Source organism: Sinohyriopsis cumingii, chromosome 7, assembly GCF_028554795.1.
Source record: "Sinohyriopsis cumingii isolate HCF-2022 chromosome 7, ASM2855479v2, whole genome shotgun sequence".
Taxonomy (NCBI): domain Eukaryota; kingdom Metazoa; phylum Mollusca; class Bivalvia; order Unionida; family Unionidae; genus Sinohyriopsis; species Sinohyriopsis cumingii.
Genome location: NC_142967.1, coordinates 134,785,630 through 134,927,033, shown reverse-complemented (window position 1 = coordinate 134,927,033; position 141,404 = coordinate 134,785,630). Strand labels below are relative to the sequence as shown.

The 141,404-nt window shown below is 35.5% G+C and overlaps 1 protein-coding gene across 4 annotated transcripts; it reads left to right on the top strand.

The window, feature by feature from the left end:
- Positions 1-39,620: 39,620 nt before the first annotated feature.
- LOC149796181 (uncharacterized) lies at positions 39,621-131,811 on the top strand. Of its 4 annotated transcripts, none has more exons than XR_016422499.1 (14): positions 39,621-39,764; positions 49,233-49,293; positions 61,865-62,000; positions 66,128-66,357; positions 71,632-71,680; positions 80,422-80,509; positions 85,977-86,080; positions 89,982-90,253; positions 94,218-95,345; positions 100,749-100,788; positions 101,609-101,726; positions 107,472-107,608; positions 124,638-124,754; positions 131,551-131,685. XR_016422499.1 is itself a non-coding variant. In XM_089966128.1 (14 exons), the coding sequence occupies exons 3-14, from the start codon at positions 49,244-49,246 to the stop codon at positions 131,671-131,673; spliced, it is 2,475 nt and encodes an 824-aa protein (XP_089822254.1). In that variant the 5' UTR covers positions 39,621-39,764; positions 40,878-40,964; positions 49,233-49,243; the 3' UTR covers positions 131,674-131,811. The 4 variants fall into 4 exon arrangements, 2 of the variants coding, with proteins under 2 accessions (XP_089822254.1, XP_089822253.1); XM_089966128.1 differs by lacking the exon at positions 124,638-124,754 and adding an exon at positions 40,878-40,964 and having other exon boundaries at positions 131,551-131,811; XR_016422500.1 differs by lacking the exons at positions 124,638-124,754; positions 131,551-131,685 and adding an exon at positions 106,965-107,055 and having other exon boundaries at positions 107,472-107,591.
- Positions 131,812-141,404: the final 9,593 nt, after the last annotated feature.

Below are 141,404 nucleotides of genomic sequence, written 5' to 3'. Positions count from 1 at the left end.
GATAGTTTATTTTACTGAGAAACATAAAACTATTAACACTGACGACAATCGTGAAGTCTTGATTCATGCAGTATTTATTGTTGTGGTCTATACATACTGGTCTGAGCCTATGGCTTCTGTTAAACTTATTTAGAATTAATCTTTATCCTGCACATTGTACTATATAATACTAGTGCTAAATAACACATACACATATACTAAATAATTAAACTGGAGTCCTGTCAAATTTAAGAGTTAGTTCAATATAGTTTCATACGTCTATATTCTTGTGGCCCTCTTAATAATTAAAATACAGAAAATGATGATGTAACATAAATAGTAGTATTATCTCTTTTTTAAAGATTTAATATATTTTACGAATGTTTCTTTGAAGCACTATATAAAATCAAATCAATGCAATTAATTTGTTTTGGTCTATATTTACACTGGTTACTTTTTTTCGTCGATATGTACTGGTCTGAATATGTTATGCCTTTTAAAGTTTCGGAGAGAAGTAAGATGGGTCTTAGTCGTTGGAAATGTCATTATATCAATTATATCAAATTGATTTTATTCTCAAGCATCGATTTGATTAATTTTACAACCTCCTTAGGTAAATACAAATGTGTTTTCTTGCAAACACCGAAAAAATCAATGCAGTTAATTTTGCTAATGCCTTTCTTTAAAAAAAAAGGATTATGTAGAATATTTCTTTACACTAAATAAATCCTATATACAAAAAACAATGACCACCGTAAGTAATTTTCATTACCTGAATGTATAGTGGATTATTTAAATATATGCATATTATTATTGAAGGTTGACACAGTATAAGAGCAAGTTTAATAAAAAAAAAAGCATATTATTATATTAAATAATTTTTTTAATTATTTTATATAAAATACAGAAGTGGAGAAACTAACATGGTACATAAATGCCGGCGCGTAACTTGAGTGGCCGACTTGTGGAGGTGCGTTTCTCAGCGAAGGGCGTTCACAGCGCCATCAATCATATCTGGAACATCCTCGTCTTTTACGTTGGCATCTCCTGAGTTTTCCCTCGGATACTGTCTTAACTTAAAATTATCACCGTTTGCTTATTACTTTGGTTGATGATTGCGTCCTTAATTAAACACTATTAGTGAGATCATCTGACCATGAACTGAGTGAGGGCTGTTGTGGTTGGGGTGTGGTGCTACCAATATTTTATTAAAACTATAGTATTGCAGAAGTCCCACCAAGGCTCGATTTTGGTTGTAAGTTAAATTAATAAAAGATAGATGTACAGCTCCGATCCCCAAGTCAGCAATGCCGATGGTTAGATGGTTGAAAATACAAAAAGACTGAATGAATAACAATTTAATAACAACTCAATAATCACTCATTTAGCTTGACCCTTTAATAGAGCAGCAGAGAGGGCGAACAGACCAAGATCGAAAAAGCGTCGAAAAACTAAAAATAACCCTTCCTACGACAAAGAAAAAAAAGCGTCGACACGAATTAAACCAAAAGCATTGACACAAATTGAAGCAAAAATAAATCTTCCAAAGATTTCTCAAATTGGTGTTACTTTACCGTCGTTGTCTCTTTTTTTTTTGTTGTTCGTAGAATGGTTTAATTTACCAGGTGAACACTTTATTGAGGTCGCGACCTCTCTGCTGCTATTAATTAAAAAATTGTTATATTAAAAATAATGGTACATCCAGAATCTCATACTGCAAGAATAGCACGAGAGAGCTAGAAGCAATTAAAAAATTTCTTCCCGTGCGAGATTCATTCAGAAAAAATCTACAAGCGCAGCAAGAAGCACAAGCTGAGTACGAAGAAGAGACTAAAAAACTGTTTAAACCCGTCACTGCAGCTATTGAAAAAGTTACAGCTGTCATCAAAGATCTTCTTCCGGTATCAAAACAAACAGCAGAACAAACTGAAAAAATAGCAAGAAGAACTAAACAGACAAAGAAGATTTTACGAGAACTTCCAAATGATATAGCTGCGGCCCAACCTCCACCTGTTGGTGAGGAAATACTTGAAAGTATTGAAAAACTTCGTACTGAAGTCGCCGACGTGAGAAAAGAACATACACCTGAACCCGAACCAGTAAGAGAAAATATAAAATTAATTGCAAGATTTAAGGAAGGGTTTGTCGAAGATATTAGAAATACTGAAAGAGAAAAATTACCCGAAAAAAATATTATATTGTATAGTTAACAAATCTAATATTTTAAACCCTCCTCATGAAAAGATAAATAATGATAATCTTATTAAATGGATATATCGCATATATGCAAACAAAAGACAGGTTAGAAATGATGATTTGGAATTGAGAAATCTTTATGAAGAAGTAAAAGTACTTCATGGAGAGAGAGAGAGAGAGAACTTTCCCAGTATCAACTTCTCCACCTCTGCAACGAACAGAACAAAAACAACATTTTTCACCGCTGTCGAAAATTAAAAATATATTTGAAATGACACCATCTAAGAAATCAGAAGAAGGAGCAACGGGGAGTGGTCTGGGAAATAATATTATTTGTCCTGATAATATCATTAATGATGTGTCACGGTTAGAAGTTCTCATAGGAGGAAAAACGTGCCGGGAATAATTCACCAGAAATAATTAATGAAGCAGCTGATATTTGCCGGCGATTATTTCAAGGTGGTGTCATGGATGTTGGCGTTTACCGAGAACTTATCGATGAACTTGTTGATGATTATAGTGACTAGTTGTTAGATAAATAACAAATAAAATAAGATGATAGTACACAATAATCATCGTAAATCCGTACAGGTCAGAGCGGTAAACTCACGATTACCAGTCTACAGAGCTATTTACGGAGATGGATTTGGTGATGTTATTCAGGGATTATTTACAAGGATGGCTCCAAAAGTAGCACCTGTTGCAAAACAATTATCGATGAAAGCTATTGATATTGTTCGTGAAAAAGCTCCTGGAGCAATTGTCAATGTTGCCGGTAAGTCGTTCTCGGCGATCAAAGATATTCTAGCACGATTAATGCGACGAAAACAACAACCAGTGAAACTGGCAGGTACTGAAATTATGCCCACTGACGTAAGTAAAATAATAAATCAGGCTGCAAATCAAAAACTAGCGGAATTATCTGAAGAAACAGAAAGAAAGATAACATCAAATTTAATAGCAGGAAGCGGTCTTCGTCGACGATGATTTAGATCACCATTTGAAAAAATGGTAATTATAATAAAAATGTTCAAGCGCGAATCCGACGTAGCATTTGATATGGAGGCACCTGTCCTTAAGTATGAATCGGTACGTGATTATCAATTTTATTCCTATGACGCAAGACAACCAAATCAGCGGGGGAGAATCGAATTACAGGTTCATGATACAAGTAGATATTTCTTGCCCGCTGAGGCGTTTATTGAAGTAGAAGGTAGACTTGTAACGAATGTTGTAGCTAATACGCCATATGGTGCCAATTTGCGTGTTGGTTTTGTCAACAACGGAATTATGGCGTTGTTTGATAGCGCCACATACATGATTGATGGAAAAAATATTGAATCAATTCAGAAGGATGTTGATGTTGCTACAACAATAATTGGTCTAGCGAGATATTCTGATGATTACACAAGATCAGCCGGTCCAACAATAATGTTTGCTAAGGATATTACTGACCACGCTGATCATATTCAGTATACTAAAATACGGACAGCACGAGATACGGCAGTTGATCCACAACCAGTTGATTTTGAACACGCAGCCAGACCAGGTGCTGCTTTTGAGATTATAGGAAGTGTTAATACAAGATACAACTTGGGATTTGCAACACGCCGAGCAGCGTTGTCAGGAAATGATATAAATTTTTCATGTGCAATTCCATTATCTCACATCTTTGGATTTTGCAGAAATGTTAGAAAGGTCATCTTTGGAGCTAAACACACAGCTGTACTCGTAAGAAAAGGTGATGATAATGATGCAATCTGGCGAGGTGATGGTGTTGCTGATGGTAAAGTAAATATAACGAAGCTTTCATTGTGGATGCCAGTAATGACTCCAACGGTCGCAGAAGAACAAAAATTACTCTCTTTTACGGATCAAGGCGGTAAATCATTGTTATCATGGTTGACAGTAACCACAGATGCTACTCAAAGTTCTGTTAATGGTTTATTTACATGACATATAGCATCACAACAAGGTGTTTCTGCACCACGGAATATTTTATTGCGCTGCAAGATAATGCTCGGACAAATATGATATTTGACAACCTTGGAGTTAATGAAGTTTCCTTGCGGATAAATGGACATCAAGAACCAGCTGAAGATATAATGTTAAATTTTGATCAAAATCACGTAGCGTGTAAATATCATCGTTTAATGTCATTCATGGGAAGTGATCAAAATGTGGATACCGGTTTGCAAATATCACAGTTAGATTTTACAAATCTATATCCGATTTATTATTTTTCACTGGAACATCTTGATTTGTCCAAACAATCTGTCGTTGATATAAACTTTCGAGCTCGTGTTACTAACCCTCATCCTGATATAGCTAGTCCAACCATTATTCGCGGCACCTACAGAGCAATAGCGGTCATACTCAGCGATAAAGCCATGTTACTTGAAGGTGGTAGTGGTCGAATGAGAGTCGTTGATGCACCAGTGGAAAACCTTTAATCATGTTATTTAGAAAAATATATTTATATAAAAATGTCGTATAGTCATGTTAATGTTACTCTGACTCCCGGTCAGGTCAAAAAACTTCAATCAAAAACCGCCAACAAATGCGGAACTAAAATATCACTAAAACGAGATCAGATTGGTGGTGGTCCAAACAAATTATCGTTGACAAATAATCAGATTAAACATTTCAATAAAGCCCTAGAATCAAAAACCGGAGTTCAATTCCATCTTTCTCTGAGCGCCATCAAGGACATGGTTAAAATAGGTGGTATATTTCCACTTCTCGCGGCTATTCCAGCGTTAATAGCTGCTGCCGCTCCAGCCGTAGCAAAAGCAGCCGCATTAGGTGCTGTTGGAACAGCTGCTGGAATGGCTCTAAAGAAAGAAACAGGAAATGGATACAAAAAAGAAGGGACGCGGCCTAAGATTACCGGGATCTCGTTGGGGAAGAGGTCTGAGGCTTCCACGTTAGATGTTCCAGCATCAAATTTTGATTTACTTGATGCTGCTAAACGATTAAAAATAAAAGCCTTTAGAGGTGTTTTTATGCAAGATCAATTACCAAAACAACAGAACAAACTCGAAACAGGTATTATTAATCTCGACTCGAATTCAGGACCTGGTACTCATTGGGTATCATACGCAGTTGATCCACGTGGAATCGTTTATTTTGATTCATACGGGTTAGCTCCACCTGATGAATTTATCAAGTATGTTGTACCACTTCACGCGCAGGTTTGGTATTCAACGCTACCCACACAAACAATGACAGATCCGCCAATATGCGGCCGTGAAGTAATTAATGTACTTAACGCTGTATCAAAATCATCCAAACCACCACATAAAGTCGTGCATGATTATACAAGCAACCGATTCGTTTTAAACAGATCTAAGATTATAATGGTTGATATTTACGGAAGAAGATCTTCTTCACGCGTTAAGAAAAAGTCCGGCGATGTTGATTTGTCAAAGTACGCGACTAAAGATGAACTTGCTGATATCATGAACCTGGCTGGAGTTGACCCAGATGAGGTTGTTATATTTCAAGATCGATATGGTAAACTAAAAACGAGCAACATCAGATGGAATGATATAGTTCGACGAGTACTCGGTGCGGTCACGGATAATATCCTTGTTTTTACTGACAGCGGCAAAATCAGGGATTCAAGTATGTCGCTTAAAACCATCAGAGATGAAATTGCAAAAAGTGTTGCTAATCGCGTGAAAAATACCGGTGACACAATGACAGGTGAACTCAGCATGAACGGGAATAAGATAGTAGTGTTAACAGATCCAACATCAGACGAAGACGCAGCAACAAAAAAATATGTTGATGTCAACTACAACACCGTAGAGAGTAAACTATCCACGTTGCGGGCCGAGTATGACGTTCACGTGGGCGCTTTTGGAAGATTTCGAAGAAATTTTCAAAAAACCGATGAATCCATAGATAAATTATTCGGCACTCCACACTCCGTTGACATAAATCTAGTTGATATCAAGACGAACATCGACACGATCAAACAAACACAGCAAGACATCGTAGCGGGGATTCCTGAGATCGTTAATAAAACCAGTTTGATTAAAATTTTAGCCGGAATAACTCCCGGGCATATTACCAACATCGTATACACTGTATCATCGGGATTCACAACATGGTCGCAGCAAAATAAAACTATCAAATATACCGCAACAGTCACTGGCGTGTACAGGCTGTCTGTGTTCAGTGCTGCAAAATTTGAAATATTTACAACGTATCCATGGCGTCATTCAACTGATAAGTTTTCCGGGGTTGTATCTGTTATATTAAATAGCGGAACCGAAGAAATTTTTATTCTGGAAGCAGCTGATAAGAAATTAACCGCAACATCTTACTGGTGGTGTTTGGAATTTGTAGCTGAAACACCTCAATTGGTTACAGCATAAAAATATATGGACGGTGCACAATACAGGTACAATCAAGCGCGTGAATGGCAGGCAGCGTTGAAAGATCGAGTCGAACAGTATACAGTAAAAGTAAAGAAATATCGATGACGATTAGTTATCGTTGATGTGATTGTTTATTCAGTATCCGCTGTTGTTGCTGGAACAGGTGTTATATTATCAGCTGTGACAATGATGGCACCAGTAGCCGTAACTATTTGTATTTCAGCAGCAACAACTATTGCAGGTGTTTTCAATATCATCACAAAAAAATATGCACCTGCATGAATGAAAAATTATCCGATTACATAATAAAATTACACACAACGACGGTAGCATACTCGAAATTGTCCTCGTTGTTATCAGCAAGTCTCAGTGATGGAATTATATCTGATTTCGAGTTTTCAATGATGACTAAAATATATGACGAAGGTATCGGTATTAAAGATACAAGTACTAATAATGACAGAATTACTCCAGCAGATCGTGACTAATACAACTCCACCAAAGATAACGATGATCTCGGTAAGTTCAACTAATCCTGAATTTAGTATTAACTTTCCTACTGCATTTCCAGTAAAGGAAATAGCACTGGCTCAATTACGGGTATATTACAGCTGGCCAAATATCAGATCAAAATCATTTAATGGTACACCAGCAAATAATTTGCTTGTATTTGCTAACAAGAACAAACCAGATGGTACTCCTGACTGGATAGATGTTGGAATACCCACTGGTAGTTATGAGATTGAGCAAATTAATGAGGAATTTCAACGTAGAATAAAATCAATAACCGGAAAAGAAGCAAAAATATCAATTAACGTTCATGAACCGACGCTGTCCTCGACGGTTAAGATACATTCTCCTGATTATGCCGTTGATATTTATCAGTCCACGATAAGATCCGTACTAGGTTGGCCGGTTTTCCCCCAGTGTATGAAGGACCACCAGAACCAAAAAAATCTGATTATGTCACAGATAGACAATCATATCATGAAATTAATCCATCATAAAAAGATCATTTACTAGAAATAGCAAGCGCAACATTAGGCAGTAGATTTACATTCAGTAATGCGGACCATATGCAGTGGGATTTTATTTATGAACAAAAAGACCGAGGAAGCACAGAATCTTATGCTATTCACCTGATTGAACTAAAAAAATATTTTGAGATCATTAATCAAGAACATGGGATATATTTAGAAAAACTACAACAAGCTTTTCAGGAACATCTACTTAATCTGTCATCACCGGGAAATGGAACCCCCCATAACGAGATTATCAACCACCTAGAAATATTAAATCAGCTGGTATCCGATATGGAATATCTTCACCTGCGAGTAATTCAGGCAACAATTAATTATGTTGATGATGATACAAATCAACATAAACAAAATTTTTTAACCACATACAATATAAAACAAGCTGACCTAGTGAACTTTAAATTTCCTGGGTATAATGTGCTCCAGCTAAAGAAATTCACCAATGATCTCATCGATAAATTCTTTCCTAAAATACTCTATGCGTGGAGAAAACTAGCCCCACCTCCAACTGTTCTCAGATACAATAACGATGCACACGGCGGCGGCAGACACGTATCTCCGAGAATTGTTAATATAACCAGCACGATCGTGGTCAGTTTGGCTTGTGACGTAATTGATGGTAGCTATCAAATAGATCTCGGAAAATCAAATCAGGCTCAACAAGGATACATTTTATATACATTTACACCACAAGTATCCCCTGGAAGTTTAATCGTGCAAAAACCAACTAATCCTGTGTATCTGCGGTGTCACAATAATATGTTAACACGAATAAATTTTAAGCTCACAGACCACCTTAATCGCTTAATTGACCTACGTGGAATAGAGCTTGTAGTAAATCTGTATGTGAAATCTTAATCAGGAAAATATTATATAATGTACCAGCACGTGAGGGTTTTTATACATGACAAAGAAGTACTTGAAAACGCAATCAGAACATCTTTTTCACAACCTCCAAACATAGAGCAATTTAACGTTAATTTAGTTATTGATGAATACGGAAACGAGGATTTCTTATTAACACAAGAACAGTTAGATGAGCTCCGTCGAGAACATATTATCGAGATCATTTGTAACAGAGATCAGATTCTAAATTATGCACACTCCTGTATTAAACTTGATCAACTTAAAAAAATATTTCTAAATAAATAAATAAATTTTATTGTTTATGCAGATTAATCAGATTGTATGTCTGATAGGGTTAATTAATCACTGATGGGGTAAATTATACAAATCAATCAGTTTTTGTATAATCTGAAATAATTTATTATTATTCTGAAATATTTTATCTTTTTTTGCAAATCAATCAGTTTGCTAATTCTGATGGGGTGATTGGTACTCAAAATTATGCAAATCAATCAGTTTATTAATTCTGATGGGGTAATTGGTACTTAAATTCGTGTAAATCAATAAATTTATTAATTCTGATATGGTGATTGGTACTTAAAATTATACAACTCAATCAGTTTTCCAAAAAATATTACAAAAAAATATTTTATTATTATTCTGAAATATTTTATTTTTTTATACAAATCAATCAGTTTGCTAATTCTGATATGGTGATTGGTACTTAAAATTATACAAATCAATCAATTTATTAATTCAGATGGGGTGATTGCTACTCAAATTCGTGTAAATCAATCAATTTATTAATTCTGATATAGTGATTGGTACTTAAAATTATGCAAATCAATCAGTTTATTAATTCTGATATGGTGATTGGTACTTAAAATTATACAAATCAATCAATTTATTAATTCTGATGGGGTGATTGGTACTTAAAATTATAAAATCAGTTTTCCAAAAAATACTAAAAAAAAATATTTTATTATTATTCTGAAATATTTTATTATTATTCTGAAATATTTTATTATTTATGCAAATCAATCAATTTATTAATTCTGATATGGTGGTTGGTACTCAAAATTATGCAAATCAATCAATTTATTAATTCTGATGGGGTGGTTGGTACTTAAAATTATACAAATCAATCAGTTTGCTAATTCTGACGGGGTGGTTGATACTCAAATTTGTGTAAATCAATCAATTTATTAATTCTGATATGGTGGTTGGTACTCAAAATTATGCCAATCAATCAGTTTTCCAAAAAATACTGCAAAAAAATATTTTATTATTATTCTGAAATATTTTATTGTTATTCTGAAATATTTTATTTTTTTATACAAATCAATCAGTTTGCTAATTCTGATATGGTGATTGGTACTCAAATTCGTGTAAATCAATCAATTTGTTAATTCTGATATGGTGATTGGTACTTAAAATTATACAAATCAATCAGTTTTCCAAAAATACTATAAAAATATTTTGTTATTATTCTGAAATATTTTATTATTTATGCAAATCAATTCAATTTATTAAGTTTGATGGGGTGGTTGGTACTTAAAATTATACAAATCAATCAGTTTATTAATTCTGATATGGTGATTGGTACTTAAAATTATACAAATCAATCAGTTTATTAATTCTGATATGGTGATTGCTACTCAAAAGCATACAAATCAATCAGTTTATTAATTCTGATATGGTGATTGCTACTCAAAAGCATACAAATCAATCAGTTTTCCAAAAATACTACAAAAATATCTTATTATTATTCTGAAATATGTTTTTATTCAGAAATTTTTTTTATACAAATCAATCTGATGGGGTGATTGGTACTCAAAATTATGCAAATCAATTTAATTTATTAATTTTAATGGGGTGGTTGGTACTTAAAATTATACAAATCAATCAGATTTCAAAAAAAATACTGCAAAAAAAAATATTTTATTATTATTCTGAAATATTTTATTATTATTCTGAAAGGGTGATTTGGTACCAATCGATCAGATTTGTAATTTTGATGGGGTGGTTGTTACTCAAATTTGTGTAAATTAATCAGATTTGTAATTTTCATGGGGTGATTGATACCAATTAATCAGATTTGTAGTTTGGTACTTAAAATTATGCCAATTAATCAGATTTTTTATTTCAGAATGGTTGCTTTGGTAACTTGTAACTTCGTTACCCGCTAACATAATTTTTCTTAAGTATCTTATGCGGGTACTGATTGTTTTTTTTTTTCGTTTCGTACTCGTTGGATAATCCCGATCTGACCTTTTCTACTGCAACAGAAAGAGGAATAAATTTATTTACTTGATCATCGTTCACCATAGCTAGTGATTGAAATATAGCTGCCTGAAACCGCTTTATGAACTTATATTGAGATGATAGAACATACTTATTTTCATTTTTAAGTTCTTATAACGTTTCAAAATCAGATATAATTTTTTTAGGATTTAGGTCATCAGATATATTAATTCCGTTTTCTTCTAGATTTTTAATAGCAGAAATAATGTCTTTGATATTTTCATGGTTCATTATATAATATATAAATCTCTAAAATAAAAAAATATATCCCTATGGAACCCCTATCAAGTGTTTTAGCGAGTTCGGAGGGATGTTTCAAGGACGGCACAACATATATTATGAATGACGAGCCCCTAATCGTGTGTTTTAGCGAGCTCAGATTATATATGCAATGAATGACGAGCCCCTAATCGAGTGTTTTAGCGAGTTCAGATTATATATACAATGAATGAAGGACAGTACAAACATACAATGAATGAAGGACAGTACAAACATATACGCTCAGCAGAACACTCCCCAATAATCAGCCCGTGGGTGATACAAAACATGTATCAACCACCAGTTGATGTGTGGTTGGAGGGTTCTGCTGAGCGAGGGGGTTGACGGAGCCCCCCCCCCCCAATTATTATAAAATTGCAATTATGCGCACCACCGACAGTTGTCAGCCATGGGGATTCGATCCTGGACCGCGAGCGTCACAGTCCAATACGTTACCGATTGAGCTATCGAACCTTCTTCGGAAATTAATATATAGCTACGGTACATATATTTGCATTAAAACAGCGGTTTCTTTATTAAAACAACAGTTTCTACATTAAAACAACGGTTTCTGAATATATCTGTATTATAACAGCGGTTTCTGAATAAACTGTAAATATATAAACAACGGTGCCTAAACAGACTGTAAATACAGCGTGTTCTGCCCAAACCTACAGATCAATAACAACGGTTCCTAAGCAGATTGTAAATGCAGCGTGTTCTGCCTATGTATAACTACCTGCAGATCAATAACAACGGTTCCTAAGCAGATTGTAAATACCTGCTGTTTTGCCTCGATTTCTCGTAACAGATCTAAAAATAACTCCGCTATGTTGCATGATGGGAAATACGTTTATATATTTAAAAACCATAAATATACTTCTACGAGTAATTAATTACAACGTAAATGGTTAAAACTGACTAATTACGACCATAAAAATCAGAAATCTATGAATAAATATATACATACAGAAGTAATCTCCCTTTCGTATGAGTCAAAAAAATACGTAATATATGGGAGATATACTGCGACACAAATTAAAAAATATAATTCGAGGTAGTGATAATAGTTAACAATATTGGAAGGTGATTCTCTGTTTGTATTTACTGGAAAAAGTGGATTTATGTATATTTTCCGCGATAAATTATACCGAACGGGGATTAATATTAAAGTATTTCGCAGCCGCGCCCATTGATTGAAATATAATTTCTTCGCCAGTTTCTATGTTTGTAGACTTCACTGCCCTCTTTCCGATTGTTTTACATCTTCCAGTATTACCACGTGCAGTTCTCGCTTTGTGTGACAACTCGAAGGTTGGATAAACTATTATTTTGAGGATTCCCGTCAGTATGATCGATTACAAGACCGTCTTTGATCAATCCCTTGTGACACTCGTATATGAAACGATGAAAGATAATTTTTCTTTCCAGCAGTAAACAATAGATAACCAGTATTAGTAACAAAACCAACTGGTCTTTTTAACATACAATGTCTAATGACACCATCAATATTTGATTCGTAGTTTGTTATTGTAGGATGTGGGACAAATTTATTTTGCTCCATTATACAATAATATTATTTGTTTAAATCATTCTTTGTCTGAAATCCTGATATATAATCCTCCACGGATTTTATAGCGTTTTCATTGTTATTTTTTTTTGGTCATAATATCTCTTAAGTTCTCTGAACCGTTTTGCACCGATATTTGCACATAATCCTGTTTTTCCTCGTACTCCAACACCACATCGCAGACAAGGTATTGGTCCTAGATTTCCTCGCCGTATACTTTGTAAGTGCATCCAACAAAATTCACCTCTACAGGATTTGTTGCAGCGATTTACTGAGCCGATCATGAGCCAAGTACAATGATTCATCATGTACATATAATATTTTTATTTAAATACTTGTTTTAATTATATGAACACGTTTAAAAGATTATCCCAAACTAGGCCTTCTAAATATAAATTTAATCTCGACAGATTATCTCCTGACTTACCAGTACGAGATCTGGTTGATCAGAAAATAAAAGTTTGATCTCAAAAATTCACGACGCCAAGAAAGAATTTTATACAGATGGTGCATCTCATGTATGGTCAACGTTCAAGATTATTCGCAACACTGACTTTGTCAAGGACGCTACAACGAATGACAAACGAGCGGCAACTATCATCAACTACATCACTGAGTACGAGAGCAATCAAAAATATTTCTTCAGAATAAAATTTATTGTACTAACAGAAACAGGTAGTTGGATTATCCGTGATAAATATGATCCTGTCCTTGGTAATAATAAAACTGTCATATTAAGTAAAAATTCCAGACCGGGTCTGTTGACTGGTATTGATAAACCGTATCATGAGCGAGCGTACCCCGTAACAGCAGTTATTTATGGAATCTATGAGATAAATAAAAAACCCAGCGTTGATAAACTGGCACCCATGAATTTTTCAAGGTTAAATTGTGTAGCCGAACGAGTAATAGAACACTTTACAAACGCGATGCGTGGAAACGGATTAACTGATTTAAGACGTGAAAAAATAAACTCGTGGGCTGATTCAGTTAAGGATACCGGTGCTACAATAAAAGATGTTGCTGAATTGGGAAAAATATTAAAATTTCCAATAACAGTATCAACGATAACCGAAGAAATATTATACGAATCAAAATATAAATCGAAAGGAGCTTCAATAAATGTTATTGATCATAATGCGCATGCATGGACTAGCGCAGTAACAATATTTCCACGTGATCAAACTGTTAGATTTTACCCCTCAGATAATTCTGGGGGAGGCATGTTTGATTTTATTAATAAAATAAGTAAAAACGATCCTGTATCGGTATGGTTATTTAAAAGTGATGAGGAAGGTGAATTTGATCAGTTTGTTAAACCGAACGGTGAAATATATCGAACAGAATCTCTCCAAGACGAGATGAAAAATCTCGCGGAGAAGTTTTTAACGGAAAATACTAACAAATTACTAACTAATTGTTTTACCGTTCCGTCTGTTGCGGCTCATTTTGCTAGAGAAAAAAAATTATGGAAACCAACACGATTTGATTTACTCGAGGACGTACGCGCAAGTTGCGTCGAATACGGACACGGTGGATTATGGAATACCAAGTATAATTACAATGATGTTATTTCGGTTGATATGGTTGCATGTTATCCGGGAAGTTTTCTAGGATACGGAGATTGTTCTGTGTACTTTAAAAGATTTGGTCACCCTACAAACGAGATGACGCGAATGGCAATTAATGGACCATTACCTGATTTTGATCTGACTGGATTCGTTTGTGTTGAATCATTCGAGTTTAACGAAAATCTCCACCAAATTTGTTATGTTTGGTTTGGTAGACGTTTTTGTGAAAAATGTTGGGTGCCTATAATTTTATTACGATATATGCTAGATTGTGCGGTACTGACATCGTTGGTTGTTAGTGAGGCAATTATATCATATCACGCGCAGACCGAAGTTTGGTTTCCCATGCCAGATTCTATCAGTCTCGATGAAGTTATTAAGGAATTTAAGGAAAAATGTCCTGGCGTTTCCGAAGATGATATTATCACAGAAGCTCCTAAAATTCTCGAGATTAAACTTAAAAGTAACGAAAAAACCGCAAAAGATCTCGGTAGAAGAATTATAGGTAAATTTACTCAGGGTGGTGCATATGATCATAAAAGACATCACGCACGATTAATTCTAGATGATGCCGAATACGATTTTATAATTGCTGATACAACAGCGAGAGATATATTTGTAAATCGAGAAAGTGTTTATTTATCCGACGAACAAAATTGGGTACGATCGTTAGTTACATAAATGATGTCTCCCCACAGTATACTCATCTAAGATCTTCCATGTTGGCTTATGTTTCTATAAATTTATTATCGATGATTAATAGATTTCCTGAGACCGCAGTCAGAGTCGCAACATATTCGTTTTATATTTCGAGTAAATATTTAGAGTCTGTTATGAAATTTACAAGTAATGATGAACGATGGAGTTCGTGGAGAATAAAAAAGGAAATATTACACAATTATACAGAATCAGCAGATGTTCCGATGAGAGATTTTTATCGTAAGTGTAATAAAATATCTGAAATGTCGAAAGCGCCGTCAGTGAGTGATCCAATAACTAGATATAAGACAGTATATTTCAATGGACCTGGTGGATGCGGCAAGACGACTCGAGCAATTAATGTTTTTAGAAATTCAGATATGATCGTGCTGACACCCACACATAGACTTGCAAGAGAGATGAAACATCGGCAAGTACAATCGTGCACGTATCATAGTTTCGTTCGGTGGCGCGGGGATACATGGACTCCTGAACGAATGGGAGAAAAATATATACCTAAAATAATTATTTGGGACGAGATATGTACGGTGTCATTGAATACATTAAAAACTTTTCTTGATTGGTTGCTGACAAAAAATACTGCTATAATAATGTGTGGCGATCATGGTCAGCCGCCGCCTTTTGTTGGACCATCTCATCTCCACATGACTGGTTAAAAAATTTCGTTGATTATTACGAAGAAATAGATGATGATCATAGAGCTCTTGATGAAAATTTAAAGGAGTTTAAAAAAGTAATCAGATTACAATCAAACAAAATTCAGTGTGAAATAATACGCGGAATGATCTCAAAGACCTCAATGAACGATTTTTTGAATTTATGGAGACCCAACGATTTAATAGTAGCAAGCAGAAAAATAAACAGAGACGCTTTACAACAGCAGTTATTTCAGCTGCATAAAGAAAAATACTCAGAATTGCCCGTACCGTTATGTTATAGACCATCAGATACACGAAAGCAGAATATTAATGTTGATATTCCAGGGCAGACTGAGAAACAAAATCTCGTATTAAATGATATTGTCGCTGTTGATATCAGTGTTGTCGAAGATGCATTACGCGCTGACAAATCTCCATGGGTGTTGGGATACGCTATGACGATCCACTCGTCTCAAGGATTAACTATTTCTGATAACACGAGTTTGGATTGTGGACGATCGTATCGAGTGGTCAAATTTAGTTTATTTAGCGGTATCAAGGGTTAGAAAAATATCTCAGTTACGGAGAATTATAATTCCTGAAATCGTTAATAAAACCAGCATCATCATCGACGGTGATATAATAAGAAAAAAATCAACCGGATACAAGCAATCTGATAAAAAAAAAATAAACGCGACTTTGATCTTGATGTTTAATTTATTATTGAGTTAAAACAACAGCAGAATAATAATTGCGGAAGTTGTAATTGTATAACGCTGTGGAGGTACTCGAATAATGATTCAAGACAATTTACCGTAGACAGAAAAGATAGTACTCGCGGTCATACACGAGAAAATGTGATGTTGACCTGTCTCGAGTGTAATCGGCGTCACGGCGCTAGTTAAGTGATCGCGGTGGTAGTTGTGTATCCTCAGGAATTACTTGTAATTGTTCACGTACAAATCCACGTTGAGGAGCAGTTGAATCTAATCTGTAGATTGCGGGTCTACCTGAGGATCTTGTCACGGTGGATATTTTGTGTACGGTAACACTCCAAATAGGATCAGTCGCTCTCGCTTTACCACCTTCGAGTTCACCGGGCTCGTATAAATACCTGACAGGGATATTACCTAGCACTGGCTGTGTTAAATCACGTCGTTGTATTGGTATATTTTTTTTTTTGTAATTGCATTAATGGGTTTCATGTTGGTCGTTCGAGTGATCTCGTTATTTAACGCTGCTATCACGCTTGGTAATCTTGCAACCCATTCACGAGATCTCGTATCCTGAATAAATTCCTTTGCGTATTGATTTCCAAATAACCGCTCAGCGAGTGTTCGATTAAATCGTTCAACAATTGCCTGATCACGATGAATTGCAGTATGCCCTCGTCGTATTTTGGTATTATGTTGCTTCATCAACGATGATACTGGACCAAGAAATTCCTTGCCAGGATCAACTTGTAATAGATTTGGCCATCGTAATGGTCCTCGTTGATAAATTCGTTTAAACGCATCGGCTACTTCAGATGATGTTTTCGTTGATAACGGTTCTGCATCTTTATATCTACTTGCAACATCAACAACAGTTAACGGGTATTTGTATGTTTTTCTACGTACAGTATCATGTGGTAAAAATAAAATATCTGCTTGATGAACTTCATTAGGAACATTAACATCGAAATACGCGTACTGACTTTTCTTAGGACGCGGTAGATGAATTTGCCATATTGCTTGTTTGGATAACCACGCTCTAGCAGTAGAATGTTTAACCGCTGCTGCATCAGCAAGTTTACTAATTGCTGCTTTACCTTTCCAGTATCCTCTTGGACTATAATAAATTGATTCCATTATATATTACCCGCCCCTAATACGAGTTTACCTTTCATCGCAGATCTTACTAACCAATTAGCTAATTTTTCTTTGATATTTTTATTTTTTATGGAATCTAGCGCGTGAATTAATTTGACATCTGCAATATGCCTGTCTTGTAGATTTTTACTTTTATACGCAACATCATGAGCGTGACAAGCTCGATCAATAGTGTTTACTGGTTCCTCGCCTGGTTTTGGTTGATCCTGATTATCAAGTCTAATATCAAGTCTGGTACCAGGACCGCAATAATTATATCCTGGTAGATGTTTTTCTCCTGGGTATTTAGCCCATGGAGTACCTAGAATCTTTTACATCAATTTAGCAATATCACCACCGCGCTTATTAGGTAAAAACGAAAATTTCTTTCTACCGCATACAGAACATTTTCCACCATACGCTATTTTTTTATTTTTTGTTGTAACCGTAGCTAAATCAGTAGTTGGAGTTTTAGATCTACAACGTAAACAATATAGATTCCCGATATAAAATATATGGATATAATTGATTTCTCAGCAACTCGGCGACGAGAGCCAGTTAAACACCACCCTGCGTTACCAAATTCCATCAGAATGATTATCATAGGGCCATCTGGATCGGGTAAGACGCAATTATTACTTAATTTGATAATGAGATGGTTGAAATGGGACAAATTATATTTGGTAGCACCATCCGTTGATGATCAGAGATGTTATGAAGTATTAAAAGATTTTAACGAAAATGCAAGATTAATAAATGACGGTGAAAATATTATTAATTTTATAACAGATATCGAAGAAGCACCATCTGTAGATGATCTTGATGGGTTTATTAATAATTTAGTTGTGTATGATGATGTGATGCTAGACAAACAATCCAATCCAGCCAGGATATTTTCTCGTGGGAGACATAAAAATACAGATGTCATTTATGTTACTCAACGATACACACAAATTCCGAAAGTGATCAGGGATAATTGTAATATTTTAGTTGTGTTTAATGGCGTAGACACACATACGCTGCGAAATATTCATCAAACTTGGTGTGGTGGTGACATGGATTATAATAAATTTAGAAATTTCTTTTCACGAGCTCAAGTTGCACACGGATTTATAACGATAAATTTACATGATCCAAGAACAAGATATCGTGTGGGTCTTGATAAAATATTTGGATAAATTAATAGCAGCAGAGAGGGCGCGACCTCAATAAAGTGTTCACGTGGTAAAATAAACCATTCTATGAACAACAACAAAAAAAGACAACGACGGTAAAGTAACACCAATTTCAGAAATCTTTGGAAGATTTATTTTTTTTTCGATTTGTGTCGATGCTTTTGGTTTAATTCGTGTCGACGCTTTTTGTTTTCTTTGTTCGTAGGAAGGGTTATTTTTAGTTTTTCGACGCTTTTTCGATCTTGGTCTGTTCGCCCTCTCTGCTGCTAATAGCTATTGCATCACTTGATTAGCAGTATGAGATCGATTTACACCTGTCCTTGTATTCTACTCATCTGTGGTTTTCTTCTCTCTCATATTTCTCCCAATTCCTTATCCCCCCCCCCCCCGATTTTCTCCAAATTCCATCTCCTCCTCCTCGACTTCTCTATACTCCTTCTCATCAACATCCACTTTGTCCTCCAGACACATTCTCCTCCTCATACACCTTCTCTCTACCAACTAGACTTCCGCCGACTTCGACTATTACAGCTTCGTATGTTACGTGTTTAGGCTCTAGTAAACAGTAACAAAAGACAGACTGAAAACAATAGGCTTTGAAAAATTTAACAAATAATTTATTTCCTTGGAAAAACATTGAAAAAAATGAAAAAATAACTTAACGGTTTTTAGAATCAAATCCAGAGATTATCCAAGAATAATCCACGAAATACATTTTATAAGTACTAGTAATGAAGTGTTCTAATAATTCAATTTTACATGGTCACGGTAATATTTCATTCAACCAGGGAACGTCGACCTGTGAACATCGTGCAGTGCAAGGCAGCCGACCACGTGCTACGAAGCAGTGCAGTGTAGCCTACCACCGTGCCGCTAGTCATAGAATATTCACCTTGCAGCACAAAGGGCACTACAGCACAGAGTTATACTGGAAGACAGAACGACACGGAGAATTATACCGGACAGCAAGATACTAGGAAATAGAGTTAATGGAGAGAGCGAGGAGTGGACATAGCTGCGGCACGTGGGCCGTAACTAACCAGCAACAAAAAAGCAACAAAGGGGCGCGACCTTTAACACGGAGCATGTAGCCCACGGAAAACTAGCTACCCAGCCTTCTCAACCGTTGATAACAGCGGAATACCAGTGTCTTGCGGGATATTAGCATATAATTAATACCCTATGTCGAAAAGTCGTCATGACTGAAGCAGCAGAGAGGGTGAACAGACCACTTAGGGGAATGGTCACCCTTGTGTTTTACCAAAAAAAAATAGTGACCACTCATAGAGGTCAATTACCACGTCTACGATTATTGTTTGTCCCAAACAGAATTGTAGACCCCCCTCTCTGCTGCTATCAATATTGGGAATCATCATCTGAATCATGGGAATCTTCATCTGTTTCATCTTCATCTGAATCTTCGGAATTTGTTCTATGTTTCAAGCAATATTCAAGTTCTGATGGTGGTTTTTCTATTTTGGGATTTATGTTCTTTCTGTGTTTATAATATATCATCAAACTTCTGTATTCCTCTTCTGCTGATATTAATTAAATTATTATGTTATAATAAAATGGTACATCCAGAATCTCATACTGCAAGAACAGCACGAGAACGATTAGAAACAATTAAAAAATTTCTTCCTGTCAGAGACTCATTTAGAAAAAATCTGCAAGCGCAGCAAGAATCAAAAGTTGAGTACGAAGAAGACACTAAAAAACTATTTAAACCCGTCACTGCAGCTACTAAGAAAGCTGCATCGGCTGTTGAAAAAACTATATGGGGAGATATTGCGGAGGAAGATGAGAAGAGGAAAAAGGGTATTTTTCCGGTATTAGAACAAACTGCAGTGCAGGCTGAAAAAACAGCAAGAAGAACCAAACAAACAAAAAAGATTTTACGAGACCTTCCAACTGACATAGCCGCGGCTCAGCCTCCACCTGTTGGTGAGGAAATACTTGAAGGTATTGGAGAACTTCGTACTGAAGTCGCCGATGTGAGAAAAAAACTTGCATCTAAATCCAAATCAGGAGGAGAGAGCTTAAAATTAATTGCAAGATTTAACGAAGGAGTTGTTGAGCAAATTAGAAACACTGAAAGAGAGAAATTACCTGAGATGATATCAAAAAATATATCTAATAAATCTAATTTTTTAAAACCCTTTTATGGAAAAACAACTGATGATGATTTCATTAAATGGATATATCGCGTATATTACAATAAAAAACAAGCTAGAGGTCAAGAATTTAAAAGATTTAATGAAGAAGTAAATAGACTTAGAGGGAGACGGGAACAACCAAAACAAGGAGAGTTCTCCCAGTATCAGCTTCCTCCACCTCTGCAACAAATAGAACAACAGCAATCTTCTTCGCCACAGCAAAGGTTGAAGTCGGAAATTAAAAAGACTGAAGAGCTAATTAAATCACTATTCCATGGGAAAATTTCTGCACCGGATGTAACATTTACACCGACAGGTTCACCATCTGGATCACCCCCGGCCACCGCTGAAGTACTTACTCCGGTAATGCAACCACCAGTATTTAAAACACCTCAAGATGAACCTAAAACAGGATCTGGTTTATGTCCTGATAATATCATCAATGACGTATCACGGTTAGAAGTTCTCATAGGAGGAAAACGTGCCGGAAATAATTCACCAGAAATAACCAATGAAGCAGCTGATATTTGTCGGCGACTATTTCAAGGTGGCATCATGGATATCGGCGTTTACCGAGAACTTATTGATGAGCTCGTTGATGACTAGTTGTTAGATAAATGGTAAATAAAATAAGATGATTGTGCATGATAATCATCGTAAATCCACACAGGTTAGAGCGGTAAACTCACGATTACCAATCTATAGTGTTATTTACGGAAATGGACTTGGTGATGTCATTCGAGGATTATTCACGAGGATAGCTCCCAAAGTAGCACCTGTTGCAAAACAATTATCGATGAAGGCTATTGATATTGTTCGTGATAAAGCTCCTGGTGCAATTGTCAATGTTGCTGGTAAGGCGTTCTCGGCGATCAAAGAAAGACTAGCACGATTATTGCGACGAAAACAACAACCACCGGTGAAACTGGCAAGTACTGAGGTGATGCCTGCAGATGTTAGTAAAATAATAAATCAGGCTGCAAATCAAAAACTAGCGGCGTTAGCAGATCAAGGACTCGGTGAATCTGGAAATAATATCTCAAGTTTGATATCAGGAAGTGGAATTTCCCGAAGGCGGTGATCAACGTGTTAGACGAAAAATAATTATAATAAAATGTTCAAGCGCGTATCCGACACAGCATTTGACATGGAAGCACCCGTCCTTAAGGATGAATCTGTACGTGATTATCAATTTTATTCCTATGACGCAAAACAACCAGATCAACGTGGAAGAATTGAACTACAAGTTCATGACACAAGTAGATACTTTTTACCCGCTGATGCTTTTCTTGAGGTAGAAGGTACAATTGTAAGAACAACTAATGCTAATTACGCAGATGCGATAAAAGTTAGTTTTGTCAACAACGGGATCATGGCATTATTTAGTGGCGCCACATACATGATTGATGGAAAAAATATTGAATCAATTCAGAATGATGTCGACGTTGCTACAACAATAATTGGTCTGGCGAGATATTCTGATGATTATACAAGATCAGCAGGTCCTACAATGATGTTTGCGAAAGATAATACCGGTCACCCTGAAAATAATCCGTATAATATAAGACGACCAAGAAATTTTGCCGATAACGCTGATGCTGATATGTGGCCAGTGGTTCATGGTTCTAATGAAAATTTCAACTTGGGATTTGCAGCGCGTAAAAATATGTTGCTAGGAGCCGATAGAAGATTTTCATGTACAATTCCATTATCGCATATTTTTGGATTTTGCAGGAATGTTAAAAAGGTTATTTTTGGAGCTAGACACACTGTTGTTCTTGTAAGAAAGAACGATGATAATGATGCTCTGTGGAGACCTGCTGGTGATGCTGGTAAAGTAATATTATCAAAACTTTCATTGTGGATGCCGGTAATGACTCCAACGATCGCAGAAGAACAGCGATTAATTTCTTTCATGGATGCAGGTGGTAAATCCTTGTTGTCATGGTTAACAACAAGCACAGACAGTATGCAAACTGACGTTAACGGTCAGTTTACATGGCATATAGCATCACAACAGGGTGTTTCTGCACCACGACATATTTTTATTGCGTTTCAGGCTATCGATCGTTTAGGTAATCAAGAACGTACTCACATGATATTTGATAAACTAGGTGTCACAGATATTTCTTTACGAATAAACGGGCAACAAGAACCAACAGAGAGCATACAACTAAATTATGAACAGAATCGTATAGGACGTGCATATCATCGTTTGATGTCATTTATGGGACGTGATCAAAATGTTGATACTGGGTTGCAAATATCACAACATGATTTCAGAACTTTATATCCGATTTATTATTTTTCATTAGAACATCTTGATCTATCAAAACAATCTGTCGTTGATATACATCTCAAAGCAACATTAAATACCGGTGGTGGTGTTGATTACAGAGCGATCGCGGTCATACTTAGCGACAAGGCCATGTTACTTGAAGGTGGCAGTGGTCGAATGAGGGTCGTTGATGCACCGGTGGAAAATCTTTAATCGTGTTATTTAGAAAAATATATTTTATATAAAAATGTCGTATGGTCATGTTAATGTTACTCTGACTCCTGGTCAGGTAAAAAAGCTTCAATCAAAAACCGCCAACAAATGCGGAACTAAAATATCACTAAAACGAGATCAGATTAGTGGTGGTCCAAACAAATTATCGTTGACAAATAATCAGATTAAACATTTCAATAAAGCTCTAGAATCAAAAACTGGAGTTCAATTCCATCTCTCCCCGAGCGCCATCAAAGACATGGTTAAAACGGGTGGTATATTCCCATTTCTCGCGGCCATTCCGGCATTACTAGCTGCAGCTGCTCCAGCCTTAGCAAAAGCGGCCGCGTTAGGTGTTGCTGGAGGTGTTGCTGGAGCGGCGGGTAAAAAAATTTTCGAAAAAGCTACTGGTGGACGATATAACAAAAAAAAGGGACGCGGTCTAAGATTACCGGGATCTCGTTGGGGGAGAGGCCTAAGGCTTCCAGGGTCATTTCGTTAAACGTTCCAGCATCAAATTTTGATTTACTTGATGCTGCTAAAAAATTAAAAATATCCGCCTTTAGAGGTGTTTTTATGCGAGATCAATTACCGAAACAACCAAACAAACTAGAAACAGGTATTATTAATCTTGACAAACGTTCCGGACCCGGTACTCATTGGGTATCATACGCGATTGATCCGCGTGGAATTGTTTATTTTGATTCGTACGGGTTAGCTCCACCTGTTGAATTTATCAAGTATGTCGCACCACTCCACGCAACAACTAGCGGTTATAAAGTTTGGTATTCAACGCTACCCACACAAACAATGACAGATCCGCCAATATGCGGCCGTGAAGTAATTAATGTACTCGACGCTATATCAAAATCATCCAAGCCGCCACATAAAGTCGTGCACGATTATACAAGCAACCGATATGTTGCGCGTAAAGCATTTTAAACAACGGATCTTATTATAATGGTTGATATTTACGGAAGATCTTCTACTGGTAAGAAAATAAAATCCGACGTTGATCTGTCAAAGTATGCGACTAAAGATGACCTCGCTGATATTATGAACCTTGCTGGAGTTGACCCAGATGAAGTTGTTATTTTTCAAGATCGATATGGTAAACTAAAAACCAGCAATATCAAATGGAATGATATAGTCCGGCGAGTACTCGGTGCAGTTACGGATAATATTCCCGTGTTTACTGACGGTGGTAGAATCAGAGATTCAAGTATGTCACTTAAAACCATCAGAGATGAAATTGCAAAAAGTGTTGCTAATCGCGTGAGAAACACCGGTGACACGATGACAGGTGAACTTAACATGAGCGGGAACAAAATAGTAGCTGTAACAGCTCCAAAATCTGACAACGACGTCGCAAACAAACTATACGTCGACGACGTGGATGGAAAACTATCCACGCTACGGGCCGAGTATGACGTTCACACGGGCGCGTTTGGAAGAATTCGAAGAAATTTTCAAAAAACCGATGATTCCATAAATAAATTCTTCGGTACTCCACACGCCATTGACGTGAAACTCGTTGATATCAAAACTAACCTAGACACGATCAAACGAACACAGCAAGACATCGTAGCGGGAATTCCTGAGATTATCAATAAAACCAATTTGATTAAAATTCCAGCTGGAATAACTCCCGGGCACATCACAAACATCGTATACACGGTATCATCGGGATTTGCAACATGGTCGCAGCAAAATAATACTATCAAATATACCGCAACAGTCACTGGCGTGTACAGGCTGTCTGTGTTTAGTGCTGCAAAATTTAAAATATTTACAATGTTTCCATGGCGTCATTCCACCGACAGGTTTTCCGGGGTTGTATCTGTTGTATTAAATAGCGGAACCGAAGAAATATTTATCCTGGATGCAGATGATAAGACATTAACCGCAACATCTTACTGGTGGTGTTTGGAATTTGTAGCTGAAACACCTCAATTGGTTACTGCATAAAAATATATATGGACGGTGCACAATACAGATACAATCAAGCGCGTGAATGGCAGGCGACGCTAAAAGATCAAGTCGATCAATATACAGTAAAAGTAAAAAAATATCGACGACGATTGGTTATCGTTGATGTGATTGTTTATTCAGTATCCGCTGTTGTTGCTGGAACCGGTGTAATATTATCAGCGTTGACAACGATGGCACCAGTAGCTGTAACTATCTGTATTTCAGCAGCAACAACTATTGCAGGTGTGCTTGGTATCATCACAAAAAAATATGTACTTGTACGAACGAAAAATTATCCGATTACAAAATAAAATTACATACAGCGACGGTAGCATACTCGAAATTATCCTCGTTGTTATCAGCGAGTCTCAGTGATGGAATTATATCTGATTTCGAATTTTCAATGATGACCAAAATATACGATGAAGGTATTAAAGATACAAGTATCAATAATGACAGAATTACTCCAGCAGATCGTGACCAACACAACTCCGCCAAAGATAACGATGATCTCGGTAAGTTCAACTAATCCTGAATTTAGTGTTAATTTTCCTATTGCAATTCCAGTAAAAGAAATAGCACTAGCACAATTACGAGTATATTACAGCTGGCCAAATATCAGATCAAAATCATTTAATGGTACACCAGCAAATAATTCGCTCGTATTTACTAACAAGAACAAATCCGATGGAACACCTGACTGGGTTGTTGTTGGAATACCAACCGGCAGTTACCAGATTGAAGAGATCAGTGAGGAATTTGCGCGTAGAATAAAATCAATAACGGGAAAGGAATCAAAAATATCAATAAACGTTCATGAGCCGACGTTGTCCTCGACGGTTGAAATAAACTCGCCTGATTATGCCGTTGATATTTATCAATCTTCAATCAGATCCGTGCTAGGATGGCCTGAAATATCACCACCGATAACACCGATACCACCTGAACCAACTCGGGCAGATTTTATTACAGATGAAAGAAAATTTATGATAGTTCCTGAATATAGAGGTAAATATCCGTGGAGATGGGAGGAGAGCGGCAGTATTTCCCTTATTACAAGTGATCCTGATGGTGAAACCATTCCTATAATAATAAATAATGTACGTAATGCTCGTACAGGTGCTCTATCAAAACCACTCGTTGATGAAGAATTTATTAAATCATATTCTGATCCTGTTATTTTTGAATTTAAACAATCAATCAACAAACTACGAAATTTCTTTACTGATAGCTACAGCGATGACGTAAAACAAAAAATCATTGAGACGATAAAACATCTAAATCAGGTCATATCAGATATTATATACGCTAATAAAACTATCATTGTGAACATGGTTAAATACGGTGATGAAATTATTGATAATTATAAAGCTAAACCATGGTTTCTCAATCATTACAAAATAACTGAACAACAATTACCAACATTTGTAATACCGGGGATTGATGCTAGAGAACTAGTAAAATTATTAAACGATCTTATCGACGAAAACTTCCCTAAAATACTCGATGCGTGGAAAAAACTAGCACCACCTCCAACTGTTCTCAGATATGATAATGATCCACATGGCGGCGGAAGACACGTATCCCCGCGGATCGTTAATATAACACCGACGGTCGCAGTCAATCTGGTTTGTGACGTAATCGATGGCAGCTATCAAATAGATCTCGGAAGATCAAATCAGGCTCAACAAGGATACATCCTATACACGTTCACACCACAAGTTCCCCCTGGAAATTTAATCGTGCAAGAACCAACTAATCCCGTATATTTACGGTGTCACAATAATATGTTAACACGAATCAATTTTAAACTCACAGACCACCTTAATCGCTTGATTGACATACGTGAAGAAGAGCTTGTAATAAATCTGTATGTAAAGTCGTAAAGACTTCCGTCGTAAGGACTTCCGTCGTAGATCTTCATGTAATGGAGGGTTTTACACGCGAGGATTTCTTAACAGTTAGAAGAACATTTGTAACAGAGATCAGAATCAAATTCGATCAACTTAAAAAAATAAAAAAAATAATATTTATTAATTTTCCTGATTTTTACTGAAATTGTACAAATTACTTGATTTTGACTACCAACTACCCCGTCAGAAACATAAAAATGCACGAACTACTTGATTTTGACTACCAAGTACCCCGTCAGAAACATAAAAATGCACGAACTACTTGATTTTGACTACCAACTACCCCGTCAAAATCAAGAAAGTTCTAACCTTGTCAAATTGTTCCTAACAAATTTTATTTATTATAAATTAATTTTATTTATTAATAATATTATTTTTACTGAGATTTTTATTTTTTTTTTACTAAAATACAACGAAATTGCTCAATTTTCCTGATTTTGACTACCAACTACCCCGTCAGAAATCAAGTAGTTCGTGCATTTTTCTTTGATTTTGACTACCAACTACCCCGTCAGAATCAAGTAATTTGTGCATTTTTCTTGATTTTAGTAAAAAAAATAATAAATCCTCAGTAAAAATAATATTATTAATAAATAAAATTTATAATAAATAAAATTTATAATAAATAAAATTTATTAGGAACAATTTGACAAGGTTAGAACTTTCTTGATTTTGACTACCAATACACGTGGTCAGCGTTGACATGGACCCCAGTTACCAAAACTTTCATTTTCATTATCACCAGTAACGAGGTTACCTTGGATCGCAAAACTTTCATTTTCATTATCACCAGTAACGAGGTTACCTTGGATCGTTTCACCAGTAACGAAGTTACCTTGGATCGTTTCACCAGTAACGGGGTTACCTTGGATCGTTTCACCAGTAACGGGGTTACCTTGGATCGTTTCACCAGTAACGGGGTTACCTTGGATCGTTTCACCAGTAACGGGGTTACCTTGGATCGTTTCACCAGTAACGAAGTTACCTTGGATCGTTTCACCAGTAACGAAGTTACCTTGGATCGCAAAACTTTCATTTTCATTATCACCAGTAACGAAGTTACCTTGGATCGTTTCACGATCTGACATAATTTTTCTTAATAGTCTTATACGGGTACTAATCGTTTTCTTTGCCTCATACTCGTGGGATAATAACGACTTAATTCTTTCTACGGCGGTAGAAAGAGGAACGAACTCCTTCACATGATCATCTTCTACGGTAGCTAGCGACTGAAACATTGCCGATTGAATCCGTTTCATGAGCCTGTATTCAGATGATAGTGTGTGTGTCCCCATGGTTTTACGTTCTTGTAAAATCTCAAAGTCAGAAACTATTTTTTCAGGATTAAGTTCATCAGATATATTAATTCCATCTTTTTTTAATTTTTTAATAGCGACAATTACATCATTGATATTTTCATGGTTCATTATATAATATATAAATCTTTAAAATAAAAAAAATATCCCTAGAACACCTATCGAGTGTATTAGCGAGTTCGTCGGGATGTTTCAGGGACAGCACAACATATACAATGAATGAAGAGCTCCTATCGAGTGTATTAGCGAGCTCAGATTATGAATGAAGAGCCCCTATCGAGTGCATTAGCGAGCTCAGATTATGCATGGACGGCACAAACATATAACTTAACTAAGGAAATGGATATATACAATGAAATGGTTATATACAATGAATGAAGAGCCCCTATCGAGTGTATTAGCGAGCTCAGATTATGCATGGACGGCATAAACATATAACTTAACTAAGGAAATGGATATATACAATGAAATGGTTATATACAATGAATGAAGAGCTCCTATCGAGTGTATTAGCGAGCTCAGATTATGAATGAAGTACAAACATATAACTTAACTAAGGAAATGGATATATACAATGAAATGGTTATATACAATGAATGAAGAGCTCCTATCGAGTGTATTAGCGAGCTCAGATTATGAATGAAGTACAAACATATAACTTAACTAAGGAAATGGATATATACAATGAAATGAATGATATACAATGAAATGGATATATACAATGAAATGGATATATACAATGAAATGGTTATATACAATGAATGAAGAGCCCCTATCGAGTGTATTAGCGAGCTCAGATTATGAATGAAGTACAAACATATAACTTAACTAAGGACAGTACAAACATGTACGCTCAGCAAAATCACACCCACAATAATTAATCCAGTGGGTGATACGAAAATATGTATCAACCACAAGTCAATATTGTGGTTGTGAATTTGCTGAGCGGAGGGGTTCTTGCGGTTCCCCCCACTATTATAAAAATCGCAATTATGCGCACCACCGACAAATTGTCAGCCATGGGGATTCGATCCTGGACCGCGAGCGCCACAGTCCAATACCATACTGATCGAGCTATCAAACATTGTTACGAACATATGTTTCGGAAGTTAATATATAGCTAAGGAACCAATATTTACAGTAAACAGCGGTTTCTGAATAATAACGGTTTCTGTATTTGTAGCGGTTTCTGTATTTGTAGCGGTTTCTGAATAATAACAGTTTCTGTATTTATAACAGTTTCTGAATAATAGTTTCTGTATTTATAACAGTTTCTGAATAATAGTTTCTGTATTTGTAGCTGGTTTCCTAAGCAGACCGAAAATCAATAATAACAGTGGCATTAATGCACCAGTCAAAGAACTTTCCAGAGTGTAAGTTCAGTGAACACACAACTGCAGGTCAATTACAATGAGTAACGGTTTCTGTTTCACACACAGCTTCCTACGGATCAATAATATTATCATGTGTTGTATGATGGGGAAATATTTAAAAACCATAAATAATACTTATGAGTCTAATGAGTTAGGTTCGTCGGCACTATACGATGTAATTAGTTAAACTGACTAATTACGATCATAAAAAACCAACCATCTACGAAGAAAACTATATATTACAAAGTAATCTCCCCTTAAATCAAAAATTCAGTAGTGTATGGAGGACCTACTGTGACATAAATTAAAAAAATTAATTCAATGTGGTGATGATAGTTAATAATGTGGTGATGATAGTTATTGATACTGAAATGTAATTTTCTGTTTATATTTTTTCGAGAGAGCAGATCTGGTTATATTTTCTGCCACTCTTTGTACTGAACGCGAGTTAATATCAAAATATGTCGCAGCCGCGTTCATAGACTGAAACATAATTACTTTACCGGTTTCTATGTTTGTAGAAATTACCCCCCCCCCTTTCCGATTGTCTTATATCTTCCTGTATTACCACATGCAGAGTTCACGCTTCGAGTGACAACACGAAGGTTGGATAAATTATTGTTTTGAGGATTTCCATCAATATGATCAATAACAAGACCGTCATTGATCAAACCCTTGTGACACTCGTATGTAAATCTATGACATAGATATCTTCTCTTTCCAACTGTAAATCTAAGATAGCCAGTATTAGAAACATTACCAACTGGTCTCTTCAACTTGCGGTGCCTGATGATACCATTAATATTTGATTCATCGTTTGTTATGACAGGATGTGGGACAAATATATTTTGCTCCATTATAATAATATTATATGTTTAAATCATTGTTTGTCTGAAATCTTGATATATAATCCTCCACGGATTTTATAGCGTTTTCACCGCTATTATTTTTTTTGTCATAATATCTTTTAAGTTCTCTGAACCGTTTCCCGCCGCACTTCCCACATAATTTTGTCTTTCCTCGCACTCCAATACCACACCGTAGACATGGTATTGGTCCTAGACTTCCTTGTCGTATGTTTTGTGAGTGCATCCAACAAAATTCCTTTCTACAGGATTTGTTGCATCGATTTACTGAGCCGATCATCAACCATCTACATTGGGACATTGTATATATATATATAATTTTCTTTATTTAAATATTTGTTTTAATTATATGAACGAGTTTGAGAGATTATCCCAAACTAGGCCTGTTAAGTATAAATTCAACCTTGACAGATTATCTCAATTGCCAGTACGAGATCTGGTTGATCCGAAAAATAAAAGTTTGATCTCGAAAATTCATGACGCTAAGAAAGAATTTTACACGGATGGTGCATCTCATACATGGTCAACGTTCAAGATTATACGCAACACTGTCACGGACGCCACAATGAATGACAAACGAGCGGCAACTATCATTAACTACATCGCTGAATACGAGGGCAATCAAAAATATTTCTTCAGAGTAAAATTTATTGTATTAACAGAAACAGATAGTTGGATTATCCGTGACAAATATGATCCTGTCCTTGGTAATAATAAAACTATCATATTAAGTAAAAATTCCAGACCGGGTCTATTGACTGGTATTGATAAACCGTATTATGAACGAGCGTATCCTGTAACAGCAGTTATTTATGGAATTTATGAGATAAATAAAAAACCCAACGTTGATAAACTAGCGCCGATGAAATTTTCAAGGTTAAATTGTGTAGCTGAACGAGTAATAGAACACTTTACAAACGCGATGCGTGGAAATGGATTAACTGATTTAAGGCGTGAAAAAATAAACTCGTGGGCTGATTCAGTTAAGGATACCGGTGCTACAATAAAAGATGTTGCTGAGTTAGGAAAAATATTAAAATTTCCAATAACTGTGGCGACAATAACGGGAGAAGTACTGTACCAGTCGAAATATAAATCGAAAGGAGCTCCAATAAATATTATCGATCATAACGCGCACGCATGGACTAACGCAGTAACAATATTTCCACGTGATCGAACTGTTAGATTTTACTCCCCAGATAATTCTGTGGCAGATATGAGTATGTTTGATTTTATCAACGAAATAAGTAAAACCGATCCTGTATCGGTATGGTTATTCAAAAGTAATGAGGAGGGTGAATTTGATCAGTTTGTCAAACCGAACGGTGAAATATATCGCACAGAATCCCTCCATGACGAGATGAAAAATCTTGCGACGTTTTTACAGTGCAAGCACGCGGAAAATACTGACAAATTACTAACTAATTGTTTTACCGTTCCATCTGTTGCGGCTCATTTCGCCAGAGAACGAAATTCATGGAAACCAACACGATTTGATTTACTCGAGGACATACGCGCAAGTTGCGTCGAATATGGACATGGCGGATTATGGAATACCAAATACAATTACAATGATGTTATTTCGGTTGATATGGTTGCATGTTATCCAGGAAGTTTTCTGGGATACGGAGATTGTTCTACGTACTTTGAAAGATTTGGTCACCCTACAAACGAGATGACGCGAGTGGCAATTAATGGACCATTACCTGATTTTGATCTGACTGGATTCGCCTGTATTGAGTCGTTCGAGTTTAACGAAAATCTTCACAAGATTTGTTATGTTTGGTTTGGCAGACATTTTTGTGAAAAACGTTGGGCACCTATAGTTTTGTTGCGATATATGCTAGATTGTACGATACTGACATCGTTGGTGGTCAGTGAGGCAATTATATCATATCATGCACAGACCAAAGTTTGGTTGCCCATGTCAGATTCTGAAGTTATTAGCGAGTTTAAGGAAAAACATCCTGATGTTTCCGAAGATGATATTCCTAATAAACTCAAAACCGCAAAAGATCTCGGTAGAAAAATTATAGGTAAATTTACTCAAGGTGGTGCATATAATTATAAAAGACATCACGCACGATTAATTCTAGATGATGCCGAGTACGATTTTATAATCGCTGATACAACGGCGAAAAATATATTTGTAAATCGAGAGAGTGTTTATTTATCCGACGGAACAAAATTAGGTACGATCGTTAGTTACATAAATGACGTATCCCCGCAATATACTCATCTAAGATCTTCCATGTTGGCTTATGTTTCCATAAATTTATTATCGATGATTAATAGATTTCCTGAGACCGCAGTCAGAGTCGCAACGGACTCGTTTTATATTTCAAGTAAATATTTAGAACCTGTTATGAAATTTACAAGTAATGATGAACGATGGGGTTCGTGGAGAATAAAAAAGGAACTATTACACAATTATACAGAATCAGCAGATGTTCCAATGAGAGATGTTTATCGTGAGGGTAATAAAATATCAGAAATGTCGAAGGCACCATCGTTGAGTGATCCAATAACCAGATATAAGACAGTATATCTCAATGGACCTGGTGGATGCGGCAAAACAACTCGAACGATTAATGTTTTTAGAAATTCAGATATAATCGTGCTGACACCCACACATAGACTCGCACGTGAGATGAAACAGCGGCAAGTACAATCGTGCACGTATCATAGTTTCTTCCGATGGCGTGGGGATACATGGACTCCTCAACGGATGGGGGAAAAATATATACCTAAAATAATTATTTGGGATGAGATATGCACGGTCTCATTGGATACATTAAAAATGTTTCTTGATTGGTTGTTGACGAAAAATACCGCCATAATAATGTGTGGCGATCATGGTCAACCGCCGCCTTTTGTTGGACCATCTCCACATGATTGGTTAAAAAATTTCGTTGATTATTACGAAGAAATAGATGATGATCATAGAGCTCTTGATGCAAATTTGAAGGAGTTTAAAAAATTAATCAGATTACAATCAAACAAAATTCAGTGTGAAATAATACGTGGAGTGATCTCAGAGACATCAATGAGTGATTTTTTGAACTCATGGAGACCCGCCGATTTGATCGTAGCAAGTAGAAAAATAATCAGAGACGCTTTACAACAACAGTTATTTCAACTACATAAAGAACAAAATTCAGAACTACCCGTTCCGTTATGTTATAGACCATCAGATACACGAAAACAGAATATTAATGTTGATATTCCAGGACCCTTGACAGAGTCAAGGAAACAGAATCTCGTATTAAATGATATTGTCGCCGTTGATATCAGTGTGGTCGAAGATGCATTACGCGCTGACAAATCTCCATGGGTGTTGGGATACGCCATGACAATCCACTCGTCACAGGGATTAACTATTTCTGATACACGAGTCTGGATTGTAGACGATCGCATCGAGTGGTCAAATTTAGTTTATTTGGCGGTATCGAGGGTCAGAAATATATCTCAATTACGTAGAATTATAATTCCTGAAATCGTTGATAAATTTAACATCATCGATGATGATATAATAAGAAAAAAATTAATCGGATACAAACAATCTGACAAAAAAAATAAACGCGACTTTGATCTTGATGATGAATTTATTATTGAGTTAAAACAGCAGCAGAACAATCATTGCGCAAGTTGTAATTGTATAATGTTATGGCGGTATTCGAGTAATGATTCAAGACAATTTACCGTAGATAGAAAAGATAATAGTCGCGGTCATACACGAGAAAATACCATGTTAACCTGTCTTGAGTGTAATCGACGTAGAGGCGCTAGTTAAGTGATCGAAATCACCGAAGTGATCGCGGCGGTAGTTGTGTATCCGCGGGAATTATTTGTAGTTGTTCACGTGTAAATCCACGTTGAGGAGCAGCTGAATCTAATCTGTAGATTGCAGGTCTGGAAACGCCTACATTTCTTCCAGTGGATCTTGTCACGGTAGATATTTTGTGTGTGGTAACACTCCAAATAGGATCAGTTGCTCTCGCGCTACCACCTTCAAGTTCACCAGGCTCATATAAATATCTGACTGTGACATCACCTAATATTTTTTGTTTTCCAGCATCTTTCCGTTGTGTTGGTATATTTTTTTTTGTGACCGCGCTAATGGGTTTCATGTTGGTTGTTCGTGTGATCTCATTATTTAATGCAGCTATCACGTTTGGTAATCTTGCCACCCATTCGCGAGATCTTTTATCCTGAATAAATTCCCTCGCGTATTGATATCCAAATAACCGTTCAGCAAGTGTTCGATTAAATCGCTCAACAATTGCTTGATCACGGTGAATTGCAGTATGACCTCGTCGTATTTTGTATTATGTTGTTTCATCAACGATGATACTGGACCAAGAAATTCCTTACCAGGATCAACCTGTAGTAGCTGTGGCCATCGTAGACCACCTTGTGGTCCGAGTCCTCGTTGATAAATTCGTTCAAACGCATCGGCTACTTCAGATGATGTTTTCGCCGATAGCGGCTCTGCTTCTTTATATCTACTTGCAACATCAACTACGGTTAGCGCGTACTTGTACGTTTTTCCACGTACAGTATCATGCGGTAAAAACAGAATATCAGCTTGATGAACTTCATTAGGAACACTGACATCGAAATACGCGTACTGAATTTGTTTAGGACGTGGTAGATAAATTTGCCATATTGCTTGTTTAGATAACCACGTTTTAGCAGTAGAATGTTTAACCGATGCCGCATCAGCGAGTTTACCAATTGCTGCTTTGCCTCTCCAGTATCCTCTCGGTGAATAATAAATTGATTCCATTATTAATTACCAGCCCCAATCGCTAATTTACCTTTCATCGAGGATCTTACTAACCAATTAGCTAATGATTCTCTAATATTTTTATTTTTTATAGAATTTAATGAATGAATTAATTTTACATCTGCAATATGCCTATCTTGTAGATTTTGACTTTTATAAGCTACATCATGAGCATGACAAGCTCGATCAATAGCGTTTATTGGTTCCTCGCCTGGTTTTGGTTGATCTTGATTATCGAGCCTGATATCGAGTCTGGTACCAGGACCGCAATAATTATATCCTGGTAGATGTTTTTCTCCGCTGTATTTAGCCCATGGAGCCCCTGGAAACTTTGACATCAAATTAGCAATATCACCACCGCGCTTATTAGGTAAAAATGAAAATTTCTTTCTACCGCATACAGAACATTTTCCACCGTACGCTATTTTTTTGTTTTTTGTTGTAACTGTAGCTAAATCAATAGTTGGAGTTTTAACTTTACAGCGTAAACAATATAAATTCATGTTATAATATATATGGATATAATTGATTTCTCAGCAACTCGGCAGCGAGAGCCAGTTAAGCATCATCCTGCGCTACCGAACTCCATCAGAATGATTATCATAGGACCATCTGGATCGGGTAAGACGCAATTATTACTTAATCTGATAATGAGATGGTTGAAATGGGATAAGTTGTATTTAGTAGCACCATCCGTTGATGATCAACGATGTTATGATGTACTTAAAGATTTCAATGAAAACGCGCGATTACTGGATGAAGATAATGATGTTATAGAGTTTATAACCGATATTGATGAAGCACCATCCGTAGATTCCATAGACGGATTTATTAATAATTTAGTTGTATACGACGATGTGATGCTAGATAAACAATCAAATCCAGCCAGAATATTTTCCCGAGGTAGACACAAAAATACAGACGTGATCTATGTTACTCAACGATATACACAAATTCCGAAGGTGATCAGAGACAACTGCAACATTTTAGTTGTGTTTAATGGCGTAGACACACACACGTTGCGAAATATTCACCAAACTTGGTGTGGTGGTGACATGGATATAATTAAATTCAAAAATTTCTTCTCACGAGCGCAAGCTACCCCGCATGGATTTATAACAATAAATTTACATGATCCAAGAACAAGATATCGTGTGGGTATTGATAAAATATTTGGGTAACAGGGGTGATGATAAAATTAAATTTAATTAAACAGATATCATTAATATAATGAACAACTGTGCGTGGCTGCGTCAAGGAACAACAGATAAATGCAACAAAAGGTGCCGTGGAGAATATTGCAAGAAACATAATTATCTTATAAAGAAAAACCCTCATGCTGGTCCACGAAGATGTGTTGGATGTAACAACGGCGTTAGAGGATTATATCAGATTTGCAAAAATTGCGGTGGAGATCGATATCGAAGTTTGATGAACTATTACAGAAAAAGAAAAAACATAAATCCCAAAATAGAAAAACCACCATCAGAACTTGAATATTACTTGAAACATAGAACAAATTCCGAAGATTCAGATGAAGATGAAACAGATGAAGATTCCCATGATTCAGATGATGATTCCCAATATTGATAGCAGCAGAGAGGGGGGTCTACAATTCTGTTTGGGACAAACAATAATCGTAGACGTGGTAATTGACCTCTATGAGTGGTCACTATTTTTTTTTGGTAAAACACAAGGGTGACCATTCCCCTAAGTGGTCTGTTCACCCTCTCTGCTGCTACTGATAATATCAGTGGAGACCAATCCGGACCTGTCGGTGACGTTCCCGAACTCGATTTGAAAAGGTCGAGCAACGTATCAAATTGCCTGGTTGAATGTTGGGTTCTCATTTTGGCTAGAGAACCAATTTGATAATATCTATTTCATAACTAACCTATTTTGACTTGTTTTGGTACCGCCGTCTAAATTCTTATACTCAATTTTAACCATGCGTGACTCCAACTGATACAAGTCGTTTAGACTTCACTGATTGGTTCTTATTTCATATTTTATGTACACTTTGTACACTAAATTCAAACTTGTTCGTAAAAATTTATTCAAAATTGATATCTCTTTAATTTGATTAATTGTAGAGGTGGCTCACACATTATTGGTATTATTATTGCCCATTAGTAAAACTGGACTTAATTTGAAATAAGTACGGGCTAGCGTTTCAGGAAGTACACAACATCCATGGCTGGCTTGCCGAGTGCTTTTTCCAACTTCACCATGCTCGGACAACGTACACGTGGCAGTATGTAGAACGATTTCCACCTGCCACACGACCATGTGTCCTAATGTGACGTCATCGATACAGGCCAATCGTAGCGGGCCTCACATAATGTTTCGGTTGACACCTGGGGCGATTCAATGCATCTGAACTTTATAGTAACATGAGTTATGTGGTACTATTCCCTCTCATGTAACAGCCATTCAGTCAGATTGTTAGGGACTTATTAGTGCTACAATCTGAAGGCTAAATTAAATAGTACCCGGTGGGTACATTAAAGCCTGGGGGAGGTGGCTCCAATTCCTTCCCCCAGGAGTAATTAAAAAGATGCCTGTGGCATGAGTCACCAGTGTACACGTCCCTAGTGGACGAACACCACTTTAATCCAATTAAGTCAAGACGGTAATATTTCCAAGACAGTAGATTATAGCTTATATATGACTTTATAGCTGGGGCTTAGCAAACGTGACAAACTGGCAAAACCAGCTTGACCAATGCCGCAATAATTAAAATACTTTTGATGTCATTTGACAAATTAATGAATTTAATACCATTGTAGAAAACAAATATAATGCCGACTCTGAATAAGTTTGCGATCATTGATTACATGGAAGCGTTGTTCTATTATGTATTAATATACAAAAATATATAGTCGGACACCAATATTTAATTGATTTAATGAGCGCTTTAAATTGAATATTTTCAAATATTTAAAAGGTTAAAATGAAAATAAGCTGGTTTGCTGGATTGAAATTTCACCGAAAAGATAATTCAAAGATAACAGAAAATAAAAAATTGTATATTTCCTTTATTGAAATACTGGAAACTTATTTAATTAAAATACTTTAATACGATAGTTCGTATCTCTTTAGTTCAGACTTTGGCTACAAATTTGCTGATAACTATCTGATGTAAATTTAAAAGCTGAAAACAAACCTCTAACATTCTCTTACGATGTTCGCGAAAACAGTATTAACTACTAAATAAATCTGGTGTATGTGTTCCATTGTTTTTCTTTTAATATCTCACATGGGCCGATCAGCCCGGTCTTAAGTCTGAATCAGTCCGCAATATAGTCAGAGTCTACTCTGACTCTTGCCACCCCATTTTTTGATATTTGGACATTTATGTTGGGGTGTAGAGTCAGAGCGCATTCCCTATCGAAAAGTGACACCATTTAGCGTCGGCATGGGGTAGCCGCTTTCTAGCCGACCCATCACTCTTGAACGACCTTTCGTCGACATATACATGCATGAAATCGCTGGGAATATGATTTATTTACTCAGAAATTGCTATCATAGCATTCGTTATGTCTTTAATCCGCTGATACACGAGACAGCAAAGGTCGAAACTATTTCAATAGAAGTAGTTCAGTATAATGTTTTCAATGGCGACGCCTATCACATCCGAAGCTTCTTTCTCGACTGTAACGTAAAAGGCCAAGAGTGTTGCTTCATAGGGAAAACTAAATGGGAGGGTGTTATTAGTAGTTTCTCCCTGAATCAAGTCGCTTTGGAACCAGGCTAAGCACAAGGGTCCACATAACCCCCGTATTTAGTCTGGTACCTTGTCCACTGTTCATCCTGTGATGACTAGATACAAGACTAGCCGCGCCCCCACCGGGTCATCGAAAACTTAATACATTGTCTTCATATATTAGTACTCTTTAATGTTGTTATATACGGCCAAACATTTCCAATCATAAATTGAAATCCATATCAAACTTAGTTACATTTTAACGATTTGGCGGAACTGACTTAGTGATGCTGCGATCGTAATTACGAGTAGTCTGTTTCCCGGACAGATCTCCAATCGGTTATTCTTCGTGAGGAGGGTCTCTGGTCTCAATGATTAACGATGTCTGTAAGCGGTCAGGGAACCAGATTAAGTCACGAGTCTGTCAGAAAGTCGAAGTTCTTCGACTCGCATCGGAAAGAAAATGCTCCAAATGGTCTGAACATAACACTTCCGGATGCACTGGTGTGTCGTCTGCATAGCTAAGACTTAACGAAAAGTTATCGGAAACTATAGCGCGATGTTTGTACTTAATGGAATGATACTTTCTTTAGATTGTAATATATTTATTTAGACAATATGAAATTGAAGATATAGTATAGACATAAGAAGGTACAGTAGAGATTAATTCGAGAATTTTTTTTTTACTCAAACACCCAGTAAACTCATTCTTTCATTGTTACTGAGTCAGTACAGCAGTGCCACTTAGTATCACACGGAAACTCATATTTTGCAAATATATTTATTCTCAAATGATTTCACTTCAGTTGTACCACATTCTCTTCCCCATGACTATTTTTATATCCGTTTCTCAATTTTTTCTCCGGCAATGTCCTGAAAGTTTGCAGAGCACATATTTAGTCCCACAGTGTAAGACGCCTCCCTGATACTATAATAATAATAATAATCACAGGTGCTCGACGCAAGCTTGATGTTGAAAAAACAAAACAATCTGACGGAAAAAAATCACAGTGACAAAAATACCTTAGATTTCCCCCATGACCCGTTCTGACACGGGGGGCTCGTATCGTTGCTTACAGTTGATCTGTCATACATATACTGTACAAGGTATGACACTTCTCTCCTTGCTCGAGCAACCTATATAAGAATAAGCGCTGATATTTCAAGCAGTGCTTTGCGTAGCTTAATAAATTTGGTACCAATATTTAGCTCAGGCATTTGACTGTGTATCCCTATAAAAAGTTTGACTTAATATCATACCTTTCAGGAATGCCAAATCATTTTCCCACGGTACCACTCAACATGGCCCTAATCACACCTGCTTAATACGCAAAACAGTGCCCTGAATGGAATACTACTTTCTCATTGGCCAACTGAAAATAAGTTATAAATAATTACAGGACATCATTTTCTCATAACCAGTGAGAGGACAGTATTTCATTCAGCACTTTGTTCTTGCAACTTCAGTTTAGTACAACACAGAAATGTCAATGATGGCTTCTCAGGAGTAAAACAAGCCATGGAATATGGTCGTGTGCCTTTAAAGTTGTAAATAGCAGAAAGAAATTGAAGGTTAAATAACATCTATGCATCAGAGAACAGTTTGACGATATATAGACTATTTGTACCCAGGCAAAATTAGGTAATAACATGATTTCATCATGTTAGGAATCATTAGAATGTGTTAAATTAATGACAGTATACATTAAAGTATAACCTTTTGAGCCAATCATATTTCAGCATTGTTTACCTGTTTTAAAATAGAGTCGCTAGTTTATGATGTGTTCTGTGGAGAAGACAATGTTTAATTCTTCCATGGAACAGGATTCATAAAGCTGAATCGAGTTAATGGTAAGTAAAACCTTACTTTTGCATCTACCACTGTTCTGTAATTAAAGAAGGGATGTATCTTAGAGTTGCAAACCTGGTTTATGTAGCTCTTTTCGCTGGTTGACACATGAGCTCAGACTTGTCTCAGCAGTCAGAATTCTAAAAAATCGCACGTTTCGGAGCCCGTAACTTCAGTTTGTTACAACACAGAAAAGAAAATGATGGCTTGATGAATAGAAAAATATCTCGGGAGTAAAACAAGCCATAGAGTATAGTCATGTGCCTTTAAAGACGAAATTACAAGAAAGAAATCGAAGATCATGGGTGGAACCAAGTATTGGGAAGTTACATACCTTCTCTCTCATATAGTATGATAGAGAGGGTTCTATGTCAGAACGGGTCATGGGGCTAATCTAAGGTACTTTTGTCACTATATGATTTTTTCCTTCAGATTATTGTTTTTTTCTCAACATCAAGCTCGCATTGAGCACCTGTGATGATAATGATAATAATAATAATAACAACAATGACTTCATTTAAAGAAGAAGCTCATCTGGTCAACTGACCAATCATCCATGAGGCCTTCCACAAAGATATGTGTGTATGTATATATATATATGTGTGTGTATATATACCACCATATGGGCCAGTTCTGCACATCGGGTAATTCTGTATAACAATACGTCATTTCTGTAAACATTGGATCACATGATATTTGGGGTCAAAAATCCATTTTTTTTATCATGAAAGAATGATTGCAATTTAATTAAGAAAAGTGATATTCATAAAGTGTACAAAAATATCCCACAATTCGACTCAAAATGCATATGAAAATGTGATTTCTAAATGTCAACATGAAGACCTACTCCATGACCTTCTTGAACCTGTAACCCATAAAGTCCTGTTTACTGTGTATCTTTCAGAATCATACAAATAAATACATTATATAAAAGATGGAAATGTTTACCTTAAAAATAATCTGCATCTTAATCCAAGTTTCCAATTTTGCAAAAAGTTGTCCCACATATACAAAATCTTCTGCTACCCAATGTGTCAACTTGCCACTAGGATGGGATTCTCAGGAAATTCCCCGGTGTATAGTCTGTTTCTGAATTCTTTAGTAATTTTTTCCCCGTAAACAAGACGTAAACACACTACATCCTATTCATTGTTGTTTCTCTTCAACACAGTAGCTTTTTTTCTAAAATGTTGAACTTTATTAATTTTTTTACATGTTTATTTTAGTTTGCTTAATATCTCTTGCCATTTGATACATTGTTGCTTCTCTTCCACATAATAGCTTATGTTTTTACAAAATGTTTAACTTTACTAACTTTTTTACAAGATCAGTTAAGTTTGCTTTACATCTCTTGCCATTTATTGCATTGTTATGTTGAATTTTGTAAAACTAGCTATAAACCTAATATTTCATTTCTATAGCCCAATGGATGAACATTACATCTTTTCAAAGCTGTGTGCAGAATAGGCTGACATCTCGCAAGTCATAAAAACATGGGGGTGGTATCCCATGTGTAAAAAATTAATATTATTTTGAACAGAATATTCTGGTTACAGTTTCATCTTTTTTTCAAATGGTAAGCATTGCAGTATTTTATTTTTGTCAATCGGTCGAATTCGGTATGCATTTTGCTTCTATATTGATGACAGATTCCTTAGGTGCTTATAAATAAACAATACTGTCAGGCATTTCTGCGCACCAAAGGTTCCATCACTAATATTGAAGCAAAATACATACAGAATTCGACTGATTGACGAAAATAAAATATTGTAATGCTTACCATTTGAAATGAGGCAATTGTCACCATAATATTCTGTTCATAATAATATAAATTTTGGATGCACTGGATACCACCCCTATGTTTTCATGACTTGCGATATGTCAGCCTCTTCTGTGCACATCTTTGAAAAGATGTAATGTTTATCCATCGGGCCATAGAAATGAAATACATTACTTTAGACTGTTTCTGTCAGCAGTTCAGTCAAGTAATTAGGTCTGATTTAAAGCTAGTTTTACAAAATTCAATGTAAAAATGCCAATAAATGGCAAAAGATGTAAAGCAAACTTAACTGATCTTGTACAAAAGTTAGTAAAGTTAAACATTTTGTAAAAAAATAAGCTATTATGTGGAAGAGAAGCAACAATGGATAGGATGTAATGTGTTTACAATGTCTTGTTTATGGGGAAAAAATACTAAAGCATTTAGAAACAGATTATACACTGGGGAATTCCTTGAGAATCTCATTCATGCACTAAGTTGACACATTGGGTAGCTGATGATTATGTACCTGTGGGACAACTTCTTGCAAACTTGAATTAAGATGCAGAATTTTTTTAAGGTATACATTTTCATCTTTTCAATAATATATTTATTTGTATGATTCTAACAGATACATAGTAAATAGGATTTTCAGGGTTACAGGTTCAAGAAGGTCATGGAGTGGGTCTTTATGTTGACATTCAGAAATCACATTTTCATATGCATTTCAAGTCAAAATGTGGGATATTTTTGTACACTTTATGAATATCACTTTTCATAATTAGAGTATGGTCATTCTTTCTTGATACAAATGGATTTTTGACCCAAAATAATACGTGATCCCATGCTTCCAGAAATGATGTATTGTTGTGCAGAATTACCTGACGCGCTGAATTGGCCTACATGGTGGTGTGTATATATATATGCACATTGATCCGCTGCTATAATGAAATATGCACAAGGCTTTAAGGATGAGTACAAGTAGCATTTGTGAACATGTGTAAAACGTTATAGGTGAGTACAAGATAATATGTTGTAAAAAGTATTAATACTGAATTAAATACAATCATACAAATGGTTGTCTCTGAGATGTTGAATGATAAGCTTTCTAAAAGCTTTATATGAGTCAGCTGACTTTATATAAGGTGGTATGTAATTTCATAGTTTTGCTCCAGAAAAAGCAAAACTCTTCTTATAAATTTGGTTTAGGTAAATATAATGTGTTTGAGAGGGATTCATACAGATGTACATTTTTAACAACTTTAAAGTTACATTTAAGATAATCAGGAGTGAATCAATGTAAGGATTTATAGACTTGTAAACCCTTTAGAAACTGAGTTCTCTGCTGAAATGGAAGCCACATTAGGGGTTGAAAAAGATTTGTTGATGGTGTATCTTAATCTGCATCAAGAATAACTAGTTGCTTGCTTTTGAAATTTCAGTGATCTTTCCTGATTTTCTGCAACACTATTACCTGAGATAGAACAACAGTATTCTAGGTGTGGCATGACATGCCTTGTAGAATATCTTTTGCTGTTCTTGAGGGAGATAAGATTTTATTCAATTTCTGTTCAAGAGATAAAACAGTCAGTTAACTTTTTAAATGACCTTATCAGCTTGCATCTTCCAGCACAAGATATGATTAATCACTATGTCAAGTAGTTTTTCTTTTTCAGACTATTGTCCATTCCTTTTATCATTATGTTGAAATCATTTTTTCTCAACTTTTAATCTTGCTCAGCTACTATGATCATGACTTTTGATTTGGCTGCATTTATCTTCATACCGATGGCAACCTAAAAAAATCACCAATATTGGGGTGGAGGCATCTTATATTGTAGGACTAAGCATATATTAGTCACATTGTAGGCTTTTAATTGAATAAATAAGGGACCTACCATTTAATTTTTGTTAGGAGACCTGTTTTTTTTTTATAATTAAAAAAAAACATGTTCAGTCCACAAATAATTTGAAAAAATAATCTTGTTCTGATTTGAAAGAACTACTTCTACATGTGTTTTTAGTTTTAAAAAATTATTGTGAAACAAAAGGAACAAAAGATCCTGGTTGGAAAGAATTTCCAGGACCACCCTCAGCAAATTAAATGGTCAGTCTCTAATATTAATATAGATAATCTATTAAAATACTATATGTTTTTAAGGTTTGAAGCATGACAAAGCAAAACCATTGTTACTGGGTTTTTTTAATCCATTGGCTTTTCTTTCTGTATCCAGTTTTGTTTAACAACCTAATAGCAGGATTACAAAAACTTTAACCAAAATATTCATGCAAATTTTCTATGACTGGCCTTGACCCAAATGTCACAGGGTCTAATAGAATGAATTGTCTTAGCGTCATAATGAGTCATTCCAAGTATGAGCAACATCCATCAAGGACTTTAAGATAAAAGCAAATAAATATACTTTTAACCAAAAGCTTAACACTGATTTTCTATGAATGTGACCTTGACCCCATTTATCGTTGTTAAGCCTGTAGAGAAAAATTACATGCATGTTATATGTTCCACAGTTGCAAGAATTTCCAGCAGCTTCAGCCTCTCTATTTCTCATTCTTGCACGAGAGATGATATCTACTGCATTTGAAAACATAAGTAAAAAATTGAAAAACACTGATTGATCAGATGAATAAAGAGAAGCATGGTGAAAATGATAACAGGATAGACTTGTAGACAGAAATATAACCAGCCATCATAATATTGTTTGTCGTAGATATAAAGCACATTTCTAAAATAGTTAGGCCTGTGTTTGGAAACAAAACTGAAATTGTATTGGGCTAGCTTATGATTAAATAATAGCTATATAATGAGTGCATGATAAATACCAGCTAATATCAAGTGGTCTTGGGTGATGATAAGGTGATACTGTTGAAGGTAATATCCAAGAAAGTTTAGCATTATAATGCTTATTGTTGCCTTAGCACTTTTCAGGCCAGTATTTATTGAGTGTGAATTCAATAACTGTCTTATAACATGGTCATTCAGTTTTTACAAGTATGAAGAAAGTTAAAAAAGTATTTAACAGCTTTATGTGGAACATCACTGCACACACAATGCTTTTAATCATTGGCAATTTCTTTATCACTGCACACACAATGCTTTTAATCATTGGCAATTTCTTTATCACTGCACACACAATGCTTTTAATCATTAGCAATTTCTTTATCACTGCACACACAATGCTTTTAATCATTGGCAATTTCTTTATCACTGCACACACAATGCTTTTAATCATTGGCAATTTCTTTATCAAGGCACACACAATGCTTTTAATCATTGGCAATTTCTTTATCACCATTGTCTGTGTCAAAGAAATCATCAGTTCGGATATGACACAGGGACTGGCTGTTTATATGTTGGTACCATCTTTAAGTTGCTTAACTTATTGCATGCTGAGGATCCTGATTAGATGCCTTTGTTTTCTTTTTGATTTTTTATTTTGTTCAAACACTTCATCTTTTTCCATCCCATTTTCCTTCTTGCTTATTGTGACATGGTCTTTTACTGTCCAGTATTATTTCAGTGATGCAGTGACAAGAGACAAGTTTGCTGAGAGTATTGGTTTTTAAAAAAATGATTTTCTTAACAGTTCTATTTTTCTGTCAATAGGGGTTTGATGTAAATTATCCTTCATTTCCTCTCACTCTTCACTGGGTTTTTTTCTTGGTCTTTGCTGTTTTCAGGAACTGAAAAAACATTGATTTGATATCTTGTGCATCAGGGCAGAAAGGATATTTTATGGTTTTCATGAAGGCTGACTGAAGGTTACCTGGTGACAGTGCTTGAGAATAAGCTGCATCCTAATATATTTATTATGTTTCATTAATACACCCATGGATATAATCAACTTTTTTGTGGCATTCAGGTTATTGGTGTGCATCAGAGATGAACAAACAACAACTGGTTTGTTGGGTTAAGCCTCCATTAAAGCATTTTGCTTAAAAGACAGTCACAATACAACGATTTGATTCTCAAGATGGCATTCAGAGTTTTATATCTTCTGGCAAGACAATGTAAACTAGGCTAAATGAGAGTAAATACTGCAAATCAGGTCCGATCAATTTGCCAGTAGGTAAGATGTCTTAAATTAAGTGTATATGTACTGTATACAATGCAATACCCACACATGCCTAAAAAAAGCATGTCACCAACACCACAACTGACACCTTTAGTATAAACTTGCTTCAGAAAATGTATGTTTGTCTCAATCCTTGCAAGATGTGGGAGGGATGCAGCAGCTTAATTGCTGGAACATCATAATTTTCTTGGAAATTACTTCTTGTTGGCTCATTATACTTTAACTTCGAGGGTTAAATCAATCTCAGAAATGGGTCTTGCACATGTTTTCATTGGGGGTGGGGGTAAGTGAAGAGTTTACAAACATCCAAAGGGAGCAAACTCTTAGTATCTAGTGAAGAGCTTAGAAACAGGCAGAAAGGGAGCTAGCTGTTTTTGTATTGTGTGTGTGTGTGTGTTTTTGATTTTTAATGTGGCTTTAACAGTTTTTCAGTCATATTGCTACGATGTTTGTCTAGCACTGGGTCCTGATGCCGCAGACATGTAGCATGATGTCCCACCCAGTCACATTATCCTGACACCAGACCAACCAGTTCTAACTCAAACCTCATAATGCTGAGCACCTAGCAAGGCAGCATTTAGTACCATTTTTATAAGTTTTTGGTATGACTCAGTCGGGGTTCAAACCAGCAATCTCCTGCATCGGAGGCAGATGTTCTAACCACTAGGCAACCAGTGCGGTCATGTGTGTCTCTCTTGGGGGCTTGAAATTCCCTGAGCCAGAGAAGTGATCAAAAAATGTGATAGCCCAATGCCCAGAGCCTCTGTAATTTCAAATCGGGTCCCTCTGTGGGGCTACTCAAAAGAATCTAATTTAACTGAGAAAACTTAAGTCATGCTGATGAAATGCAGAAATTTTTGTTTAAGATGTTGACCTGCCATAACACAGCATATCATACTAAAAACAAGATTTTCACTCCTAAAACTCTGACACGGTCGTGTTCAATAATCTTTGAAAATAAAACAAACAATAAACACTTCGGTATATGCTAGTAACATGTAGCATGTATAACGGTAAGCAGTCATGATTGGAGCTGATGTAAAACTATTCTTGGGGCAGTTTAAATAAGGCATTTTAAAGGCAAAGAGGTCCGGTATAAACCACCATTGCATAGTTTACCTAATTGGCTCAACATAGCTAGTGTGGTGCATTTGGAAACTGCAGTGGGTAAGCCCACTGTGTTAATTTGCATATGTAAAAATGATCATGAAGTTGAATAACCCAATACAGGTAAATCAAACAGGTGCATGATGTGTGCAGGTGAAAAAAGTTATTACATATCATACTCTTGAATATAGTAAATCCAACAGGTGCTTGATGTGTGTAGGCAAAAAATGTTATTACATATCATACTTTTGAATGAGAATGCTTAAGCCATCTGTGTTAAAGATTAATGACAAGTCTGTGAATATTGTCATTGTGTTTTTTTTATGTCTTATTTTACCCCATACATGTATATATATAAAATGTAATGCATGAATATTTCAGTTGTCTGAATAGTGTTTAAGTGTGATTAATTTTTTAAGGCAGCTTAGGAAGTGAAGCAAGCAAAAATAAATTCAGAACCCTTGGTAGGTGGAGTTTTACTCTGTAAAGCTTGCCAGCAAAAATAGGGGGAGGGGCATTTAATTCATGGCATGTACGACAAACAGCATAACAACATACGTCGTTTCTGGGTATACGATGTCTGTCAAAATAGGAGACCACCTGTATGCAACATATTTGACATGCTGAATTGATATTTCTGATTAGTTAATTGACCTATGCTTTTCAGGATGATTTTAGCCATGAAACAAATTGATTGATAGACAATAATAAGAACATGCTTCTTTTTTGCACATTTGATTTGTGTTGATAAAGCATTACCACATGTACTGGACAGAGGTGTTTAATCGTAGTCTGGGCTTGTGGAATTTGAGTCAGTGCTTGTGATTTTTCTACAGTCACCAGCCCTGGGCCTGCCTCTAATTTTTTTTTTTTAAGCACTGCAGAGCTCGGGGAACAAACAATTGTACACTGACCCAGCTGTTATTACAACTGAAAAATCCAGCTGACTTAGTTTTGATCACATTATTATAATATTTGCATTGATGAACAATATAGATTTAGATGGTGATGAACAATGAAAAAGAAAAAGAGATCTAACATGAAAGTACATTAACTAAGTATAGTGCATTAGAATATATTCTCAATGTTTTATATGCTTGGCATAATATCAGTTAGATATTGGGACCAGTGTGTCTAGGGATCAAATGTAGGACCCAGAGATCAAGAAAAACAAGTTGACACCTAGTTACCTTTTGTATATAAGATCTGAATATCACTTTGTTAACTGGCTATTGTGAGGAAGACTTACTATAAATATACACTTTGTTTATCTAGGTAGGAGAGTTTTACAATCTTTTCCACTATTTCAGATGTGAAGGAGATGCTATTAAATCACAATAGCACAAAAGGATTTCTGTCTGATAATACCTGGTATGTATTATTGAAAGAACAAGATAATATACCATCATATACTGCAAGAAAATTGAGTTGCATTGTTCCATGAGATCTACTCTATATAAATTGCCTGCAAAATTGTGACTCTTTGTGACATACCAGATTCACATATCATGCAGTTATTTACTTTTTACCAGATTTATTAAAACCTCACACATTATTTTAACATTCCTATGCATAAGTTTATTTTAATAAGCAAAAAGTCCAGTTAGGAGGATAGCTTCATAGGTACATTAATATGAAGTCTTGTTTGTGTCTTGAACTACCTGTGCATCAGTTAAGGAATGGTGTACGAGGGCTAGAAAATGACATTGCATTACAATAAATTTGGTTGATCATTTTAAAAGTTGAAATGTCCACATGCAATAATCAATTTCATGCTGACCAATGCTAAAAGTTTAATAGAGAAAAGCCAGATACACACTAGTGTGTGTGTGTGTGTATATGTGTCTATATATAAAAAGAGAGAGAGAGAGAGCAAACAAAAACAGTATAGCTTGGGTTATTAAATGTCAGTAAACAATATATACATAACTGTTCAGGAGGAAATTTCAGAGTTTCTCTTATATAAATTATTACCTAATAATGAATCTTTAATTGAAGAAAAGGAACTGTATTTCATACATACTTTACATTCAGACCATAATAACTTGAGCTAGTTATTTATAAAAATTAACACATGATTATTGGTAGATTGTATTAACACTGATACATTTTCATATCATGATGACTAAATAACTTTTCAATTGTTTTAATATGTATGAATAACATTTTACACTGTATCAATACATTAATGCACATTCATGACATTTCAACATAACAAATTTAAGTTTGAGCAGCAGGGACAGCGAATCCTACAACTTTTAGAAGGTTCCAAATGCTGAAATAAGCCCTTTATAAAACCGCAAATCCTAAGGTTCCAAATGCCGAATGGCACTTTATGTAAATACAATTGTTGCCATCATTGCTGCCCTTTGTTGTCGTTGCCGTCCCTGCTGCTTCCTGCGTCCCTTTTCGAAAACTAAGGTCTTTATCGAGGTATAAAAAATTATCCAAAATTTTTATCTAACCCGATTCGATACCGTGTTCGAGGAAATAAATTAAAAATTACTATACCAAATAAATGGTACACTCAGAATCCTACACAGCTAGACTAGCTAGAGAGCGAGAAGAAGCACTTAAGAAATATATCCCTATAAAGGAGAAGTTTAAGAGAGATGTGCAATCACAACAGGAAGCACAAGTTGAGTATGCAGCTGAAGCGGAACAATTATTTAGACCGGTCACTATGGTTACTGGAAAAGTCTTAACTGCTATTAAGGGACCTGAAAAAGAGCCAGGGGAAAAGGAAGAAAGTCTTATTCAAGTATTAAAACAAACTGCTGAAAAAATAGCTGCCGCACAACCTGAAGGGGCTGTTGGTAAAAAATCTTTTACAAAAATAAAACTCAGAGAAAGATTCACTGAAGAGGGTATAAGAAAAATTGAAATATATAACACGGAATCTGCCCCCGATGCAGTTGCCTTTGGTACATTTGCTGCCGACAGTTATCGTAGTTTCAAAGATCAATTTTTAAAACCGGGATATTCTAAAAAAATAATCAGTAGTACTTGGAGTGATTGGTTGTATAAAATAAATAAAAATGTTGATTCTATAGACAAAAAAAGTTTTGACTGGTCTAGGTGGTTTTACTTGCCCTGATAATATTTTCAATGACGTTTCACGGTTAGAAGTTCTCATAGGAGGAAAACGCGCTGGAAACAACTCACCAGAGATAATTAATGAAGCCGCTGATATTTGTTGGCGATTATTTCAAGGTGGTGTTATGGACACTAACATATATCAAGAACTCGTCGATGAACTTGTTGATGATTACAGCATAACAACAAATAAGATAACATGGTTATATACAACAGACACTATACACCCGTACAAGTCAGAGCAGTAAACTCGCGATTACCAGTTTATAGAGCAACTTACGGAGACGGACTTGGCGATGTGGTTCAGGGTTTATTTGCTGGGTTAGCACCAAAAGTGGGTTCTCTTGCAAAACAGTTATCAATGAAAGCCATTAATGTTGTTGGTGAAAAAGCTCCTGGTGCAATTGTTAGTGCTGCTGGTAAGGCACTCTCGGCAATCAAAGAAAGACTAGTGCGACTAATGCGTAAACCTCAAAGAGGTTCACCACCACCGGTGAAATTACCAAGTACCAAAATTATGCGCGCGGATGTTAGTAAGGTGATAAATCAGACTGCAAATCAGAAACTAGCAGCGTTGATAGATCAGGAATCTGATGCATAAAGAAATATTAGAGCAAATTTGATAGCAGGAAGTGGACTTCGTGTGCGATGAAGATAATTACCATTTGGAAAAATACACAATAGTATAAAATGTTCAAATACATATCCGACCCAGCATTTAATATAGATGAGCCGGTCCAGTGAGATAAATCAGTGCGTGATTATCAATTTTATTCCTATGACGCACGAGAACCAAATCAACGAGGGCGTATCGAACTTCAAGTTCATGATACAAGTAGATATTTTCTGCCTTGTGAGGCGTTTATTGAAGTAGAAGGTGAACTTGTAAGGGCGGATAATAATAACTACGGTGCCAATGACCGAGTTAGTTTTGTCAATAATGGGATTATGGCATTGTTTAGTAGTGCCACATATATGATTGATGGAAAAAATATCGAATCAATTCAAAATGATGTCGATGTTGCTACAACAATAATTGGTCTAGCGAGATATTCTGACGATTACACAAGATCAGCTGGTCCATCAATGATGTTTGCTAAAGATATTACCGACAACGCTGATCATATTCAGTATATTAAGTTGCGGACACCACAAAATACTGCATCTGATCCACAACCAGTTGATTTTGAACATGAAGTTAGACCAGGTGATGTTTTTGATATTATAAAAGATGCTAGCGCGACTTACAACTTAGGATTTGCAACACGCCAAGCAGTGTTGTCAGGAGATAATAAAAGTTTTTCATGCGCGATTCCAGTAAATCATATTTTTGGATTTTGCAGAGATGTTAGAAGGGTCATCTTTGGAGCTAAACACACAGTTGTGCTCGTAAGAAAAACTGATGACAATGATGCGATTTGGCGACGAGCTGGCCATGCCGGTAAAGTAAACATAACAAAACTCTCACTGTGGATGCCAGTATTAACTCCATCGATTGCAGAAGAGCCACGATTACTCTCTTTTATGAATCAAGGTGGTAAATCATTGCTATTGTGGTTTACAGTAACCACAGACACCATCCAAAGTTCCGTCAGAGATGTTTTTACTTGGCATATAGCATCACAACAGGGTGTTTCTGCGCCACAACATATTTTTATTGCGTTGCAAGATATTCGTCGGGTGAATAATCAGGAATGGTCTCATATGATATTTGAGAAACTTGACGTTACCAAGGTTTCGTTGAGAATAAACGGACAACAAGAACCATCCAAAGATATATCATTAAGTTTCACAGATAATTGTGTGGCGCGCGCATATCATCGCTGGCTGACATTCTTGTCGCGTAACACAAATATAGATACTGGGATGCAAATATCACAGTTTGAGTTCACAAAGTTGTACCCGATTTATTACTTTTTGCTGGAGCATCTTGATTTATCCAAGCAGTCTGTTGTTGATATCCACTTCCGAGCTCATGTCGGCACCCTACCTAAAATTGCATTTGGTCCTCCAATTGTTTATGGTCCCTATAGAGCAATGTACAACCTTGTAAAATGTTTCATACATAAAAAGAACTTCTTGATGAAGCTGTCAAAACTGGAAAAGTTACCCCGGAAAAAATAATTGTTGATGAATACGGCACTGACGATTTTATATTAACTGATACGCAACTACAAAGACTAAAATAAGATCATATTGTGATTGCGCATTGCAGTATACCTCAAATTTTAGAATTTATACGCGTATTTAGATCTTAGATTTATAAATCTATATATACCACCACATAAATGTTTTCGTGTATGACACACAAGCGCTCGAGCAAGCAGTTAAGGCCACATTTACCCAAGAAGAAATTAACATTAAATTCATTATTGATGAATACGGAAACAAAGATTTCTTACTAACACAGCAACAGTTAGATAGTCTCAGACGCGAGCATATTATTTCAATTGTATGTGACCGAGATCAAATTCTCAATTATGCGCACTCTTGCATTAAATCCAGTAGACTAAGGGAAATATTATCTAACTCGGACTGATACAAATTGCCTTGACAAAGTCAAGGAAGTAAAAAAGAGTGATATATTTTCTTTTACTTTCAATTTCATTTCCAAGTACTTGACTTCATTTCTAGGTATTTACTTCCTCGTCAAGGGACATACAATGTTTTAACCGTCTTACATGAGTATTTTTCACCTTCCTTGTTTCATATTCTTGGGCTAATTCCAACCTAATTTTTTCAATTGCATGAGACAACGAAACAAATTCATTTATTTGTGCTTCTTCTACTCTAGCCAGCGATTTATATAAATTCGTCTGGAACTGAGCAGGCAAAATATAACGCCCCGGATATATTAAATCCGCGCTCTTCTAATTTTTTAATAGCAACAATCACATCATTAATATTTTCGTAATATATTTAAAAGAAAAAAAATAAACAGCAACCATGATGAGCGGTTATCAATCATGGATCTTTCACTGGCCTCGAGGTCCTTTCAGACTTGAGATTTTTGTCTTTTTTTATTTATCAAGGCGATTTCATCTTGAAGATTTTATCTTGAAGATTTTTTATCTCAGTCTTACAGAGCCTTTCTAATGGCTTCTCGGCATCCTCGTGACAGAGTCAATGGCCGCATTCTTTGTTGGACCCTTGTGACGTAGAGCTTTCTGCATCCAAGGTTACTGTTTATTTTTGGGGGCTCCAAAGCGAAAGTGAAACTGTCTGTATACATACCTCCCCACCCAAGATCAAAATCCCAGGGGTGAAAAACACACCACCACGATTTGACATGGAGGAGATATGTACACAAGGCCCCTGCTGGAGCCCCCCAATTATTATAAAACCCTAAATGGGCACTGTCGACAATATGTCCGTGACGAGACTCGAACTGCTGGCATTTGATAAAGTCAGGATGAGAGTCAAATGCTTTACCACTGTACCACAGTCTCATCTGATAATACAGGATTTAAAAATTATCATATAGGTAACTATTGACAGACAGTTAACAAGTTCTGAACTGGATTTTAAACATTAAATTTAAATTCTGAACTGGATTTTAAATTCTAAATTTAAGTTGGATCTAAATTTTAACACAGAATTCATATTGCTTATGAAAAATAACACTTACCTGTACTGACAATATCAGACGGTCTAACTGATCTAAGACGTTCCAAGATAGCAGCTTGGGCTGAAAAAGTCAAGGATACAGGAGCGTCAATAAACGATGTTGCCGAGCTAGAAAAAGCACTAAGATTTCCCATAACCGTAACAGCAATAACAGAGAAAGTATTATACAAATCGAAATGTAATCGGAACGGAGCTCCAATAAATATCATTGATCATAACGCTCACACTTGGACTAATGCAGCTACAATTTTTCCGCAGGATCGTGTTGTGAAATATTACAACCCGGAGTTTTCCAGGGAGAACTCTGGTAAAAATATGTTTGACTTTATTAAACAGATAAGCAAAAACAACCCTGTGTCGGTGTGGTTGTTTAAAAGTTCCGAAGATGGCGAGTATGATCAATTTGTAAGATCTAACGGTGAATTATACCGGACGGAATCTCTGCAACAGAAAATGAAAAAACTTGCACAGAGATATTCAGAAAACACTGAGCAGTTATTAACTAATTGTTTTACAGTTCCGAGTGTTGCTGCTCACGCCGCCAGAGAAAGAAATTCATGGAAGCCAACCCGAAGTGAGTTTCTTGAAGATATACAGTTGAGTTGTGTCGAGTATGGACATGGCGGTTTGTGGAATACCAAGTATGACCACAAGGATATCATTTCCGTAGACATGGTTGCGTGTTATCCGGGAAGCTTTCTTGGGATGGGCGAGTGTAGTGAATATTTTAAAAGATTTGGACATCCCACGAATGCGATGACATGAGTTGCTATAAACGGTCCTTTACCTGATTTTGAATTGACAGGATTTGCTTGTGTAACGTCGTTTGCGCTAGCTGAAAAACTTCATCCAATTTGTTATGTTTGGTTTGGCAGACATTTCTCAGAGAACCGTTGGACACCAATAGTGTTGTTGCGATATATGCTTGACAGCCGAATACTGGTATCGTTAACGGTCAGTGAAGCAATCATATGATATCGACCGCAGACTTTGGTTTGGTTACCAACACCGGAGCGTATCAGTCTCGATGAAGTCATTGAAGAATATGCACGAGAGTGTCCCCATCAGACCATGGATGTCATTAACAATAACACTCCTAATATTTTTAAAATTAAACTCAGCAATAGTGAAAAAACAGCAAAAGATCTCAGTAGAAGAATAATCGGTAAATTCACTCAAGGTGGTACATATGATCATAAACGACATCACTCACAATTGATTATGGATGATGCTGAATTAAATTTTATAATTGCTGATGCCGCTGCGAGAAATATATTTTGTAATCGGGAGGACGCTTTCTTGTCTGACGGAACACGGTTGGGCACAATTGTTAGTTATATTAATGGAGAATCACCTCAGTACACACATTTAAGATCTTCGATGCTGGCTTATGTTTCTATAAATTTGCTATCGATGATAAATAGATTTCCTGACACTGCAGTTAGAGTTGCAACAGATTCATTTTATATCGATAAAAGATATTCAGAATTATTGGCTCGTTTTACAAGCACTGATGAATCATGGAGTTCGTGGAGAATAAAAAAGGAAATGTTACATTGTTATTGTGAATCTGCTGGTGTTGCGGTTAAGGATAATTATTGTAAATCAGAATTATCAGAAATGTCGTTGGCGCCGTCTGTGAATGATCCAATCACCAGACACAAAATCGTTTATTTGAACGGACCGGGAGGTTCTGTTAAGACAACTCGAGCGATTGAATTATTTCATGGAAAATCGAAGATTTTCGATTCAGATATAATTGTATTAACACCTACACACAGACTTGCCAGGGAGATGAAACAACGAGGAGTTAATTCTTGTACTTATCACAGTTTTTTCAAATACAGTGGTGGTGTGTGGACTCCTGACCGAATGGGGGAGAAATATATTCCGAGGATTATTATTTGGGATGAAATAGGCACAGTGTCGTTAGATATATTAAAAATATTTCTTGATTGGCTGCTAACAAAAAATACTGCAGTGATAATGTGTGGTGATCACGGTCAGCCACCTCCGTTTGCTGGACCATCCCCACATTTGTGGTTAAAAGATTTTGTTGATTATTATGAAGAAGTGTCTGATGATTATAGATCTCTTGATGCAACGTTGAAGGAATTTAAAACATTAATCAGACTACAACTGAATAAAGTTCAATGTGAAATTACGCGTAAAATAATTTCAGAGACTTCAATGAGCGACTTTCTGCAAATGTGGAAACCAAACGATTTGATAGTGGCAAGTAGAAAGATAGTCAGAGACACACTTCAACAGCAGTTATTTCAATTACAACAGGAGAAATTTCCAATGTTGCCAGTGCCGTTGTGTTATAGACCAGCTGATACGCGGTTACAAAATATTGACATTGATATACCAGGACCCTTGACTCTGTCAAGGACAAAAAAGAATTTAGTATTAAATTATATTGTCACAATTGATGTCAATGTTGTTGAAGATGCACTAAAAATGAACAAATCCCCGTGGACGCTAGGATACGCAATGACGATTCATTCATCTCAAGGACTGACTATTTCTGATGTAGTTGTTTGGATTGTTGATAATCGAATCAAGTGGTCAAACTTAGTTTACTTGGCAGTGTCTTGAGTCAGAAGATTTTCTCAATTGCGGAGAATTGTCTTAAACGAGTCAATGGCTGATGACAACGATAAATGTCAAGTCCATGTAATAAGAAAAAAATTAACCAGTTACAAACAGAGTGACAAAAAAAATAATCACGATTTTGATCTCGATGTTGAATTTATCATGACGCTGAAACAACAACAGAATAATCACTGTGCGAGCTGTAATTGTATAATGTTGTGGCAGTATTTGAGTAATAATCCAAGACAGTTCACCGTAGATAGAAAAGATAATAGTCGCGGTCATACACGACAAAATGTGATGCTGACCTGTCTTGAATGTAATCGACGTAGGGGTGCTAGTTAAGTGATCTGGGCAGTAATTGTGTGTCTTCGGGAATTACTTGTAATTGTTCACGTGTGAATCCACGTTGAGGAGCAGTTGAATCCAGTCTGTAGATTGCTGGTCTACCAGTGGATCTAGTTATGTTAGATATCTTGTGTGTCATGTGCTCCAGATAGGATCAGTCGCTCTTTTTTTACCACCTTCAAGTTCACCTGGTTCATATAAATATCTAACAGTGACATTACCCAGTATCGGTTGTGCTGAAAAATCACGTTGTTGTGGTATATTTTTTTTGGTAATTGCATTAATAGGCTTCATGTTGGTTGTTCGAGTTATTTCATTATTTAATGCAGTTATCACGCTTGGTAATCTTGCAACCCATTCACGCGATCTCTTGTCCTGAATGAATTCCTTCGCATACTGATATCCAAATAACCGCTCAGCAAGTGTTCGACCAAATCGCTCAACAATTGCCAGGATCAGCTTGTAATAGATTTGGCCATCACAGACCACCTCGTTGATAAATTTGTTCAAAAGCAGAAGCAACCTCAGATGCTGTTTTAGTCGTTAACGGTTCTGCATCTTTGTATTTACTTGCAACATCAACTACAGTTAACGCGTACTTGTATGTTCGATAACGAACGGTATCATGTGGTAGAAATAATATATCAGCCTGATGAACTTCATTAGGAACACTAACATTAAAATGTGCAAAATTAATTTTTCTAGGACATGGTAGATAAATTTGCCATATTGCCTGTTTGGATAACCAATCTGCTGCAGTATCACATGTGACTTTTGCTGCACTGGCAAGTTTACTAATTGCTGCGCTACCCCTCCAGTATCCTCTTGGGGAATAATAAATCGACTCCATTATAATTAATTACCAGTGCCTAATACAAGCTTAGATTTCATCGCGGACTTTATTAACCAACTGGCTAACCTTTCTTTGAGAGATTTATCAGTGATGGAATTTAGCGCGTGAATTAATTTCACATCCGCGAGATGCCTATCTTGTAGATTTTTACTTTTATAAGCCACATCATGGACATGGCATGCTTTATCGATAGCATTTATTGGTTCTTCTCCGGGTTTTGGTTGATCTTGGTCATCAAGTCTGATATCAAGTCGGATTCCAGGACCACAGTAATTATATCCGGGAAGATGTTTTTCTCCTGGGTATTTAGCCCACAGAGCTCCTGGAAGTTTTCCTAACTTGGCGGCAATATCACCTCCGTTTTTTTTTTTTTACTTGACTTTGGTTTTGGCTTTGGTTTATCACCTGCTTTGGGAATAAATTTAAATTTCTTTGTACCGCATCGCTCGCACTTGCCTGTAAGTGCTGATCTGTTATTTTTTGTTGTAACAGTTGTTAGATCACTTGTACGTGCTCTACATTTCACACAATATAGATCCATATTTATATTATATTATTCTAATGGAGATCACTAACTTTTCTGCTACAAGGAAACGAGAACTGGTTAAGCACCATCCAATGCTACCAAATTCTGTCCGAATGATTATCACGGGTCCATCTGGATTGGGTAAGACTCAGTTGTTGTTAAATTTAATAATGAAGTGGATGAAGTGGGACAAGTTGTATTTGATAGCCCCGTCTGTAGATGACCAGCGTTGTTATAACGTGTTGAAGGATTTTAATGAAAGTGCAAAATCGTTAAATGAAAACGGTGATGATGTTGTTGAATTTATTACTGATATTGATGAAACGCCGTCTTTAGATGATATTGATGAATCCATTAACAATTTAGTTGTATACGATGATGTAATGCTTGACAAACAGTCAATCCAGCTAGAATATTTTTGCGTGGAAGACATAAAAACACAGATGTGATTTATGTTACTCAAAAATTAACACAAATACCACCAGTAATCGGAGAAAATTGTAATATTCTTGCTGTGTTTAATGGAGTTGGTAAGTACACGCTAAGATATATTTATCAGAACTGGTGTGACGGTGATATGGATTATAATCAGCTTAGAAATATATTTAGTCAGGCTCAGTCAACCCCGTATGGTTTTATAACGATAAATTTATACAATCCTCAAACACGGTATCGAATCGGGTTACATAACATTTTTGGATAATTTTTTGTACCTCGATAAAGACCTTAGTTTTCGAAAAGGGATGCAGGAAGCAGCAGGGATGGCAACGACAACAAAGGGCAGCAATGACGGCGACAATTGCATTTACATAAAGTGCCATTCGGCATTTGGAACCTTAGGATTCGTGGTTTTATAAAGGGCTTATTTCGGCATTTGGAACCTTCTAAAAGTTGTAGGATTCGCCGTCCCTGCTGTTGTTTGTATACAAATTGGTTTATAGATATAGGGAAATTAATGTCTCACCATATAAACAATGACGTAATTAATATTATAATGATGTCGTATTGTTTATTTACAAACATATTGTAAAGGAATGATGTATTCACGTAAAGAACATCTATAAAGATGATGCAAAAGTGCTAGAAGGAATAAAACTTTAGTATTTTTCTGATCTTCTGTTACATTATTTTTTCTATGTATTGTAAACTGCCATTGTAAAGCCTCTGCTGAAGAAACCAACACTAGACCATAACGATTTAAAGAACTACTGTCCTGTTTCTAATCTCCCATTCATTTCAAAAATCTTAGAAAAGGTTGTTCTATCCCAGCTTGTATCTCATCTAAATTCAAACAGTCTTTTTAGCAATGTACAGTCTGCATATCGCCTTTGCCACAGTACTGAAACTACTCTTTTAAAAGTAATTAATGACATTCTCTCTGCATTGGATAGCGGAAAGATTACAGTTCTCACACTCCTTGATTTGTCTGCAGCATTTGACACAATAGACCATGATAAATTACTTCACCGTCTCCAGCATGTATTTGGCATTCATGATACAGCCTTACTGTGGTTCAAGTCCTACTTGGTCAACAGGACACAAATTGTATCTGCAAATGGAATACACTCCAACCCAGTTGATCTATGTTGTGGTGTTCCACAGGGGTCTGTTCTTGGACCTGTTCTCTTCATTCTGTACACTCAGTCACTCTCAAGTGTCATAGATCATCATCCAGTGTCTCACCAATTGTACGCTGATGACACCCAAATATACAAATCTAGCCACCCAACTGAAGTTGATGCTACCATCCAAGGTATAGAGAGGTGCATTTCTGATGTGAAATCATGGATGACTTGTAACAAGCTGCAGATGAATGATGATAAAACTGAGGCCATTCTGATCACAACACAAAGACTTTCTCATTCACATCCTTTACCTCAAACAATAAATATCAGCAACACCAACATTAAATTCACACAATCAGTACGAAACCAAGGTGTTACTCTGGACAGTACTCTTGCATTGCACCAACATGTCATGAACATATGCAAGGCTGCATATCTTGAGCTGAGACGCATCAGCTCAATTCGCAAATATCTTTCAGTTGATGCCACTAAAACACTTGTGTGTTCATTAGTACTTTCAAGACTGGACTATTGTAACTCAATTCTGTCTGGTTCATCTCAATATCTACTCCAGAAACTTCAAACAGTTCAAAACACAGCTGCTCAGATCATACTTAGAGTACCACGATCAGAGCACACCTCCCCACTGCTCTATACCCTACACTGGCTATCCATTCGATCCAAAATCAAACACAAAATTTGTTCTCTGTGCACTGTCGGACTCTAGTCCAACATACCTATCCGACCTCACCCATGTGTATACACCAGCAAGATACTTACGCTCCTCTTCTGACACTCGTATACTCATTATTCCCACTATGAAAACAGTGTTCTTTTGCATACCAGGACCCAGCAACATGGAATGAATTGCCCACTGAACTTAGACACAAAGACACAGTGATCACATTCAAGAGGGCTCTCAAAACTCACTTATTTCGACAGCAAGAACAAACTTAAAGACCTAATAATGTTTCCTACGTGAAATATTCTCAGCATGTTTTTTATTTTTTAATGTTTTTCTAATTTCATGTTAGTTTTTGTAATAATATTATTATGTTTCTTATCTTATAGGTGTTGTCTAATGTTGTGAAGCGCTTAGAGTTTCTAAAGATTAGGCGCTATACAAAGTCCTCATTATTATTATTACTATTATTATCCAGCATATGGATAGATTAATTTTTTCATATATATATATATATATATATATATATATATATATATATATATATATATATATATATATATATATATATATGTGTGTGTGTGTGTGTGTGTGTGTTTATGTGTGTGTGCATGTGTAAGGCTTTATAATGCAGATTTTCATTTCAGTGTGGCTAATGCCTCCATGATACCAACTGATTTCTCCCAGCTTCAAAATATCCAGTCTGAAATGTCTCAATATTCCCAAGACTTCTTTAACTCACAGTCTTCACAACAGCTGTCAGGGGAATCTTCGCGAACGGAGGTATGCAAAACTCATTATAGTATAATCTTCTTGGCCAAGCATCCTAGAATTCATAATGGACCTTTAGAGGGTTTAGTTCAAGAGACAAGAGTTTTGTAGTTCATCTTGCCAGGACAATGAAAAATCATTGTTGGACAAGTGAAATTTTATTTACAGTAAAAAAAGAACAGAATTTGACATTTTGATGTCATTCAATGATTGTGGGGCTGTTAGGTCAAAATTGGAATTGTCCATCCCTGGTTAGATCTACATTAGGCTTTACCAATAAACCATGGCACTGAGTATAGTACTTTTAAACAGGAAAAGTATTCACAATTACAAATTGAGTTGGTGCAAGAATAGTGGGACCAATAGTGACACAAATTCTGGGAATAACAAAATCTGGAAGCCGATTTAAAGCTCTGATATAAACTAGATTTTGAATACTTTTTTGTGTTATCTGACATTTTGTAAAATTTTGAATTATCTTTTTGTATCAAATCAAATGAAGTTTTGTATAAAGACTAATAAAAGAGCAGATCAAACAACCAAAGTTGTCAAGCATTCACCCATTTCTGAATGGACTATTCCATATAATGACTTTTTATATTATATATAGAATGAAATCTCCACGAATAAGCTTCAGAACATTAAATCCGTCATTTAAGAGTACACCCCTCATGTACTAATTGAACAGTACAAAAATTGACTTTTGACATAGACGATTGTCTCACAAAATAACTGTTGCGTGTTTTTGTATAAAATAATGGAATCTTGTTGGGTGGTGTACCAACAGTTAATCTAGTTCCCTGCTCTGTGAACTCCCGATTTGGCAGGATACTATTAAACACCACTTCATGATTCAAGTCTTTTCATGAAAACAAAAAGCAGTGACGTAATACACAGATTTTTCATGTACATGTGATGGTTGTTGAAACCAGTTGGAACAATCTTTCATATGTTGGACATCTTAAAAATAAATATTTTTTAAATAGAAAACGAACTTCATTAGAAAAAGCGCATTATTAAAAATTATTAGCGACGTGATTGCAAAATGAGGTTTCAATCATTAAACAGCTCAGTTTTCTAATTGCCCCCCCCCCCTCCGTTTTCTCAGTGTCAAAGCGATTATTTTCCATTTTGGAAGGTCCCTCGGTAACTTGCACCTCACCTATAGTGCGGTCTATGTTTGTGGACCCTGTTGTGCACGAGTTAGCGAAGGAGAGGTGTACACACAATAAGCATGAACTATCATGAATAAGAGAAGATGATCAGGATGAAAAGTTAAATCTTAAGTAATGAAGTTTAAACAGCAAGTAGTTTGACCAGTTTTTGTTGCCAAGATAGAACAAAACATTGTGCTAATTTGAAAGTTATGTCAAAAGCACAGGCAGAAGAATTTTTTTTCAATCCTGGTGGTTCAGAATTGATCAAGTCAGCCCATGTCAGCTATGTGGGACGTAATGAAAGTGTTCATTCCTTTAAAGATGAAAATGCAGCAGAAAGCAACACTTTTACTCTGTCTGACAAATTGTCAGACTAAACAGATGAAGCTAGACAATGCTGTTTGAAATACCTATTTCATTTATCAGAATGAGCTCATTCAGCTTAATGTTTTTTTAAATTATTTGCAAGAAGTATTTTGACATCCTTAACTCTTTACCTTCTGCAAGTACTTGCTGCCCTGCCTACTAAGCCAGATAAGCAGCCTGCCTTCTAGCAGCTGTTTGTAGGCTGAACCCCAGAGCATCATAATAGCTGCAGAGTGAGAACTTCTTGAGTTATTTACATGCTGTCTACATTTTCTGTATCAATTTTGTCTCATGCAAACTATGTAATTTAATGAAAAATAAAATTTTAAATACATACCAATGTTTTGTGCCACTCATTTCCACCAAAAAGTACATATAGTCCACAGGAATCAATGTTTATATTCACATATTTATAATAAAAAAATATATCTCAATATATCTGTTTAAAATGTATATTAGATTATTTTTCTCACTACTAGTTTGCACACCAATGTGTCCTCTATTTTATTGCAGATTTGGTAATTTTTATGATACTGCCTGAAGGACGTAAAAAGAAATCTATCTCCATTGCATTTTCTTCTCAAATAAATGTTGGCCATGAAACTGCTGTAAAGTCATCCACGGGGGCCCTGCGTGGCCAAGTGGTCTAAAGCGCTTTCTGTTACGGATCACTACCATCTCACCTCTGTCTATGCCAGTTCGAGTTGCAGATTCAGCCAATGTGGGTATGTGAGAAAGCTTGCCAGTAGCTTCTCGTGGGTTGGTGGTTCTTTCCGGAGTTTTCCAGGGTTCTTCCTCCACCATTAATACTGGCCGCCATGTATAGCCTATCGTGTGCTGAAAATGGCGTTAAACCTCACAACAACAACAACAACAACAAAGTCATCCACATTTATCGGTCTCACATGTTCCTACCAGATTTGATTATCTCGCATTTCATCCTCAGATTCAGATAAATCTGAAATGTCAGGTGTCGAAACAGGACTTATCCTTCATCTTGAATCTGATTAAAATCAATTTCATCACTTTCAAATACATGAATGTTGACATTTTGTATTACTGTCACCATTTACCTCGTTTTCAATAGAATTTCCCGCTTATATGCTGTAAAACTACTAATAGAATATATTCATCATCTTATGTAAGGACTATTTTCATTGGCTAAATATTATAAAAGAGAATGGATGTTTGTAATTTCATCCAATACAAAGCTTTAATATGAAACATGTATATGCGTATCTAGGTTTTCCTATCCCTTGGCCGGAAACACATGTTTTAAGTCAGAATATAAGAGATAGTTACTTACAGATGTATTTCAGTAGTTGTTTTAGTTTTATCTTTGACTGAAATCATTGTAAGTATATCTGATTAAACAAATGGCTTCAACCCTGATATAATCACATTATGCCCCCATCTCTGCTTTTCCCCAACATCAGATGTCTGCATATGTTTTCGAGTTTTCTTGAGAGATATGTACATACATGTTAAAGTGCCATTTCACATCCAGTGTTTAATCTACAGTTCTGCCCCCTCTCATCAGCCCCTTCTTAAGATGGGCCAACTCTTGGGAACCACTGTATTAAAAAAAAAAAAATGAAAAGCACTTTTGCTTTTAAACTTATTTATATATATGAATGTCTTATATTAAAAGAAATGACTTAGACCTTGTTTAATCTGATTCCCCTAAATCTCAAGTGTACTAATGTTATAAAGTAGTTGTTGCATGTGGTGCATACATATTGTTGCAGTAGTGTGTGTGTATGTGTGATTTGGATTTTTAAAGTAGCTTTAACAATTTTTCTGTCATATCGCTATGATGTCTGCAGTGTGTCAGTTTATAGTGATGTCTAGTACTGGGGCATCATGCCACAGACATGTAGCATGATGTCCTCCACCCAGTCACATTATCCTGACACCAGGCCAACCAGTCCTAACACTAACCGCTTAATGCTGAGCGCCAAGCAAGGCAGCTGTTAGTACCATTTTTGTAAGTCTTTGGTATGACTTGGCAGGGGATCGAACCCACGACCTCATTGTTGCAATAAAAAATCAAGAACATGGCTCATTCATCTCATTAGCAGGAGAAACAAACTAAAAAATGATTTAGGCAGATGGTGAACTCTTGACTTCATACAGATGATAAGATTTCTCGCCGTAGAAAGATTACCAAGACAAATGTTTTGTGGTAATGTTTAATTGTTTTTCAAAGCGTATTAGTTGCTTTATGTCACTGCATTTCAGGGTAATAATTTGGAAATAAGTAGCATGAATTTTTTTATCTTTGACCAGAAATGTCTTACAAGGCTTTAGAGTTTATTGGGAATAGATAAATTGCACAATAGAATGATCCAGTAAAACAATCCACCGTTTGAATTTAGTTTTATTCATTGGTTAGTGATAAACTGTCTTATAAATGCTTCATGTAAAGCATACCTTTCGGTATTCACACATTCCCAGCCAAGTATTTAGATGTATATACTTGTTGTCATACTTTTTAGGGGGATATCATTTGTAATATGACTATTATGTACATCAAATTTTAATTGACACCCCAAGAAAATGTTGTAATACCATGCCAAGTCAGACCATTAACATTTACTGTAATATATTCTTCAGTCCCAAGGAAAAAGTCGACCAGCCATATATGAGAAGTACATGTCCAAATCATCCCTGTTCAGAAGCAGCAGCCAGGGGAAAACAGGTGGGGGCCTTGGGCCATCTGTCAAACTTTCTGGTAGCCATGATCATATCACCCATATTCCAGCCCAGAGAGCTAGTTCTTTGGGATTAGGTCTTCAGCAGCAAGTCCAGATCAATAAGAATAGGGCAAAGGAAAGGGATGAAAAGTATGTACAAGTTTCGTGCAGCTTTCATATGTTCTACATATAGTTATAATGTTCATTAAGTGCTTTAAAGCTTTTATAAAGTCAGCTTATCAAGGGAAAGCTAATACTGGAAAATTGAACCTGTCCTTTTGGTAATGTATGCTTGCTCCAAGCATAATATCCAAACTTTGAATAAAACAAAATATGTAATATTTTAAGGAAATTGTTTTATCTTTTGAGAGATGAATAGGTGGAAAAAGCTTTGGGAAATTGCTAAATATTTAAGTAAGAGAGATGGTTTACTGATTTTTCCATGACAGGCATTTCTACACCTGTCTCTTCAGTGAATGCATTTCTGCAAATGAAATTTCCATGCCTGTGTTTGTAAGTGACTGCCACACCAGGTATTTCTTGTGGAAAATGTTGGTATAAATAGAAGAGTGTTATGCCATAGTGCAAAAAGAAAATATTGCTAATGAATACTTTAAGTAAACATAAAAACAAGATTTTGGCAATTGAGCAGAGTAACTAAACCTTTTAAAGTGCAGTAATTATTATCAAATAAATCATGATAAAACTGTATATTGGCACATAAAAGGATGGCATGGGTAGATTAAAAATAAGTGCAATGATAGTAAACAGAAAGCCTTGTTGCTAATTATTGCATGAAGTAAGATTCTTAAAATTGCTCAATTCATTATGTCACATAATAATTTTCTTTCTTGCATTATTTTGTACAGGCTTTCGATTGGCATCACAAGGTCATTTTGTATCTATCTTAATAACTAAGTCTGATTTTGTAAATAAAATCTTGATTTTTTGCAATCTATGTAACATTATAATAGATTGATTTCTTCATAAAACCTACAAATTAAATGTTGGTAACTGTAAATCTTTGAGTTTTGTTTAATTAAGTCTACATTTTTTATTATTTTGCTCTTCCATTTTCAGATCTAACTCTTTATTACTGATCCTCTGAAGATTTAATTTCACTTTTTGATTTTCAGTAGATTTTTTTAATTTATATTTATCACCTATCTGCCTGTCATGGAAATGACAGCGGAAATGCTGGATGTGGAATTGCATGTCATGGAAATACCAGTCACAGAAAAACAGGCATATCAGAGAGAGAGAGAGAGAGAGAGAGAGAGAGAGATGTTTAGGTAATAAAAAACTGATAGGATCTTTCTTATAATTGCCAATCCCTATGGAAAATGGTTTTACTTGTCTTTTTGCTTTGAACAGTTTTGTGATATTTTTATGCAGTGGCTTCAGAACATCAGATAATTTTCCAAGTCATACTCTAACCATGGGCACTCATTAAGTCAAAATGATTGAAACGTTTATGTTTCGTAGTATCATACTGGTTATTTTTGTTTTTTAAACAAGGTCAGTAGATTTGTTTGTAGAATCTTAATAAAGTTTTCCTTTTTTTTGCCTATATAAAACAGGAGTTCTATTTTTTCAGCCACATCAACAATAATGAAAGCTAGCAGAATGATTTATGAACACTTATTTTATCCATTTACTTAAAAATTATTATCCAGACATCTTGAATCAATGATATGCATCAAAATCTTTGACATGTTGACTTTTGAAAATGATCTGAGAACACAAATTTGTATCCATTTAATTTTTGGCTAGACAGTAAGTATATATCAGTTTCCTGTAATTAATTCAACAATTGATCATTGAAAACCTTTTGTGGGTGCTAAATTTTTCAGTATAACAGTCACAATTTTAATGAAGTCATGGTGGTTAATTGTTAGAGACTTTTGCCTTTTGTTTAGAAACACACTTGTCAAAGAAATCTCACAAGTTACATTATTAACAATTATCACCTACTTAAATCAAAGTCATTGACATATATCAACACAATAGTTGACAACCCAGTTGTTTTGAGTCCACTAAGCTTACAAACTACCCAGGGTCAGGTTAGGGCTTGGAAATCATTGAATCCCAGATATGTACAAATGTTACGATTAAAATGTAACTGATAAATTAAAAATTAAATCATTATTTCTTATTTGTCAGAACTGGCCTTAAATAGTAAATAAAGAACAATTTGACAACTTAAATTATAGTATGTCTGATTAGTTTATACAAATTATCACTAACTGATAACATGACAGCAGTATATATGTACATGTAAACAACAGTAATCATGAAGTAATAATAACATTTATTAGGGAACAAAGAAAATCTTCTAGCTCTAATTAAATTCATGTCACCTCAAATTTACATTTTGACTTTATGAAAAAGTTTTTCAATGTAACTTATCACATTCAACCAATTAAGCACAAAAACCCTCTAACTGACCCATTCCATAAGATGTTTAACAAAATTGTTGGTAAAGATTTTCTTCTGACTACTGACCTAATTTCATTCTTAAAGGAATTATTTGCCATTAAAATATTGTTTTGAAATATGTACTTTATTAGTAGATTTCTTCTGGTGTCTATTGTGCTGATTTTTCATGTGGTATGTTCATGCTTTGATATGAACAGTAAAGCAGTAATGCTTGCATATTGCAGCTGGAATATTATCCTCTGAAATAACAGATCTAAGTCAAAAATGTAGACAACCAAATGACACTCCTGTGTGTACTGTTTACATGGTTTTAACTATATACAATTGTTACATTTGTTAAATGTACGAGATATGCAATAGTGGGGCAGAGGTGGCTTTTAAAAATGACAATTTACATGCAGAATGTACTCCAGAAATGAAGTAGACCTTTAAAACTAGTATGACTACTTCCTGAAGGTCTGAAAAACAAGGTAATAATGGGTGTAGTAACATTGTTATGGATGACAAACAAGGAAAAGTTGTATAATATCATAAAAGGCATTCTCATTACACCAAAAGCATTGTTTACTCAGAATGACTAAAAATGCCTTCATGGAAGAGCTGTTGCTTTCCAAAAGTGACTGTTGAATGGTTGTTGTTTGCAGGAATTGTTCTACTGATTTTCAAGTTGGAAAAGTCTACTTTTTATCTTGGCATGGCTCTACCAAAGGTGTCAATCCCTTGACCAACTGTTCTAAAATGATAAGGTTTATAGTTGTTTCGAGCTTTTTTAAGTTAATTTAAAAAAATTGTTTGCCTGGAATGTTTACTTTTTGACACTTATTTTTACTGTAAATGTGGCAGAAAGAACAAAAAGAAAAGAACAAAAATGGTATCAAATGGGACAGAGTGATGGTCATTTGTTCTTTCTGCAACATTTTATGGTCACTAAACTTTAATGAGATAGATGCCTCCAAGCTGGATTGCTTGCTGTAATGCCCTTTGGTCTTGAATTTAAGCTGAGATGATACACAATTGTAGGACAGAAAGTCACAAGACAAAAAGTGATAGAAAGTCAGTCTGACTTTCAGTTATGAAAGAGGTGTAGGACAAAAAGTTACAGGACAAAAAGTCACAAGTCTGATTTTCAGCTATAAAAGAGGTGTAGGATAAAAATTCACACGACAAAATGCCACAATTATTTTTGTTGGAGTTATGAAAAAGATGTAGGTCAGCAAGTCACAATATGGCTTATGTAATTTTGAAGTCTTCTTGCTTCATGAATTAGGATCATGATTTTTACATTCCCTTTCCTACTATACTGAACAATTTTTTATATTCAGTTTAAGTTTTTAGGCTACAGTACTAAATTTACATTTATTGATGCAATACATGAAACATTTTGGTTGTGTTCTTTCATGTTATGTGTAGTATATTAACATATAATGACATTTTTGTCCTATTAAATCTAGTTTTTATACTTATACCTTTTTCTGTATAAAATATAATTTGATAAAGAGAGACCAGATATTTTCTTCAAGAATGCACATTCCGTAACCTTCTTTACACAGCCATTATAGAAACAAAACATGCCACCAATTGCTACATTCTTATCAACATCACCCTTCCTGTACAACACACCTGCCAGCAAACCAAACAATCAGTTTCTAACTTATTGTCAAAACAACACCTTCATAAAATTAAAACACAACTGCTCTGAATTCTATATATGTTTTTCATCACTATTAATGTTACCATTTTATTATACTAAGACTTAAAAGTTTTCAAGTGTGTCATTTTGTCCTATAACTTTTGCCGTACATGCTCATCAGAACAATAAAAATATAAAGTGTGACTATTCATCATGACAGTACAGATCTGAATTGTGGCTTTTTGGTTTATGTTTCTGTGAATTATTGTCCTGTGACTTTTTGTCTGTTTACCAGGATATGCTAATACTTGCAGAATGTGATTTACAGTCAGTTTATTACACAATTCTAGTTATAAAAAATAAACAATTCAGCTAACTGTGTATGTGGAAAATAACAGTTTCATAGAGTGCTAATTTTGTAGTTCAGACAGGGTCCATATTGGAGGAAGAGGGGCAGGCCTTTTGAGTGTCATTGTGGGGTGTATCTTTATTTATTTCTGGCTGGAATACTGATATTCTAATAATAAAATGTTTAAATCTTGGTAATCTGATGGCAGACAATTTTCATAGCTTTAATGAATGTCTTTAAATGATAGATAGTTTTATATGGAATTAAGTTTTAATATTGTGCATTCGTGGAGATGCCTGGTTAAAAGCAAAAGTAGTGTGGAATAAGGGGTTTATTGCACAGTGGAACCTCACAATAAATCAGTGATTTGCAAGACCTGTAACTCTGAACTAATTTACAGGGTTAAGCAAAAATTAAAGAAATCAACCATTTCTGAGAAAATAAGATGTAGAACTTGTAGAAATGTTTCTTCTTGTTATTTTAATGTGCTTAAAAAAAGACAGTCATAAATTGCATAAGCATTGTGCCACCTAAGTAAAGTTGAAGAACAAGTTGCTTCTACCATGGTAACACTTTATGATCATATTCTCTTTAATATTATATATTACTGACCATAACTTATTTTAGATTGTCCATGAGTTATGGAAATTATTGTCCACAAAAGTTATTGGATTAATTCATAGGGACCCAGGACAAGAATCAAATCTGTTTGTTCTCTGTTAGTGAGAGATTGGTCTTTAGGATATAGTATTTCTGCTTCAACTAAATTTTGGTATACATTTTTGGAAATTTTGGTTTTAACTTGCCCCATTTTATATGGTGAAATTTAAGTACTTAATATTCTTGTCATATGAAGGTTTTAAAAATTATATGCCTGTGGTATTTTTTAGTTACATGCATTCTGCATCATTTTTGAGAACTGCACCATGCAAATTATTTTATTTTACTTTTTTTTTTAAATGTTCATTTCCGTTGTTATTTAACATATAGCACAAACCTCTTACAGGGATAATTTGGATGTGCTTCTTCATCTTGTTCAAGATTGCTCAGATACTGTAAGTATAACCTGCATTCTTCAGATGTTCGTCATGTAAACAGTGGTATTAATAGAAAGAAATCATAAAAAAATGTGGTTGAAGTTTTATCAGCAGTAGACTTTAACATGTAATTATATTTTCACATGCTTAGTAAATTGAGGCAAAAATATAGACTTTGATCACAAATTACATGTGCTAACATCAGCAAATAAAGGCCTTAAATTGTAATAATAAAGAATACACACAACTTACATGCAATAATGGGTAAAAGACCATGAAAACAATTTAATTTTATGTAGAGCAGTAAATTGATTTTCCTGTCGTGGAGAAAGTGCATACCATAACTTACTCAGAAAAGTGTTATTAGCTTTCCTGATGGTACACTGCAACAGAAGTTGCAACAAAGTTTGCATTCCCGAGGCTTATTGGGTATAAAAGGCAAATTATTATTATTGCCACATATATATGCCCTTACATGACTGGTATCTGAACCAAATAGATAAATATTTACATTTGACTTCTTTTTCAAAAGACCAGGTTATTTTTTGAGAAAGTTTTATTTTTAGAGTATTATTGTTTCAGTTTCAGGTTAGTTTTTTTGTAAAGGTGATATGAATAACTATAGACCTATATCAGTGTTATCATCACTTTCAAAGATTTTAGAAAGACATGTTTGTAATGAATTTAAGAACTACCTGGAGTCATTTAATTTACTACATTCATAACAATCACTACATTCACAACAATCAGACTTCGGTGAAGGACATTCTTGCCAGACTACAATAACTAGAATAGTGGATAATTTGTTAACAGCAATAGGTTATTGTAACTGTTATGACTCTATGATCACAAACTTGAAGTAACAGAAAAGAAGCAAAACCAACAAGATTTGTAAAACTCAACAATTTAATTATCAAAGTGATAAATGGAAAATGTGAGAGGAACTTGCAGCATAATGAAATGAATCCAAATTTGTCCTTATTAAAGTCTTTGAAAGTCCTAAACATATGAAAAGTCCCATATAATTTCAAGATGGTGTTCTCCAGAATTCTTTCAAAGAATTTATCACAGTTCCAGAATAATGTTATTGTTATGGAATCTATGTATGAAAAAGATATTAAGTTTTAAGTCACAAGTAATTTACATTGTACCTTAATAGTGTCACAAATAAATTTTCTACCAATTATTCATTAAACAGTGTTTAAGCCATCTCATGCTAATGTTATTGTCCAAATAATGAGCACATCCTATCACCACTGAACAGTCCAAACAAATGTTTTTCCTCTTGAAAAATATCTAAGTACAACATAAAATACATCTGCAGACTTACACCAAGAACCCCAAAAAGTGTGAATGACTCCAGAAATCAGAATGAAACTGAATGCTTAACTTTCTCCTTATATACACTGTAAATTGCGATCATATTTTATATGGACCCTATATGACAATATACACTATTAATTCATGATATACAAAGTTACAATGTACTATATTCACATGACCTCATGCAACCAATGGGGAAGCCACATACATGTAATTCTTCTTGAAACAGCCATATCCCATCAGTCACTGAGAAACTATGCCATAGGCACTATTTTAAGTCTTATTATTACGATTATTATTACCAATTGTCAACAAGTATGTAAACAACTATTTATAGAACCTGTTTTCAACAGAGCCAAATTATGCACACAATTTATAGCAAAAAAAAATTCTATATAGTTGACCACCATGAATAAAAATTATGAAAATTAAATAAAATTATGTACCAGAAGTTACAGAAAATTAGATATATATATAATAACACATCCTCTCATAAGGAAAAGAAAGATTTATGTAATTAAGCTTTCTTTTTCCATATTAATCAAATATAGACATGACAAAATTTTGCAAGGAAAGGGTATAATGAATGTACCAAAATCTATACAAAACAAAGGAATATGAAGCTCTTGTACTTGTGAAAGTGCATCTGCTATTACATTTTATTTTCCCTTGATTTGATGAATATCAATGTTGTATTCTTGCAACATCAAACTCAATCTTAACAACCTCTGGTTTTTATTTTTCATTTTGTTGATGAAAGTAAGGGGGTGTGATCACTGAATATAATAATTGGAGAAAGAGCAGAAAAAATCAATATACATTTCAAAGTGTTGTAAAGCCAAAATTAGAGCCAAACACTCCTTCTTGATAGTATAATAATTTTTCTGGTGCTTATTTAACTTTTTTGAGAAATAGCACACTGGATGATCTACACCATTTTTATCTTCCTGAATTAATACACCACCAACCCCTACATCACTTGCATCAACATATACGTCAAATGGCTGATTGAAATCTGGAGCTGAAAGAACTGGCGCCCTCTTAAGTATAGCCTATAATTTATCGAATGCCTCCTGACATTTGTCAGGCTGTTAAAACTTGGTCTTATTTCTTAATAAATTTGTCTGGGGTTCAGCAATTATGGACAAATTTAGCAAAATTTATGATAATATCCAGCCATACCCAAAAATTGCATCAGTTGCTTTTTACTGATAGGTACAGGGAATTCTGAGATAGCTTTCACCTTAGATTCTACAGGCTTGTCCATGTCCCACGATATATATTAAAAATTTGACACAAGCTCAGCAAAATTCACTTTTACTTAGATTAACTGTCAGATTTGCCTCATTCAAACGAATGAAGAATTGCTGCATAGTTTCCAGGTGATCTTTCCAAGAATCGCTGTAAATAATGATGTCAGTGTATGCATCACAGCCATCTATACCACATATTACCATGTTCATTGAGCACTGGAATCTAGATGGAGAAGTCTTCATACCAAATGGCATCGCTTTCTATTGATAGAGTCCATCTGGAGTTGCAAAAGCCAACATTTCTTTTGCTCTACCCATAAGTGGAATCTGCCAGAATCCTTTTAACAGGTCAAACATGGTGACATATTTTGCATTTCTAATCCTGTCAATAGTCATCAATTCTTTGTATTGGAAATGAATCTGTTTTGGTGACACTGTTCACTTTTATGTAGTCTGTGCACAGATGGAAAGAATTATCTGGTTTCAGCACAAGAATACACGGCGAACACTAGTTACTTATGCTTGGTTCAGTAAAGTCATTCTCCAACAATTATTCAATTTCCTTCTTCAATCATTCCAGCTTAAGAGGATTCATCCTGTAAGGGGTCTTGTTTTAAAGGTTTTGAATCTACAATTTCGACATCATGGTAGATTTTGTTTGTTTCAGTTTGAACATCTGGGAACAAGTGCTCAGATTAATATTATTAACTGCTTTAACTCATTCTTCTCCTCTGGCTGTACATGTGAAAATTTATTGCTCAGATTTTGTAATATTTGAGAATTTTTAAGATTTGTTGAATCATCATTTTATGGGACAGGAACAACTAAATTTATTGAATAATTTACAAAGCTATCTCAATCATCATACTCCTACAATATACTTATAAATCTGGTGGTTTTTTTCCTGTTTCCGCCTCCCAGGAGTGTTGATTTAATTTAAATCACCTTCTTTTTAACTTTATAAGGACCGTAATATCTAACTTGAAGAGGATTTTGAAGCATTGGCAGGAGGGACAGAACTTTATCATCAGGCTGAAAAATTATCACCATTATATTTTTGAGGTTTGAGTGAGTGGTCAGAAGATTTCTTTAGCCATTTCACAATCAAGGACATAATATAGGAGAGTAATGTCAGAATCCTCTATTAAAAGACATTTTTCTTTTAACAATTCCAGTGGTCCATGGACAATACAGTGGTCCCCCTCTTGAACGGTCCCCCTGCCCAGCGGCCACCTGCTCCTTACGGCCAGAATCCGCTGGCACCGACGAGTTTGTGTTCAAAAGTACCCCTCGCGAAAGGCCACCCGGCTAACGCGACCAGCGGCCAGCATATTAGTGCAATAATATAAAATTTACCCCTCACAAGCGGCCGCATTTTATTTGAATCCAATTAGTCTTACTGCTGTGTAATCATAAGATGTCCGGTTTAGTCACTCTGATAATTGTTAAGATTACAATTGTTGAACAGTAGTAACAGCTGAGAAGTGGCAGTATCGATGTACAATACCCAAGTCAGCAGGAAAATGGTTTGATAGCCTTTATGGCTTCCCTTAGTAAGATGATGAGCTTGTTCACTTTGATAATTAGTGGCTATTACTACTGACAATAATTGTCAAAATTATGAATCCTAATGCCGCAAGGTCAAATCTGCGTGATGTTAATGGTACATATCGAAGCCGTTTTGGCTTCTCTCACTTAGTGTAAAGAAATGTATAAAAACAATAGGGTACCAGACTGCGACTAACGAATCACGTGACAAGATCACTTCCTTTAAAAACACACGGCAATTTGTTTAGATGCATGCAAAATTGTTTTATCAGTATTGTAGTTGGCAACATGAATAACTTACTGCACAAAGATCAACATGTCATCAAGGAAAAGAAAAATTCTCAGTTTAGAAGAGAAAGTGAAATTGACTCACCTGACTGAAAGGGAGGGGGTCGAGGATCCTTGCAGAAAACTGATGTCGGAAAGACTCAGATGAACAATATTGTGAAAGATAATGAAACAATTCTGCAGAAGTGGGAAGGTGAAATGGATGGAGAAAGGAAGATTGTTTGAGCCAGGAGATGTTTGTATCCTGATTTGAATGACAAGAAAAAGCAACAGTTTTGTCAGTTGAATTGGGATATGACGACTTTACCGCAGGTAACGGATGGTTGCACAGATTTCAAGTGTGACACAATATTAAGTGTTCTGTCCTTAGTGGAGAATCAGCTGATGTTAATAATGAAGTTGTCGAAGTTGTCAAAGATTGGAACAAAAACCTAAATGATATATGCAGGGGATATGACAGCAAGGATATTTTTAATTGTGACGAGGCTGGTTTGTGTTTTAGACTGTTACCATGACAGAAGATGTGATCTGTAACATAATTATAAAGACAGTTTTAAAACTATATCTATGGTTATTCATAGCATTCTTTTGAAAATGATGACACAGTTTGTTTTACATTTATTTCACAACATGCATGTGATTTTTTAATGAAAATATTAAATGTTTTAGAATTAAATGTATTTGTGATTTTCTTCATATGTATTTACTATTCGCATTTGTCATCCCCCTCTAGAAAGGCCACCCTCATTATAGGGCCACGTCCCTGCTGCATTAGGGGTGGCCTTATAAGAGGGGGACTACTGTATGTCCAAAAGGTAGTGCAAAAGAACTAAAACTGGCCAGTTTATAAATAAAACAAGATCTGCAATATTTGGAAGCATCACTTTTAATATTAAGCAAATAAAGACCTTATAAGTCTTGATGACTTCTGAATGACCAGCCAAATTGGTTTCATGGGCTATACTTAGAATTTCCTTTCTGTATGACTTAGGCACCACTACGGAGTCAACTTCACTAATAGTCCTCTGAAACAAACAGTAGATCTCAAGATCTGTTTCCTGTTCTATGACAAGTGATTGTCGTTTGACACCCTGATTAGACATAAGAGAATGAGTGGTTAAAAGAGGATCACAATGATCAATACCTTTTGATTGATCATTAACAGACATAAAAGTGACCTCATCAAATGCCTGACCAGTACATGTGTCAGCCAAAGGAATAGTTTCCTGATCAACTTCATTCTCATTAGCTCTTTTTGCTATAGCTCTAGTAACTGCACAAGCGGGGTACAAATCAGGAATTCATTTAAGATCAACCTTGTGATCTACACAAGGCTCCTCAGTTACAAGTGGATTAACCACAACCTTATCTCCAGCAAAGTCGTTGCCTAGCAATAAATGAACACCTTCAATGGGTAAAAACAAGCCCAGTGCCGACAGTCACTGGCCCTGAAACTGAGTCTGATGTTAAATTAACATTATAGATAGGAATTTAAATAAAACTACTCTACTCCTTGGACAAGAACACTTTCAAAAGGAGGAGACATTGCAGACAAAGGCAAAGTACCCGACAATACAAGACTCTGAGAAGCTCCTGTGCTCCTTAATATTTTAATTGGGATAGGATTGTTTGAATCACCTATAAGTGATACAGAACCCATCAACATGAATGGCTCATAATTCTCCATAATAGAATCAGACTGAGATTGGGGTTTGTTCGACCCTACAAATGTATTATTTCCAATACATGACCATGACCTTGGCCTATGGTAAGCAAGAGCACTTGGAACTGCTGTCTTTATTCTGCTGCTAATTTCTAACTTAAAGCAATCAGAATCAGTGTGCCTCATTTTCTTGCAATAAGTGCACGTAGGAAGAGAAAAGGATTTCTGATCAGTCTTATCAAATGTTGGATTCTGATTAGTTGTACCAGATTTAAATTTTTAAGTACTCGATTCAGACTGATTTGGTTTCCTATTTACCATTTGCTGAGAGTAAGACTTATTGACAAATGAAAGTTTGTGAACAAATGAATACTCCGTAGCTGCATGAGCAACGTTTTGTATCATATCTTTCTTGTGTTCATCAAGGTAAATTTTAACATCACTATGGATGCAGTTCTTGAACTCTTCAACTAATATGAGTTGTTTAAGGTTGTCATAAAATTTTTCAATCGTTTTAGATGCACACCACTGATCAAATAATTGTTCTTTTTCCCTGGCAAACTCTACTTGGGTTTGGCTATTTTATGTTTTAAACTTCTGAAACCTCTGTTGGTATGCCTCAGATATCAACTCGTACAACTCATAAGCCTTCAAAATACATTCCTTGACCAGATCATATTCAATACTTGCTTCTACCGATAGTGAAGTATATACATCACTAGCTTTGCCAATAAGTACGCTCTGTAATAACAAAGTTCAGTGCTCTCTTGACGATTTTGAATTCTCTGCTATTTTTTCGAAAAGAAAAAAATATTGGTCTGCATCTTTTTCTTACCAATCTAATATTTTTTGTAACATCAAAAGCTGAACTTTCATGAGTGTAGTGTCATATCTATATCTTTTAATTTTACCTGCATTTCCATCACCTTCTCTTCTTTTTGATATTGCAGTTTCATTCTTCTTTTTTTATCTGCTGCTCTTCCTTTTCCCTATATTCCTTATGAATTTGCAATTTCATTTGCATTTCTCTTTCTTCATTTTGTATTGGCATTTTCATCTCTCTTTTTCTTGCATTTCCATTTTCAATTCTATTTCTTTTTCTTCTTTTTGAATTTGCATTTGTTTTATTTTCTCTTTTTGCAGTTGCTGCTCAAAAGTTTTTTTTAACTCCATTTCATTCTTATATTTTAATTTAAATTCCATAACCTGCAAATTAGAGCCAGATTTGGACTTACCAATCAAACTCAAAGCACTTTTATAAAAAAATATTCTTTTCTACCAAATATTGAACCAAGGTGTCTTTTATTTCTTGTTTTAATAGAGATGGCTTTGCCTCTGAAAGATCCTATTGTCTGGCAATTTGAAGTAATTTGTCCTTTTTCAAGGACTCGAGCTGTTTTTGTCTAGGATGTAAAATAAAGTTCTCCACTTTAGTTGACATTATGAAAGCTTGTTGGTTTCATTATGTAAAATCAAAAAGATTATGGACTTAGAAAATTCCAAAGTAAAATGAATTTAATTTTTTTTTAATTTCAATTTCTTTGAAATTTGTATCTTGGATGAGCCCCCAATTTTCTGTGATGACTCTATGGTCACAAACTTAAGTAACAGAAAAGAAGCACAACCAACAAACAGTTTAATTATCAAAGTGATAAATGAGAAAGGTGAGAGGAACTTACGGTATAATGAAGTGAATCCAAATTTGTCCTTACAAAAGTCTTTGAAAGTCCTAAATGAATGAAAAGTCCCATATAAATATTTTCAATACCGGAAATGTACTGGTCCTCCAAGAACTGTGATGTCAAGATAGCACTGTCCAGAATTTTTTAAAATAATTTATAACAGTTCCAGAATAATAATATTGTTTTATCTGGGGCAACAGTGGTGCAGGAAATCAAGAAAGATTACTGAATATTCTATAAGAACAGCTTGAGTTATTTCTTGATACTGATTTAGATACACCCTCAACAAATCTTTTTAAAACCTTAAAGTAGCTTCTATTTCAGCAAAGAACTCAGTTTCAAAAGGGTTTGCTGGTCTATAAATCCTTACATGGCTCCTGATTATCTTAAATGTAACTTTAAATTTGTTAAAATTGTACATATGTATGAACTAAGATCAATCTCAAACACAAGTTATATTCACCTAAACCAAATTCAGAGTTTTGTAAGAAGAGTTTTGCTTTTTTTTAGCCAAACTATGGAATTCCTAATAACCTTACATAAAGTCATCTGACTGATGGCAAGCTTTCAGAAACTTCTTAGCAACATCTGCAGAAACAGTCATTTGTATGATTTTCTTTAATTCAGTACTAATACTTTTTACAACATTGTTATCATGTACTCACCTACAATGTTTTACACATGTTCGCTATTTCTGTTAGTATAAGTCCTGTATGGACACATCCTTAAAGCCTTGTGCATATTTTTTCGTACCATTAGATCAATTGACTAGTTTTTGAAAGCATTTTTTGTCTAAACTTCATCTTGTAAAACTTTTGCATTATTCAGTGTGTGTATTTGTGCATATGCCATTGTATAAGGCTTCATGGGGGATTGATCAGTTGACCAAATGAACTTCTTTTAATAAAGTCATTATTTTATGTTCTTTTAACTTTTGGTTGTTTCTATGGATGCATGATCAGTCCTGATTTGCAATGTTTGATGTTCTTTTGTATATTTCAGATGAAGCAAAGCTTTAACATTTTGAAAGATCAGGTAATGGAAAATACAAATGCAGCTGGGTCAAGTATTGGATCATCCATGAACAAAAGTAATTTGAACTCCATATTTGTAGTTATGAAAGAATTTCAAACAGCTTATGAGTGATGCACATAAAATGACAAGCTTTCTTACCGATGTCATCTTGTTCAACAGATGTGATACATTCTCCTTACATTGCCCTTAAATTTGCAGAGAAAGCACTGCCATAACACTGATTACCAGTCATGATTATTCTTATAATAGTTACATTGCTTATAATGGGTTGGTTAATACTCAACATTAATTGAGATTAGGTAACACTGAAAGGTCAGACCAATCTGAACATTTGTATTTCTAAAGTTGCAAGATACATGTAGCATAAAAAAGTTACCAGTACAAACATGATGAAGAGTGAACAGTAGATAAATCACCATGAATGGTAACAAATAAAATTCTCCTTGTGACAACCCCCAAAGAAGACCACTGCAATAACAACCATGCAGATCTGGTCATTTCCTTTTTTTTAACAGAACAATCCTATACTCCAACATATGCATGAATGTATGTGGTTTACCAGCACATCAGCACACTCCTCACTGTATAGTGCCAAGCAAATTTAGATAACCCAGAAAGGGATTGTCTGCCATATCCATGTAAGAACTACTTTCGTTTTCAGCCTTGTTATTTGGTGTGCCATATATCAACTTTGCATTCTTCTCTGGAAACATAATCGGACCATAGTAAATATGGTGTGCATATTGTAGAATATCCAAATATAATACAGCAAGTCTTATTTGCAGAGCGAAATATGATGAGAATCTCACATTATCAGTAGTGTTGGTCTAAGTATGGTTAGTGTAAACATACCCATTTATGTCACCTTATATAGGCTTAATAACTTTATCTTCAGCCAAACTTCCTGAAAAATATAACTGTATTTAGGTAGTTTATTTTTTCTCATGTCATATTTTTGTATTTGACAACGGTGTTAATTGCTCCATTGCAAGATATAGAATCACTCAACCATATTGAGGCTATGACATCATAACTAATTTTAAACAAGAAAGAAACATTTATAAACCAGTCATGACAGCTTTCCTGCCTTTCCTGTGCTAAAATGCTTGGTAATGCTGCAGATGAATGTACAACTCAATGGCCTTAAACTAAGTAACAGAAAAGAGCGAAAACCAGCAAGTTTAGTAAAATTAAACAAATAATTTTTCTCCCTTGAATACAAAGTGAACATTTAAAAAGTACTTATTGTATTTTGAATTAAATCCCAAATAGTCCTGAAAGTTCTATCACAAGTCCAAAGTACATATATAGAGTATTCCGCATAACTCCCAGAGGTGTTCCAAATGAATTTCAATTTTCATTGTGCTGATGTGCCAGTAGCCTTGAATGTATTAAGGTGTCAACAATCTTCACAATGATATAATGCAAAATGTCCTTGAATAAATTTACAATAATCACAAAGTAATTATTTGGTTTGAAATTATTAAAAAGCACTTTTTAATTTAAAAAAAAATAATTGAAATAAATAAAATCCTTTAAGATATTAAATTAAATGACCACTACTGATGTTAAAATATGGAATGTGTAATTTTGAAGAAGACAACATTTATATAAAAAGTTAAGACACAATAACAGAGCCAGAATGAGCATCATTTCCCATCAAATTTGTCAACAACTTCTAGAATATTCCTAATTTCTACATGTGTTTGTGTGTGTGTGTTTGACTTTGATTTTTAACGTGGCTTTAACAGTTTTTCAGTCATATCGCTACGATGTCAGCAATGTGGCAGTTTATAGTGATGTCTAGCACTGGGGTATCATGCCACAGACACGTAGCTTGATGTCCCACCCAGTCACATTATCCTGACACCAGGCCGACCAGTTCTAACACTAATCTCCTAATGCAGAGTGCCAAGCGAGGCAGCTGTTAGTACCATTTTTGTAAGTCTTTGGTAGGACTCAGCAAGGGATCAAACCTACAACCTCATGCATCTGAGGCGGATGCTCTAACCACTAGGCCACCAGAGTGGTCTTAATTTCTGTGAAAACAAAAATGAAATTGAACTCAACGTCAGCAAGCATGTTTACCTTCAGGTAATAATGATCTTAAATTATGATAAAAAATCATAAACAAATGCATTAGCTATGTAATATATTGTTTACAACATAAAGAGACATTAGGTAGGTAGGCCCCATTCCTACCATCAATTATGGACAAAGTTCAGTTACACAACACAAATTAAACATTCATAGCATATAATCATGTACCAAATCCAACACAGGATACAAACTGAATATACATAACACAAAGCAGTTTTGTTACAATAAACTCATTAATCTATATGAAGAAGTCACTCTGTCTCCAATGAATATGTTCTGGCACATGTATCTGACAGTACTAGCACTTATTACCCACCAATTACCAACTTCCCACGTTTCAAAACAGCTAAATCTGCACTTTATAACTTCTTTAATAAGATTCAAACTTTTATTGCCCTAGCTATTATTTATATTTTAGAAAAGCAATAATATAGATATTAGTAAGGGGCATAATTAGGCACAAGCAATCCTGTTTTTATATATGTGTATGTATGTAATTTTATATATATATATATATATATATATATATATATATATATATATATATATATATATATATATATATATATATATATATGACAGGAAGAAAGATCAACATCTGTATTATCAGTTTTCATATATAATTTGATGGAGAATTTTTGTAATGTTGAGTGATGTTTGGTAATAGTGTCAAGACCTTAACAGAGTATATCATTTGTCAGTATGGGTATGTGTTTATAGTGCACTGTAAGGACTTTGATAAAGTATATTAATAGCCATTATAGTAACCATGCCTGAATCTTTTTAGAGACAGATTTTCTTAAAAACAAAAATCTGTAATGAAGCATATTTTGCATAAATTTTTCTCTGTTAGAATGAACATTTGGTAGGATTTTAATTATCAGTTAGATTTTGATTACATTTGTAACACTTCAGAACATGATCCAAATATAGATAAAAATTTTGTAAAATAGTTAAGACTTTAGTACATGGAAAGATGTTAAATATGATAATCAAAATTATGAGTTGGATAACTTGTGGGCTTAAGGGAATTTTTCAGATTAATGTCAAACTGACATTGAACAGGAGATTAAAATCCCTAAACAAAAAACTTGTCACCATGGTACAAACACCGTGAATTTGTGTCCAGCATAATTTTAAAGAATTTTAAGTGAAAAAGATTTGAAGTACAGGAGGATTTCCTGGGTTTTCATTACTGCAACATATTGCTTGAATTGATAAAATTTGAAATTTTGTAATGATTATGAACATGAAAGTGGGGTGGGGATTCAAAAGTTTTAATACATGCAAATTTATTTTAAGAAAATCAAGTATTGAGGTATATAATAAATTTATTAGATGTTCAGTCTTGAAGTTTTTGTAATTAGGATTCCTTTCAGAGATTGGAAACAACTGTTTTAACAACAATTTATCTTCAATAGCTTGAAGATTTTACATTTTTGTGCAACTGAATTGAAATCTTGAAGGATTTATATATATCTCTCTCTTTAAATGTTTGAACTGGTATGCAAATAGTCTATCTTGAATTGAAGTCACTTTGATTTAAACTTGAAATTTTTCAATAACATTTCTGGCAGCAGATGTCAGATTTATTCTGATCTCAACAACATATCATTTGAAATGGTTCTTAAAAAAGCTCCTATCTTTAAATGAATATTAGTACAATGTTCCATGGGTTAATTAGATAACTGTACTATTTCCAAATGGTTCATTCAGGAAAACCTGATTTGCCAAGGCTGAACAACTTGTAGTCAGAGTTTTGATGGCTTTTAATTCTCTAATATGGTTTGAATTGTGTTTTCAGGTTTTAGCTTGTACATAAATATTATGCTTGACAATATATGACACAATGTTTGTTTTCACAAGTCATCAGACTTTTATTCATTACTAAGTGTGCCCTTTACACAGAGTGCAATATGGGCATTTTTGACTAGGTTCAATGGCAGCCATGGGATAATGATCACACAGATTTGGAATACATTTATTTCTGATACCTATGTATGGAATGTCAGTATTGTTACAAAATAGTTGGTTTAATAAGTAAAGCTATGAAAGATGAATGTTTTACTTAAGTCACAAAATTTTCTGTTTGTTACCCACCTTTGGTGCAGGGGTAAACAGTGTGAAAAAAATACTGCTACTTACATGTGCACATATTCCATCTAAGCAATTCCATCTGGTTTCTCTCTATGTAATCATGCTTTGTCACATATGTATATCTATATTGTGTGCCTATCTTTTGTCCATGATTGTAGATTGTACTGTAAGATAATTCTCATTTGTAAACAACATGTTTACATAGCTAAATTTTGTCCGTGATTGTCAGTTAGAAATATCTTGTTTATGAGCTTAGAATGTTCTAGAAACAAGCTTGTTTAAAATTTGATGGAATTTTCCATTCCATTGGAATGACTCATATCTAGGTCAAGTGGGGATTTGTATATATAGGAACTTGGTAAACAAATAAATCATTCCTATTTTAAGATCAATCTCTGGAATATGTTTGTTATGAGATTTTGTAGTTGTGTTCAGATATAAATATAGAGGAATCATTTATTTAAATATTTGTTGGAATTACTAAGTGCTCATTGACTCTGGGTTAACACATTATTTTGGAATAATTGTGAATTCATTCATACATTCTAGATTGCATCATTATGGTACCATAGGACATTCAAAACTATTGGAATTCATTTTGAGCATTCTATACTTTTCGACTTGTGATAGGAAATTTAGTATTATTTGGGATTTAAATCACAATACTCTTAGTGTTTCTTAAATTTTCACTTTGTAACTTAGACAAGTAAATTATTGTTGATTTTTACATAATTGATAGTTTTGCTTTCTTTCCGTAACTTAATGTAAAACCTAGAGTCAAAACACTAGTTTAAAATTGTCATGCTTTACAAATATAGTGAGTATGAAACATATTTGCATAGAAAGAAAAAAAACATAGTATTTTGAAATAAAAAAAAGTGTCTTGGAAAGCCAATAATGGGTTTGGTAATTCAGACTGGTCATATTATTTATCATAGTGTTTTTAGTTGTATTAAAAATTTCTGGTGTTATACATTTCCGTTTTGAAAGCTGATCTCAAAATGCATCCAATTAAGCAGTCATTACTATAAAGATCAGTACCTATATTTTTTGGTTTAGAATTCCTATATTCATGGGAGAAAAATCATATATTCCCATATTCTTTGCATCAGAATCGGCATGATAATGTTTTAAAAACATTGGTTTAGTCGATGCTCATTTGCTGAAATTCTAAACAAAATTCTCTATAAGAAAGACAAGAACTGCTCAGAAAAATAGTATGCATTCATTTTCAGGTTTTGTAGAAAAATGATGAATGATACATGTTTACTATTTTCTGTACATTGAATATGTTTTGATAATACATGTAATAGTACATGTTTCAGTGCTGGAATCGCTTGAAGCAGCTAGCAGAAAAATTTTGCAAGAGCTTCAAGTTCAAGATAAGAAAACTTCAGAAATCTCAGAGATGCAAAAGGAAATCTCCAAGGTAAAATATGCCTTTTATACTAAGCTGGAATTCAGAACTGATAGAAGCCAATTTCATGGGAAACTGAGGGGAAAAATGAGGAGTCAGTCCATCAGGCTAGTTGGATTTTTAGGCATATTGAGTAATTTTATATTTTTACGCTATTAAAAGAAGTATTACAAACCAATAATAAAATAATTAATTTTAAATTGTTTATTAGGACTCTGTACTAATGATATGGAAGAATATGAACCAGGCTAGAAATGGGTGAAGATAAAAGAGTATTAGTTTGGCTGGCCAGGATTGGTTGATGACGAAAGTAAGATTTTAGTGAAAAGAATCTTTTGAAAGCTTATCCTAGTTGTAACTATGTAAAAAAAACAGAGACATTTTATTGATAGGATTTCAGTCCCTTTACAGACTTGGGTTTGGAAGACTCCTTACTGAAATCAGCACCTGACTCTTTGATTCTGTAGATCCTGAAAATCTAGTGGCACATATAATTTTCTCTACACAGAAGCTGTCATGAATGGTATGTCTGTACTGTTAAATATAGGTTCGATCATGAGTACTCACAAATTTATAGTCATTGAATTTTAAATATCTTGGTGTCTACTTAGGTTTACTATGGGAATCTGAATTATTATTATATGTTCATTTTTTTTTCTCCGTTAACTTTACATTGTCAGAATCATTCAGTATTACCCGATACTGTACTCGCGTGCAAATACACATATTGCATTCACCTGGATAAAGGAACTACCTTCTATTGTAAACAAACAATGGATGCAGATGCCAGCACTCTTGATTTGTAAACAAATCATGTACACTCGCATAAGAGGCGCTTTACATTGTGGCTGTTTAAATTTGTTTCTGAATGAACTAAAACAGATGTTTCGTGGAGATCCACATACCAGCTGCTTTGGCACATTCCGCATTAACTTTGTTGATACAATGTTTTGGATTTAGGCTAGCTACAGTATACAACAGACGCAAGAAAGGGTCCTTACAAATAACATACAAGTGACAAGTCATATACTATCGTCTTTAGCTGGTGATAAGAATGGCAAAAAAATATACTTACAGTTTTACATCCTGAATTTTCTCAAAATGTACTTTCTTAGTTCTGCAAATCCGAATTACATGAGCCATGTCATAGGTTCTCAATCTTGATTACACATTTCGAAATTGTACTGTAATTTCGATAAGTGCAACTACATCCTCCTTACTGCACTCAAAATGAAATAAGCATTAAATTCCATAGTGTCTTTTTGATAAGTGCAGTTGAAAGACTTCATATTTTTCCCACATTTTGATTTCAAACATTCAGTGATAGAAACAGAAACACATTTGCAGATGTCAACACACTTCTCCCTCGCTTCTTCAATCCCATGCATTTCATGTGGAATTGTCACATATAAATCCAGTCCTAAATCACAAAATTTTGTAGAATCGAAAAAAATACCAAAATCTATTCATTCCAGATCAAATGGAAAAGTTGTTGCAGTGTGCATTCATTCACAATATGAATTTTAACTGGACACGCCATTTTCTTTTGAAAGTTATGTCGAGCTTGCTACTAAGTTCAAATAAATTTTGGTGGAGTTATGTGCGCAGTAATAATGTTGTTGTGTAATGACGAACATGTGCATGTGTATTTAGTTTGGAATGTGACATACATTCAGTTACTTTGGTGTAGTGTATTTTGTTAATATAATTAAGCATTAGATAGAATAAAAAAAATTTGCATATAATATAAAGGTTACTGCATTTATATGGGAAAATATGAACTTGTTTTGTCAGATGGATATACTGCACTCCCAAGGTCATGCAGTATTTCCATTCAAAAACTCGTTCATATTTTGCCATACAAATGCAGTAACATATAAATACTACAAGTCCTATATGGCCACTCATGAATCTGGGTTATATGAACTGATAAATAACTCATATTTTACCTGTGTATACAAGATGCTTGCAACTACAAGTAAAGATTCTTCTGTGTCTGTGTGATGTCTGATAGATGCTTCTTCCAGTTCCCAGCATCAACATGTAGAGGTATTTTGATGCCTGGAAGCCACCAGAGTCTAACAGAAACAAATACAGCCAAGAAAAAAAATATTTAAAAGGAATAAGACAGTTGAAATGAAAATGATAGTTGGGTTACAGGATTTACTTAGAATGTGGAAACAGGATGCATGCTAAGACCAAGACAATACTTTTGTAGTTCATTCAGCTAGAAGTGCAATTGATATCTGAGACTGTTGCACTGTGAATTTTCATGTATGCCTCTTATAATGTAGCTAAAGTTATGGAATTCATTTCACACATGATTGATTTCAACACCCTTTTCTGTCAACATACAGAGCATCATTACTTGTTTGATATATCCTGAAAAAGAGTGGTTTGTATACATGTAATCAACAATATATGTTGCCCCTGGAGTTTTGGATGATTTCATTTCTGATGCAGAACAAATTATTTGTGGGAGCAACAAGTTAAATGTAAATTAGTTTTAGAAAAACTACATGAGGCAGATGATGTTTTAAATATGTAAATTGATCTTCACTTCAAGACTGAGGTGAAAAATTCACTGAGCTACGGACACAGCCATCATTCACAATGCTGAGCTGGATAAACTATAACTCTTCAGCTGCAATCTGCTCGTGTGGATGCATTTAATCCAGTTCAAGTTCCAGCAATCCACTGCTGGAACTCATCTTTCTCTAAACTTAATTTCATGAGTTTGCTTTGTGTGCGATACCACAGACTCATCCTTCGATGCTGGATTGATAAAAGTCAACGCCTCACTCTGACTGTTCATCACCGGTTAGATGACACCCAGTTTCTAAATGACATGTATGGATCATGAAATACTTGATAGTGAGCATCACTGTCCGGGTCACTAAATAATGGCCATGTTATTCTGAATCCAATAAAGTTGACATATGATATAAATCTGATTTTGTGCTCCATGTTTTATTATATAAATATCTTACTAAGGGTTTATATGAATGTCTGCTTGAGTTAATCATATATTCATTAACTATATTTTATCTTCTTGTATGATATGTAGTAAGACCAGTTGGTTATGGACATGACCAATAGCATTTTCAGGTTCATGGTCCTATAGGTGATTTGTTGATGAACTTCTCACACTGTACCCAGCCAAGAAAATTTGGCAAGGTGTTATATGAGCATTGTGAAAGGGTGTATCTCTGAACAGTTTGCTCACCAGACAGTAATTGAAGAGCTAGGAGACAGATTTCATTCAATTTCAGCATGTTTGTTCCCTTTAGCCAAATGACAGTATCAGAACTTAATCCAGCCTCCTAAGATGAGTCTGTGGTATCCAGCATACAGCAGCTCATTAAACGAAATCTCCAGAAAGATTAATTCCAGCACTTGATTGCTGGAACTGAAACTGAATAATTAAAAGTTGTAATCTGAAGGCCATGATCTGAATTGCTAAAACAGGCTATGTTCTTACATTTAATTTCAGCAATAAACATACTGGTATGCATTTTTTTTGTAGAAACGTTTTACAGCTTCCATAGCTTCAAATCTAATATTGTTTGTTCTTATATAGTATTATTACATTATGTGCAAATATTTGTATATCAGAATGTTACCCTGAAATAAATTTCAGCACTAGATACTTTTCCCTGACACCTTTGCAGAAATAATATTTGAATAGTGAACTTGCAAAACTGAAAATGTATTATTTTTACAAGTCATTTTTTTGAAACATTCCTGTATTTATACAGTGTATTAATTTTCATGATGTTGAAATATGATGTAAAATGTATAGTTTGAAAGGATGGATACGTGATTAAGCTATTTTCTGTGTTTTAAGCTTTATTTTTTTCCACTGAGGATGAAGACGATTTTTTTAAAGTGAGAACATTTCTTTTTTTAACAGAAAGACTCTCGGGTACATGAATTGCTGACACTTCTATCTGAGCAGCAAAAGCAAGAAAATGAGAACATTATTGATTCTTTCAAGTCCTTCTTCTTAGAACAAGAAAGTTGTGTTGAACTAAAGATGAAAAAAGTACTTGCAAGTACTGCAGAGCACTGCAGACAGGCCAGTGAGCAGATGAAACTTGTGAGAAGTGCAAATGATGAGCAAACCAAACAGTTCCAAGATTTGAAATACACTATCCAGAGACAGTTTCAAGATAATGAGAAAAGGTTTGAGCATTTCAATATGAAACTTCATAACATTTGCTGCAAATATCTCATAATATCGTAGAAAACACCTTGGAGTAGATGGTTCAGCATTCTTCTTTTGTTTTAATTAATATCATCAGTTAGCACTTTCAGAATTTTAGGTTTAACTTCTAGCATATACAAGGTGAAATTTGAACAGCAACAAGACACATAGCTACAACCCCATGCTCTTTCAACTCTATCAGGGTTCACTACCACCTAAGCAAACTGATTGCAGATAATTCTGCAACAGATTCTACTTTCAAATACTGTATATACTCCAGAGTTCCTGCACGCTTGATTTTTAAGAAAGTTCTGGAATCCAACTGGAATTTGAATTCACTGAGAATATGCTGGAAACATCCTTGAAGATTACTTTTTGTCATAAAATGTCCTGGAATTTGATATTAGAATGCTAAACTAAACATTTTGTTTGAAAAAATATATTATTTTTCCACTGCAACAAACAATTTTGCAACAATCATCCTAACACTTCAGTAGCCATGACTGAGTCTGGTAACTAAGAGATTTTTGAACAAGTGCCTTTGTCTGCAGTATTGTGTCTTTAATCTAAGTATCTGACTTTGAAAATTACTCCTGAATTTTGCCATTTTCAACTTAAAAATTGTTGTTGTTGTTATAGGGTTTAATGTCATTTTTCGGCACAAGATAGGCTATACATGGCAGCCAGTATCAATGGTGGAGGAAGAACCCGGAAAACCGCGGAAAGAACCACTGACCCATGAGAATCTACTGGGAAGCTTTCTCACATACCCACATTAGCTGAGCCCAAGCCTCAAACACATGCAGACAGAGGTGAGATGGCAGTGATCCGTAACGTTGAGCACTTTAGATCACTCTGCCACTCGGGGTCCCTCTTAGAAAATTAAAATCATTTTGGTGCAGGAACTCTGATGTCAGATCCAACATAATATGATGTGATGGAAGATCTGGTTTAGTGCAATTTGTTAGTTGTAATGAGTATAAAAAGTAACAGACCTGGATCGATTGGTGCATTATGCAATGGCAGAACAGGGTCTATGTTTTTCTGCAGTTGGATCCAACCTATGAGTAGGTATATATGGTATGCAATCTTCCAGAGCCAGAGCAATATAAGTGAGTGTCATGTAACATTATTGTAACAAGGAGCAGACATACAAAACTATCAGATTTAAAATTGACTTAAATTTTATTATAGTTAAATTCCCTTGTTTTTTTGTTGAAGTAGAAGGTAAAGTGCATAGATGAACAATCTGTATTTTTTAAAAATAGTAAAACCATCAAATCTTGTTTGCTATTTGCAGTTTGCATTAAAATTTCATTATTTCTTTTTAACTGAAGAAATAAATCCATTTTGAGCTAGATTGTTAACCTGATGTGAAAACAAACTATCAGTTTCCTTAGCAAACAGAAATAGAATGTGTGCATTGTGTCTCAGTCAAATAATATTGTGTATATTCGTCAAATACTTTTAAAGGAGGATACATTTAATTTACTCTGTGCTAGTTTTTTGCACTCATTTTCTTTATTACATGTACAGTAAAAACTGTTATGAGCTACATCTGCTAAGCGTAATGCATGGATCAATTTTATTATATAAACACTCTGTCATTAGCGACCACCTGTTGAACGTGACCAGCAACCTTGATGTTTTGGCAAAATATGCATTTCAGCACTGCTATGAATGACCACATCACAAAAATGAGGATAAACTCCACTGACCTTTATTTAATCCCTGTAACAACAACTGCTCATACCGTTCTATAAAAAAAAAATAGGCTGGCTACCGATATCTGAAATTTTTTAGGTATGCTTATAGTGTTTAATAGTTTCTGTTGTAAACCAGACTCAAGTGCATGTAGATTATTCCCCAAGTCAGGTTCCCTGCTTCGTATGCACCATGCGTTGTTCTCCGCAATTGGTATACGGCAGAACAATGCATGGAGCATACAAAGCAGGGAACCAGACTAATTATTCCCTCACTTAGCATGTTTCCTGGCCTTACCATAGATTATATGTAGGTGTAGGACCCAGCATCTGTATGAACGACACTATCACGAGAACATCGATAGACACCACTGACCTATATCTAATCAATTGCTACAATGACCGCTTGATTAATAATGATTGTTCTGATTTAAAAAAACAACATAAAAGGAATATAAATTTTAAAAGAAAGGATTGTTGTCACCGGTGATAGATGCTACAGTCTGTAAACCAGGCTAGTGTACATGTCACGAATTGCCATTGTAGTGCTGAAATTGACATAGTGGTCGTGTATATTGTTTGTCGTTAGAGTTAATCTGTATTGCCTGCAGGTGAATAAGTTCATTGTCTATTAAACCAGCAAGAGGGTATCATTTGTGGGATTTGATTAATAGTGTTTAAAACTTGTGATGTTTGTTGTTTTTACCCCAATGTTAAGTGATTACATCTCAATCACAAAGCTGTTGTCTTTTCAAGTTGTAGCAACCGGGTTACACACTTTGTAGAATTAATCCCTGTATGTCTTCTTTGAATGAAACCATTGATTTTTGTCTCTGAGTAAATGGTTTTGTTTGTGGATGAGATAATTGTTTCTTTTTATTTCATTTATTGTTATATATGCATATGTATAGATTTTTCATATTTTCCCAAAGCCCAGTCAAAACCATCTTTACGTTCAACTGAGCACTAATAATGTTAAGGCCTAGAACCTTAATAACAATGGACAGACTTACAACTAAAAAGAGACAAATTTTAAGGCTGGAGAAAATAATTACTGTAACTGAAAGAAGTGAAAAAGAGCTGACCACTCACAAAAAAAGCAGTTTAAACATTGGTAAAACAAATTTTGGATGTTATAAAGGAAAAGGAGTACATCAGAAATGATTTCATATCCTAAAATATGTGATCTTCAAATGTAAATGTGATTTCATATATAATGATAGAGGTCTATCTCTGTTGCCATATAATTTTTTTATTAGATGAATGCATGCAGTATTTTTGCAAGAACTACTAATAAAGAATAGAATATATGTACAGTGATTCCGGTTATTTTTCTTTAAATTGTTCTGAAACTGGACCTTGGAAACTGGTCTTTTTGTACAAACCTGCTATGAGAGACCACCTGTCTTGAGAGACCGCTTCTTGTTGGCAGAAGGGGCAGTCTCTCATAACAGGTTATCCTGTACCGAATAAAATTTAATTTCAAAGAAATGTTTTAATAACTCATCAAAAGATTATTAACAGATTTTGAATGAGCCTGTTTAACTTTTATTTCTTGGCTGCCTGATCTTGCATTTGGTTATGAGGATTATTTCAGTCAGATTAGTGATCTCAGTCCCACTTGGACCTCTTGTTCTTATTAAATTTTTGGATATGCCCTTTGATGGAAAGAGTGTCCCATTTTCATCACAGGTGTATCATTTTGCATTTGTTTTCATTTGTGGTTAGTAATAGCCATCAAATCCATGAAAATTGGCTCCCCATTAAAAAGAAATGACAATACAATTGATAGGCCGCCTTCCTCTTCTGTTTTCAGGATTATTCCTGAAGGCAGTTTGGGTCTAATTAGTGACAACCTACTGATGTTAAATGCTGTTTTTAATAATAAATATCTTTCATTTACTCTGTTATGTTAGTAAGTGATTTCTGCAATAATCTGTACAAATGCGTAATAACTTTTTGAAGAAAAAAGTGTTCACCCAAACCCTGAAAATCATTATCTCATTTATAATTGACAAGGTTATAATCACAGCTGTTTTGAGGGAAAATTATAAATGTGAAGTAAATTAAAATAACCACTGTTTACAAACCAATTGATCCTGACTAAATTCACCCATAAAATTATATTTATTGATTAAGATGGTAGAAACAAATTATTTCACTGGGCTAACTAGTTCATTTTATTTTATACACTCTTGTATTCTAATTATGAGTAGGTTTGTTTTTCCCTCCTCAACAGAATTTTGGATGAGTTTATGCAGCTGAGAGACCACTTTGACGAGCAGAAACATGAAGTGGAGAACTTCTACAGGAATCAGCTGCAGCTGATGCATCAAAAACAGAGTCGAGATTTGGAGATGCTCATGTACCAAGGCATTGAAAGAGGTGCACAGCTCTCGGTAGAGAAGATACAAGATCTGTTACTCAAACAGCAAACTGTTTTAAAAGAGTGTTACAGGAATCAGAATACTGATCTTAAAAGCTACCTGAGATCCCAAGAACAGGAACAGACAGGGCATCTGCTACAGAGGTACCAAGAGATATGCAATGAAGTTCTTACTAAGCATGCAGAAGAGAAGATGGAAATTCATAGATATAAAAAGGAACTTGAGGATCAAAAGCAAAGAGCAGAGTCTCTCAGCATCCAAACTTATCCACTACAAAATACAGTTGATAAAGAGTATCTCACTGCTGACTGTAGTAGGTCAATTGATGTCATTCAGGAATCATATTTCTCTGGAAATCAACCTACACAAAGTAAACCCATTTCAGTGTTTCCAAGAAGCTCTGTTCTCTTGTCTCCAAGGCCAAAGGAGGGCAAGGCATGGAATAGTGTGGCATTGTTTGGGAAAACTAACCCATCCCCTGTTGCCACTGTACTACCACAAAGGATTAACAAGGAGATAGTAGAATTAGAAACAGATGTCAATACTAGGAGAAGAGAAGTATCCAGAGTAAATGCTGTACAAACCAGTAATATGATTCCAAAAACATCTCTCTCTGCATCTGAAGACAACTCATCTAGAATGTTACTTAGAGATAAAACTCAGAGCATTGCTTCCAGCTCTATACCTGTTAACAAGAGCCATTCTGCAAAGCAAACAATTCAGGACACTAAAAGAAAATCATCATCTGGATCTATGATGCAGCCTTCAAAGATGAGAAAGAAGCAAGTGAAACCAAAGAGAAGATCAGAAAAACACAAATTTGTCAGAGAAGAGAGGCCAGCTTCACAAACACAACTCTCTTCCAACATTTCATCAGCAGATATTTATGATTTTAAAGATGATACCTTTCGAGGACCAGTTAAAAAACCTGCCAGCAGACTTGAAGTAAAGTCATACAGCAAGAGTAGTGATGTTGCCAGGTATTAACAGTGAGCAGGAATGAACATTTTATGATTTACATATGGGTTTTGTTGTATGCTATAGCAAATCAACTGCCTAACAGCTTGCAGGGTTCCTGCACCCTCCTGATTTTTTTGGAGGTCCTAGAATTCAACTGGAATTTGAATTCAACAAAAATATCCAGGAAACCTCCTTGAAAATTACTTTTTGTATAAAATGTCCTGGAATTTGATATTAAAAAGCTAAACAAAAAACGTTTCTTAGACAAAATACATTATTTTTCCACTGTAACTTTGCAGTGAACAATTTTGCAACAATCATCATATTACATCAGTAATCATGATTGAGTCTGATAACCAAGAGATTTTTGCTCACATGCCTTCAGCCGCAGTATTGTGTCTTTAATCAAAGTATCAGACTTTAACAATGACTCCTGAAATTTGTCATTTTCTTTTTGAAATCTCCTGGAAAACTCCTAGAAAAGAAAAATCATTTTGGTGCAGGAACCCTGATCTTGAGATAATTATGGTGGTAAAAATATTATCCCATCTTAAATCCATGATCTTACTGTTACAGTGTGACCCCGCTATAGTGCGTTCCGTTATAACACAAATTCGGATATAACACGGTCATGGTGTGGCTCCCGAAATTTCATATACATGTATTTTTCTTGTGCACACAAAAAATCTTTCTTAAAATGTACGGAAAAAAAAACGTAAAAAGTTTATTATCATTTTGGGGAAGAGATCATCTATGAATAATACAAGATGCTCATGGCTTGGCTCCTGAAATTTTATATGTACTTTTCTCGTACACGAAAAAGTATTTTTTCCTTCTTAAAAGTACGAAAAATAACGCATACAAAGTTTATTCTGGGATCGCGTAGGTCTTCACCAATGTTGCAAACTTTGATTGTTTTTCTTTAATGGCTGCAAAATATACCATGTGGCAATTTTTTTTTATATTGGCGACATTGTTGGCTGTTTAAACTTTCATTTATATAACAATTGGTTTGGAGTGCAGAAATTCAGAGGCCCCATGAAAGGAAGCCACAAACTGGATGTAGTATGTACTGAAATTTATCTATTGTTGCATAAACAAATTCTTTGTCCATATTGACAAACCATCTAAACAGTGCACTGTTATATCATAATCCACTTATCGTGACATCTAGCATGAGTTCTGTCTGTTGTGAAATATCTGCATTTTTGTTGTTGACATTTCTGGTAATGGAGATCAACCAGACGAGGCATTTTCTGGTAATCTATCTTTCATTGGATTTTTGGCCGCTCGCTACTAATTAATATATTTACAAAGACTGATATTTTTCTATGTGGATGGTAAGTAAAATTCCTCTTCTTTTCACTCAGAATTAAATCCTTCAGAACACTCACATTTTCTGTAGTAATCCCCGTCATCAAAACACCTGCGTCTCTATCATCCGTTGGCCCTTTGTTAATTTTCAGACATATGCGTGGAAGGTAGCATCACACTGCTACCACAAATGTAAAAAACAAAAATAAAAAATATACATCTTACTTATTGGTTTATTCAGTAGGCATGGAGGGACAGTAACTAGGATAGTCCAAACGACAGCCATTTCCTTTTTAAAAATGTACCCAGATACTGTAGTTTGCTGAAATTACAAAGGAAACGGATTACCTTTGAAGCACCGATTGTTATGAAAATATACTCTGCAAATGGAAAACATACCAGTCTCAATCATGCAATACAATTATTTGATGTTGCTGCCACAATAAGAAATGGGCATTTGTTTGGTTCTCCAAAGCTGTCCTTTAGCGGTGACTTCAATAGCCCATGCACCCTTCATCAAAGAAAGCCAACTACAATCTTTCAATAACAATAAAGAACTTTTTTTCAAAGGAAGTCAATACCAAACTTAAATAAAAGTGATGGAATCTGATAGATTTTTGCATTTTCCGACGTGACTGGAACATGTTAACTGTGTTGTGAAAGTTTCCTTTTTGTAGGGAAAAAGTGTATGCTTACGAACGCTACCAATGGTGGCTTCAAATGCACACTAACTTTTACCGACTTGGAACATACTGAAACGTAAATGTGCTTCGTCATTCGTTACGTGATTGTGCCATTTTTTTCCACTGAATTCAGACCAATATGACCTGTTACTAAATTATTGAATATTTTAACACTGTGTGCATATTTTCGATGGTTGCACTTGTATTGTGGATTCAATGTATATGATGAGGTTTGCAGGTGAGTACACGGTGTTGATACTCTATTGATGCTATACATTAGACATTTATATATAAACACGATTCACATATATGTACCAGTTCGTGGTTCTCTAAATAAAGTAAACTATTATATATGTCTTCTGGGTTTTCACTACAGGTGTATTTCTCATTTAATATCCATCAATTTAAGAAGGTAGCTGTGCTGATAAAGCACGTATTTTACCGCCCGCATTTATTACCTACACCCCCCACCCCCAGTTTTTTGGGGTATATTTTCTTCAGCTAACTGACCTGGTTGCTTATAACACAGTTCGGTTTATAATGCTGTCGGGTTTCATGGCTCCCAACTACCGTGTTATACCGGGGTCACACAGTTTTTGTAAGCGACCATATATAAGTTGGTCAAAGACAAAAGTTGTGGTGCCAAAAGAATATTAAATAGTTATTTTCTTTATGCTTCAAGCATTAAGCATGTAATGGAAGGATATGTGAGTTATATGGTGTTCATTTCATGTAGAATTTCAACCATATCTGGTCTTTATCTATATAAAATTGCACAGCAGTTGACATTTCCTGAGAGTTTTTAAATTCATGGACATCGAATTTTCCATGTCAGCTTATCCATAGCTGAGTTCTTCATTTCATTTTTACTCCCAAAGTGATAAGGTTCAGGAACATGAATGTAGCAAAATCTTGACAGGGGACATCCATTAATTATGTCAACAATTTTTAGGCAATTTTTTACCCCCCATCCCCCCCTTGTCAACAACTGTCAAACTTTCAGTGACCCCCCAATAAAATTTTTCCCCCTCTACAAATCTATACATATAACATAGATGCTATTTAATAGAAGTCCATGGATAGCTATACTATTTAGATGTCTATGGCTCAGTGCAGTCTTTGAATTTAGTTACAGCCTCCCTTAAAAATCTGTCTACAGTCTACAATCTACATTGAATAAAAACAAAATATGATGATGCAAGACTATGACTTTCTTGGCAAGAGCTCAACCGGTTTAGGATTAAACTGGTGGGTTGTTGACGGGCGAGCGAGTGTGTGCCATACCAACGCACTGACTAATTTCCTATTTTTTTATTTATTAAATTTATTGTAAAAAATAACATTGTTGACGTCAATTTATCTTGAATTCCCACCTCCCCCATGTCAACAATTGTCAAACTTCTTCAAACCCCCTCCCCCTCCTATTTTGTTGACATAATTAATGGATGACCCCACAACCCTCTGTATGTATTTGCATCAAAGCTTTAGTTACCAGAAATTACTATTTAAATGGATTGCCATATCAAAAGTGAACAACTTCATATGAAGACTAGGTTTTTGGGCAAAGGGGTAGGGGAAAAGACTGCATAATTGCTATAATATATTCTTGTTTTTCATATTGTAACTTTATGTGTGGTTGATTGATGAATGCATAACTTAGAATGCAGACTTTCTGTAGATAACTTTATATTGCATTTGGGGCCACAGGTCAAAGTCATAGATAAATTATTAGATGTTATGGTTTCTGCAGTGTTACATATTGTTTACGAGGTGGTACTGAGCATATTTTTGTTTCCCGTAGTATTGGTAGGAGCAATAATGGTAGTAGTAATTGTGGTTGTGATATTTATTTTTCAGTCACAGTTAGAGTGGGGTTTTTCTTTTTTGCATTTAAGACTTATTATGTTACAACTATGTTAAGCAACTCATAATGAAACAATAGACATCTTTTCACAGTCACCAGCAATGAAAGTAATACATATTATTACATTACCACACTGATTAAAAGTGAGACTTGTGGTGTGTAGGTACTAAAGACACTGGTGGACTATTATAGCCAGTCAGTCTACTTAACTCCATTATTGGGACATTAATGGTCCTTGTTTGAGAGAAAACCTTTAAAATTGAATACAAAATGAAAATAAATTTTTTGGGTTGGGTAGGTCTCATTATACATACATTATGATAGCTAGGTGTTATGATCTTGATTTCATCCATGAGACTATCAGTTGTAGAAGATGTGACATGCATTATCAGAACAATTGCTCAAGGTAGTTGAAACTCAAACTTAATTGTCTGTAGTGACCATTCAAGGTTAATAATTGCATCAGATAAGTATCATATATTTATTTTCCCATTGTAACTTTGATCTGGTCTTTGACTTATTAATAGCAATGACATGTGAATAATCTTTTAAGAAAAAATGTCATAGGCGTTTGCTGCAAGAAACAGATTCTCAGTCAGTTCTTTAAGGAAGAATATACATCAACTGTTTGAAAGGAGAAGTTATTACCTCACAAAAACACAAGTAATAAAGAGCAATCACCCATCTTTATGACTAAGTATAATTTGTGCGGACATGGGTATGGATGGACCCAGCCCTTGACTGAGATCATACGATGTTATCATATGTATATAATTAAATAAGGTAAACTTACTGAGTCTATACTAACTGCATATTTTTAATTTAAATGAAATCTCAGAGAAATAAATAAATCATGTATAATGCAGTAACTTGCCAGTGATGGTGGCAAAACTTTTGGTACACATAAAAAAAAAGTTTGTCTACAAATGAATTTATATTTCAAAGAAAGAAAAATAATATTCATGATCATTTCAAATTTAATGCACTAAAAGAGATGAGTGCCATGAATTCTATTGCTATGTTCTTTGTGTTGCATTGCCTTTACACCTCAAGCCTCATTCTTGCACTTCAGGTACAGAAGACAAGATCAAGGATGCATAAATTAAAGATTGTAAAAGGGTAAATTGTATCAGAATTAGCATCAGCATTTCCATTGCATTTAATATTTATATCATTAAGCTTTCTCTTTAGTTATGAATTGCTGCATGCATATTTATGAGCATCTTAAAAGCTAAGCCAAGGTCAGGTAAATACACAAAACTTATTCTAAATTAGTGGTTCTCAACATTTTTTGGACCACAACCCTAAAAAACATATAAATATGTTTAGCTTCATGACCCCATTTCAACATTTTGATAAGTTTTGGCACCCTCAAAAAATTCTGATGACCCTTCAGAACGTCCTTGAGTCTCTGATTTTGATCACAGCCCAGGGGTTGGGAACCACTATTCTAAATGATAATCTCTTGGTTGAACCTTGAATTGTCCTACTGTTCACTATTATGTACACCTTATTCTTTTGACCATTTTACAGTTTTCCTCAACTTTTATAATTTTTTTCAGGACGGAAATGTTGAAAAGGACACCTGGATCCCCATCTAATGTAAGATCGGGATGATGCTGTGGCAATATTTTAATATTATGAGTATTTACAGTATATTATACAAGATGTACAGTAACATAACCACACTTGTATAATTAACTCCAGTGGAAATGAGGAAATATTGCTGGTTACATCAGAAACCCATATAAAATAAATTTTTGTAGTCAGTTTTAAACTAAAGCAATATACTAAAATTTATTTCTTATTAATGAAATAATTGCTTGTCATTTTGTAACTACACAACAAGGAAGTTTATGGTGCACAAAAGCTTTAATAATAAGCAAGTTCCATTTCATTATTATCTTTGGACTGCTTATAATTTGTGGAGAAAAAAATAGATGCATATGAATTAAGAATCTTGTCGGACAACAATCTTTGTGCAACTACGCTGAAATCAGAACTGTATTTAAAAAAAAGATCTGTAAATATTTTGTATAAGATAGATATTTTTTTCTTACCTTGAAGACACTTGTAAAAAATGTGCATAATATGCTTTGCTTTGTAAAATTGGTTTATATCAACCAGTTGAGCTCTATCTTGAAATAAAGTTAATATTAATAATAATAATAACAGTCATAATAATAATATTGTTCATAAAGTTTTGTTGTTTTTATTATTATTATTATTATTATTATTAAAAATAAAAATACAGATTATAATATCTTGTGTTAATAGGTTTTCTCGATACTGTTTATTTTTACTTGACTATCTAAAAGAAGTAATACCAGTAGAAGTCAGTTGTTCAGTGTAGCCAAGAAATTTGCAAGTTGTTAATCTGCTTTTTGGCACAGTCTTTGCACAAAATAATGCTATCTTCCAGTCAGATGATAGTAGCAGTAATTCCTCCCCATCCATATCTGTGACAGAAGTTTTCATCCGCAGAAAAGTTAGGTGTGAGAGAAGAACCCCAGAGGTCACAGCTGACAACAGAAATAGTGGTAAATGAAAATGATTACACACACAAAAATAATAATAATAATACTCTTTTGCACTTTAGAGATAAAACATTTGAAATATCATCATGTTTGCAGTCTTCACAAGAACTAAATCATTTGTGATGTTGATTTTCAATTCATAATCAGTGTCAGTCTGCCTAAAAAAGTGTTGAATAATGCTTTCATTAGATAAATATTTCCCCATCCAAGAAAGGGAAAAATAATGACAACTATAGTAAGCATATTAAGTATGTGGCAGTACTCAGGTTGCAAGTAAAATGATTGCATTTTGCAACAAAAAACTATGGCTTTTGGAACTGAAAAATATCAGCTGTCTGGTAATGTGAATTAGGAATCATAATGCAGGAACTGCAGACATCAGCACTCTTCTAACTACAAGTATATAATGATAATTTATTAAATTTTAGTTTATGCACAACTTGATGATCTCGAGTTATTTTAGTTTTTCAAATTGAGCTAGGATCAGCCTAACACCAATTCTAGTTGAGCTGGCTTCAGCCCTCAACCCAGAATACACTGTAATGCTGGGATCAGCCTAGCAACGATTAGGAATTAGTCTTTCACATTGAGCTAGGATCAGCCTAACGCCAATTCTAGTTGAGCTGGCTTCAGCCCTCAATCCAGAATGCTGGGATCAGCCTAGTACCGATTGGGAATCAGTCTTTCACATTGAGCTGGGATCAGCATTGCACCAATTCTAGTTGAGCTGGCGTCAGCCCTCAGCCCAGAATATACTGTAATGCTGGGCTCAGCCTAGCACTGATTGGGAATCAGTCTTTCATACTGAGCTGGGATCAGCCTAGCATTTTTTCCCCAATCATACACTCATAAACTATCAGCCTAGCATAGATTTAGTTAAGATGGGATCAGCCCATAATACATTAGCATGTTGGGATCAGCCTAGCACATAGTTTACTTAAGCTGGGATCAGCCCAGAGTACACTTGAATGCTGGGATCAGCCTAGCACAGATTTTACTGGAGTTGGGATCAGCCCAGAATACACAGTCACGCTGGGATCAGCCTAGCGTAGATTTGCTTGAAGATTGGATCAGCCCAGAATATACTCAAATTCTGGGATCAGCCTAGTGCAGATTTTACTTGAGCTGGGATCAGCCAAGCGCCAATTCTACTTAAGCTGGGATCATCCCAGTATGCACTGTAATGCTGGGATACGCCTAGCACCAATTGGGAATTAGTCTTTACATTCAGATTCTAGCCCATAAGTAGCCCCCACAGAGAGAGCCAAATATTGTTTAAATGTTTTAATTAAGTGTTGATATTATTTTAGTTATGAGTTGATGTTATAGAAAATTAGTATTAATGAAAAAATGGCATTTTTGAGAGAGAAAGAGATAGAGTGAGGGAGAGAAGAGAATAAATGCATTTACTCATGTATCCTATATTTCTTACAATGCCAGTATTAAATCATTTTTTCATATGCTTCAGTACTATTATGTTGTGCATAAACTTCATTTTGCACTAAAATCAGTTAGTACATGGGTTTAGTTCAAAGTATAATCCTCTTTGATGGTGTGAGACTACCAGTACCTACATCAAGTGACAAGCCTGGCCTGCAGCTTTTCAAACAATGTTATTGACATGGAGAAGATCAGTAATCAGTCCAATACATGACCTGTGCAGTTACCCTCAGCTTATGTTACACATCCTAAAAGATGTGAACAAAAAAAGAAATGCAAATAATTACAGTCTGCAGTAAAATTACTGTCAATTAAACTGCCATTAATGCAGATCTCAGGCTAAGGCTTTTTTAATACAGACTGTTACCAGAGAAAATCTAAGGTAAAGGTCCCTTATCAGTGAATCAGAAGGCAGGCATTACAGTGGAACCCCGCTATAACGCGCCCCGCCATAACGCGAATTCGGATATAACGCGGTCGTAGCATGGCTCCCGAAATTTCGTGTATTCATTCACACATGGAGAAAAAAAATTTGGAGAAAAGTAAAAAAAAACAAAACAAGAAATTAACTTCATTTTGGGCATGAGATTAGTTTTGACTTTTAAAATAATATGATCGTGGCATGGTTCCTGAAATTTGAAATTCATTTACGTGTATTTTTATCGGACCGTGAAAATATTTGTTTAATGTACGAGAAATAGTGTGTAAAACGTTTATTATAATTTGGTGGAAGAATTCGCGTATGACTTTTAATAATAAACGATCGGAACTTAACAATTTATCCAGGTTCTTTAAGTGATTTTGGAGAAGTGATCCTGTATAATTCTAAAATAATATGATATATATAACATACGAGAAATAGTGTGTACAATGCTTGGCTTCTGAAATTTATCAATTTGAACAGGTTGTGGTGAAGCTCCGTATTCTACTCTAGAAGAGAAAACTGGTTTAATTAGGTTTTTGAATTGTTAAGCCGAAGTAAACATTATCGGAAGTGTTACTTATTACAGATCCATGAGTAAAGCCAGTAAATCGTCTTTGTGATTGTCTTCCATGAAATCTGTATACAGTCGTTGCTCAAACAATAGCCGACATGGGCTTCTTATTTAACTGCAATCACAGCCAAGCAGCAGACAAAGCTGTGGTTGATACAAGAGTCGCACAATTTAATAAACATCAAAGGACGAAAGCCGCCAACATGTATGCTGTGCTTGGCGGTGTGATCAAACAACAAACAGTTGAAAGTAAATAATATCCACTTTATTATCTGTGAATTAAAAGGGTATGAAATTGTACATCTGTTCAGCTTAATTTTGTTTTATATAAAAAGTGATTCGTAACCATTGCAGGCCTTCGTTACTTAGTTATCGAGCTTTATCTGTGTACGTTGTTTGCTTATATAAAAAAATATTTTACTGTTATGGAAAAGCAAGTTCAAAAACGCAAGTCGTTTTCTGCTAAAGAGAAACTGTATGCCCTAGATCAACTAAAGAAGGGCAAACAACAAACTCAGCTTGCCAGAGATCTAGGAATCAGCGAGTCCACTTTGCGAGGGTGGAAAACAGATGAAGGAAAGCTCCGTAGTCTACCCAACATTCTTGAAGAGGAAACTGGTTTACAGCGTAAAAGGGTTAAGTTAGCTAATGACAATGTCCTAGATTCAGCTTTGTACCAATGGTTTGTACAAGCTCGCTCAGAAGGTGTTCCAATTTCTGGCCCAATTCTGAAAGCCCAAGCAGAGAAATTTGATCGCCGTATCAATGGAGATGATTCCAAATTTAAGGCGAGTAAGTTCGCGGCAAAGAAGCAAACGTCATTGGATATATTTTTCAAGAAATGATGAAATTTAAATTTGGAACCACACTGACTTTGCACTTTGCGCAACGATTAATTTAGCAGTTTTCACGTTTCTTTTGATGTTCACAAAATCTGAAATAAAAGTTATTTGCACGCTGAAATCATGCGTTGATTGTTAATTATTCTTGCAGTTGTCGCATATGATAAAATTTTAGCGGTATGAAATTTGTACAGACACCATATGTAGACCCAGGAATAGCTGCATGCAATGACCGTACGATATCAGACGGCAAGTAAATGGTTTCAATATTTTGTTCATCCTATATTTTACACGACGAATTCAGGCTATTACAAAATTATTGAATATTTTAAATCTGTACGATTTTCAATTAAATTACATCCATTATGGATGAACTGCATGCCACGACGGCACGGTAGCATACGGTGTTGATACACTTTTCATGATATAGCGATAGTCTGGTATTATCGGTCAATCTGTCAATCTGTATTATCGTTCAAACAAATAAAAATTAGTAAATGTTTTTAATGCACAGTAATAACCTATAAATATATTAGCCATATATTAGCCATCGATTATTTTGAATATATCTTAATTAATGCATTCCAGTTAATATTCATCTGATGATAAGCCGACTTTTGATCATTGTACATGTATACACGTATATGTTCTCGGAAAAAAAGTTAAATATTGTGAAACCCCGCATTAACGCGACCCCGCTTTTAACGCGATCCGATTTTATGGACCCCGATCATCGCGTTATAGCGGGGTTCCACTGTATGTACAAGAGATGGCTTAGAAAACCTTGATTAGTGAATTTCAGTGGCTTGCCTAAAATTAAGCAGATGTTGACTGTTGACCCCTCTGTCAAATTGATCTGTGTACCATTAAAAATGATCCTTATGCTTTTTTGTAATTACTTTTTAATTTGCCTTAACTGGACATGTAACTTTTATTATCTTTGGCAATTAATTCCTCACTCAAATGACTTTTGTTCTTGAATTCTCTGGCAACTGAAATATTAGGGCTTGATGTGACCCCTAAAATTTTCAAGCTTGAAAGGTACAGTCAAACCTGCAAACAATGGTCACTCATTGAAAAAGGAAAAATTGATTATTGTACACAGGTGACCTTTGTACACAGATTCACCTATTAAAATTTATTATTGAATGAATAATATGCACCAGATACCATTATTATTATTATTATTATTATTAATATTATGTTATCAATATTTTTTATGTGTACTATTTATCAAAATTATAAAATATATATATTGTTCTCTCTGAAATTTGTAGTCCATGTTAGATTTACTGTACCATACTCATGTTAATCAATCCTGTTAATTAAATCATCACTGACATATAATAATCACTGATCGTAGTTTGTTTTGTACACTATTACAAAACAATAATTTCACTACTGACTTACAGGTTTTATGACTGTAAAATAGAAGACTGCTTTGTCTGCCAACTTCTGTAAGTTTCGGTTTTGAAAACAGCTGTTCACACTTTTAAAAAAATACCTGGATAAGCCAGTTGCTCAACTTGCAGTGATCAAAAGATGATTGGCATATTTTACAAACCTGATATACAGAATCCAAAGAAGTTTTATATGGCTATTCTTTTAGGACCCATGAACCAAAACTTTGTCAGACTTTACAAACAAGTTTTAAATATTAAATGACCCCTGACAGTAACGAAAAGGGCTGTAACGTAAATCTTTTTCAAAGACATGGCACATTACTGCTCTGATAGCATAACTACTTTTCCCATAATCCAGCCAATGAATTGCTTCTTTATTCTTCTTGAGTGATAAAAACTGCCTCGTTTTTAAATTTGACATATTGACAACTTTGAGTTAATGTCAGTGTAACTTTAGTCACAAGTACAAGCGAGATAAAACATGTTTTCACATCGATTCACATGATATTCCTTTACCTAAACAATGCCTTCCGCATGAAGTAAAATTTACTGTTTGTATAGATTGAGAAGTCACAGCAGATATGCTCCACTGAAGGCATGGAGAAACCATTGTTTGGTTAGGAAACAGCTGGTCACTGCCCACATAAGACAGGTGACTCTTACATACAAGACTTTTATATGGTAAATTTGCCAGGGTGGAATTTATCCATTGTGAACAGGTGACCACTGGCACTGGATAAAGGTGACTGTTATGATAGGTTTGACTATACTTATGGCACTGAGTGATATAAAGAATTGCAGCTTGGTATGGTTCCTGTTGATAAGAGAAGAATGTTAGGATCTTTAATCTACTTGATATAAAATTGTTCAAAATCTGGTTATATTCTGTCAAGTTTGAGCATATACCCAAGTTAAAATATGTTTGCATTAATTTTATGATCATGATTCTTGCAGTGCCTACACCAGATCTAAAGAAGCCATCAAACTGTGCTTGTGGATGTTTACATTGAAGTGTCTGTTGGTTGTTTATTTGTCATGTAATTGGAGATTTAATGTACTTTCTTTCAGGTGGGAGAAACTCTGGTAAACCTATTCCCAGTAGTCATGATGATTTTCTTGCCACACCAAATCTAGTAGATAAGTGCAGCATTGACCCACAAGATTCTCTTGCTGTCAGATGGGATTTTTCAAAGCCCTGTATTACTGTAAGTTTAAAGTTTGATGAACCTTTTCGTTTTCTTCATTATAAAGTGTTTGTTGATAAATAAAAATGGAGTTGCGTATAATGTCATAGGTTGAATCATCTAGGGTCCTGCTCGACACAATCATGTAAGTCCTTTGATAATTATCTTTGTTTCATATATCTGTCTGTCCATCTGACCTTCCTTCAATCAGCAATTGTTGTCTGCAGTTGTCAGGAATAATTTGATTTTATCCAAATTTGGTATGAAGATTAATATTAACTAGACCTCAGATGAGTTCATTTTCATCATCCCACATCTTCATTTAGCAACATTTTGACTAGAGGTTTAGAAATTCAGTTGTGTACATCTTTATCACAATATTTATTTCCACTAATGCATGTATTGACTGAGCTCAGATAATTCTGATTCATCACAATGTAATACATAGGATCTGAGACAACAAGTAGGGTGGTGATGGACATTTAAGACTGGCTGACCCATTTCACTTTTACCAGACTGAAAACTCCTTCTAGATTCCCCATAAGTTTTCCTCACTGGGAATTTCAGGCACATGCTTAAATCCACAATTTCAGGTTTCAGGTAGGTGGGTTACCGTGCCATGAGGTTGCAGACAGATTAATATATGGTGACAATACATATGTTATTGACTGTTAGAAATTGCAGTGGACTTTTATATAATGCCATTAGAACCACAGTTTGACACGTTTTAATATTATGAAAGAATTCTCATCAGCAACTAATGCAAGAGTTAAATTAAAAGATTAGTGGGGGTTTTGTAACATCATGTGTCATATCATTTCATAAAAGGCCCAAAAGATGCTACTTACTTTTTCAAAGACATATATCCAGAGCTTCTTGATAAATTGACTGCTCCGGTGGCCTAGTGGTTAGAGCATCTGTCGCAGATGTGGGAGGTCGCCGGTTCAGACCTCGGCAGTTACACCAAAGACTTATAAAATGGTAATAGCAGCTGCCTCACTTGGCGCTCAACATTAAGAGGATTGTGTTAGGACTGATCAACCTGGTGTCAGGATAATGTGTTTGGGTGGGACATCATGCTACATGCCTGCGGCATGATGCCCCAGTGCTAGATATCACTGTAAACTGCCACACTGCAGACATCATAGCAATATGACTGAAAAATTGTTAAAGCTACGTTAAAAATCCAAAGCACACACACCTTCTTGATAAATTAACCAGGTTAGGAATTGCATTAGAGCAAGCATGATGGAAACTTATATAAGAATATAATAAAACATTAGGAAAGTAATTATGGTAACTTCAAGTCACTGACACTAACTGAGTCACCAGTTGAAACCAGTGAAATGCCCAAAGTAGACAGTGAAATGTCCAGTGAAGACATCAAATATATTGAAACATCCAGCAAAGACAGTGAAGACAGCAATGGTCACTGCAATTAGAGAAATGCCTTCAGCATTAATATGCAGATGCAACACAGCTAGACTAATGTGATAAGTTTACTAAATTTTATTAAGACATAAAACAATGCAAAGCATACATCATGCACATAAATAATGACACAGGATGTCTGACGTTATTGTGAAATTTTATAGCAGAAGATTAGGGTAAGTTTTTTTTATTGCAGCTTGGAGGATATTCAATCCATACTAAGACCTTACATATTTAGTTGGAAATGAGTTGAGCTGTTTATTTAGCCGAGCCAGATATGACATTACGAATCAGTATCAAGGGTGGAAAAAGGTGTAGTGTGATTCATGGTCATCCAGTTGCATACTATTAGCTGGATTATAAAGTGTTCTCTGGGATACCAGAGCATATAATACAGGAAATAGGAACCGGGTGATACAGGCATAAAGATAAAAGTAACCAGAAGAGGCTAAAAGTTTCCATATATATATATATATATATATATATATATATATAGAATACAAATTATATGGCAAATAACAATCCTTTCAAGTGCACTGGATCCATCAAGGGATCACATGTGTCAGGGATTAATTAAGATAAATGCAATAAACTGACAACAAACAGTGATAAACTAGTATCTAGCTAGCCTGAGTGCTTTTGACTCTTTAATGAGTCTTTTTCAAAGGCAAATACAAAACATAGACAAGACAAACAAATATAAAAATGGTTATGTTTGAGAAACTTTACATGGCTGTTTCTACAGGAATTCAACCTTTTAATTATATTATATATCAACTAGTTTATTTCAGCTTGTTGCTGATACTGGAAAATATTTGTACTGACCTAGAAATTGATGAGCCATAACAACATCTGTTATTTTATGTAAATTAAGCGTAAATTATATCCTGGATATTTCATTGTTACAGTAGTCATAAGCTATTAAGCAAATTTAGGGAATTATTTAAAAGAAAATATGTCAGCTGCAAAAGATAATTTTATTTGTGCATGGTTGTCTTGTAGCAGAAAGCAAAGCTTCCCAGTATCGCTTTGAAATCACTCAGGAGTTCCCAGCCTATGCCTGAGAGTCCCTGGCATGAACTCAGGAGCCCCCTCACTTTTAGAAGGATAGAAACAAAAAGGAAATATCAGTGGCACTCTTTACTTTCATACATATAATGATTGAGTTCTTATAACCCATTTATAATATCACATGAAAATGAAAATATTTTTTCAGTAACTTGAATATTCAGTACAATTCATACATGTACATTTATATTTATTTTACCCCTACAACAACACTGAAAACAAAAAATAAACTACAATAATAAATAATCAACAGTTAATTGTGTAGTTTTCTTTGTCAGTAAAAAAACATCTTTATTCCATTAAAGAAACTTACATAAATAAACACCTGGCATTACACTGTACCATGTATATAAACGTAATTTACCATCATTGAATGAAACAAAGAATTAAAAAATATACAAAGCAGCATATGTGCCAAAAAAACTAATTCAAAATGTTAATTACTAAACTGTAAAATACCTTAAAAATGGTGGGATATAACAGCAGATAAGATGAATTGATCTTGCTACATGTACGATACCTACATAAATGTAGCTAGAGACTAGCAGATTTTGACTGTTGTCAAGATTAATTCACCCAAGCTTTAGGTGTTGATACTTGTATATCACCATTCTTAGTGAGGAAGACAGAAAATCGAGAGGAATGAAGGAAGCTGATTGTTCGGTCTTGTGCGGTGCCACAACGGTCTACCATACTATGGGACTGATGATGATGATATCACAATTAAAATGAAATTTTTGCCTAACCTTTTTTTGTTGTTGCTGGCATTCGTTTCATTTTCAACACAAGTCTATTTCCAGAAAATAAAAATAGATTTTGCAGACTCATTTTTTTGAGTTAATATATTTTCTGCACTCTTTTAAAAAGTCTTAACAAATACTATTGTGCCATATAGAAATGATGAAATCACACGTACAGCCGTTTTTTTCGATTATAATATATTGATGATTTGACAATATTTTTCAGATCAAACAGGAAAGATTTGACTAATTCCTTGATTTATATTCACATTGTCACCAATTTAATTTGAACACTGTTAAAACAAAAAATGTTATTATTTATTTGGCACTAAACTGCAGGTGTTTACATACATTGTTTCTTTAAGTTTATCTGGGTAGCCTTCAAGAGGGGCAGTCCTTTTCACAATATAATGACTATGATAAGGATTAACTGCTCACTTTCTTCATGCCTGTTTATATAAGTCTATCCTTTAATTAATACAGTTTGGCCAAAATATGAAAAGGGGAGCATTCTCGGGAAAATGAGGCATATCACAGGGATGTATTACATCAAGTTGTATCTGTGGATGGGAATGTGTCAGAGATCCAATACGATGCTGAACATGGATATGGATTTGTTGATACACATCACCACCAATGATATCTACCATATGAGTGACATCACTTGCATGCAGATTTCACGCCAGTGATTACCCAAGTGACCATCCTCTGTTCAGCAACATTAACGAAATAATTGTGGGAAAATTAAGAATGAGTGCACATGCAAACACATTAGGGAATACATCAGACTGCACCCTAAAATGTACTATAGTACAAGTCACATGGGTCATATGCACATTTACTCACTTTAAATTAAATGTAAATTGTTCTTTTAAATTTTAACACTAATTTTCTTTAACCAAAGACTATTTGATGCAGATTATTGAAAGCTCTGCACCTTAATTGTGACCAAGAAACTTCCAGACAAAAATTATCTATCGCTATGGACTGTTACAATGGTGGCCATATATTAAACTTGGGTCAAGAAAAGAGCACTTCGAGTGGAATTGTGACAGTTGAGGGTAGTACGAATTTGTTTATCAGTATGCGTAGCTTTCATTGTGACATCACAGCATGTGACATTCAATCCAAATTGTACTGGAGCACACCTTTAGGTTCCTTTGTCCAAAAAGATCTACATACTTTAACATTGATATTGCTGTATGCACCTATCGGGGCATCTAAATAATGGTCTTCTAAAGTAATATGGATGTACACGAATCCATATGAAGTGAATACTTGCCAATTAAATGTATGTATAATCAAATTGTAAAAAATGACACCAATTACTGAAATAGTGCCTACAATGCCTACTTGACCCCTGTGACTTGTACTAAAGATCATGATTGACTCTGGTAAGAATATTAAAAAAGCCAAAGGAGTTCCTTGAGTACTGGTCACAAGATCTCATGCATAATAGTATATGGTATGTCTTTGGCAATGAGCGAATTCGCACATGATGCAGCAAATTTTTATTTAGTTGAAGAAACATCACTTGGGTATGCACCGTTGCACCAAGATAAGTTGTCCATGCTGGATTCCAAGTGATGGATTTTCCCTAAAGGAATGACTTCTGTTGCACAAATTCCCTACTTGGAGGATTCACCACTCATGGTAGTGATTTTATCCACACTGGAGCTAAATGGAAGCATATTGATTGCACCAGAATATCAGTTGGTTCTGAGATCGTAAACATATCAGCTAACTATACCTGGTCAGTAGCATGATGTTGACTGCCTTCTTACTCCTCCAGGCATATAGCTATCAAACCAAATTGTTTCTGAGTCAAATGCACGTAGCAGCAGTAGTAAAACTGCTTTGTAAGCAACAGTTTACTGCCAGATCATATCAGTGGATCTCAGCATGATAAGTTCACGTAATTTAATTATTCAATGGTATGACTGACCAAAGTCTGCATCACCCACTCGCAGGACCAGTCTGCAGTCTGAACCAATAGGTCCTGCATATACTGATGCCCAAATAATCATTCTACAAGTGTGAAGTTGAAATGTTTGAATAGCTTGATTGTAACAAACCTGCACATGGTGTTTCACCATCAGCAAGCAATGGCACTGAGAAATTAATTGCCTTAAGCCATGTTAGCAGTCTATGTGCATAGATACGTTTGAACATTTTTGTGACACTTGTTGAATCTTTAGACAACAACAGCTCAGCTTCTTTGTATCTGCTGGTAACATCTACTATGTTTAATGCATATTTGTATATGTGACCACATACCAGATCATGTGGGAGAAATGTTAGCCTGGTAAACATCTTTTTGGCATTTAAACATCAAAAAAATCATTCAGAGGGAATTATCTATGGTATAGGTAAATAAATCTGCCACAGTCCTTGTTTTGTGAGCCATGCCTTAACAACTTTTGGCGTATGAACGTCCACTAGAACCTGAACCCCCACATTCATCTGATCCATGTTGCAAGGAGTTGACAGGCTGCAAGAAGAACTTGGTGGACCAGTTTCCCACATGTGTGACCCACAACAGGTCTACAAAATCATTGACAAGTTGGAATACTCATGGGGTCAGTTTGCGCCAGCAATAAAACACCAGAAGTCATCAGTGAGGCAGTGTTGATTGGTTAGTTGTTGCTCACCAGCAGCATTATGGACCTGGAAACGTTTCACATTTTAATACACGAAGTCAGTGAAGACAACTATAGTGTATATACATGTAGCATCAATGATGAGTTCTCAGGACTCACTCACTGTTAAAACACTTTGCATTTTACATGAAATCAATGCTGTAATGCAGTACAAACCTGAGTGTGACCTCGAGCAGCAGGGAGGGCAAATCCTACAACTTCTAGAAGGTTCCAAATGCCGAAATAAGCCCTTTATAAAACCACGATGATGCTTTATGTAAACGCAATTGTCGCTATCGTTGCTGCCCTTTGTTGTCGTTGCCCTCCCTGCGTCCTTTTTTCGAAAACTAGGGTCTTTATCGAGGTACGAAAAAACACATTCACGTGTCTGTTGTCATAAATTAAAAATTTTTTATACTAAATAATGGTACATTCAGAATCTTACACAGCTAGTCTAGCTAGAGAGTGAGAAGAAGCACTTAAGAAATATATCCCTGTAAAGGAGGATTTCAAAAAAAATTTACAATTACAGCAAGAAGCTAAGGAAGGTTTTACAGAATCAACTGAACTATTGATTAAGCCTGTTACCACATCATTATCGTGTACTGCTCAACAACAAAATGTTGCAACAAGACGGTTAGCATCCGCAGCTGAACGATCCGCTGAAGCAGCTACTAGGGCGGTTACTGCTATCAGGAGAGTTGCAACAAGGCCACCCAAAGAAGTTTTTGTAGATGCGTCAGAAACGCTACCTGGAGCCGAAGCTCCGCCGGAATACAAACCTGGTAAGGCAGAAATCAAGGAGGATGAAGCAAAAAATATTAAGATGAAAAATTACGATAACGCGGTTGATCTTGTAGGTAAATTTAATGATCATGAAAACTACCTGGAGCTGGGTTCGCCGTCGTTAAAGTATGACCAATGGGAACGGTTGGTGTTTACTACACATAAAGGTATTCAGCGGGTCACGGCAAAATACGATAATGAGTTTGAAAAATTTAAGAAAGATGTTGAAGAAAGGAGAGTTGTAAGCCCTGTTGTGACCGCAGATCTGTCAACACCATTAAAAACACCTCCGATAATAACACAACCGACTAGCATAAAAAAACATCCGGCAAAGGTTTGGGGAGTGGTTTTATTCCCTGCCCTGATAATATTTTCAGTGACGTTTCATGGTTAGAAGTTCTTATAGGAGGAAAACGCGCTGGAAACAACTCACCAGAAATAATTAATGAAGCCGCTGATAGTTGTTGGCGATTATGTCAAGGTGGCATTATGGACGCTAACATATATCAAGAACTCGTCAATGAACTTGTTGACAATTATAGTGACTAAAGTCACAGCGATTAGATACATAACAACAAATAACATAATATGGTTATGTACAACAGACACTATACTCCTGTGCAGGTCAGAGCAGTAAACTCACGATTACCAGTTTATAGAGCAACTTACGGAGACGGACTTGGCGATGTGGTTCAGGGTTTATTTGCGGGATTAGCACCAAAAGTGGGTTCTCTTGCAAAACAGTTATCAATGAAAGCCATTAATGTTGTTGGTGAAAAAGCTCCTGGTGCAATTGTTGGTGCTGCTGGTAAGGCACTCTCGGCAATTAAAGAAAGATTAGCGCGACTAATGCGCAAACCTCAAAGAGGTTCACCACCACCGGTGAAATTACCAAGTACCGAAATTATGCCCACGGATGTTAGTAAGGTGATAAATCAGACTGCAAATCAGAAACTAGCAGCATTGATAGATCAGGAATCTGACGCACAAAGAAATATCACAGCAAATTTGATAGCAGGAAGTGGACTTCATGTGCGACGAAGATAATCACCATTTGGAAAAATAGGCAATAGTATAAAATGTTCAAACGCATATCCGACTCAGCATTTGACATAGATGTGCCGGTCCCTAAAGATAAATCAGTGCGTGATTATCAATTTTATTTCTATGATGCAGTTAAACCGGAACAACGAGTGCATATCGAACTTCAAGTTCATGATACAAGTAGATATTTTCTGCCTTGTGAGGCGTTTATTGAAGTAGAAGGTGAACTTGTAAAGGCGGATAATACTGTATACGATCCCAATATACGAGTTGGTTTTGTCAATAACAGAATTATGGCCTTGTTTAGTAGCGCCACATACATGATTGATGGAAAAAATATCGAATCGATTCAAAATGATGTCGATGTTGCCACAGCAGTAATTGGTCTAGCAAGATATTCTAACAATTACATAAGATCAGCTGGGCCATCAATGATGTTTGCCAAAGATATTACCGACAACGCTGATCATATTCAATATATTAAGTTACAAACACCACGAAATACTGCATCTGATCCACAGCCACCTGCTGACCCTGTATACGAAGCTGGACCAGCTGATGTTTTTGATATTATAAAAGGTGTTAGCGCGACTTACAACTTGGGATTTGCAACACGCCAAACAATGTTGTCAGGAACACGAAAAAAATTTTCGTGTGCGATTCCACTCTCTCACATCTTAGAATTTTGCAGAGATGTTAGAAAGGTTATCTTTGGAGCTAAACACAGTTGTGCTTCATAGAAAAGGTGATGATAATGATGCCATCTGGCGAGGAGCTGGTGTCGATGCTGGTATGGTAAAAATAATGAAACTTTCACTGTGGATGCCGGTATTAACTCCATCGGTCACAGAAGAACCACAATTACTCTCTTTTATGAATCAAGGTGGTAAATCATTGTTACCGTGGTTTACAGTAACCACAGACGCCATTCAAAGTTCCGTCAGAGATGAGTTTACTTGGCATATAGCATCACAACAAGGGGTTTCTGCACCACAGCATATTTTTATTGCGCTGCAGGATTATCGTCGGGTGGGTAAACAGGAATGGTCTCATATGATATTTGACAAACTTGATGTTACTGAGGTTTCGTTGAGAATAAACGGACAACAAGAACCATCTGAAGATATAACATTAAGTTTTACAAATAATCATGTGGCGCGCGCATATCATCGCTGGCTGAAGTTCTTGTCGCGTAACACAAATATAGATACTGGAACACAAATATCACAGTTTGATTTTACAAATTTGTACCCGATTTATTACTTTTCGCTGGAGCATCTTGATTTATCCAAGCAGTCTGTTGTTGATATACACTTCCGAGCTCGCGTAGGTGCATTACCTAAACTTGCAGATGGTCCGCCAATTGAATATGGCCCCTATAGAGCAGTCACAGTCATCCTCAGTGACAAAGTGATGTTACTTGAAGGCATTAGTGGCCGAATGAGAATCGTTGATGCACCAGTGGAAAACATGTAACATTGTTAAAACGATGTGTAGACAATTAGATCAATCTTGTATTAAATAAAATGTCATACAGTCACGTTAATGTCACTTTGACTCATGGTCAGATGAAAAAATTACAATCGAAAAACGCGCATGTGGGGCAACGATAACACTAAAAAAATGATCAAATCACTAATGGTGGTCCAAACAAGTTATTGCTGACTAAAACCCAACTAAAACATTTCAATTAGGCGAAGCAAGCGAAAACTGGAACTCAGCTTGATTTCACTCCAGAAGCTGTCAAGCACATGATTAAAATCGGTGGTATATTTTCTCTTCTTGCCGCAATACCAGCACTGATAGCTGCTGCTGCCCCAGCTGTTGCTAAGGCCGCCGCATTAGGAGCTGTTGGAACCGCTGCTGGAATGGCGCTGAAGAAAGCAACTGGAAAAGGATACAGAAAAAAAGGACGGGGTCTAAGACTTCCAGGAACTCCACCCTCATGGTACCCAAAATGGTTTTGAAAACCAACGGTTTCACACCGATGTCAAATTTTTTTTTACTCGATACTGTTAAACAATTAAATATAAAAAATTTCAGAGGCGTCTTTATGCGAGATCAGCTACCAGCGCAACCGAATAACCCAGAAACCGGAATTATTAATCTCGATAACAGTAACGGTCCAGGAACTCACTGGGTTGCTTACGCGATCAATCCACGTGGAATTATCTATTTTGATTCGTATGGGTTAGCACCGCCAGTTGAATTCCTCAAATATACAAAAGACATCCCCCTGTCAAAGACAGGGACAAAAGTTTGGTACTCAACACTACCAACACAAACACTAACCGATCCTCCGATATGTGGTCGTGAAGTATTAAATGTCCTCGATGCGATATCAAAATCAACCAAACCACCTCACAAAGTCGTGCACAAGTATACCGTGGGTCAATTTAAACAATCATTAAATAATAATGGTTGATATTTACAGAAGATCTCTTCTCAACTGAAAAGTGAAGCACGCTGATATAGATTTATCAAAATATGTGACCAAGGATGAAATCGATAATCTTTTAAGTCTGACCAGGATAGACCCAGATGAGGTTGTTATTTTTCAGGACCAACACGGAAAACTAAAAACCAGCGATATCAAATGGCATGAAATAATTCGTAGGGTTATTGGAGCTACTCCGGGTAACATCCCTGTGTTCACTGACAGCGGAAAAATCAAAGATTCGCTGATATCAATTGCGGTGTTAAGAGATGATATGCAGAAAGCTGCAGGGGAACGCGTAAAAAAGACCGGTGATACAATGACAGGTGAACTCAGCATGAACGGTAACAAAATAACCGTGTTAAGAGATCCAACATCCCCGGAAGATGCTGCGACGAAAAATTATGTTGACACCATTGACAGTAAACTATCCATGTTGCAGGCCGAGTATGACATTCATGTAGACGCGTTTACAAATCTCCGTAGAAACTTTAGAAAAACCAATGAGACCACGGATAAGTTCTTTGGAACTTCTCCCATCATTGATATGAAACTTTCTGTTATCAAAACTAACATTGACACGATCAAACAAACACAGCAAGATATCGTAAGTAGGATTCCTGAGATCGTTAACAAAACCGGTTTGATTAAAATCCCATCAGGAGTAACGGCCGGGCATATTACCAACATAGGATACACTGTATCATCTGGATTTGCAACATGGTCTAAACAAAATAATACTATCAAATATACAGCAACAGTCACTGGAGTGTACAGGCTGTCTGTGTTCAGTGCTGCAAAATTTGAAATTTTCACAACGTATCCCTGGAGACATTCCACTGACAAGTTTTCCGGGGTTGTAACTATCATATTAAACAAGGGGACCGAAGAAACATTTATACTGGAATCCGCCGACAAGAAATTAACTGCAACACCTTACTGGTGGTGTTTGGAATTTGTAGCTGAAACGCCTCAATTGGTTACTGCGTAAAATAATAAAATGGCATTAAAAAATAAGTCAGCATCAACGACAACACTGGATGCTCAGCAATATAGATATGATCAAGTAGGTGAATGGCAATCAGAATTAAAAAATACCATTAACGAATGCACAATAAAAGTAAAAAAATACAAGCGACTTGTAATCATCCTAGATACAATAGTGTATTCAGTATCCGCGATAGTTGCATCTACGGGAGTGTTATTATCAGCGCTAACACCAGTGACAACTGCAATCACGGTCACAATTAATTTCAACATCAACAACAATTGCAGGCGTTGCTAATATCATCGCGAAAAAAATATCTTCATGCACGCTAACAAAATTGCACGAATATGAAAAGTTCAACAATGCAGCCATGAGCGCCTACTCGAAATTATCATCACTGATATCATCAAGTCTCGACGATACAGTAATATCAGATTCCGAATTTACGCTAATGGCAAAGATATACGAAGACTACACCGGTCATTTGAAGCAACAAAAGATAAATAACAATGTCGGAATTACTTCATCAAGCTCTGCTTGATATAGTCACAAATACAAATCCGGTGAAGACTTAAATGATAACAGTAACATCAACTAAACCGAATTTAGTATTAATTTTCCAACTGTGATTCCAGTAAACGAGATCGCGTTAGCACATTTACGAGTATATCACAGTTGGCCCAATATCAGATCAAAATCGTTTGGTGGATTGCCAGCGAATAATTCGTTTGTGTTTGCACATAAAAATAAACCTGGTGCCGATGGCACTAATGGTACTCCCAACTGGAATGTCATTGGGTTACCAACCGGGTCTTATCAAATTGAAGAAATCAATGAAGAATTACAACGTCGAATAAAAAGTATCACAACAAAGGAATCTAAGATAACAATAACTGTTCATGAACCAACGCTGTCTTCTGCCATCGAAATAAGCACCCCAGACTATGCCGTGGATATATATAATAGTTCAATCAGAACAGTGTTAGGATGGCCTCAAATTCCACCCGAAGTACCACCACATCCATCTGAACCTAAAAAGTCTGAATATATCACTGACAATAAGTCATACCACGGAGTTGAACCAAAATACAAAAATACTGAGTTGATTTATTTAAAAAGGGCAATGCTGGGTAGTATGTTTACTTTTCACAATACAACAAAAATTGAGTGGGAGTTTGTTCATACAAGAACTCCTTCTGGAGCCTGGGCCACTTATCTTTTTGATATGAATCAAATACTTGAAAATTTTAAGTTTATTGAAGAAGAACATGAAACACAACTGCGGTGACAGCGGCAACTTTTCCAAGAACATCTTTTTGATACATCGCTACACAGCGAAATCATTAAATAAATTGAGATATTAAATCAGCTCTCATATGACATGGAATATTTTAACCAGTGATTAATTCAGGTGGTAGTTGAACATGTCGACACTGACAAAAACAAATCCAAACAAAAATTTTTAGACTTCTTTAGAATACCAGAGGCAAATCTACCGAATTTTAAACTTCCTTGGTATAATCCTGCGTTGAGAAAATCAGTCACTGACCTCATCAGTGAGTTCTTTGATGACATACTTGCACAACACAGGCAATCACTGCCTGTGCCAACTATCCTCAGACACAACAATGGCCCAACGGGAGAAGGCTGACATGTATCTCCGGGCATCGTAAATATAACTGAAGTGGTCGCGGTCAATCTTGTGTGTGATGTCATTGATGGCAGTTACAGCATGGACACGACAGTATGAAATCAAGCCCAGCAAGGATTTGTTCTTTATTCATTCACCCCGAAGGAACCACCTGGATTTCTAATCGTGCAAGAGCCGATCAATCCAGTTTATCTACAATGTCATAATCCGTGGCTGACCAAAATAAATTTCAAACTAACAGACCAATCTGGCCACCTTGATTTGCAAAATGATAAACTACATATTAATTTACTTATGAAATTGTAGCTTAGTAAAAATATTTTATTTATATATATTTTGTACACATCGACCAATTTCTCAATTTTGATAGGGTGTTTAGCAGTAAAAATCGTCAGATTTTTTAATTTTGATAGGGTGTTTACTAGTAAAAGTCATGCGAATTTAGTAAAGTAAAAAAATCTGCAGGAAAATTGACTGACAATTAATCAAGCGAGTATTATATAATGTACCACCACATAAAATGTTTCATACATAACAAAGAACTTCTTGATGAAGCTGTCGAAACCGAAAAAGCGTAAAAAATAATTGTTGACGAATACGGCACTGACGATTTTATATTAACTGATACGCAACTGGAAGTTTAAAAAAAAATCATATTGTGATCGCGCATTGCAGTATACCTCAAATTTTAGAGTATATACGCGTATTTAGATCTTAGATTTATAAATCTATATGTACCACCACATAAATGTTTTCGTGTATGACAAACAAGCGCTCGAGCAAGCAGTTAAGGCCGCATTTACCCAAGAAGAAATTAACGTTAAATTTATTATTGATGAATACGGAGACGAAGATTTCTTACTAACACAGCAACAGTTAGATAGTCTCAGACGCGAGCATATTATTTCAGTTGTATGCGACCGAGATCAAATTCTCAAATATGCGCACTCCTGCATTAAATTTGATAGACTAAGGGAAATATTATCTAACTCGGACTGATACAAGTAAAAAAAAAATATATCACTTTTTTTTACTTTCAATTTCATTTCCAAGTACTTGACTTCATTTCCAAGTATTTACTTCCCCTTGACAAAGTCAAGGAAGGGACATACAATTTTTTAGCTTTCTTACACGAGTATTTATTATCTTCCTTATTTCAAATTCATGGGCTAATTCCAACCTAACTTTTTCAATTGCACGAGACAATGAAACAAATTCATTTATTTGTGCTTCTTCTACTGTAGCCAGCGATTTATATAAATTCATCTGGATTTTTTTTATAAATCTGTACTGAGCAGGTAAAATAGAACGCCCTGCGCATTTAGCTTCATGTAGTGTTTCAAAATCAGACATGATTGTTTCAGGATTTAGTTCATCGGATATATTAAATCTGCGCTCTTCTAATTTTTTAATAGCAACAATCACATCATTGATAATTTTGTAATTCATATATATATAAATATTATATATTTAAAAGAAAAAAAATAAACAGCAACCATGATGAGCGGTTATCAATCATGGGTCTTGCACTGGCCTATGGGTCTCCATGAGGTCCTTTCAGACTTTTGTCCCAAGATTTCATCTTGGAGATCTTTTTTTATCTTAGTCTTACAGAGCCTTTCTAATGGCTTCTCGGCAATCCTCGTGATTGGTTCTTTTGGCCAAATGTTTTGTTTTTGTGAGACCCATGTGACATAGAGCTTTCTGCATGCAAGGCTACTGTTTATTTTTGGGGCTCCAAAGCGTTCTGTGTACATAACCCCCCCAAGATAAAATTCCCAGGGGTGAAAAACACAAAGCCACGATTCGACGTGGAGGAGATATGTACACAAGGCCCCATTTTATTATAAAACCCCAAATGAGCACCGTCGACAGTGTATCCGTGACGAGATTCGAACCGCTGGCATTTGATAAAGTCGGGACGAGAGTCAAATGCTTTACCACTGTACCACAGTCTCATCTGATAATACAGGGTTTAAAAATTATCATATAGGTAACTAGTGACAGACAGTTAACAAGTTTTGAACTGAATTTAAATTCTGAACTGGATTTTAAATTCTGAATTTAAGTTGGATCTAAATTTTAACACAGAATTTATATTGCTTATGAAAAATAACACTTACCTGTACTGACAAACGTGGAAGTGTTATAGACTGTGACGCAACTGGCTGTAAAAAAAAATAATAAATGTATACCGCTCTGCCGTGCTGGATAAATTTACCTGTAATGACATCTCAAGGAGTGTTGCACAATTTCCCTGATGAAATCACCTTGACAAGGGGGAGATAATTGTATCATTGACTTTTACACATTCGCTGTAGAGTTATCTCCATCTACATAACGAAATAAAATCCAGCTATCAAACTTGTATGCAAACGATGATTTGTATATTTTTTCTGCAACATGTTGGACCGAACGCAGGTTAATACCGAAATACTTGCCAGTCGCGGTCATTGACTGAAATATTTTCTCTTCACGGGTACTTATATTGAAAGATCTGACAGCTGTCCTTGCAACGCTCTTAAATTTACCGGTACCTCCTCGTGCAGAATTCTCACTCTATGTGATAGATTGTAGGTTAGATAATTTATTATTAAGTTTTTGTCCATCAATGTGATCAATTACAAGACCGTCTTCAATCTTCCCAAAGAAACACTCGAACATGAACCTGGGATTATAATAGCTTTTTTCCCCAGCAACAGTAAATTTAAGATAACCAGAATTATTAACAACACCAACTGGTTTTTTCAGCCTACAATTTCTGACTATTCCCTCACGATTCGCTTCGTAATTCTTAATGATAGGATGTGGGACAAATTCTTGGCTCATTTATTTAATAATGTATTTGTCTAATTTATAATTTGTCTGAAAACTTAATTATATAATCGTGCTCACATTTTAGCGCAACATCTTTATTTTTTTTGTTATAATATCTTTTAAGTTCATGGTATCTCTTTCCCCCGCAACTTGCACATAACTGTGTTTTGCCCCTGACCCCAACACCACATCGCAGGCACAGTATTGGTCCTAAACTCCCCCTTCGGATACTTTGGGAATGTTCCCTACAGAATTCTTTCCTGCAGGATTTGTTACAAACAGTTACAGATCCAACTTTAAGCCACTTGCACTGATTCATTATATATATAATATTTCTTATTTAAATGTTTGTTTTAAATATAATATGGAGGAGCTTGAAAGATTATCTGCAATCAAGCCCTGGAAAGCTTCTAGATTCGATCTTGACAGACAAACCCCTGACTCGCGGAGACAAGCCCTGACTAATCTGTCTGATATTATCAGGAATGCCAAAAAAGAATTTCGTAATGATGGAGCATCTCACGTATGATCTACATTTAAAATTATACGCGACACTGACTCTGTCAATGTTTACGAAGTCAAGGATGCTACAATGAATGATGCACAAGCGAAAACAATTATCGATTACCTTAATCAGAAATATTTTTTCAGAATAAAGTTTATTGTGCAAGATGATTCCGATACATGGATTATCCATGATAAAAATGACCCTGCCCTTACTAACGGAAAAACCGTTCTGTTAAGTAAAGATTCCAAACCAGGAATGTTGACTGGGATTGATAAACCATATTATGCTCGATCGTATCCTGTGACCGCGGTCATTTATGGAATCTATCTGATAAAAACACCAAAACTCAATAAACTTGCCCCAGTCAGATTCTCATCCTTGACAAAGTCAAGGCTGAATTGTGTAGCCAAGCGAGTAATGGAACATTTCAAAAATGCGATGCGCGGAAATGGTCTAACTGATCTAAGACGTTCCAAGATAGCAGCGTGGGCTGAAAAAGTCAAGGATATAGGAGCATCAATAAACGATGTTGCCGAGCTAGAAAAAGCACTAAGATTTCCCATAACCCTAACAACGATAACAGAGAAAGTATTATACAAATCGAAATATAATCGGAACGGAGCTCCAATAAATATCATTGATCATAACGCTCACGCTTGGACTAACGCAGTTATGATATTTCTGCGGAATCGTGTTGTGAAATATTACCCGCCAGAGAACTCTGGTAAAAATATGTATGATTTTATTAAACAGATAAGCAAAAACGACCCTGTGTCGGTGTGGTTGTTTAAAAGTTCCGAAGATGGCGAGTATGATCAATTAGTAAGATCTAACAGTGAATTATACCGGACGGAATCTCTGCAACAGTAAATGAAAAAGCTCGCACAGAGATATTCAGAAAACACTGAGCAGTTATTAACTAATTCTTTTACATTTCCTAGTGTTGCTGCCCATGCCGCCAGAGAAAGAAATTCATGGAAGCCAACTTGAAGTGAGTTTCTCGAAGATATACAATTGAGTTGTGTCGAGTATGGACATGGCAGTTTGTGGAATACCAAGTATGACCATAAGTATATCATTTCTGTAGACATGATTGCATGCTATCCGGGAAGCTTTCTTGGGATGGGCAAGTGTAGTGGATATTTTAAAAGATTTGGACATCCCACGAACTCGATGACGCGAGTTGCTATAAACAGTCCTTTACCCGATTTTGACTTGACAGGATTTGCTCGTGTAACATTGTTTGCACTAGCTGAAAAACTTCATCCAATTTGTTATGTTTAGTTTGACAGACATTTCGTTGGGCAGCAATAGTGTTGTTGCGATATATGCTTGACAGCCGAATACTGGTATCGTTGACAGTCAGTGAAGCAATTATATCATATCGACCGCAGACTTCAGTTTGGTTACCAACACCGGAGCGTATCAGTCTCGATGAAGTCATTGAAGAATATGCACGAGAGTGTCCAAATACTCCTGTTGATGTCATTAACAATAACGCTCCTAATATTCTTAAGATTAAACTCAGCAATAGTGAAAAAACAGCAAAAGATCTCGATAGAAGAATAATCGATAAATTTACTCAAGGTGGTGCATATGATCATAAACGACATCACTCACGATTGATTATGGATGATGCTGAATTAAATTTTATAATTGCTGATGCCGCTGCGAGAAATATATTTTGTAATCGGGAGGATGCTTTCTTGTCCGATGGACCACGGTTGGGCACAATTGTAAGTTATATTAATGGAGAATCACCTCAATACACACATTTAAGATCTTCGATGCTGGCTTGTTTCTATAAATTTGCTATCGCAAGTAAATAGATTCCCCGACACTGCAGTTAGAGTTGCAACGGATTCATTTTATATCGATAAAAGATATTCAGAATCACTGGCTCGTTTTACAAGCAACGATGAATCATGGAGTTTGTGGAGAATAAAAAAGGAAATGCTACATTGTTATTGTGAATCCGCTGATGTTGAAATTAAGGATAATTATTGCAAATCAGAATTATCAGAAATGTCGTCGGCGCCGTCTGTGAATGATCCAATCACTAGACACAAAACCGTTTATTTGAACAGTCCAGGGGGTTCTGGTAAGACAACTCGAGCGATTGAATTATTTCGAAATTCAGATATGATTATGCTAACACCTACACACAGACTTGCCAGGGAGATGAAACAACGAGAAGTCAGTGTTAGTACTTACCAGCTTTTTCAAATACAGCAGTGTTGTGTGGACTCCAGATCGAATGGGAACAAAATATATTCCAAAAGTTATAATTTGGGATGAAATATGTACAGTACCATTAGATATATTAAAAACATTTCTCGATTGGTTATTAACAAAAAATACAGATGTGATAATGTGCGGCGATCACGGTCAGCCACCACCTTTTGTTGGTCCATCCCCACATTTGTGGTTAAAAGATTTTGTTGATTATTATGAAGAAGTGTCTGATGATTATAGATCTCTTGATGCAACGTTGAAGGAATTTAAAACATTAATCAGACTACAACCGAATAAAATTCAATGTGAAATTATGCATCAAATAATTTCAGAGACTTCAATGAGCGACTTTTGGAAAACGTGAAAACCAAACGATTTGATAGTGGCAAGTAGAAAGATAGTCAGAGACACACTTCAACAGCAGTTATTTCAATTATAACGAGAAACGTGTCCAATGTTGCCAGTGCCATTGTGTTATAGACCAGCTGATACGCGGTTACAGAATATAGATGTTGATATTCCTGGGAAAACAGAGAAACAGAATTTAGTATTAAATGATATTGTCACAGTTGATGTCAATGTTGTTGAAGATGCACTAAAAATGAACAAATCCCCGTGGACGCTAGGATACGCAATGATAATTCATTCATCTCAAGGACTAACTATTTCTGATACAGTTGTTTGGATTGTTGATGATCGAATCGAGTGGTCAAACTTAGTTTACTTTTGGCAGTGTCTCGAGTCAGAAGATTTTCTCAATTGCGGAGAATTGTCTTGGAAGAGTCAATGGCTGATGATAATGATAAATGTCAAATCGATATAATAAAAAAAAAACTCACCAGTTGCAAACAGAGTGACAAAAAAAATAATCGTGATTTTGACCTCGATGTTGAATTTATCATGACGCTGAAGCAACAGCAGAATAATCACTGTGCGAGCTGTAATTGTATAATGTTGTGGCAGTATTCGAGTAATAGTCCAAAACAATTTACCATAGAAAAGATAATAGTCGCAGTCATACACGACAAAATGTGATGCTGACCTGTCTTGAGTGCAACCGGCGTAGAGGCGCTAGTTAAGTGATTTGGGCGGTAATTGTGTGTCTTCGGGAATTACTTGTAATTGTTCACGTGTGAATCCCCGTTGAGGAGCAGTTGAATCCAGCCTGTAGATTGCTGGTCTACCAGTGGATCTAGTTATGTTAGATATCTTGTGTGTGGTGATGCTCCAGATAGGATCAGTCGCTCTTTTTTTACCACCTTCAGGTTCACCTGGTTCATATAAAATCTCACAGTGACATCACCCAGTATTGGTTGTGTTGAAAAATCACGTCGTTGTATGGGTATATTTTTTTTGGTAATTGCATTAATAGGTTTCATGTTGGTTGTTCGAGTTATTTCATTATTTAATGCAGTTATCACGCTTGGTAATCTTGCAACCCATTCGCGAGATCTCTTGTCCTGAATGAATTCCTTCACGTACTGATATCCAAATAACCGCTCAGCAAGTGTTTGATTAAATCGTTCAACAATTGCCTGATCACGATGAATCTCAGTATGCCCTCGTCTAATGGTGACATTATGTTGCTTCATCAGCGATGATACTGCACCCTGAAATTCTCTGCCAGGATCAACTTGTAATAGATTTGGCCATCGCAGACCACCTTGTTGATAAATTCGTTCAAAAGCAGAAGCAACCTCAGATGCTGTTTTAGTCGTTAACGATTCTGCATCTTTATATTTACTTGCAACATCAACTACAGTTAACGCATATTTATATGTTCGACAACGAATGGTATCATGTGGTAGAAATAATATATCAGCTTGATGAACTTCATTTGGCACACTAACATTAAAATGTGCAAAATTAATTTTTCTAGGATGCGGTAGATAAATTTGCCATATTGCATGTTTGGATAACCAATCTGCTGCAGTATCACGTGTGACTTTTGCTGCACTGGCAAGTTTACTAATTGCTGCGCTACCCTTCCAGTATCCTCTTGGGGAATAATAAATTGACTCCATTATAATTAATTACCAGCGCCTAATACAAGCTTAGATTTCATCGCAGACTTTATTAACCAACTGGCTAAACTTTCTTTGAGAGATTTATCAGTGATGGAATTTAGCACATGAATTAATTTCACATCCGCGAGATGCCTGTTTTGTAGATTTTTACTTTCATAAGCTACATCATGGACATGGCATGCTTTATCGATAGCATTTATTGGTTCTTCTCTCGGTTTTGGTCGATCTTGGTCATCAAGTCTGATATCAAGTCTGGTTCCAGGACCACAGTAATTATATCCCGGTAGATGTTTTTCTCCTGGGTATTTAGCTCACGGGGTTCCTGGTAATTTTCCTAACTTGGCGGCAATATCACCTCCTCGTTTTTTTTTTCACTTGGCGCTGGCTTTGGTTTCGGCGCTGACTTTGGTTTTGGCACTGACTTACCACCTGACAAAGTCAGGGAGATAAATTTGAACTTTTTTGTACCGCATCGTTCACACTTGCCCGAAACCGCAGATCTGTTATTTTTTGTTGTAACAGTTGTTAGATCACTTGTTGGGGTACGTGCTCTACATTTCACACAATATAAATCCATATTTATATTATATTATTCTAATGGAGATCACCGACTTTTCTGCTACAAGGAAACGAGAACCAGTTAAGCATCACGCAGCGCTACCAAATTCTGTTCGTATGATTATAATTGGCCCATCTGGGAGTGGTAAGACACAGTTGTTACTTAATTTAATAATGAAGTGGATGAAGTGGGACAAGTTGTATTTGGTAGCGCCAAGTGTAGACGATCAACGATGCTACGAAGTGTTAAAAGATTTTAATGAAAGTGCAAAATCATTAAATGAAAACGGTGCTGATGTTGCTGAATTTATAACTGACATTAATGAAACACCAAGTATTGATGATATTGATAGATTTATTAATAATTTAGTTGTTTACGATGATGTCATGTTGGATAAACAATCAAATCCTGCCAGGATATTTTCCAGAGGCAGACACAAAAACACTGATGTGATTTATGTAACCCAGCAATATACACAAATCCCTAAAGTGATCAGGGATAACTAATATTCTTGCAGTGTTTAACGGTGTTGATACACACAAGTTACGAAATATTCATCAGACTTGGTGCAGTGGCAATATGGATATAAATAAGTTTAGAAATTTATTTAGTCAGGCTCAGTCAACACCACACGGATTTATAACAATAAATTTACATGATCCTCAAACACGGTATCAAGTCGGGTTAGATATGATTTTTGGATTATTTTTCGTACCTTGATAAAGACCCTAGGTTTTGAAAAAAGGATGCAGGGAGGGCAACGACAACAAAGGGCAGCAACGACGGCGACAATTGCATTTACATAAAGCGTCATCGCGGTTTTATAAACAGCTTATTTCGGCATTTGGAACCTTGTAAAAGTTGTAGGATTCACCCTCCCTGCTGCTCCTCAATTATTACAATTTCATTAACAAAACTGGTATTTCACATGGTTTTCCCAACAATAATTACTACTGGGAAATCCTGCTCCCTCAAGATCATGCTAGCATCATTGTAGGAGTAGTTGCAGGCCTAATATTTGATTGCAGCCATTTGGGGGTTTCAGTGCTAATAATTTGCTCATGTTCTCTTGAGACTCAGGTGCAGCTTGGAACGTTGTTGGACTTAATTTGTGTACACACAGCATTGATTGAACTAGTGATGAGATACAAATGAGGATTTAGAGTGTGTGTGTGTGTAATTTGATTTTTTAACGTAGTTTTAACAATTTTCAGTCATATCGCTATGATGTCTGCAGCGTGGCAGTTTATAGTGATGTCTAGCACTGTTGCATCATGCTGCAAACATGTAGCATATGCCCCACGCAGTCACATTATCCTGACACCAGGCTGACCAGTCCTAACACTAACTTCTTAATGCTGAGTGCCAAGCAAGGCAGCTGTTAGTACGATTTTTGCAAGTCTTTGGTATGACTCGGCCGGGGATTGAACCCTCGACCTTCTGCATCCGAGGCGGATGCTCTAATCACTAGGCCACTGGAGCGGTCTGAGGATTTAGTTGAAGACTGGAAAAGAGTTTTTTTATGTGGACTTGAGCGATGTACACTGAGCTCTTCCATCTTGCTAGAATCTCCACATTACACAGTTGACATAAGATAGTCCAAAAGTAGCTAAACAAGTTGCAATGCGAGTCATTAATAGTATTGAAAGTGTTGCTGTAGATTAGTTGAAGAATCTGGGATCACAGTTGGTTCAATCCATTTGAGATTGAATATGATGATTATTGACTCAACAACCAAAGGTGTTGCACTTCCATCAACAACAACATTGCCAGCCCAGATCAGTAAAATCATCAATGAAGCCACTCAACATCTGGCAAAGGCCAATACAGATTCAATGATTGCAAATCTGGCAATGGGAAGCGGTGTAAAAGTTATTAAGCGAAATTGGTAATACGTGTATATAAATGGAATACCATGCTTGATTCAAAGATGGATCCTATCCCATGTGGGACTTGGACATGCCCGAGTTGCAAGATCAAAATCAGAGACAATTCTTATTTTAAGTTTGGCTTTACAGCATAGAAAATTTGCATAAACAATTTATACCATGGCTTTTTGCAAATATGTGGCCACTAAAGTTTTATAAGTTGTTGCCCTTGATTACTAAAGTTTGAATGGTACTTGCAGTACTATGGGTAAAAAATTGCAACTTGGTATTAAGGTTTCTGTTGATAAGACGTATCAAGTTAGGGTCTTTTATTTTCTAGACTTGACAGTTTTTCAGAGTCATGTTACATTCTATAAAATTTGATACAGTATTTCAAATATTTTTACATTAATTTTAGTGATTATGATTCTTGCAATGCCTGCACCAAATGTCATTCACATTTAAACAAATCACCAAACTGTGTTGATGTTTATGTTGAAGTACTTCTTATTTCTAGACAGTGCTTAGGTCTAATTATTACCCTTGATTGCCCATATTCCTAAACTTTTGCTTTCTGCTGCATCATTCTTACTAAGGATCATTTGATTCAAACCATATCTGATATACAGCTTTTTTTTTAAGGTATCTGACAAGTTCATTTATCATCATTCAATGTAGGTATGGCAATCTTTTGAAACTTTGGTTTGTACAGTATTACCAGGGATGATTTGACTTGCAGATTTATTTGTACAAGACACTGGATAAGTTTGACAACATTATACATCATCATAATTGAGTAATTGCCCCTGATTGGTTTGTCTCTTAAACTTTATTATCAGCAGTTTCATTTTACAAAGGACTTTACAAAATAATATTGATAAAATCTCAGAGCACTTTGATGATATAAGTATTCTTTGTCATTGTCTGTAGAGTTATCATCCCAGGTTGACCGTCCTTTGTAAACTTTAGTTCCTGTAGCATAACTTTACCAGGGATTTCAGTCAGATTTGGTGCGGCTTTATATTATCAAGATTTCTCATAGTTGAATTGACAGTATTTTGCATTTTCATTTATCTTGCCGCAGATGCACATGCTTTCTAAATAGGATGAACATTTCCCTTGCCTGTAGATTTGGCGTGTGTTGAGTATTTCTTCTTTCTTTCAGGCACCAGCATACAGGAGACTAGGGGAGAAAAGAAAGTTGTGTGACTTTGACACAGAGATTACAGAGATAAGAAAATCCTTCAGGCAGTATCAGGAAAGGAGAGAAAGAAAGAATTTGACTTAAATTATATTTCTGAATAGAAATCATCTCATATTTGTTTTTTGCATATATATCCACGATTTGTTTCTGTCTTTGTTATCTTTTGCTAGCCAACTATTTGTTGGCTTTTTTTCATTCTTTGAATAAACTTTTTGATTTAGAGTTCGTTTTTACCCTTGTCTGAAACAGTATTATGAGCATAAAGAATGTCAAAATATGACGTAAAGCAAACAAAACTAGTTCTTTATGTTATTTATCAGGTTGTAATTACTAATGTGAAATTCTGGGTTTTGGAAAATGTCTCTGACAGACTCCAAAGAAAGACCATGAGGAAGCCAAATTTGTATACAATATTCTTCATGCCAAGTATGTATCCACTTTTATGGAGCAAATTTTGTATTGTTTTCCGTAGCTCATCTTCCAAAGGTAAAATTTCTGTAGCTGACTTTGATTACCACACAATCACATTGGTTCAACAACACATACCATGACCAAACTTTGGGAATACCGTGTGACCCCGCTATAACACAGTAGTTGGGACATAGAATCCAACTGTGTTATAGACCGAACCGTGTTATAAGCAACCAGGTCAATTAGCTGAAGAAAATGATACATGTACCCCAAAAAATTTGCAAGGGGGGGGGGGTAGGTAATAAATACGTAAAGTACATGCTTTATGTGAACAGTTACCATCTTATATCGATGCATATTAAATGAGAAATACTCCTGTAGTGAAAGCAGAGAAGGCATCTATAATAGTTTATTTAGAGAACCACGAATGGGTGCATATACGTGAATACTGTTTACATATACATGTCTAATGTATAGCATGAATAGAGTATCAACACCGTGTACTCACCCGCGAATCTCATCATATATACAGAATCCACAATACAAGTGATTCATTGCTATGGCGGGGTCACACTGTACTTACACTTGGGGTAAGAGAGATAGAAATCTTTCATGGCTGGGTGTGTACAAATAAGGAAGAGATGGGAGTGACAGCTAAAAATGAATGCTCCAGATCAAAGATACAGGCAGTAAAGGGCATATGAAACTGGCTTTGCTTATCATTCACACATATGAGTTTCACTGAACAAAGATCAGAGGATACATTTATGAAAAAGACATGGCTATATGTATGTGTCAGATTAAAATATGTGACTAAATTTGTTGATGCAGGCTGCAAATTGTGACGTAATGAATTTGCCAGCCTTCAACTCAATATTTTTTACCAGGAAGTCTGGGCTTCATCTTCTATTCTGAATCGACTTATGCATGATTATATCATTCAAATTATTGCATGTTGTGTAATTTTTTTATGTAAAAAAAAGTATTTTTTACAAAGTACAAAAAAATATAATTATCATTTTGAGGAAGAGATCATAGATGAAAAAATCTAGGACTGAACATTGAGAAAGATTTAAAAATATTTACATGATCATCAATATTAAATTCACATACATCATATATAATTGCACTAAAGCAGCATGCACTAATAATACATGTTGTTTAAGTTTGATTACGTATTTTTGTATTAGAATAGACAAATTAAAACATGAATAACCACAGCTAAAACAATCCCATCTCATTTTTATTCTTGCACATCATGGTCAAAATAAGATATGAGAGAGAGATGGGGGGGGGGGAGGGAGAGAGGTTTCAGGACGATTGTAATCTGTATTGTTAAGTTGCCAGACAATTTTAATCTTACTCATGTACTGGGGCAATACTGTATTCCATTATTGATTAATATCCATGAATAAAAAGCTCCTTCTAGTTTTAATTACAGTATCCATTGTACCAAGAACCACCTGGCTTTGCATTGTTAATTACATGCTAATTAAATATGCTACAGCTCTGGCCAGGTCATACCAGTTGGTGTTACCTGTTTATAGCCCTGTTCAATAAGGGTTGTTATCTCCCCTGATTTAATACCTCCCCTTGCATGCTTTTCGTAAATAAAGATAAAATTGACCTGTTCACAAAATTTTGGGGAGCAAAAATGGCAGACGCAAAACCTGATGTATCTGAGAGAAAAATCACTACAATGAGTTTATTCAGTACACTTTGTAGCTTCGATATTTTGAAGGACAGTTGTGCACCAGGCTGTTCTATGGAACTTATCACATAAGTCATTGTTTTATAATACAGTGAGTATTAAAAAGTGTAAATACATGTTGATAATATATTTCAGGTTAATAAATATATTCTTGGTCAGAATTTATTGTTTCCTTTCTTTTCTATTTCGTTCATTTACTTAACTATTTGTGTGGATGGACAAGTTGGGTTTTTTGGCCTATTGATAGTATGTCAGAAACTGACAACCGTTTATGTCTAAAGATTACTGTAAATGAAACAGATGGTTGTACAACTTGTGTTTTAAGGCCAATGGACAGTATTTCAGCCATTTATAGCCGGTCAGCTTAACCAATTCACAAAAAAAACGTTTTATCATTACAGGCTTCTATGGGTGATATTTCCCATGATTTAAAGGGGCATTTTGGTTTCCAGTAAGCCATTTTTATCTGAACATTTGTCACAACAGTCTATAACTCCATCTGGACTTGTTACAAGGTATGGATAGTGTGGCGAAACAATTAAACCACTTCCATACAGCTTCAACTTTTTGTGGAAAAAAACCGGTCTATATATATGGCATAATCATGAACTTTTTGTGGAATTCAATAGTGTACTGAAATTTAAATTCTTTTCCAGCAGATAAAACCTTTTTTTATTAATAGGCAGAATAGAATCTCAGTATCAACAGGGCTAGATATGGTCAAGTGTTGGGGGGGGGGGGTGTTTCCAAAATTTCAAAAGAACCCAGACTTTCCTCAAAAGGACACCAAAGCAAAATTCTATGTGCCTATTTACTAAAAGTGTGCATAATACCCAATAAATGTGCACAAAAATAAAACGATAGTCAAATTTCTGGAAACACAGTCGTCTATTTGTATTTCATGTAGCATATGCGTGCCTAAATTGACAAGTCTTTGAGCACGCTTGATCAGTTAAGATTTATTCCCTAACACGTGCACCTCTATCTCTTAAATAAACCTTCAATTCACGTACCGATAGCTTGCCAAAAGAGCACGGGTCAGCGATTCCTTTGTTAGACGTCATTTCATCTGATTTTTTGCTCACCGGAAGTAGATTTAACAAATAACGATAACTCGCAAAAAGGAGGTAACAACCCTTCTTAAACAGGACTATATAGGGCATAATTTGGCAAACCAGATCAAGTTAATGAGGCTACCAATAGGGAAATAAGGCTACCCACAGGGTATTGTGAATATGGTTCCATGTTAATGCCAGGTGGTTGCTCATGTAACTTTCTCAACCAGTGACACATTTAGTTCTCATCAACAGAAGTATCCAAGCAATTCAAAATAACTAGACTAAGCAAAGACCAAACCAAATGCTGCCTAACTAGAGGAAGTGTACATGAACAAGCTGATAAAGGGGTTGTGTGTGTGTGTGCGATTTGGATTTTTAACGTAGCTTTAACAATTTTCCAGTGCCGACCAGTCCTAACACTAACCTCTAACCACTAACACTAACAGATCAATATAAAAGAAAATGCAGATTCTTACTTCATGTATATTTTGTTTCATATACCCACTTAAACAGAACAACCAGATAAAAAGTATGTTTTAAAGTGTTCAAATAAATGGATAAATTACATTTCAAGATTTAAGATGGTGGTATTTCTGGTGAGTGCAAAATAAGAAGGAAAAAATCATGCAGATGAGCAAGAAGGTATTAAAAACGTGATATGTGAGTTTGAAATAATTACAGAACCTTATGGAAGAAGAGGTAAAATGTATCTAAAGACATGATGAATTTTGACAGCAACAAATTATTACATCTGGGAAATGGGATGACTGTTATCAAGACAATCTGGTGGAAATTATAAAGGATATTATTTATACAATGGAAAGTTATAACATGAAAGAATCTGATGTTAACTTTGCATTTTTAATAGGATGAATGATGTCTTCAACATAAAGAATGACAAATTGCAAAATCAAGGCACAATTTGTTTAATTGTTATTCCATCTGTCATTAAATGTATTTTCTGAATTTCTATCTCAATATCAAATGACATTTTATTACATTTTTAAAAATAATTTAGCATCATTTAAAATAAATTTTCAGTTAAAATATTTTCTATATTCTCTATTAGACAATTGAAGTACAAGCTATTGGATCATGTAAGTGTGAATTCATTTTATATACCTGCTACCTTTAAAAATTCCAGCCACTTAACCAAATGTTGGATAGAAGGAACTCCAGCAAGATTTAAAGTATTATCAGTTTACATTTATGTCTTTGTGCGATATGAATTCCTGTATGACACAACTCCTACTGATACCTATGTTTCCCTATAATGTTTTCCAGTATTCAGCTATTCTGTCTCTATTTCTGCCTTTTTAAAATTAATCAACCAACATTTTTTTCGTGACATATACTACAGACCTTAGTGTCCATTTACCTAGATTACATCATGTCAGTTTGTGATAACCCTGTGAAATTCGTGGTGTGTCTGCCGTCCACTAAGTATCCTCATTGTTTTCAGACAATGCAGCTTTATGTACCATTATATTTGTACATTTGTTGATTGTATGAGCTTACTAAATTCTTCTCTTTATACTTTGTGGTTCAATTATAAAGGCATGTTAAAATTTGCATTTCTTTACGAACATGCATCATTTTATAGTTTGATCACCTTCTTGTCATCTGGCTTAGTCCTGAAGGAATAGAACTTACTTCTAGGTCACAACTTCCTGTATAGATACACCACATAACTTGTATTTTTGAAGTCATAAAACTTTATTATTCATTTCAAGAGCACTAAATATCCTGGCATTTTCCTTTTGTATTTAATTTTATGTAAGATTTTAACTGTTTCATATTCCAATATTACCCTGTGTACAATATCTTGGGCAGTTTTAGTTGAAACTGAGCATGAAACTTCAAATTACCATAAGTTTCTGTCATTTATTAGTACGTTCCCTAATCATTAGGATTGTTAGTGACTAGGTACATAATAGCCTTTAGCATCATCTCATTTTACTTTCATTACCAATATAGTACTCATGATTCACTTTAAAAATTAATATTTGATATCATGTTAATACCCCATCTAATTTCCAATCCAATCATCAGGAACATATCACACTCATTGAACTCAGATTCTCCACCAATGGTATCATTAATGATTATGAGCTAAATTCTGGTGCACTATAATAGTCTGCTGGATCTAGTTTGTAATTATTCATATAACTCTTCGTAAATTTTCACACAACATTGAAATATTCTTCTTTATACTATAGTCTGTGTTGAACTGGAAATGTTTCATGATATCATGTTCATACTATGTGCCACCATTCATTATAGCTGATTCTATAAAACTTGAACAAATATTTCTCATTTGGTGGTAATTTAGTTCCTTAAACTTTTAAACATCATCTGTAAGTAAATGGATGCATATTATAACACTCCGTGTCTTATATATCGAAAAGACCAGAGTTCAAGACTTAAAAATGCTTTTTATAAATAACAAAGGTGAGATAGAACATGCCTTTCAGTATTGCATAGTGACTTTATATCACAGTGTTTGTCACAACAATATCAACTTCTGATAATATAGAACAGTTTTAAATGCCAAAAGACAATGTTGTAATACGCCATATTATGGTGAAATTAATTATATTATTAAATTCATGTGTATATTAACAGATAAACTTCTTCTTGTTGTTGTTGTTGTTGTAGGGTTTAACACCATTTTTCATCACACGATAGGCTATACATGGCGGCCAGTATTAAACTTACTAGATTGATTGTAACACATTCTGACATAGTAGCATGATCTCAATGGAAAATATTTTGTTAGTGCTAGTATACTTGAGCAGTGTGGTGGGAGATAGCAGCAGCAGCATTATAAAGAATTATACGAGTCCAAGGCTCGGCTAGCGTGGGTATGTGGGAAAGCCTGCCAATAGCTTCTCGTGGGTTGGTGGTTCTTCCCTGGGTTTTCCAGGGTTCTTCCTCCACCAGTTATACTGGCCACCATGTATAGCATATCTTGTGCTGAAAAATGGCGTTAAACCCTAGAACAACAACAATAAAGAATTATATAATAATTATAAAGCATTTAAATTCAATTGCAATCATGTAAAAAATCTTTTTAAAATTTCTTATCACAATTTGATTCAGTTTTGGGAATTTAAAGTGCCAAAGTTAGTATCGGTTATGTAAAAATATATAATTTATGGTTTTAGGATACATGGCCAAATTCTTTTCTACTTAGATGTTCATACTTTGCCGCTCTGACAGCTATCTGCCAGTGCACTGTCTGCAGATAGATGCCTCTGCAGACAGTGCACTGGCAGATAGATGTCACCGCGCGGCGCCAGAGTATCGGTACCTCGATTGGTATCCTACTGCAAACACTGATTATGTCTAGACTGGATCAACTTTCGCGATTTGCGTGCATTACGTGCGTCTTGTATCAGCGTTTCCAATTTACCAGAGAATATAGCTTGACAAACTCATATGTGGGGCCTGGGGCGGTCACCCCACTTGCCACCCCCAAACGCCGGCCATGACTGTCAGCACTTGTATTTTTAGACTCTTATTCATGTCACATGACCTTAGTTATCCAATCAATGTTTGTCCTTCACAGGGAGCAGCAGGGGGGGCGAATCGGACATTTTGTCCAATCGTTATTTTGCTTAATTATTACTTTCTGCACTCAACGATCTAGTGTCGTCAGCGCCTGGTAAAAAAAAAACGACGTCGTCGTTGGGGGATCGTCGCGTCGTCATTTGGTTTAATTAACACCTTCTGCGCGTCGATCCCCAGCGTCGTCAGCGTCCGGTAAGCACATCGACGACCGCGTCGATGTCATTGCCCCCCCTGCTGCTAAGTGGTTATTTACAATTTAACCGAATATTTGGTCAAGTCCGATACGATATCGTGTCCGAGGGTCATGTAAATTTATCGTTACAAATCCATGTGGGGTCGACTGAGCATGACTAAAAAAGTTTCGAAAAACATTAAAGTCCATGTCACCGCCGCACCATGTCTGCCAAATATTTCGTAGCGTGTGTGTATCAACGCCGTTGAATACAGCAAGAATATTACAGTTGTCTCTGATTACTTTTGTAATCTGAGTGTATCGTTGAGTGACATATATCACGTCAGTGTTTTTATGCCTGCCTCTGGAAAATATCCTAGCTGGGTTTTTTTGATTGTCTAACATAACATCATCGTACACGACTAGATTGTTAACGTCGCCATCAATATCATCAATACCTGGTGCATCATTGATATCTGTAATAAACTCGATGACATTTTTTTTAGCGATCGCTGATGCATTCTCGTTGAAATCTTTCAACACCTCGTAGCATCGTTGATCATCTACGCTAGGGGCGATTAAATACAACTTATCCCACTTCATCCATCTCATTATTAAATTAAGTAACAATTGCGTCTTGCCGGATCCAGATGGTCCGATGATAATCATCCGGATCGAGTTTGGTAACGCTGCAACATGCTTAACTGGTTCTCTTGTTTTAGTCGCCGAAAAATCAATTATATTCATATCTCTATACATAAATTATGGATCTATATTGTGTGAAGTGTAGAGTACGTACTGGCACAAATGATATGACAACCGCTACAACAAGAAATAACAGATCGGCCCTTACTGGCAAGTGTGTACAATGCGGTACAAAGAAATTTAGATTTATTTCTATTAGACCCGGAGATGTTTTTAAAAAAAGCGAGGAGGTGACATCGCAGCCAAATTGGCAAAACTCCCCGGAACACCGTGGGCAAAGTATCCAGGAGAAAAGCACCTCCCAGGATATAGCTACTGTGGCCCCGGAACACGATTAGATATTAGACTCGATGATCAAAATCAGCCCAAACCCGGTGAGTATCCAATAAACGCTATCGATAAGGCGTGTCATGCTCATGATGTTGCTTACAAAAGTAGCGATCTGCAACAGCGTCATATCGCGGATGTAAAATTAATTCACGCATTAAATGCTATTCCCGATAAATCCGTCAAAGAAAAATTGGCCTCATGGTTGGTAAAATCGGCTATGAAAGGTAAATTAATGATTGGAAGCGGAGCTTCTGGCGCTGGTAATTGAAAACGATAGCGTTTATAATAACAACATGGAATCCATCTATTATTCTCCGAGAGGATACTGGAAGGGGAAGGCCGCAATTGGTAAGCTTGCAAGCGCTGCAAAGGTAACAAAGGCCACTGCGGCTAATTGGTTATCCAAACAGGCTATATGGCAAATCTATCTACCACCGCCTAAACAAATCAACTTCTCGCGCTTTGATGTTAGCGTACCTAATGAAGTTCATCAGGCTGATATACTATTTTTGCCGCATGACAACGGTTACAAATACGCGCTAACCGTAGTTGATGTTGCGAGTCGATACAAACAAGCGGAGCCGTTAAAAACAAAGTCAGCAACTGAAGTAGCCGATGCGTTTGAGCGGATTTATCGAAGAGGTCCTCTGCGCTGGCCAAATCTATTACAAGTTGATCCTGGTAGTGAATTTCGCGGCGCTGTTTTATCAACGCTGAAACATCATAGCGTCGCGATACGACGAGGTCATACTGCGCTACATCGTGATCAGGCAATTGTTGAACGATTCAATCGGACTCTCGCTGAACGGTTATTTGGATATCAATACGCAAAGGAATTCATCCAAGAAAAACGATCTCGTGAATGGGTTAAAAGGTTGCCAGGTGTAATTGCAGCGTTAAATAACGAGATTACCCGAGTAATCAACATGAAGCCCAGCGACGCGATTAAATACGAGTATATACCCGGAAAATTAAAAATAAATAGCGTTTCTAAGCCGATTCTTGGCGATGTCACTGTTAGATATCTATATGAACCAGGAGAGCTTGAAGGCGGTAAAAAAAGGGCTACCGATCCTATTTGGAGTGTTACCACACATAACATATCAACGATAACACGATCAACTGGTAGACCACCGATCTATAGACTGGATTCAACTGCTCCTCAGCGCGGATTTACACGCGAGCAACTACAAGTGATACCTAACGATACTCAATTACCCCCGCGTGGTCTTAACTAGCGCCGTTGCGTCTATTACACTCAAGACAGGTCAACCTCACATTGTTTTTGACATGACCGAGACTGTTATCGATCCTATCCACGGTAAATTGGCGAGTGTTTTTATCCGAATAACGCCAACTCATTATACAATTGCAACTCGCGCAGTGATTATTCTGTTGTTGTCGTAGCGAGATTATTAATTCGGCATCAATATCAAAACGCCGCTGTTTTTTTTTATCCTGTTGGCGGTAACCCGAGAGTTTTCTATCAATGACGCTTGCATCGATGGTGACTTTGTCGCCGGCTTCGTCGGTGGCTTCGTCAATAACAATTCTTCGAAGCTGATTTATCCTTCGTACTCTGGACACTGCAAGATAGACTAGATTCGACCATTCGATGCGATTATCAACTATCCAAACAATTGTGTCCGTGATGGTTAGTCCCTGCGAGGAATGTATTGTTGTTGCGTATCCTAGCGTCCACGGGGATTTATCAGCACGTAGCGCGTCCTCGACGACGCTGATATCAACGAGCACGATATCATTCAGCACGAGAATTTGTTTTTCTGTCCGGCCTGGAATTTCAACTTCAATGTTCTGCCGCCGTGTGTCCGCGGGTCTATAACATAACGGCACT

Coding starts and splice junctions, on each gene's coding strand:
- LOC149796181 (XM_089966127.1), top strand. CDS start 49,244: ATGCTATTAAATCACAATAGCACAAAAGGATTTCTGTCTGATAATACC. Junction 71,681..80,421: donor TTCAAGATTGCTCAGATACT/GTAAGTATAACC, acceptor TGTATATTTCAG/ATGAAGCAAAGCTTTAACAT. Junction 100,789..101,608: donor CACCTGGATCCCCATCTAAT/GTAAGATCGGGA, acceptor GCTATCTTCCAG/TCAGATGATAGTAGCAGTAA.